At 38.7% G+C, this 121896-nt stretch overlaps 1 protein-coding gene across 11 annotated transcripts; it reads right to left on the bottom strand.

The window, feature by feature from the left end:
* Positions 1–1657: 1657 nt before the first annotated feature.
* tmcc1a (transmembrane and coiled-coil domain family 1a) lies at positions 1658–109832 on the bottom strand. 11 transcript variants are annotated; one of them, XM_069189372.1, is made up of 8 exons: positions 109778–109828; positions 101304–101421; positions 95454–95497; positions 93552–94295; positions 79684–79749; positions 16680–17608; positions 9979–10114; positions 1658–7744 (listed from the first exon to the last, which is right to left on the bottom strand). In XM_069189372.1, the coding sequence occupies exons 4-8, from the start codon at positions 94128–94130 to the stop codon at positions 7397–7399; spliced, it is 2058 nt and encodes a 685-aa protein (XP_069045473.1). In that variant the 5' UTR covers positions 94131–94295; positions 95454–95497; positions 101304–101421; positions 109778–109828; the 3' UTR covers positions 1658–7396. The 11 variants fall into 11 exon arrangements, with proteins under 11 accessions (XP_069045473.1, XP_015203445.2, XP_069045472.1 ...); XM_015347959.2 differs by lacking the exon at positions 109778–109828 and adding an exon at positions 105321–108387; XM_069189371.1 differs by lacking the exon at positions 101304–101421 and having other exon boundaries at positions 109778–109832.
* Between the last annotated feature and the right edge of the window lie 12064 nt (positions 109833–121896).

The following is a 121896-nucleotide window of genomic DNA, read 5'->3' as shown; positions in this document are numbered from 1 at the left end:
CAGCAAAAACCTGCTGGGCGGTTTCCTCAGGGAAGTAGGGTTGGGAGGTAAATGGTAATAAAAAAGTAGCTTGAGAGATATTTATGATTATGCCACTTTATAAATCCGATCTACACCAGTGCCAAAAAATGTTCTAGTTTGAATGATCGAATACAAGGTACATTGTGAAGCTCATTATTTAACAATTTCATGGACAGTTGTTCTTACAGGGCTCAGTATATACTTTAAATTTTGATATTATACAGGTGTGAAGTCTAGTATCACTTCTTAACAGGGCAGCAACAAAAGCAGTCCAGCCCTGGATACAGGTTTCAGAAGTGATTCCCAAAATGGGAGTTTCCTCCTATTAGCTCAGACAAAACACTGTAGTGCTTTCCTAACACCCAAACAAAGCTGCAGTGCATGTTTTGTCCTTTTCCAAGGTTTTATAATTATAATGAAATCAAAGTGGAAGATGAGTAGGAATATACAAAATAAAATGAATATTTTATCTTAAAGGACCCATTTTAACCCAAGTGCCTTTCAGCTTGTCCTGGTAATAACTTTCATGGACACCTCAAGTGATTGAGCACTATGAAGTAGTTGAAAGCCACATGTTGAAGGTGGTATCTACAGTGCCTTCCCACTTGTTTTCTGTTCTTTATCCTGAAACTGTAAATTAGCAAGGGACTAATCCAACTTTTACATTCTTATACACAATAACTACAAACAGACACAGACCTAACTTTAAAGCATTTTGAATATTTACAAGATTCCCATTGTATCATTTGTGCAATTTGTTTCCTGGAGTTTTCAGGATGCATTTTAATATGCATTTCTGCTGAAGATTTGATTTTGTATCTGGCATGTATTTATGGCTGAAAGTATCAGATCCAATAATAAAAGCAACGTATGCAATTTCAGCCTGTATTGCACCAAATATTCCTAGGAGAAAACTGATCTCTAATCATAGCCCACTTGTTGAAACCTATAGATCCACAACTCCTCCACATTTGCTTTAATTACCATCACATATGTTATTTCACCTATTGAATCCATAAATCCATTTGAAAACCACTTATTCCTGGTAATGGTTGTGGCAAAGTGACACCACAGTGCCTCAGACGAGACCAAATGCTCAATAGAAGGATCCAGAAGCCATGCCTCTATATCAACTGTCTTACTTAATAAACATGACAAAATCTTCTGGCTTCCAGAACATTTCAGTAAACTGATGTTAGTGTGGGAATGAAAAATGTGGTTGCGCTCATGGTGAAAAGTCCTTTGAAACATTAATTAATCAGTCTGGGTGGCACTGACCTGGTTGCTAAATATCATCCAACATGTTTCCTCAATGAGCTTTAAGAAACTTCTTTTGAATTGGTTTTACGGTGGAATAGCTCATTAGCATGACTAACACTTTCAAATATTACCCACACAGAGCTCCATGGTAAAAAAAGATTAAAGATTTTCTTTTGGGTTCAAGTATGACATGTCATAAAACTTTAGAAACCAAACATTTTTCTAAAGTTGCATGATGTACCTTGGAAATTTACCCTCAGGTGGTTGCTTAGGAAGATAGAGTAATTAGAGTAATAGTGTTATTAACTATTTAGAAAAAAAACACAGATCCATCACACTGTATCATACCCATGCAGACAAAGATAAAGAAAACGTGTTTTAATTAATAGCTGAGGTCTTTATTTCGGTTTTTACTGTACAGTAAAATTGCCACAGAACCATCTGCAGCCATCAGAACAAGACAAATGTAATTTTCTTAAAAATCTTCCTTTACAATTAGCAGCTTAAACTCTAAAAACTACAGTGTTACTTTCACAAGTGTCTCTTTTTTCACCGTACTTCCAACCCGTGCTAGTGAGTCAACTTACAGTACAAGTGAAAACACGGTTTCCGGTTAAAACAGACACCTACTAAAGGTACCACCTTGCACACAACACACAGACACATACAGGACGAGGGTTGTTTTCGTCAATCTTCATTAAATACTCATTGTTAAACCGCTAGCCTTCTTGCCACGGTAAAACTCTTCAAGCATCGACTTTTTTTCTGTACGCCGTCGCATTGTAGCTTTGAGATCGGGAACGAAACAAAAAAAACTGTTTTTGAGACAGTATCTTTTTTTCCCATGTTCAATAGTGTTTAATAAGACTTTGCATAAGAAAAACAAAACCCCATATTTAGCTGTCCATCATTTCTTAGTCACGGCAATGCTGTGTATGCAGGGCTTTATACCACTGCATTTCAGAACTAACCGACGAAGGGACCCCTTTATGGAAGGAAAAATACCACACACAAATATCTCAAACTGGAGATTTATAAGTGCTCGCTTCTTCTTACAACATTTTTCAACACAGGAAGTATACCATATTTAGCTCAATCTCTGTTGAGTTTTTTTTTAATTGTTATTCATTTTCCAGGGTTTCTAAATACCAGACTTAAATATCAAATCGATTTTCCGAATAGGGGAACTCTATCAAATAAAAAACCCGATCAAATGTTTACAGCTTGTAAGAAAGTTTTAATAAACTACAAAACAGAACATTATCCTCATTATTGTGCGAAGTCATGCTTTGTTTTTGGTAACTGAAACAAGCATGTTAAGCACTGTATTCAGAGTGAACCTTTGAAACATCTCTCTAAATTGGAGTGCAAACTCACAAGTACCCTTCTTGTGTTATGTGTCAGAACACAGTAATGGTGCAGAACTAACTCCCAAGGAAATTTCAATATCATTTAAACAATTAAATGTGCTATGTTAATATTAACGGTGCTTAGGATATGGAAATTCAGACAGGACAATATTTAATTAAAGACTAGTCACGGGGTTATTGAAAATAATTTACTGATTTCTTTTTGTGAAAATACTCAGAATTCAACAGCAGGGCTTTGTAAGAGTACCTTTTTATACACAAAATCAGAAGGTCTTAACTAGACTTTACAGATTGATCTCAGTTCAAGGGAGATCTGAGATCAATACCTTTTTTTAAACAAAATTGTAGTTCCAGCAGGTTAACGGAAATCATCAGCATGCTTAGAAAATGCCTTTTCTTTCCTCAAAAGAACCCGGGAACAAAAATCTTAGTTACAGACAATAGTAACATTTCAGGAAAAAGTAGCAAAGTTAAACAATTAATTGTTTTAAAACAATTAACAGTTAAACAATAATTTTAAGAATATGCACAGAATCATAAACAATTGTGACATTTTGTCCTTGATTCTTTATTGTTTTTTAGTTTTAATTTTGTTTTGGTTCGGTCAATATGCTGCAGATAGTATTGTTTGTGTCTTTAAGACTGTAAGGTTTTTACAAAAATCAGCTTAGCTTTCTGTCTTTAAATTCTGCACATACAAAATCATTTAATGGCATTTAAAAAGCATGACTTAGGTCAGTCATTAAATAGGTCAGTTGTTTTGAGCCATATACAGACTGTTAATTCTACCTGGTTATTGCTGAAACTGCCTTAGAAAATGCTGTTCATACCCATGAATTCAGAAAGAAAAAATAAACACCAGTAACTACAGCATATGTACGCCATTGTAAGGGGTAAACTAACATTTTATGTTTTACCAATAATAAATTATTTTTGTTAAAAAAGATACTGTCTCAACAGTTAAGTTGGGAATGCTCAACTTTATTCAAACAATTATAAAAGAGAGGCATAACAAAAGGCACTGGAGTTCTTTTGACTGGACCTTTTCCCCTAGAACCATCAATAGCCTTCCACACCAGTCACTGCCATCTATAGACTGCCTGTTTACACCAGCCATCAGAAAGGACCTTTGCAACATGCAACACGAAAAGAAAAAAAGAAAGATTTGTCATTCAGTCTGAACAGTGAGACCTTGTTGAACACACTTCCAACTCGTATCAGATAAGTTGTGCATGACTTCCAGTTAGTGCACCTTTGAAGAAATCGGAAAGAGATTTTGCATAGCATGACTGTACGGGACTTTCAATTCCCTGCGATCTAAAGCCTCACAGCTGAAGATCTGAAAGATGGCCCCTCTCAAACCAGAAGCCCACCTACAGGACAAGGTTAATACAATTATTAACCATCTCCAATCTGACGCGCGCCGCAGCTGGAGAGCTCAGTAGCTCACATTACACAGAAACTGTGACTCTCTTTTCAACCAGCTGAATGGCCAGCATAAAAGCCAGACAGGCAAGGAGCACAAGACGCACCCACCCATTAAACATTCATGACATTATTGCTGATTACTTATAAAACTTGGGATTGATCGTGAAACTATAATAAAATGGAAAGCCACAACTGAGTATTCAAGTCAAGGCTTTTAATTGCTTAATACGTGAACAATGCCAACAGTGTGCTATCTCAGAGGGATAAATAATAAAAAAAAATCTACCATATTTAGCTCCGTACTCCAATTCCAATTCTTTTCTATATCTTTCCAGCCAAAAATAGTTTATACAAAAAGCTCATACGTGCTGGTTTTTAAGAGGTTTTTGGCACAAAGGGTGTTACTGTATATTAAGGATAAAAACAGTGGGTAGTGCAGTCACTCAGTATCTCCAGGGTGCTTGGTTCAAATCTGGCCCAGTCTGTAAGGAGGCCGTATGATCTCCTCATGTTCAAGTATTCTCCCATAGTCCAAAGACATGCCATCTAGGTTGTCTTTAAATTGTCGTCTATAAAATTGCTCCCCCCTTGCAAGCATATGTGTGCGAATCTGTGGCCTGTCAAGGACGGTAGTCCTGCCATGTGCTTGACCTGTTATGGTCTGTCGAGGTCCTCCAAGCAAACGTAGTTACAGCAAATGGGTGGAGATATCCAGTAAAATATGGAATTCTTGATTATCAGTTTCCCAGATACCTTGACATCCCAAACTCTATGCATACAACAATGCAAAAGCAGGAAAAGCAATCAGCTATTTTCTATTCAAGAGCTCCATGTGTATGGCATTGTGCTCCAGTGATCTTATGCCATTTAGTTCTCCTTGATAGGCCATGAGACTTTCAGAAAGAGAAGGAGGAACTGAAGAAATCAGATGCATGGTGTAGGAGGGAGTCTTGCCATTAAATTTGTACTGTTGTTGGCATCCCAACATCTTGCAGGACCATACTCCTCTCCCATGTCACATCACCCTACAGCATGCAGAAATGTGAGGGCAAATCAAAGCATCAGGAAGACATAAAAAAAATTCTAAGCTAAAAGCACAAGTGGGGCTGTGGTTTATAACTCTTGACGCACAAAAAGTTCCCTCTAGGAAAAACTGTCACTGTATTGTCTTCAGATTGCTAACTCATCTGAGTGAATATCAGTTCACTCTTCAAATCAACACTGCTTTAAGTCATCAGGTAGTTCTCTGTCTGTTGGACTGACACATCTCCATTTCATCGGCAGAACCCTTTACCACATTTTGCCTTTGCAATAGTCATTGTGAGTTTTCAGATTAATAAAGCAAAAAACTGTAAAATGTGGTAATTTACATAAATAAACCTCCACCTCTTCAATTCGGGTGTACCAATTTCAGATTACGTTAAAAAAAAGACATTTATATGGTAGTTAACACATCATTATAAATATCAGGAAGGACATCTTGATGCAAAACACATTCTTTACAGTAGTTGGTTTATCATAAAATGTGTATATTAACCTATTTACCAGTCTTATTTCACAATCTTAGTTCACAGGTGAAATGCAAAGCTGCTCTGGGATTGAGGTCTAATTTTAATAAAGTTGACAGTAATAAGTATGGAAAAAAACTTGAAATGCCTGCATAATGCTGGCACAAAACTGTGAACCATATAGCTTTATGTTTCAATGTTTCAAGTCTATGGCCTAGACTTGAAGGAGACAAACATGTTTTAGCAACAGCATTGATTACTTCGTACAGTCTGAATGACTTATGAATTGAATATATTATCCTCCTTCATTTTATAATTTCAGTGAATGTGACCTACATCACACACTAAGCTTGACTTCCACTGCTGCCACTGGCAATCAGAGTAGAAGCCAAATCAGGATGAATGAGCTTTTGTTTTATACTCCTTTCATGGAAGAAACAAGTTAAACCAGTGCAAACTAACTCCCCGCCCATTACTGTAAATAGTACCTCAGGAGCAGGAATAATGAATTAAAGAATCTTCCCCAATGTGGAATTTCAATTTCTTTCAAACTACATACAGCGTCGATCTGGGTCAGCAAAGATCCCTTACTTAGTTGTTTGTAGGATATCTGGTCCTTCTGATTGCAGAAAATAAGTTCCTATACATGTAACCAGTGTAACAATTTTTTCATAGTCTAAAAGCTATGACAATAAAGCAGAAACACTCGTGTTACGACACAGAAGACAATTATTCACAGCCAAGGTTGATTCGAACACTAGCTGACTTTGGCCAGTAAGTTCTGTCCCACGTCGGTAACGGTTTACACCTCTTCCTGCCATTTCTCAAGGTCAAGGTATCAGAAAGAATGTGTATGCAAGGCCACTTTCTGATGGCGACGCAGTAAACAGGATTTGGAAGTTCTCCTCCCCCTCCCCACCCCCCTACTGAGATGGTTCACGCTATAAATTATTCACTCATTGCTTAATTTAAAACAGCTTCTTTATTTCAAAAATAAAAAAAAATAAAAATTACTTTTATCGCTAATAGAAACAGTACGGAAGCACTGAGAGTCTTTGAGCATTACACTCTTCAAGTATGTTAATTTCTTTTTTTTTTGCATGGGGAACAAATGGAAATGAATGGGGTTTCTTAGTGAAAAACATCGGTACTTCACAATACTTTTGTAAAAAAAAAAAATGAGAGCATCTCGGTTATGGTACAATGTGGTTGGTGTTAGGCCAAGTTTTAATCCATTTTTAAAACTTTGGCAGACGCATCGAGGTTGCCACTCCCCTCTGTCCCCACCTCCTATTTCATTCGCAGCAAAAACCCTGAATCCATCGCCTTTTCATCCGTGGAATGTGCTCACGTTTCACAGTAATGGGCTGATCCCATGGACTCCCGGGGCCGCACACTTCATTTCTCGGAAATGGTTCTTTTAAAGCAATCGTCTGAAAGAGCTCATGACCCGAGCTGCACATCCGAACAGAACCCCCCTGATTCCAGACAGGCTGCTTCTTCCTTGTGCAATCCTTTCAGGTTTGTGTAAAAAGGATCTTAATGCTACATGTAATTTAACAAAAATAAGAATTATTATAGTAAAAAACAAAAACGATAGAACTTGATTAAATTCTAAAAATAACAAAAAAACAAAACAACAGTATTGCAATGCTTCTTGCAAGGGAAAAAAAAAATCCAAAATGTAAACAAATTCACTCTGTTCCTTGAAAAAAAAAAAAGGATTTTGCCATCCTTTAGTTTTCCACCTCCTTTTTTGTGCTAAATGTCGTTTTCTTTCCCGGAGGTGTTATCTTTTTCATTTCTCCATTATGTCTTTTGCCCCACATTACTTCCGGCAGTCATGTCAGGGGGCTGGAGGAAACGATCTAGGTATCCTGCTATGGCGTCCCAGTTTTTCCACAGGAAGGCAAGGAAAACCATTAGGAAGAAAGTGCTAAACGTCCGGTTGCGCGTCTTCATGAGGGGCAGCACGCAGTTGGCCACGGTGGAGACGAAGACCAGCAGCACGGCCATGACGGCCAGCAGCACGTTGATCAGCTTGCCCAGCAGGGTCCGCGCGGTGGCGTTCTCCAGCCCCTCTAGCTGCACCACCTGCTGTTGCTGCTGCTGCAGCTCCATCTTGGAGATCCGGGTCTGGCAGGCCTCCAGCGCCTCCTGTGGGTAGGGGAGAGATACAGCACGCGTTACTAATTAATAACAAAATTCATTCCTTACACTTATATAGCTTTTCTGGACATTCCACTCAAAGAGCTTTACAGGTAATGGGAACTCTCCTCCACCACCACCAGTGTGCAGCCCCCCCTGGATGATGCGCCAGTACACTTACCACACACCAGGTATCAGTTGGGAGAAGAAAGATTAATGAAGCCGATTCACAGATGGAGATTAGGAGACCATGACTGGTAAAGGGCAGTGGGAAACTTGGCCAGGAGACCTGGGTGATTGACACCCTACTCTTTTCAAGAAACACCATGGGATTTTTAATGATCACAGAGTCAGGACCTTGGTTTTACTTTTCATCCGATGGATGGCACCTTTTTACAGTATAGTTCCCCATCACTTAACTGGGGCATTAGGACCCACACAGACTGTAAGCAGGAAATCGGTTTGTTATTATGCCCCATGCTACCCAGCGGGCAGCACTGATCTGTTTTTGTTTTTCTTCCTTTGTCAAACAATGTCCTGCGAGAGAATGAATTCTGCTATCAGACAGAGTCAGGACTAGCTTTCTTCTTAAGTCCATTTCCAAAGCAGAAATGACTCTGTCTAGAATAGTACAGCATAGGAAAAGCTTGCTTGCCCTCATTTCCTGCAAAACAGTTTCAGTGGAAAATCAGTTTCAGCCTCTGGACTGCTAAAGCTCATCCATTATGCCAGGGTTTCATTTGTGGGTGAATGGCGCAACAGAAGGAAGAGATCACACTATTTATATAAAGGCTTAAATATTGAAGGCCTGCACTCTCAATGAGGAGCCATGTCACATTTTCTGATGCTGTCTGGCAGGATGCACAAATATTTTAAGAATGAGGCTTGAAACATGCAGCACATCATGTGAAAAACATGAGGCTTGCTTCATGTTGGGAAGGACATTACTGTCCTGGGGTAGGTAGCCAGAGAACCATGCCCCCATGAGTCTTCTCATCCACTCTGATGATGTGAAAACATTATGGCTTTAAATATGCTATTATTCCTTTTCAAAAGCATAAGACATCCAGCCATGTATTTTTTAACAACCCTAGGGTAATGAAACATGAACGATTTATTGATCTGAACAGGGCAAGGCACCTAATGTGCAAGAAGACCTGGTTTTGCTGAAGTATATTTGCAAAACCCTTCTGCAGCGACAATATGCCAGCTGTCTCAGGCAGCTGCAGAAGCCTGAACATGCACTTATATCAGCGCTTTTAATTAACACACCCAGGCTTCCATACAAAAAGATGCAATACCAACAAATGAATCAAATAATGAATTAAAAGGTGCTGTTTGCATTTACTAACACAGTGAAGGGGTTCAATTTAATTCCAAGTTTCAGTGCACAGAAACTACACTAATAGTTCAAAAGCTAAATAAAGGGAATCCAGCATACAACAACCAAGTAAAGAAAGTACAGGGAACTGAACAATAAGGGATTTCAGACTAAAAAACTTGAATATTAGATTAACCTCCCTGAAAGCTTTCAATCCCAATTGATTTTGTCGAAGTGAAGCTTATTGACAATCTCTCATGAGGTAATAGAATAATACTATGCAGGATGTTTAATGGTGTCCAAATCAAGCTACACAAACAACCTAGTTAATGATACGCAAATACACAAGACGTGGCCATGGTCTGAGGAGTTGCTTTGCTGGGTGTGCCAGTGAGAGAAGAGGGGTATTGGGTCTAACCCACCCTAAATAATCAAGCCTTAAAATGTCCTTTACTTCCTTGTGGTCCACATAACCATTTAAAATAAAAATATTACCACTTAAGCCATCAGATCTGCACCTTCATTTCTAGACAATCTTCCAAAAACTGGGCTGTCGTCTTCATCACTATCTGAAAATGTTCTGTCCTAAGGCTGTTTAATAAAGTTGATTCATTCTGTCAGAGCACTCTGCTTATTGAACATAACCCTGATGAAATGTTACCCTGGATGATGTATCATTTAGTAGTTCCTATTAAAAGCCATTAAATGATTTCTGACATAGCAGTATAGTACCATTAGCGGGAACAACGACGTAGGGGAATTTTAAATGGCTAGTGCCTGGACACATTCTTCTTCCAGTGAAAAGGCACACATTAAGCGATCTTGGTGCACGGCTATGGTGAGACTGTATTTAACGACCCAGCTTTGAGAAGGGGGGAGCCTCTGTACCGGCCAGGCCTCGTCTGGCTGGCTCAGCACTGACCTGAATGTCTCGCGCGCGTTCGTAGGACTGGTAGGCAATCTTCTCCTCCATGCTGGCCAGCTCCTGCTTGAGGTTGAGGATTTCGTTCTGATGGAGCTCGGTCAGGTCGTTCAGCTGATCTTCCAGCCGCTCACACCTGCGCCACAGACGGAGACACAGAGACCCGCGGGTCATTGCAGTTTCGCACTGGGGCAGCCAAGAGCATAACTGGCAATGTGGTCTCCCATCAGAACCTGAATACTGTCCATGTTCAGGTCCTAATGGGTGACAGGGCTTTCATCCTGTTATGCACCAAAGCTCTGGAACTCTATCCCTAAGGATATCAGAGAGTCACCTACCCTACACTCCTTGAAATCTAGACTCATAACCTTGTTCTTTAGAAGGGCCTTTACTTAACGGGTTCTGCTATTTAATAATAATAATTATTATAATAATAATAATTGCTTACACTTAAATAGCGCTTTTCTGGACACTCCACTCAAAGCGCTTTACAGGTAATGGGGACTCCCCTCCACCAACACCAATGTGCAGCATCCACCTGCATGATGCGACAGCAGCCATAGTGCGCCAGAACACTCACCACACACCAGCTATCAGTGGGGAGGAGAGCAGAGTAATGAAGCCAATTCATAGATGGGGATTATTAGGAGGCCATGACTGGTAAGGGCCAATGGGGAATTTGGCCAGGACACCCCTAGTCTTTTCGAGAAACGCCCTGGGATTTTTAATGACCACAGAGAGTCAGGACCTCGGTTTTACGTCTCATCCCCGTCACTATACTGGGGCATTAGGACCCACATGGACCACAGGGTTAGTGCTGGCCCCACTAACACCTCTTCCAGCAGCAAAAATTTACCCTTTTGATCCTACTGTATTCAGAGCTCCCATCTATTGTCTCCTCTCATTTTTATATCTTCTGTATTTGTTTATTTTTGTTGTTGTTCTGCAAGGCAATTTGAGAACCCACCTTTAAAGGCACTATATAAAATAAAGTTTATTTTTATATTTTCCACATCTCCAAATAGAGCTGTAGGAGCCAGTGTAGGACACAGACTGGCCACTAGAGGGTGCTCTAAGGCAGTGACACTTAGCAGAACATGGGATTTTTCTGAAGTTACTGTCTATCTGCATTGACATGCTGATACTGTCTGACAGGTACATTTTGGACTGTTATTACTTTAACAGTAGACTCCTATCTACAACAGGGTTAGGAGATACTCAAGTCAGTTTTACTGCTTTGCTAATATACTTAATCTCCGATCTAGGAGATGACAATAAAAGGCATAACTTTTATTAGGCATCAAAACTGATAGCAACGCTGACTAGTGACTTTGTACTTTTAAACTACCCCCTCCCCCACACCATAAGAATATACCCTTAACAGGACACATGAGCTCAGTGAGGTGGAATTTACCAAAGATATGGTGAAAGTAACAGAATCCTTTGGCTCATCTTACATGATTGTTACAGTTGTTCTTTTCACTAAAATATCAACTGGATCTTGTTGTACAACTTCATACAAACAAGTAATATTAACCTACAAAGTATAAAAGATACTGAAACATCAATCACCAGATCGCACGTCATTGAGGTGAAAATCAAAGCACAGGCTGTTTCTTTGTAACAATGACAATGTTCTAGTGTCTATTCAATTTCTTAATCTCACCTCCCTGTCTCCAGTCTCATCTTAACTAAATGTACTGTACATACCCCAGACCTCTCCAGGACTCTATTCTACTCAAAGGTATGGAAGACTAGACAAAATAGTTTATCCATAAACCTAAGGACAGAGTTTAAGATGTAAAAACTAGATTCAGTTTCCATGAGTGTCTTATCCTTTACATTTTTAAAATTTAGTTTACTACTATTTAATTTATTTCATATAGAAGATGTTTTTCACAAAAATTTTACTGTTGCTCCTAAAATGCACATATAATCCATAACTGGAGATAAACAGACTTTTCATAACACTTCGTCCATAACTCAGCTTTTGCGACGGATTTTGGGAGCCAGGTTTTGACAATGCAACTAAAAGTGATTCATGAATATAGAAAACTGCACCATGGATTTCTTCTAAACTTTACAGTATGTGCAAAGCAGTTTGGAATGAGAAAACTGTCCATTATAAAATAACCTATAGGGTTTTATCAGTTGGTCACGAAGGAATAAAGGCACAGAAGAACTACTGATAAAGAAAACCTGGAAAATAACCTGGTGATACTGCCAAGTACTCGATGACACAGGTGTTACTGTAAATCCCCTACCTCATCATTTACAGACCTCCTCCGTCCTGCCTGCTCTCCAGCCCTGACTAATCACAGAGAGCTTTCCATAAATGGTCATTTCCTGCTGCACCCTTCTAAACCTGTTAGCCCAGCAGGCAGAGATACAGGTGACACAGCCTAAGGAAGAACTCCCTGCCCTCTAGGGGTATGACAGGGAGCACCAGCACAAAGAATGAATGCATGATTGTGAAAGATCTAAACCAGGCAACGATACTTATGAGGCATAAGCATAAGTTAAAACTGCTGGAATGTACGGAGAAACTGTCTTCTTTCCTGTTTGGGATCGTACTTCCAATCAAATTTCTCTCCCTTCTGTTTTCAGAAACAATGGCTCCTTTCATGTTCATTAAAGATGAACTACTGTGTTTCACTTTCAAAAAATGAAAGTTATTCATTGGTTATGTTTTGCAATATTTTTTTTTACAATTTGAAAGTTTTTGGCCACGACAGCATACATCTTAACAGGAGAGGATCTAAAATACAGTATTAACGCCAAAAGTTTTCAAGGACACCTGCATTACTGGCCTGTGTGTGTTCTCATCTGTTAGCCTCTGTTCTCAAAGCAAACAATGTACCAAGGCAAAAAGTATCTGTGTTTAGCAGGAGAGACCTCGTCTGTGTGTGGAGAGTTTTTAACTTTGCTTTTGGAAATGTCAACGTATCTGAACTACTTCTGCACCACAGGTAGCCAAAGAAACCCAATGCAAAATTAATTTCAACCTTTTTCTGCCTTCAGCAGAAATGTGTACTTCTTAATGACATTTTGTAACAGAAGGGAATCTAGAAGCTGGAGGAAAGGGCCTTGAACACAAATAGAAAGGATGTCAGAAAAAAAGGTTCCCATAAATCAAGGCATTCACTGATATTATATACAAGAAAACTTCTCTGAAATGTCCTGTCCAGCCTAAAGCACACCAGACCCTCTGAATTAATTCTGTGCTTCTAAGGAAAGAAGCAAATGTCACTTAAATTTCTCAAACAACACTATCCAGCCTTTTTGATTATAGGTTTTCCCCAAACAAATAAAATTACAGGAACAAGTCAAATTCCCTCAGACAAAGACTACTTTAGACTGATCTTTTATAATGGAAAATATTTAAGTGTGTAATACACAAAACACACTGAACAAACTGCAGATAACATTAGAAAATATTTTAAGAACACTTAGATCTAAATGTAGTATTTTCTGAGGCTAACCAGGATGAACTAGAGAAACATCATGCAATTAGACAACGTGAAACAAGTCTACAAGCAGAAATGAGGTCATCCTTCACCAACAGCCCTTCTTGTAATTGTACTTTCCATGTCATGCTACATCCTAGTCAATACTATTCTGAACCACCACATCAAAATATATTTCAGTAGGTTTCAGCACTTTCAAAGGGACTTTCATAGCCTGAAGACAGCAGCTGTTCCTGAAACCAGCTTCAAAACATGAAATTCCCCTTCTCATAGGACCAAAAGTAAATGTGATCACAGATAAAAATAAACGTCAACACTAAGAAGGCTTGTTTCAAGGACAGCTCAAATAAAGGCAATCAGAGGAAGAGCCAAACTGGCCAATAACGGATACCAGATGATATTGTTTACATGGCTGTTTCAAAAGAGTCTCCAGCAAGGCTATGAAAGGCCTGAAGAGGGCATAACGGAGTTGCTTGCCATTCAAGAGTAACAGAGAGCTGAGTCTGTGGTTCATATTACTTATCGTAACGTTTATATTAAGCTTGACTGCTGAAGAAACTTGGCATTGGTAACAACAACAGCAATGAAACGCAACCTTATCCAAACCCCTCAGGTGGTTTCATCTCAGAGGCTCCACATACTGTAGAGGCATAAACTACTTTGTAATGGAAGCATTTGATGTACCGAAACGTGGAGAAACCTACTAACACATCTTCCTCAAGAAGATTATTTAGGGCAGGTCCTTTAACAGTTAAACTACTTGTTTCTGTCCTACCTTTTAATTTATACATACATTATACTTAATACTCAGTTCTAGATTATTTTTCCATGCTTACTAAATATAAAAAAACATCATTAAATTTAAGATGGAAAAAGTAAAGGTTATCAGTTTGATCATTTATAAATTAACATATTGCTTAACATGTTTAAATAAAGCAAAAAGAGGTCCAACTCATGTTTTCAAATATCAGTATGTATATAATTATCTTATACTACTTTCTCTCCGTGCAGAGAAAAAGTCTTTAAATTCATTAAATGTATAATTAATGCTTCCAAAAGCTAAATAAAAAACTATGGCAGTTGAGAAACTTTCATTTACTCTTGTACAAATAAACTTTGTATACAGGTTAAATACATTGCTCTACAGAAAGTTAATTAGAGTCAACATGTTAATGTTTATTTTTCAGATTGAACAACATGACCCTATCACTTCTGAGGGTCAATGTGAATGCTCTGTCATCAAGAAGAACAGTTCTTTGTTGGCTGGTAATTCACAGGTAGGTCTGAGCTCTGAAGCTGTGACAAAGGATCCTGTGTTGTTGAATGAGGTAATACTTTACAACTAGCCAAAGGACACTCCCCTCCAGCAGGATAGATGTTGCAGCCAAGTTTGGAGAAGTGGACTGGCCATATTGTAAGTACAGTAGGTATGTAGGAAATGCATTAATTTCTAGGATTATGCTATAGTCTCAGATATGCGTGACGGAAGCAAATACATATTTATATCAGTTATCTCTTCAATAGTCACTTACACATTGAAATAAGAAACTGAATATTTCTTTATTCTGAATTTAACATTTCAACACGTTTACTAAATAAGGATTTTGTTTTTGTTTACAAAACTACTGATGCCCAATATTGCAGATGTGATGCTATATAAGTTTGCATTTCTAAAAATATGTAGTTAGATTTACAAAGTTGTAGTTGTTTTTCAAGGAACTGAAAAGCTAAGCTTTCCGCGTGTGTATAACTTACCTAAATTAAAGACATGTTCTTGAGTTTTGGCTGCTCTGAGCACTTTCATCTCTCTCTGTAGGTGCCACTGATACTGGCAATTCCCTAAGAAAGTCGACTCTGCCCTGTCAGATGCTATTACTAAACCTGGTATCAAAATTGTGTTCTCTGAATGACAACTGCAATACAGCTGGCAAAAGGAGAAAAGGCTCATTTGTAAAAACTATGTTAAGCAGAAGATCCAACAGGCTGACTCCGCTGGTGCTAATTAATTTACAATGCTCTGTGCTCAGGGGACAACTGTGGCTTCAGTAGAAGCACTACTGTACAACCCTTTTATCATCTACAGTTATACTGTAATGAAAAGCTTTGTGTAAATGTGAGATGTTGTTACTCGTTCTTTTTCTGCCTGTAAACGGCTTTGGGCTCACACAATGAAATGATTCCAGTTGCAGAAAAATGCTGATTGAAAATAACTCTCATTTCTAAACTCTCCTGAAACTAATATTGTCATGCTTTTCCACACAGAGATAGGATCTGAAGCTCCTGGAAATATGCTGCTAATTAATCAGCAAGACATTGCTTCTGGTAAAACCTCTTTAACTTCCCCCTGTGAAGTTAGGTTAGCCAGTTTGGCATCATATTATGAACCTATTTTTAAACTGCTATTTCTCAACCTGAATACAAAACAAAATGCTTGCCAATAGCCTGCTTCAGCTCAGGTTTAAAAAACACCACATTTCTGATGGACTAGTGTAAGGGTAAGTAGCAAGACAGCCCTTTAAAAAGGGTCATGTCACCTAATCTCCAAAAGCATGCCAGTTTAGTATAGATTAAAAATAAATGAACAGATTATTCATTCGGGAAGTGGCAGACAGATTTTCTTTCCTTTGTGAAGCATTACTACACATGAAGAACTTTTAATTTCTTGGTAGGTGATTTTGGAACACAGAATAATATTCAAGAACCAGTGCTCACTGTTTTGAAAAAAAAATCATGACATCAACATTTTAAAAAAGGAAAATGAGGAGCTTTTACAAACATTATTTGGGAACTGATCAGGCTAAAGTACCCATCCATCCTTTAAGCTTTTGGTCAGTAAAAGGGACAGTGCACTTCCTGAAACTTGCAATATGTGCTACATTAGTATCAGTAGTAAATATTGCCTTTCACAACATAAACTACTTATTACTTGGTGCAGGACAGTGCTTTGAATATTGACTCTGCAGCTCAGACTACCAAAGACACCTAACAGCCCTCCCAGGGAAAAAGAAGGAAACAAATACATTTCCATATGTACACTGCAATGTTCCATTAAAGGATGACTTCTTAAATTATTTAAAATGTAAAACCTAAAATTTAACAATCGAGTCATCTGCACTTTGGAATTAAAACAAGAAAACAGGTAGGACATACATATATGATGAGAGCAATAATGCCCCCTCCCTCATCAGCTCAAATACTCAATGTGATTTAAAAAAAACAAAGGTTGCTCCATACCTGTACCGCTCATCTTGTAGTGCTTGCATTATTACTGTGTAGTCTCTCTGGTAGTGAGTTTTGAGGACATCAAAGGACTCCTCCAGTCGGCCCTGCATGTCTCGTATCTCTTGGATCTCATGGAAGAGGACGTCGAACCCTGAGCTCTGCATGTCCAGTGTGTTTGTTTTGGAGCTGGGGGGGCCACCGGGCGCCCCGGTAAAGCTGTTGGCCCCTGCTGAGCCCGAGGTGGCGCTGGAACAGTCATCCTCGCTGCCGAACTTAGGGCTGGACTGCAGCTGGCTGCACACCCCCAAAGGCTTGGTCCCGTCCTCTCCCTGGGACTCATCTAGGGAGTCCTTGAGGCCCGAGATGTTGTCCGCGCTGCCAAACTTGTTGCGGATAAGCGAGGCGATTTCCCGAGGCTTGGAGACCACGGCCCCAGCCGCGGAGTGGGTGGCCTGTGAGAAGCTGGACAGGCCTCCCTTCACACTGTCCACCACCCCCTCGCTAAAGCCCGTCACCTTGGCCCCAACGTCCTTCAGGCCCTGGTGCATGTCCCGTAAGACGTCCTTGGGCTGCCTGGGGATGCCGTTGTGCTCGATCTCTCGCAGCTTGCGGTGGTAGTGCTCGAGCTTGCGCTGCAGCTGCTGGATGGTCTGGGCCGACTTCTGGTTTTTCTTCTCGAAGACCTGCTTGATGCGGGCGCTCTGCTGCTTGTCGGCGTTGTTGGCCAGCTTCAGGTACTCCGCCACGTTGTCGTCGCGCGCCGTCTGCTCGATCTTGATCTGCTCCGTCAGCTTCAGGATCTTCTGCTGCAGCTGCGTGATGGCCTGCTTGGTGCGCTGGGGGTCAGGGGTGCTGTCCACCGCGTCCACGGCGAAAGAGCCATCAGAGCAGGCCACAGCATTGGATGCCTGCGCTAGGCTGCTCACCTCCAGTCGCTCGATCTACAGAACACAGAAAGAGGGCGAGAGTTAACTCCAAATCAACAAGACATTTTGGCCAGTCAATTCAACAACCATGAGGTTATAGTAACTGGCTCTCTTCAGTTTTTCAGAAAACCCCAGAGGAACAAGTGTTTCTGTTTTCCAGTTGTTGCTAAAGTAGAGTTTATTTTGCCCCTGTGTGTAAATTCAAATGTTAAACAACAACAATCTATTAAAAGATAACTTTATTTAATCTTCCTACCCTTTTGGAGCTAAACTGGAAGATTGTTTTGATATACCTCCCATTGTTTGAGAATAACTGAAAGAAGGGAAACAAATCGGTATCTTAAACACACTGCACTCATCTGAAATAGCACAAAAACACAATTTTAAGAGCAAAAAGGACACAATACCAAATAAAAGCAACAGACTGTTTAAAAAAAACCTTTTCTGTAGAGCAGCTTACCGTTCCCATCCCCATTGAAGGTCAGTATATCCAACAAGGAATGTAAAAGTAAATATACAGTATATGAAAACCGACACCAAAAGAACCCATTGCAGTCTGTAGTATTTACTGTAATCGACTCCTGACATCCACAGAAACATGAAAATACATCACTGGCCTATTGCAGATTTAGTAGCAGTCAGCATTCGTTTAAAACAAAGAAAAGAACACGAAGAAGCAGAAACAATGGCACCGCTATAGAACTGCACATCATTCATTCCGAACAGCGGCAGTCTGGAAAGTTCAATATGTCTCATGTAGTGAGAGGTACAGACATCAATAACAGCAACCCTCGTAGCTCAGAGCTTCGGAACTCTAATCGCAATACACCTTTCAGATACGTCAAAATATTGTGCCACTGTCGCCAGCAGTGTAAGCTTTTAAAAAATTCACCGGGCTTGGACAGGTCTAGTCTTAAACTTAAAAGACCTTTAGATATTCTGAATTTATGGGGAAACGTCACTCATCGGCGGCCACTGTCTCGGCTAATGTGCACCGGGACAGTCGGTAAACTTGTTGATATGTAGGGAAAAAATAATAAAAACAGAAGAAAAACTGCAGCTTAACACAATTTATTTTAAGAATGTAGAGTTTCAGGTGTAGTAGGATGGTGTTCTTATTGCTATGCCTATCAAACATACTGTAAACCGACACACACGATAGCGAAAAACAAAACGTACACCAGTTTCTGTAAATGAAATAGGTGAAATAAAATCGATATCACCTCCGAAGGTTAAACACATTCATTATTTTTTGCGTAGTTGCTTTTGTCACAGTAAATAAAAATAAAAATACATTACTTTCGGGACAGCGAGTAATGTACTAACAACACGCAGGACATCAACGCGCTCGCCTCCTATTAGAAAAACTAAATCACGTACGAAGCCGGACGAAGTGTCCTTCATTTACACAGCAACATTACTCCTAAAATAAAAACAGCAAAAGCAAGAACTTAAGTTCATGTTTTAAGGTCTACCTTACCTTTCCATTTGTTAAATGGAGCAGTTTTTCCCAGTGCATTTTCCTCAACAGAGGGCATAACCATCAATCACATTTAAACAGCTCTTACATGCAAGTACAATTCACCAACTGACTCTCCGTGGTTCTTCTAACAGGTGCTCTACGGACTCCCGAGTATTTGTTTTGAAAGTTAAACTCTACCTGTGAAACTAATTCGTCTACTTTTGCGAGCGGCTCCTCCTACAAGGCGGAGTGTCCCACAGGGCCCGATTCCAACGGGTATAACATGACATCATCCCTAAAACCCGCAGACCTCTTTCCTTAAAGCAACAGAGATCCACAATTGTAATTCTCGTACCTTACTTTTCTCCGTGCACTCAGTCATGATCCTCGGGGGTTAAGAGAATGTAAGGCAAATAACACACATCGTAAACGTCTGAGAGCTGCAGACAGGCTGTTGTTGGTTTTTCTAACCTAAAAAAAGTACGTTTCCAACTTCATTTTAAAAACGTGTTACCGTGCAAAAGTTAAAACGTGTTCAGCGACGAAGCATGTTGCTACTGTGATGTAGCAGACAGGACTAACGTATAGCATTGTGAGGTAATCATCCCCTATGACATATTTTTGTTTCACTAGTTTGTGAAAAAACTGATTGAGATGTGAATCGTTATATGACTCATGCAGCCCACTTTCTGCGTTTTACTGAGTTTTGAAAAACATGTTTTCTTTTTTTTATTGCAAGAAATAGACCTAGTTTGATATGAAACTGGAAACGTGTCTAACAAAACTCCAAAACCACAATTTGAGCTGCAACTTTTTTTCGTACAAAACGCTAAAACTAGACATAAATCCATTGACGGAATTGTTGTGAGTCACTGACAACGCACTCTGAAAACTTATCTCAAGTAAAAAAACATCATACCGACACTTTCGCAATAAATCATGAACGCTTATTTTTCTAAATTAAAATTCGTTACATTGCAGGATTACAGTAAATTATACAGTACTGTTAATCTGAGTAATTTCCTTCGATTATGTATAATTAAAAAATGCTATCTTTGTTGTTCCAAACAGATTCAACTTTTACCTGTCTTTGCACACTGTGATTAATCCTCACTAATTTTGAATACAATTAAAGTTATCAAAGTGGAATAGAAGGCCCTTCTTTAAGCAATGGGTCATGGGTGTCTGGAGCTATCGTTCTAGCCAAGAAAACCTGGCTTTCTTCAAGAAAGAGCAGGATAGCTTTCCTGGATCAACTAGCCCCTGCACAACTAAATGAGTTAGGTGGCCTGCATGGACTTACAAATTGTTATTTGTAACCTTATGTTCTCATAGGAAGTGCATAACACAGAAACTCATGAGGAGGTTACTTAGATCTTATTTTGTATCCTTCTTATCTTATCTGTCAAATTTGAACAAACAAAATGAAAGTAGATTGCTATTTGCTGTCACAAGCTCGGGAGAAAGTTCAAATGACCACAAATGAGCCAAAAGTGATATCTTTTCTCTTCCCTGCAAGATCTTTGGAATCACAAGAGCATAGACCTTTGTTCATTGGATGTTTTGGTTATTAAAGAGACCTTGGCCGACTGATTCGTTATTTTTTATCTGAATAATGGACCTGCATCATATCCAAGTGTATCAATAAGATAAAGTGTCTTGTCCACAAACTGTAACTCATCAGTTAGAATTCAGAGAGGAACTATCTAGTTATCCAGCACACACCAAATGTGGACACCAGCAGATTGGTCATGGGCTTAGGTCATTACACCCTGCTCAGGATATGTTCCTTTTTCAAATTGTTGTGCAATGCTTTACAAAGACTTCCCATTTACTAGGTCTTGTTTTGTTTCATTTATTATTTAAGAAGAAATGATACTTCTGAAAAAAGTAATCTTTCGGTTCTAAAGTAATCTTTTGTTTCAGAGGGATATGCCCCAAATACTTTCTCATACACCAAGCTTTACCCATAGAAATGAAATATGTATAAGGCAAATCAACTCCCATGCATTTCCTTAGCACCTGATAACTTGGAAAAAAAAACATATGATTTTATAGCCTATTTTTTAAAGAGATCTGTAGAGATTAAGACAGTCTGACTCATAACTGCAATCATGTTATTTTCCACACAGTAACAACATAGGCTTCTATTTACTTCAGTTGCAATTTCAACCAGACAGGATGGGATATATGTTCAAAATCCTGTCTTTGGTGGCAATCATACCTGTTCTGCAGGAAGGACCACTTTTACAAAACCTGAACTCAGTTACCAAACCAATACCAGGAGCCAAAGAATGCAGAGTTAATCATTAACTTTAATCTTTACTGGGTCTACATTCCAAACACTCTCTGAGAGTTCTACCTGGAAATTTCTGAAACTAAAAGTATGACCAACAAAGTCGTTTTTTTACTGAGCAATTGATCTACGTCTTGCTGTTAGACTGTAGTTCAACATTACTTGTGAATTAACCACTTCATTTGAGGAAAATTCATGGACAAATTACAATCCAATTAACTTCTTTGTTCAAGGAAATATTAAGCAATAACTCTGCAATTAACATCTCACAATGTAACATATAAAATAATATTTTATAAGGTCCAAAGTCTTGATTTAGATAAAGATTTTTCTTTAAATGCAATAGATGAAGACAAGAGTTTAAAAGAGTTTTAAATGTTTGTTTTATAATTACCCCGTAAAACGGAAGTATAGACATAACATCCGCAGGTGGTGAGGGTGGGCACCAACATATCCTCTACCCTGACTCTAAACACTGAAGCCCCCCAAGGCTGTGTGCTTAGCCCTGTCCTCTACTCCTTATTTACTCATGATTGTGTCGCCAGGCATAACTCAAACTCCATCATTAAGTTTGAGGACGATACAACAGTCATCGGCCTGATCACAGATGGTGAAGAGTCTGCGTACAGGGAGGAGGTTGAAACCCTGGCAGCATGGTGCCAGGAGAACGACCTCTCTCTCAACATCAGTTAGACTAAGGAGACAATTGTGGACTATAGAAAACACCAGAGAGGAAATCACACACCTATCTACATCAGTGGGACTGCAGTGGAGAGGGTCAGCAGTTTTAAGTTCCTGGGAGTTAACATCTCAGAGGACTTAACCTGGACCCACCACACCAACACTATGGTCAAAACAGAACGGCAGCACCTATTCTTTCTCTGTAGCCTAAAGAGGTTTGGCATGCCATCACATATCCAGGCCAACTTCTACAGGTGCACTATTTAGAGCATCCTGACTGGTTGCATCACTGCCTGGAATGGGAACTGCTCCGCCCGGGATTGCAAAGTACTGCAGAGGGTGGTGAAGTCAGCACAGCTCATTACCGGCTGTGAGCTACCAAACATCCAGGATATCTACTCAGCTAGATGTCTGAAGAAGGCCAGGTCCATTCTCAAGGACCCCAGTCATCCCAGTCACAAACTGTTTTCCCTCCTACCGTCTGGAAAAATTTACCAAAGCATTCGGTCCAAGTCCAACAGACTACGGAACAGCTTCTACCTCCAGGCAATAAGACTGCTAAATAGCCAACCTACAGCTCCTTTAGCAAATCACCTGTAATGGCTACATGGACACACAGTTTTCACTGTATTCAGCATAACCGCACTACTTGTATATAATAATAATAATAATAATAATAATAATAATAATAATAGCTTACACATATATAGCGCTTTTCTGGACACTCCACTCAAAGCGCTTTACAGGTAAAGGGGATCCCCTCCACCACCACCCATGTGCAGCATCCACCTGGATGATGCGACGGCAGCCATAGTGCGCCAGAACGCTCACCACACATCAGCTATCAGTGGGGAGGAGAGGAGAGTAATGAATCCAATTCATAGATGGGGATTATTAGGAGGCCATGATTGGTAAGGGCCAATGGGAAATTTGGCAAGGACGCCAGGGTTACATCCCTACTCTTTTCGAGAAACGCCCTGGGATTTTTAATGACCACAGAGAGTCAGGACCTCGGTTTTACATCTCATCCGAAGGACGGCGCCTGTTTACAGTATAGTGTCCCCGTCACTATACTGGGGCATTAGGACCCACAGGATGAGCGCCCCCTGTATATACTGCATACACCATGGACACATACTGTAGCAGCTCTACTCATATTGAATTTTATTCCGTTTCTATTACATCTATTATTATGTAACCTTATTTTCATAACCTCTATTTTGTGATTTTTGTGTTTTTGTGATTTTTGTGATTTCTGTGATTCTTGTGATTTTTGGGAGCTTGCAGAAAAGACATTTCATTGCCAGCAACTACTGCTGCATGCTGTATTGTTGTGCATTTGTTAAAGTAACTATGATTTGATGCGATTTGAAGTACAAAAGAGTGGATTGAAAGGATCTGGAAGACAGCTTAAGCCTTAAATGAAACATCGCAATTGATGATCCGATTGGAGGAAACAGCCAACAACCTCAAGATGTGATGCTTAACAAGGAAGTACAAACAAGTCTCAAGGAAGACTCTGCATGTTAATGTTTGCCTCATGTACATCACAATACAAACAATGGTCATGTAGACAAACAGAAAGTAGGCTTTCAGCAGAAAACGAAACACTCCACACTTCCCTTCGCTTCTTAGGGTGGAGTAGGTCCTCATTACTAGTGACGTCTTACATGCAGTGCCATGTATAATACAATTTTTTTGTTGTGTCTATGTGTTTGTCAGTGGGTTCGACCTTAAAAGAGTACAGTAGTTCTATGTTTACATGGGATTTAGTAAACCTACAGCTCCTCCAATGTCACCTATGCCACAGTGCCTTAATGCAATCACCTTAATGCAATCATTGCTACAATGATCCCTCTTATCAATTATCAACTACTAAAGGAGCCGGTTATAGCAAAATACTAATGAGGGGTAGAGTCAAAGGTTCTTCTTTCTAAATTTTTGACTAAGTCTACATTTATTTTATTACTTGATGTAGAAATCCAAGTTTGAAAAACTGTTCTCCTCTTAAAAATGTATACTGAGCACATTCAAAGAGAAGGCTGCAGTTTCAGAGATGTCAGTTCACCCATGTCATGCACTACAGTACATGTAGGTACATTTACAGGAACGTTAGTATGTTTTAGCTGATACAACCATGGGCCCAAAACACTAGCTCTGTATTTAAAACAACTGATAAGTATTCTAGACAAACAGGAATATCAACTTAGACTGCACTATGAAAAGAAGAGAAAGTTAAAAGAGGAAAGAACATTGTAAACAGGTAGTTTGTCATGATTAAATCCAAGCTGTTGACACTGTGCATACAATGTTATTAAAAACAAATAATTTTAGCAGGGCATGTACTAATTTGTCAAGTCCATTAGAATTAAGGGGCAGGCAGGCTATTATCATAATAAACTGAGGAAAATTTCAGAGGAACGATTAGTCTAGTTAATTTGAACTTCTCTGAAATTCTTCCAATTATCTTCTACACAGATCATAAATATACCATCCTTTCTTATTATTTTGTTTTTATTGTAGAGTAATAAGCAATAAACTATTCAACCCTTAATTCAACTTTTAGGGCGGCTGTGAGTATTAGAGTAATAGTAATTATTGTATTCTGAATTTATACAATAGGCAAAAATTGCTACATTTTCATGTGAAAGTACTGGTCCTATTCAAAATGCATAAAAACATAAAAAAACCTTTTCTAGTTTTATGATCTCTCAAAATCAGAATTTCAGAGTTGAAAACATACAGTTACCGAAATGTCCAAATTGTACTGCCTTTATATAACAAGACATCACAGATTCTAAAACACACCTGGGCTGATCATGCATTACTGAATGATGATATCACTTCAGACCATAAAGCAAGCACTAAGAATGGCTCTTCATATGACTTTGAAGGACAGACAGCACCAGGCTCAGATCAAGATGAGCTGGAGCCTGGCACAAATGGAAATCTGTCAGTCTCCTTAATACAACTCTCTCTGAGTACTTTTCTTTCATCCTGGCTGCCACAGAACAAGCCTTCCCCACTAAGGCACTAAGGCACTTTGTTCTGAAAGCTTCATCTGTAAAAGGGCTGTGGATATGGAAAAGTTATGCTCTGTGTCAACTGATGTAGCTGGTTCTTCAACAAGGAGCTGAGGTGTACTTTTTTTTTTTGCTTATGCAAGAATTTATGCAGCTGGGTACTATATGTCCTCCAATAGTATGATTCACTCTATTCTCAGCCTAATCTTCCACAGTGTGTGGCAGTATAGTATGTCACATGAAAGCAGTGCTTCAACCAAGTGAACTCTTGACTGACTAGCCTGACTGGTTCAACATATATCTGAGGTTGAGTGCACAACAAAAAAACACAACTGCTCCTCTTTGTCACTAACTAAAGAGCTCCGTAATACCAAATATCTCTCCAACATCTACTTGCAATCACCTCGTCCCCTACAAATTCACATTATAAAAACAAAAGCGATTGCCTTGATAGGATTAGTAGCAGCTTCCTGGGATGATTGAGATAATGGTAAAGATGTAGTTAAGGAGTGATCTTCCTTTCAACAGGGAAAATTGTCAGCTTTTCCCCCACCCAGAGTCATTTTGTGAACATCCTGAAAAAGTACATAGTGCATCAAATTAAATATAGAGGATTAAATCCATTCTGAGCATCAGAAGAAACTTATCACTGGCCAGTGTTGTAGTGCAGTGGTTGTGAATTGGTTGTGGAGGGTTGTGAATTCAAATCCCAGGTGAGACATTGCTGTTATGAATGGCTCCAATAAAATGCCCAGCTGTGTAGAAAATGGGTCCAAATGTAAATTTGCTTTGTAAGTAGCCAAAAAAAAGTTTTATTGTAGCAGGTTCACCAACATTTTACTGTGAACTATAAAATACTTTACATCATTTGCAGATGGTGTCTTCTGTCATCCTAGATCACTCCACAAATGTTCAATGGGGCTCAGGTCTGGCAAGTACAGCATCAACAGCCTAACTTGTCATAAGAGGGCCAAAATAAGGAAGGACAGGAAATTAGGTCCCAGTACTTCATCAACATATACAGTAACAGTAAGTCAGGTTCCCCTCAATCACTACAAGATGAGTTCTGTAATACCTAGACACTCTGGCCCAGACCACAATTACACCAAAACCTTAAATCTAAAAACTAAAAATGGCTCTTTTTTTCAGAAAACAAAAAATTGATCATTTCCTTTTTTTTTATCTTAGCACACAAGCTCAAGAAACGATACTTAATAATCATACAAAGGACTTTTGGACCGTTTCCCTTTCTTGGTGTTTTTCCTAAGCCTCAGAGTTCAGATTTAGCCCGACAACGGTTGTGTAATGGGGTGGCATGAGGGATTAAGCAACCAGGCCAAATGTCTCTGGACCGCTTGCTCATCAAACTGGCTGCCACTGTCTCTTGGAAACTCCCTGAGTTCTACCACATGAAAACTAGAATAGTACTTCACCGCTAAGCCTCCTAACATGGTTGATACCCTTGTACCAATACACATTACCCAAACATGATAGGTATTGAAATATTAGCCTTGCCACCTTTAGTATAATTTCTAATGTCATTTCACACAACAATCAATAAAAAGGATGAGCCCTTCATAGTGCAAGTCTGAATAAAACCATGAAAAAGGACTGATAATCTATGTGTCAAAGCACGTCATGCAAAAACTACTGGTGTCTGAAGCTTGTGTGCAGAATGTATAAACAGCAAAAAACAAAACAAAAACAGTGCTACTGTGATAAAAGAAACTGGAAAGTTAACAAGTTTATATATAGTATATAAAAGAGACTTTGGGAAGTGTATATATGGAGAGGATGTAATGTTGCATGTATGTTCTCAGACACCACATCTTAACTTAGAAGAAGTATTGCATCACCTAAGCTCATGTTCCTCAAATTTGTGTCATCATCTTCTCATAAAAGACATTCCACTCACTGTCAAGAATCACACTAAGCAGAGCTGACTGCACGCCATGTCTGACAAAACCAAACTGGAGTCAGCATATTAGAATAGCCCAGAGGGAATGCTTTCTTTATGAAACTAAGGTCTGTCATGTATTGTAGATGTAACTCCTGGGCTACGTGTCAGTTGAGAAAGCACATCTCCACAGGGTGATGGGCCAGGGCGTGGTGATTTAAAGTCCTGTCACAACCCACGCCGCCCAACCCTACACACCTGTATACCGATCAGACACAGTGCCATGTCTCACCCCCAGTCCAAACTGAACTGTAGTGTTGCATTTCACAGTTCACACCATCACCATCTTGAGTCACTGTACGAGGAAGCAAAATAACTGGTAGTTGATAAATTACTTCCTCCGCTTTAAAACTGAATTAAGAGTACGCGTCTCATTATAGCCCCATGTTTTGTAATTACTCCATGGTGCTGTGGCCTTGGGCATGGAGACAGAAAAAGACATCTTCCACTTTTTTGCCTGCAGTCTCATCCTAGGATGATAACAGCAGATGTTCAGTATTACAAATCAGTAAGTGGGCACAGTTCATACTGTTAACAATAGATCCCGCATGTGTCTAAACTGCTAAGCAAATTCCTTAACAGGCTCCATCCCACACAGTCTACAATGCCCTGCCAGTGGGAGCAGCAGGCAGAACAGAATGTTAATCTGTACTTCTACAAACTGCACAAGAGCATGTCCTCTCTCTATGCTATCTCCCAGATTCTCCTCCTGTGCCTTCTTATCTGACTTACCTGTTGACATACTGCACCTAGATGGGTAACTTGGTGAATGTGGTTGTACAATAAAGGCATGGCCTTCCCAACTGAATTACTGAGAACTATGCACAAACAGAGAATAGTCTTACTCATATAACACGTATAACCCAGGACTATTTATCACAAAATTCAAAAGGTGGAAAAAAAAGAAAATGGTCAATGGAAAATTCAATAATGTTTGTTTAAGGAGATACTGTATATAAGCGGAAAGATTTTTGTTTAGTTTTCAAAGGCATACCAGGAAATAGGGAGGTGAAAAAGAATAGTTGTGGTTTTTACCATGTCTTTCAAATGAAATCGAGGCCATCCATGGCTTTATTGACTTGTCCAGGGTATATAAGTCGATAAGAGAGCAGGATATCCCACAGCCACTCAGAGGAAATGAAAAACCAGGCACAGGGGAAGTAAAACACTGAACAGCAATTACTTTTTTTTTTCAGGATAGCACTTAGGACTCTAGACAAACAAAGGGCTCCCAAGGAGCTCATATCGACCTTGAGAAAGAAGACAGAAAGCATGTGAGGAAGAGTCTTTGTCTTAATGCAACTGGCAGCTGATGTTCACTACTCCTGTGTTTCAAAGTGCCAACCGCCTTTTCACTCTCCAGATGTACCTGTGTATTTTAAATTAGGTGGATGCTGAAACCTTGGCTCTGAACCCGGTTATATGCCATTAATGGAGCATCATCTACTATAAGTTGAGAATTTTGTCTCATTTTGTCTTATTGATATTGTAAGCTTTCTTAGGTCTTATAAGTATCTCACCTTTACTTTCAAGAGTAAATTTCGCATGTAGCCCTATTATCCAAATCATGAGTTTTCAGGGTTACACAAAATGAAGTTAATCCTGAAGTCTAAACCAATAATATGACAACAAGTGCTGCTTTTTAAATACATAGCTTGTGGCATATGACAAAGAGCAGTGAAGAGCACATCCGCATCAACAGTTTTGTGGTTGGTGTAGCTGTGAAATGCGAGTCCTTGTTCAAATCTGGCAACACATTTAAGTTTCAAGTTGTTCTCTAATATGTGATAGTACTGTACCTCCCATATTTTTAATTAAAATATTCTGGGATTAGGCTTTCATTTGCTCCTATTTGCTCCGCCTCTTAAAAATGAATTCCATTGGAATTCTTTGAAATGCCAAGAAAAGGGGTCTTGCCACTCTAATCGGTAAATACACTTGTCTGAGCACAATTTCAGAATCATTGGATACTAAGCACAATGCATTCTGAAGAATATTCAAAGGTAGAACTAATTGTAAGTCTCTTGTAGCATCATCTGGGGCATTTTCAGAAGGATAATACACTAGGATTAGTATAGGTATATACTCTAGGATTTCTGACATTGTTCAGCAGTCTTATAAATGTTTAGTGGTCTTCATAAATGCTGATAATAAAGCTGTGCCCATTCATCTGTTTCATATAATGGAAAAGTTTATTGTATTTTATTGTGAAATCTAGCTTCATTCCCTACAATAAACATTTGTAAGCACAGAAGATATCTTCAACTAATATAAAATTTCATTAAATAAAAAAACAGATGAAAAATTACATGTAATAATTATCGGTCTAGGTTTACAATTAGGAAACACCAATAGACATTTAAGATTCAAGCAGCAGCAAAAACATTTTAGGGAAAAATAACCCCAAAGCAATCTAAATCTCTGGAGAAACAGTTACCCCCTTTCTGGCAAGAAATTCTACCATCTGTGTATGCCACTTAACTTTGACATTTAATCATTATTTTTTTTGCAAAAACCTACCCATAACTTTTGTGAAGTAACAAAAAACTCAGAACTTGTTTAATGAATGCTACAAGATTTTTGTGAATAAAATAAAGGCATCTTTATAAGAGCTGCTTAAAAAACCTCATAATACAATACAAATAATTGGAAACTTTTGTTTCCTAATAAGCTGTGAAGGACAATGAAGAGCTAGGCTTTTTTGGAAACCTTCTCTACCAAGCCTGTCTTTGCAATCATACCTGAAGTCACAGCACAGTCCACACTGCCCAGGACTGCATATAGCAATGAACTAAAAGGTTCTAAAACACTTTTCAATATGCAAAATCCAAAGGTTTTAACACATAATGCAAAGTAGGGACTATTCCAATCTCATCTGACACACAGACCAAAAAAAAGAGGCCAAGAGTGCAAGTCCTTATGACAAATACTGTAGCATGAATGAATCAAACGGAGAATTTCAGAACAATCTGTATATTAATGACAAGAAGCGATTCGCGAGGATTCTTACAATTGGGATGATTGCTGCTTTATTATGCAGCTAGTTTGCTTTAGTCCTGTAGCTTGCTGGCTGGATGAGAGAGGCTGTCACCTACTGCCGAGAGCTGTGATAGAGCTCACCTCGCTGGCATCCCACAGCTGCCTTCCACAGCCTGAGCAAGTGTGGCAGAAGGAGCACAGAAACATCCCTGTGGCATCTGATGCTGCTGCTGCTGCTGGACGGTCTCCTCCTCATCCGGCTCTCCCTCTCCGCCTGGCACTGCCAGCCTTCCCAGCGTCCCCTCGGGGCACCGGGCACAGAGGGTTTCTGCTGAAGCCGCTGTCTTCCCCCAGAGCTGTGCGCAGCGGCTCCAGCTCTAGAGCTCAGCCTCACGCACACAGACAAGCGGGGCCCCCCGAGTCTGCCCACACCACACCGGCCAAACTGTCTGGCCTCCCCACATCGCTGCCCGAGCTCACTATCTAAACAAGTGCAGTGAGGATGGAGCCCCTGATGCTGCACAGCTCCAGGTTTCAGAGAACTAACATGCTCCCCTAACCATTTCCACCTGCTGTCTTCCCTCCTGTACACTCCAGAGTAACACACGCAGATATCTTCCCTTACATGCCTCACATTCTTAAATCTATCTTTGTCTTCTTGCTGGTGTATTTAAAAGAAAACCAATGCACTAACATACATAGCTATATATCTGCATGTGGTGTATAGGCTATGCAGGTAAGTACCATTTCTACTTACAGTATGTATATATATGATGCATCCACTTGTATATGGTGTTGGTTTTAAGTGGATGTATATGGGCTTTAGTGTTTTATAGTATAGAGTGTTTGTGTTTTGAAAGATGTTCTCCAAGAGTGTACTGACTAATGTTTTTTCTTCTTCTGGAAGCTGCAATAAAAATAAGTTAACCGGCTGGATAGCAGGAAAGATAAGAAACTGGACGGAGGACACATGCTGCCAGAAATGTATTGTGATTGCTTTCATTTAAAAAATGAAATGTAATACTGTACACAAATGTGATTGTTTCGATTTCTGTGATTTACTAAAATGCAAAATATATATCCCCATATATAAAGCAAGGGAAAGAGACTGTGGGTGTAAAATCAAGCAGTAACTTCACCTTCTACAGGAGTTGGTTAAAGGAGAACAGGCTTTGTTAAATGACAGCATGTACAGAACTTCAGTGCCAGTGAGCTTTTTACTCTTTTATGTTGCTGCTCTCATCTCTCACACCCTCTCCATCTGACTCATTGCTAGAAAGCCCTGCTTGTGGACAAATAAGCCCCGCTGAACAGTGTGATGTTTGAAGAAATGTCCTTTTCTTGAGCAGTTAACCTTGTCTAAGAGACTCATCACACTGTCCTGCAGTAGCATCAGCTTTCGCTGACATTATAATAAACCTATTTGAAGTTATGTAAAACAGTTCCCACATAATTTAGAAGAATGCTCTACACAGATTTTAAAGATTAACTCACAACAAACAGTGTTTGTTAAGGCCCAATCCTTTTTAGTGTTTGCTGGATTAAGAATGGGTGCTGCATTAGCTCACCATTCCTCCTAATGTGTGTAGTGCCTTGTCTCGGCAAGATAAAGTAACTAGCTTTTGTTCCTGCTTTTTTAGTGAAAAACAATAATTATGCAATTGGAAGGCAGCAAGCACTACAGTAGATAAGCAACGGCTTTAGCTTGAACCAGACCTTTCGCGACCATTAACGAATAAACAAAAGCAATGCCATTATTTTCCACATTTAAGTACAAATGATCCTAACCAACCCCTCTTATACAGCCCACCAAAGAAACAACAATCTAGTTATTTAGAAATTCTAAGTCCGATCAGAGGATGTTTTTAATCCTCCGTTTACTTAAAACATTAACACTACAAAGATCTACTATGTTACGTGACTTGCATACCTCTTGAGGAATGTTAATGCTACAAAAGTTCCTGAACAGTAAATACTTGACATTTTGCAAGCAAATGCTACAAGGGTTTTGATTTTCAGAATCTAGCCTTTTAATCATCAAAACACATAATTATTAAAAAATGTAAGAGCCTGTCACCTTATACATGAAATTCATTTCTCTGTATGCTAGTTTTCTTTGGGCATTTTTGAAATGAGATTTTTCCATTAACAGACTGGTGGTGTTTGATTACAACATATTAAATATAATAACGATCCATTCAATGGTCACTGATTTTTCCTGTATCTGCTCAGGTGCAGGTGAACATATAGTAGACTAGCAAACAAAGTTTCATCCAGCTACGTTGGCTACTGAATGATAAAATTTGTGCAATACTGTGTGGGATCTCAAAATATACAAATTTACTTTTTACTCTTACCTTGAATGTACAACACTCTCATTTCTTTGCTTGTGGGAAAATTAGGCAAACTCGGAAAACCTGTCTGTAAATTAACAAAAGATTCACTTCACAGTTTTTTACATTCACTAATGACAAGATAATATAATAATATTACACTAGGTCATGTTTCATCACCCATAAAACAACAAAAACGTATTACATAATGTTCTGGTCCTAACTATTCCTGAACATAATTACTTTCACAACCATAGCAACAACTCAAGCAACCATTCTGTGAAGACAATGTAAAAAAAAACACAGGTAAATAAATCAAAGACATTAACGAAACTTCTCAAATGCTCCACAGATTATGATGTTGATAATTTTATAAAGTTAAGCATTTGCATTGCAGTTCTAAGATACAGAAATGCCAATTGTTTCAAAGTTGTTAATGACTGACAAATAACAAGAAAATAAAAAATGCTTGAAAGTATACCAGTTTAACTGTGCTAGGATGATAAGCTTTTGTGTTGATTTCCGTCTGAAATAAACATCACTTCTCTTCCAATTAAAAAGCTAAGGTAAACAAAAAGAGGGCCCTCATTTTGACACGTTCAGAGCAAACATCCATAGCAAATGAGGGTTTTGGCTCACTTTAATGACAAAAGGTCTGCGCCACACTGTTTTATTTGCCAAGCTGTCTTTTGAAATGGCTGAGACAAACATCACAGTAAGGTCAAATTAAGCTGCCCTAATATTTACACAAAAGCCCTGTTTTGATGAAAATCTCCTTTTTTTCCCTCTCTCACAACAATACCATCCATTCAACATTTATGGACAATTACATAACACCACATGGAACCAGCCATGCAGTTATGTGCATACACCATGCCAGACTCTCACAGTGAGACCAAATCTGCCAGGGACGCTTTTGTTCTGTAGTCCAAGAGAAACCCAGGAAATGAGGCTGCTGTGTCTCCTTCTGAAGAAAACACAGTAACCTCTTCACTGCCATGTTTTTTCAGTACTAACATCCAAACATCTCTGCAGCCTTCACTTTACTATAAACTGAAAATCCATTAGGATATTGTCTAAAGCCATTCTGCTGTAGTGCTCTGAGAGAAATTACTTTTCAAAATCAATACCTAAAGCCAGTTTGCGGAATGTTGCTTCTAGCTTTTAAGATTTCCTGTTTAGCATAAATTAATCTTAATGCAATATCACTCGTATCCCATAGATATTAATAAGCCTGTGGAGAACCCCACTTAAGAAGGGAAAGAAAACAAAACTACCAAAAAAAAGAATAAATATACATTTCAAACCGAACACATCAATATTCATTTTTATTAGCTGTGAAACGCCACATTTTTATTGCTGCTGTTCTTGGTGTGAAAGCCCAATAAATTAGGTCTGAATCCATCTAAAGTTAATTTCATTTTCACAGAGCTATTTCACAATCTCTATAAACTCCTGCAGACCGTGCACAAAAGGAACTGACAAGTAAAAATCAGACTTTTATGATGTATTAACAGCAGCAAGTAACATAGTGTCTTATGTTCATACTAAGAGGAACCACAACAGTCATTTTTACTTACTTTACTTTTTTCACTTTTTAAAAGTCCTAAGAGAAATTTGATTTTCAACTTTCTGAGTTAATGTTTTTAGACTAAAACCAAAAAACAAATATTATAGTTTGTTTATATATTATAGGCCATATTATAGTTTGACACCCCGAAACACTGAAAATGTCACCTCTCTGATACCTTGCTGCCTGCTTAGAACACTTAATATAAAAGAAGGTACATTAATGCTGAGGTCATATGAAACAGTCAGCATTACCAGACTTAGAATGACCTCCATGAGAAGAGATGGCTGTCCTAAGTCTCCATCTACTGAGCCTTCCTTTCTGAGTCCTTCAGATCAAACATCCCAGGTCCTGAGGAAGTGCTGTGTGAATCATTCCCTAAAAGGGGCAATGAGCAAATGTTTTGCCCATCAGGTAACCACAAGCCATCTTGCTCTGATGCTTTTGGAAGCTGGCATCACGCAGCAGGCAGATCCAAAGAGCCAAGAGGAAGCCTTCTTGGTATCGATTTAAAAGGCACGGAAATCTGGAACGCTGACAGCGTCTTCAGAAATCAGCTCCAGGGAAGTCTTCTCTCAAATTCTGGCAGATTAGTCTTGGAGCTAACAGTGAAGTTTCTGGGCATGGATTGCCACAGATTGGCGAGACTGTACAAAACCGAGATGAAAAGCGCAGGCAGGACTTGACAACAGACTGGCTATTCAAGGAGATACTGGAGTGGCTCTCTCTGCATGTAGCGAAAATGCCAATAAACAATAAGAACTTAAAAACTGCAAGAGAGTCTGCGTATGGACGCGCATGCCTTAAGTCTCTATCCTCTTGCTGGCTCTAATCTAATTATTTGCACTTTTGCTCCTTGTGAAAGGGTTGGTGGCTTCCTTGCTGCTGGTATTAAAAACTGCTGAGATCCGCTGTTGCCTTCTGCGATAATAAATTTGAAAAAAAAAAAACAAGTGTGTAAAGAAGGACTGCTCAGAAAGCGCATGGGTTTTCATGGAGCTTAAAGCCCTCTTGGGATTAGACAGTCATATGACTTTACCAACAAGAGCGTGTTACTTTTTCTCTCCGAGTGCTGCTCAGAACCAATTAGCACCGAAGCGAGGCAGGGCTGTTGAGCTGAGTTTATAGGGTGCTTCCACTGCCAAAAGTGCTGCATAACTTGGAGAAAAAAAAAAGATGAATTAATGAGGGACAGCAGCAGAGGAGAGAGGAAGCAGGGGCAAGCTGAATGAAAAGACGGCTTACATAAGACTGTTTTTGGGGAATGAGGTGGAAGTTGTAAGGAAATGGTTGTACCCGTGACCCATGGTTTACAATTTACAGTATGAGCTTTTATTTTCAATAAACTAAAGTTAGTTTAAAGTTTTCCTTTGAAGTCCACATGAGCCCAGTCCTGGAAAGAGGGGGAGATTACTACATTACTGTGACACCAGCTCTCTATAACAAAATGTGTGCATACGGGGTGTTCAGGTTCATAGTATTTAAAAAAAAGCTATTGGATTTGTGGAAATAAACGGCACTCAAAAAGTTAAAGAAAACTGGAGACAGCACAACAGAATGTTTTGTTCTTAAAAGAAGAGATGTGTGAAATGCTTTCTTCCATATAATTCCTTAAAGAAATTGAGAAGGACAGGCTACCCCTTTGACCTTGTTTCTATTTGGACCTTTAACGTAGTGGGAGTACTCCCAGCTCACTGGCTTATTGTTCAGCTTCAGTGTTTTGTAATGAGAATAAAGTGCAAGGCTGAAAATTCTGCACAGAGGCCAGTTAGAAAGCTGTTGCCTTTAAACCAACACCTGGCTAATCTCATCCCTTTGTTTCATTCTCATCTTTAGTGGCTTCAGTCAGAGGCTGGGTCTGAAAGCTGAGGTGGCAGACAGGGATAAAGCTCATTAAACTCAGCAGGTCAGTCCCAATCCCAAACCCCCATCCCAATGGACAACGCTTCATCAGCAAGACGCTTGAAAACCTGCACCAGCCCCTAGAGTGCGAAACAGAGAAAGCTAGCAATGCACTTCGCTGGTCACATCAGGCAACTGAGAAAGAGAGCTATCAGCAACAAAACCAAGCCACTGATTTCTGTTTTCATTAATCCTATAAAACAAAGCAAACTGTCATTTGTCATTAAGAAAGATATATGTGACAAGGTGAACAACAGTTCTCTTACAACAATAAGACAATGTTAGAGTTATCTGTGCTTTAACATCAGATCCTACTTCCCTCCTATTTAGGGAGATCCCACACCAGCTTGAGAATAGTTACACCTTTTCTTTAAGGGCACTGATTTCCTTGTGTAATGCAGCAGGTCAAGAGATCACTCCTCATTTCTTTTCTGAAGCCCAGATAGACAAAGGGACATTGAGTGGCATTTACCTTGTGGTTCTGTACAAAGAACAGTGTTACTAAAGCTTTCACTCCATTTCGGACTATAAACTGAAATAAGTAATACTACCCTTAATAAACAACAAGGTTACTAACAGAATCTGAAAGTACAGATATCTTTTGGAATGTTCTGCTTAAACAGTGAGGAAGCACTGGGAACCTCCAGGAGTGCAGATGAATGACATAATTCCCCTAGCAGCTACCAAGAGCGTACAGGCTCTGCAGCCTGTCACTACACTATTTTTGGAGAAACAAGTACAACCACTATGTGCTGGAATTTCAAAGATTCTTGGCACGTTTATAAGCATGAAAAAAAAGCACTGAAAGGTGCTTTCTCACCCTTGGAATATGAAAAGGTATCACATGTTTACCTGTAAAAAGTTCACACAAATAACTTATTCATGTTGAATACAGCCATTAAAATAGGTCATCTTTATCTTTAAAGGACTGTAAAATATGTATGGTTATACCAAAGGTACGTAATGTAAAATGTTTAATTTTGTAAATATTTTGTTCTGACTGTGGGTCCATATACTCATACCTGTTGGATAAAAATAGGTATCTAACACAAGAGAACTGTATAGTCTAGACTACGTATGAAATCAAGTCACAACAGCATCTACAGTATGTATTAGAATTGTCTAAATAAATCTACACATGTAGTTAATCTTATGTAGACACTTCTGTTTGAAGTATGATGTGTTTTGATTTCCTCCATGTGCTCTTTTCGCCCTTTGTTTACAGAGACAACAGCATGCTTACAGTTTAAAGCTTGGTTTGTGACAGTAATCAAAGTGGTCATTTAAAACACTTCTTCAATAAATCTAAGGGCATAGATTCATTTTAAATCTAAAAGGGCAGATATGAGTGGATTTACAATGTGAAGACAAATACTTAAACTTTCTATTGCACCTATGCAGAGAGCCATTAAAGACACATAAAATGCTATTTGCACCAAAACTCATTTGTTGTGCCTGTGTTCCTGTCAGTACTGTACTGTATGTTACTGCCGCTCAGTCCACAGTAAAATGAAACAACTGTTGAAATGCATTAAATTGATTTATAAAATTGGCATGGTGGAGCACAGCTGAGATGAACTTTGATATCCCACCTTAGAGACATTAGAGACGCATGGGTTTATGGGCTTAGTTCCCAATACACAGAAACTGCTGACAAGTACTCTACATCAAACTAATAGTGGGAGCTCAAAGAGTCTGACAACATTACACAAGCAGAGGGGTCAAAGGACGAACAAGTCTAGAATGGTGTGATTTGGAAGAAAGCCTATCCGTGGATGACAGTTGGAACTCACAGAATTAGTTTTGCATGAATGGCCTGAAATCAGGGAAGGTTCCTGGGAGTTCACTGCCCTGTCAGGAACAAACGGCATTTGTTTAAAACAGTGGTATTATGTGAATGGGTGGCCGTGTGCAGGTGCAGGCGATTTTACTGCAGTAAAGTACCACAGTTTCTTATATTATCTGATTTGGAATAAGGTTCCCCTAGACAGTACGAGACAAAGTCTTCACTTCCAACGGCAGAATGCAGTATGAAGATGCAGTTCAATCAAACCTTAAACACACAGGTTTTTCAGCAATGGGTTTCCAACCAAATGATCACACATTCTTATATATGTTTCTTTTTAAAAGGTTCCAAAAAGTCCTATACTGCAGACTGTGAGGTTGTACGCTCAAATTAAGTTGTGTTATTCACCAGAATATACTGTAACACATGGCAGCAAACAGAATCTATCTCCTTCTTTTCAGTGTAAAAATGAAAATGTAATCTCTGGTGAAATAAAGGATGACAGCGGAAAGCTCTCCAAATGCTACAGCAAAACTAAGGCTCAGTCTGTTAAGAAGGCACACCAAGTTTATACACAGAAATTCAGAGGCTATTTATAAAGATTTCTCCTTTGACGGCAAATACGTTTTTAACATCAACATCACAAATGTGAAAAAAAATGCCTCTGCAACAGTCTTAAACATTACAGTCAATGTAGAACAGCAGTACATTCTCAGTGAACTGTTCATCTGTAGTCCTAAACTGCTGTTTAAACAGACACATTGCATATGCCAAGCTTTTATTCTAAGATGTCTATTTATACTGTTTTTGAATTACCACAGTATCTTTTATCCCTTAGAAAGTTCTTTAATTTGTCCATGTTAATAATCCTGGCTACCTCATCGCAAGGAAAGATAACAATGGTGATTGAACAGCACTTGGTATATTATTGAAATCGCAACAGAGAAAAGGAGCCGCGGTTTAAGTCTTACAAGAATATATGTTAACATCATCTTGTTTCATTTTAGCTAAGAGCTAACAGGGTCCAGTACAAAAATTCAGATTCCACTCACTTAGCCATACAGGAAAGAAGGCAGAGAAAGCCGAGCTAGCTTTTTATTTTGAATGCTGCCCAGTGGTATTTTCTGAATGGCTGTTCTGAACTGGGTCAGCCCTGGATCAGTTCCAATTAGGGGCTGCTGCCACAGGACTATTGTGGGGGCTGTGCCCTCGTTTACTCGCGGTAGCACCATACTGCTTGGTTTCCAAAGCACTCGTCTTGCATCAGACTGGGCGGCACACATGACTTTAAAAAAAACACGAGGTGGGTTTTGCTCTTAAACTGGAAAAATGGATTAACATGACTTCTCAATACAAGTCTATGTGTGAATGGTGATGTCTGGGGGGCACAGAGGCTGCCTCATTCTCTTACTCTGAAAGAAACCTTGTGTCTTGAAGCCAAAACCTCAACCAGAGTCCCACAAAGAGATCCTGCTCCCCCAGTGCCTGAAAGCCACCATAAGAGGTAGATGTGCACTTAAGCAAAAAGGCTTTGAAAGCTGTCTTGTAAAAGATTCGTTTGCCTTTCTTTACTTGTACACACGGTCCTGACAGCTGACCACTCCTGTGTCTTAGTGTTCATACACACACTTTTTTTTAACAATATACTTTTTTTCGCATGATTCGGAAAATGAAAAAATGCCTTTCTATCAGTGGCACTGCAAAACATCATATGACATGAGTCACATTATGTCACCGACTCTGGTCTTGACCTCTGACTTTTGAGAAGGCAAGCTTTGGATCAGGCACCCCCTTAACCTCAGACCACAGTAGTCTTTGATGTAATCTGGCTTGCAGCTATGCTTATATGGTAGTTAGAGCGAGAGACAAAGAATATTTTTTTGATTTTCTAACTGATACAGAAACAACAGAACACAAAAAGAACAGGAAATGTATTTCACTGTTTCGTTCTCTTTCTGAAAACATTTTAAATAGTGCACAAAAAGAACTGATGATCTTCAAAATAATGTACACTTGATGGAATAGTACAGAAGATTTATTTTTAAACAGGGTTTCAGGTGTAAGTGCTATAATGCACATCATCATATTCAGTTCTATACATATTTTTTCCAAATTTATTTACCAGACTCTTACACAACTCATATGAGGGTTAAAAGTATCGTAGACTAATGCCTTTTTACATGACCTGCAGTAACCCAATCACCTATGCTTTCCCATAAGTCTACACTGACATGCCATTACTGTAAACCATGACAAACCTAGATTTGGTGTGCAAAGTTAATTATATGCAGATTTGCCATCACATGTTTCACCGAGTACTGATGAACGAGTCTCTTGAAGACATGCACTCAAACCTCTGTCATCCTTTCCAGTTCAAACTCTAAGTATAGCTATTAGTATAGACTGTCAGTGGTGTGGACAGCAAGCCGTTGAAGTATCAAGCATGCAAGATGAATTGTAAATTGACATACATTTGTGAAAGCAGTCAAACAGGTCGAGCTTTCCTGTACCTTTTTCATCATCTGTATTATGTGTCTAGACAGTTTTCCGCATGCTTCATAGCACTTCATTAACAGGAGGTGGAATAGGTTTGTCAATAATATAAGCAAAAGAAATGTTTTTTAAGACCTGTGACGTGAAAAAAACAAAATTAAAGAAAATTGGATGTGCTGGTATTTCAGTCTTCTTAGTTCTGTTCTGTTGCATAATTTCAGGTATTTGTAAGTTCATTTTGTTTCATACCCAAAAAATACTGCTTTATTATTAGGCCTGTTTACCATAACATAGAGTAGATACATAATACATATCATACTAAGATTACAGTATATTCTATCCAATTAATTGCATTTGACAATTAATCTTAATGATTCGTTTATTTTAACAATGAATCATATATCAACAGCTTATGAACATGAAAAGGAACAACACATTTTAGTTCAGGGATTTAGAATTTCTTTAACTTTTATTTCACACATTTTATTTTACCAAACTAGTTGTGACTACCATGGAAAGTCACACATTAATAATTACAGAGAAAATGTTTATTCAAGACACCTTTTAATAAAGTGTGACCGTTGGGTATGGTCCGGCTGTGAATATTGCCTTAGAAAATTTACAATTCATCGCTTTCACACTTGAACGAGTCAAACAGCCAGCCTGAGTCACAGAAAACATCGGCACACACATTGAAATGAAACTGAAATAGGCAAAAAAAAAAAACTTCAGCTCTGTAATGTTCGTTTTTAAAAAAGGGGTAAAGTGCCCATAAGTTCTGCTCTTTAAGTGCTGTGTGCGTTTCTTTCGCAAGGGGACATTTTGACTTTTCTGTGAGATTCTAGAAAGCACGGGCATGGTTTGTTCCTCAGAGTCTAGCACAATACAGGAGATCCAGAGAAAGAAACTGTAAAGTTTGCAGGCTGCCCAACGGACAGAGACAGCTGAAGTGAAAGGCTGCCTTCTTATCAGGTGATCTAGTAAAGGGAAGAAAATGACGAGCAGCAAATGATTATCTTCACTGTAGTTTAATTACACCATGTTCAAATCACAATCTGCATGGGACCGCTGAAAGCACCATGACAAAATATGCCAGCAACACTGTTGGTGTTGTGAATGAGAGTCCAAGTATTATGTTGAGAAGGGAAAGCAAACTGCACTGCACTATGGAACCACAAGGTGTCCCTCCTCCTCACTTTTCATTCTACTGTGAGTAGAGTTCCCTACTGCTGCCTGCTTCTCTTTCTCATGCACAGCAGGTTACTGTATCTTAGTCACGATACAAAACGTAAAGCAAAAGTTAAATCCAAATGTATTTTTTTTTTAACTTTGTCATTTTCTCCTAACATTTTTTCAGCCACTGAGCTCTGGGATATCATTCTGTAGCTCATCTGTGTTTAAACAACTCTCAGCTGTGAAAAGAAACAAATTGAAAGAGAACCGAGTGCTGCCGTATCTGTTATTAGTATGGCTTCTCAGCCGAAGGTGAACACAAACAGCCACTGTAATGTCAACTTTTGAACTTAAAGATTCACAAGGTATAACTGAAGTATAATAGTTTTTTAATGTAAATGAAACTTAATACGTAAATTAGTGATGTAATGTCCCATTACTTTTTATTACAGCACCAACATAAATATAACAGTGTGTTAAAATTTTAGAACAATAAATATTTCACAATACCTGCAGTATCTGTAGCTCATACAAAATACAGTTCACACTGAGGTTAGAGCACAGCTTTTCAAAGTCTGAAGATCCCCCTGAGGCTCTTGGTTTTCTTTCCGGCTAAACTCACTGTCATAAGCCTTAATTTGCGTAACCAGACTATTTTATAATTAATTTTCATCTGAACACACTTCAGAAATCCTTTTAAGCACACTGTTGCTTCAATTAAGGTGTCAATTAGATAACTGAGAGCTGAGGTGGAATGAACCAACAACCACTAGGGCCCAAAAGGACCAGAGATTAAAACTGCTCATTAAGAGAAAAAGCACATGTGACAATGCTGTCAGTAATTCAATACAATTTAATACCAATGGAGTGGTTTCACAGAGCCCGTAATCACATCAACTCAAGTCACCAACTTCTTTTTTTATACTAAATTTCACATCTGGTAGACTGTACGAGGACTTTAATTGTTCTCATCTTCTAACAAATCTTAGTATTTCTTTATAAAGAATCACACAGCTGGATCAATTACTGTGGTAGCTTTGTATCACTCAGTGGTGATTAAATGGTGCCCAACTCATAGCATTTTAAGCAAAATACATTAGTATTAGTAGTTGTCAAAGTATACAAGAGACACATGCTCTGTAAGCAGTACAGCGCCTCCATTTTAATGCCTTCACAACAACAGCACACCCCACAGGGTATAATAACACCGTCTCGCAGCTCGGCAGCATTTAATTATCATAAATAACAAATGACTGCTTTGCAGAGGCCTGCACTGAGCAGCCACTGGTGTAAAGCACATAAACAAATGACAAAGATGAAGAAATCTGGTTGCAGATTTGGTAACGCAACTGACAAAACGAAGAAACTTAAAGAGCCTGATAAGAATACTAAAAGCCATACTGGACATCAAACTGCAAAACAAACAGAGAGGGGCAAGGTGTATGCAGCGTTTCAGAAAACTCTACAGACCAAGGCCACTACTCTTATCTTTCGTCTGCCACACTGGACATGACAAAGAGTTGCTGTCGCCTCCAGGCCAGGACCTCTTAAGACCAGGCGGCTTTTTTAAAGCCATCAACCCAGCACACAGACAGATGCCGCTCTTAGTAGGGAAGGAAAATTCCATCGTGGAGTTTGTGCCCACTGGGTTCAGACCCAGACAAGCTGGCTACTCCCCAGCAGTTCCTGTTCACCCTGAGACGTGACAAGAGGCCAAAAACAAGCCGGGCTGTTGCAGACTTTCCAGTGCAGGCGAGGAGACAGGAGTGGGAAAACATTTTGAAATTTAAAGATGGTGCTGTGAATGTACCAGGAGACCTTTGATGAAAGCTGCTTTTTTTATAATGGTTTCCATGCATCTTTCTCTGAACATAAAGTCTGAATGCGTTTTTGGCAAAAAAAAAAAAGTTTCTTTTGCTTTCTTTCCCATTTGTCAAATATTATGTTTAGAAATGCTGTTTTACTATGGACCAGTACACTCATTCCACTATGGTTTTCTGTATCTTGCTACACGATGTACAATGAGCCCTGCCAAAGAAACATTAAAGATCTTATTCAGCAAAGGCCTCCACACTCCTTGGCACAGATGCTTACTGTGAAGCTAACTGTGAATAAATAACCCCCCCCCAACAATATCCCCACAACAGGACCCAGACACCCGAAACTCCCCACGGTGGAGCTGTCCAAGGTGCTGGCTGTTCAAGTGTCACAGAAAGCAGTCATCAAGTAGACTCCAAAGACCTTGAAAATTCCATAACACAGAAAAAAACACAGACTGCACTGCCCTTGTCAAATTCCCTCCTCCAGTCTATTCAGTGTGACAGGGCTGTTCCCTCCCTGTCTTCTTCTCCAAATCATCAGTCTGATCTTCCTAGTCAGCTTCTAGGAGGCATTTACTGTACTAACCAGTCTTTTATTGGCCATTTGCTTCATAAAGAACAAATACACTACGCTGATATTCGCCTAGATATAGAACATTAAAGATGGTGTCTACTACATCAAAGCAAAGTTTTATATTACAGAAGAAAAACTAAAACTGAGATAAGACAACCAGACAAATGTATTACATTGATTGTCACTTTCAGTGGAAAAAGATGCATCAATACAATCAAGCAGCTAACTTAAGAGCACTATTTGAAGTGCTAATCATCCTTAAATCAAGGCTAATCATCCTTAAAGGCTGACAATACATACTGCAGTTTTGCATATACTGTAGCAGCAAGAGAAAGAGGTGTGTTTAATAGAAAAGCAGAAAGCCTAATCACAGAGCAGATAAAAAGAAAGTCTCAGTTAAGTAATTAAGCTGTGTGTTCTGACTGAATTTTCCGAGAAGCCTTGTCCTTTCCCAGAGAGACTAGGTAGTACTGTAACTCTGTTCCTGCTGGATAAGTAGGTTATTTTGGCTTTTGCCAACTGGCTTCTTCAGAAAGCCTTTTGGAATAGTCACTTGCTAAAGTTATGTCCCTGGAGTACACACTGACGAGGAAAGTACCATGTCTTATAGCAAACAGCAGGGTTAAAATCTCGGAGAAAAAAAGAGGATGATGCAGTCCAGTGCTGTAATAAGCAAAAACTGTAATGAACAAGGAATGAGCCCTGAAAACTGCTTTTTCCAGTGGCTTTAAAATTCCAGATTAATTGGAAGAGAACCCAGGGAAACCTCTGTATACATAGCTGGTAATTACAAAAAAAAGATTTTTTTTTCATGACACTGTTCAAGACTGGGCAGAGACCTGGAAAAAGTAGAAAGTATGTTAAATTTAATGTACACAAGTGCAAAGCAATACAATAAATAACATACTCTAGAAATGTCAGACAGGAGACACTAAAATACAAAACTCAATCTAAAGGGGTTTATGTTGGCTCATTGTGTCTAATCTGGACAATTTGGAGCAGCAATCAAAAACATCAGCAGAATACAATGGTATACTGTATAATTTTAAAATAGTAAAGTCTAAAACAAAGGAGATAATGTTAAGACTTATACAGTACACAGTCAGATCTTTTTGGACAACTGGTCACCACACTATTAAAAGGAAATCACTGCTCCTGAAAGAGCCTGAAGAGTCATTACATAGAAAGACAGGTATGGTTCCTCATGCTAAAACAAGCTCACTGTGAGTTATCCTTGTGTAGAGACATATATAGAATTATATAGACAATATAGAATTGTATGCATTCTGTCAATATTCTACATAGAAAACTAGAAACATGTCCCCATTTCTCATAGAGCATTCAATAGACCTATCCATTTTTCTCAGGTTCTCATGAGACAATTCACAAAAAAATGAATATTCACAGCTTTGTTAATAAGACACTTGTGAACACAAAACTCTATAACAAAGCAAGTTTTAAACTCTCAATGTGGATGTTAAAATATTCTTTTTCAGCAAGCACAGAATAAATTAACTTTTTTACAGACCTTCAAGGCAAGCTGAAAGTGTAAAGCGAGCCAAGACAATTGACATCTGAGTCAAGAGAGGACAGTCTCCAAACAAATAGTAACTATCTTGCCTTTGTAATGAACCTCCGGGCTTGCACTGAAACAGTGAAAGGCTATTTATATATTATCTGCATTATAACTCTTTATGAACATTTGAGAAGTAAGCTGTGTTGATAAAGTCGCTTTCTGTCAGTGACTACCACATCTGAAAATGGTATTATAGAAGAATGCTCAAGAAAGAACCATGCTGTGTAGTAATTAGAGTAACATAGAAACAAAAAAGGGGAAAATAAGTTTTAAAAGCCTCTAAAACTGCCCATACTGCAGTTTTCCGTTTTAGTGCTATAAAGCTACAATCCATAACTCTGACAGAAATATGTGAGACATACTATATATTTAATTGTAGCAGTAGGTCACTATCCAACTCTTAGCTTAGCTTTTGCCTTTATAGATGTATATGTTTAAAAAAGCCTTAAAATTCAGATCTTATATTGACACAAAGAGAACCTCAAAACTGAATTTCTTTTTTCATGTTCTTGTGAAAAACAAATATTTAATACAATACAATCCAACAGCAGAATACAAATTAAACTTAGGCTGAAGTTCACAAACAACTGTGAAGAGATATATTAATATACTAAATACAGAAAAATAAATCCAGGTCTTTATTGCCTTAAATTCATTCACTGAAAGTCACATGCTGTTAAAATATCTTGAAGAACTGAGGCCTAGGAAAACTATCACTATCAAGAAAAAGGAAAACAACTTGCTTGTAAAGACTGGCTCATTAAGTGCTAAATGAAGCATACCGGCGATGTAATTTAAAGCTACAGGTTAACCATAAACGTACTGTATCACCAGATGAACTTTCCATTCCTGAGGCAGGAGACTCCCCAACATATTTTATTATTATTTCTTCAGTGCAGAATCTGCTGTTTGTCAGGAGTGTGTGGGGTGTTTTGATGGATTTGGCCTACCAGGGAGACAGAAACTCCTGTCAAGGAGTATGGGTTGTAATGTGAAACAGAGGGCAGCCTATCTAGGGAGACTACACAGCTTCATCTCTTAAGATTTTGTATTGCTCGGCTCACACACTGAATGTCAGCTCCAGCTCTCTTAGTAACAGTAAAGATGTTTGTCTGCATTTTCTGTCTTAAGTAACCAGAGAAGATGTTACTCCAGGGAAGAGGTCTACCAAGAGCCTTCACCCCATCTAACTATTTACGACAGGCACGATGTTTCAGAGTAGCAGCACGTGCTGGTAATGTGAATCAAAAGCACCCAGGTAGAACACCATCCACTTGCACAAATGACAGCACTGTGCCTGGGGAAAGAGACTGAGAAGATGATTCTATCACTTTTGAGAGAAAGAAAAATTCAAATATCGAGGCAGTGTGTCATTTGTTAGTCCCATCTTGAGCCTCCAGTTACTGTATCCTGCAAAACTCCATCGCTACATGTTATTTTTGGCAACACTGAAGACAGGAACAATTCGACGAAAGTAACGCAACACAAAATAAAATTAACACAAAGTTACACAATTTATTATAATGTTGGTCATGTTAAACCTACCCAACTTCAAAAATCATCTCTTGGCGCATGCTGGGCTCTATGGTCCATGTCACTAGTTTCCCATGACTGCGATTCCTCCAAGCGGAGATCGAGTTGGGAACTAACTTGGGATTAATTGGCCAGTGCTCTATTAAACCTCTTGCACATCCCTGCAGAGCTTGCAATGTGTCAAAAGAGGAATGACCTGAAGAATGGACAAGTCCAAAGAGGCAGTCTGAAGTTCCACATTTGCTCTGTGAGGATGCAGCAGTCCCCAGCATGACACTTGAAGGCATAAGGCAAAGACAAATCGTATGGGTATATACTGTAATAAAAAATAACTTACAATTCTTAATGAATAAAATCTTAAAAACAAGCCGCTGCCTTCACAACACAACAATTTTAATTCTAAGACAGAGTGCTATGTGTTAAAACACACAGGTGACTTGTTTCTTCAGTCCTGAAATAACATTGATGTGGGATCAGTATTCTATGGAAACAAAAGTCAAAATTGTAGATTTTTCTTAGACCTCTGACACAATTCAGGTGAAATTAGAGCAGAGCTGACTTAGTGAAAGAAATATCACTATCTGCTAATGTGTTAAATAGTAACTTTATTCTGAATAAAGATAAGATTTCTAAGCTGAAACATGCAAAAAAATCAATCTGGTTTGAATAACATTAGTGTAGGAACACAATAAGGAGCAAAGGAGAAAAGTGGGTTAGATCTGTAAATAATTAAACACAACAATAAATGGAACTTAAAGGCTAAACCCAGTAGCCATTGTGAAATAATCAATAGATCATTCACAGAGCAATCTATCTTTCACTGTTGTGAAGCAAAATGGCAGCCACAATGTGAATTCTCTGTACTGCATTTCAAGTTTACTCTTATTTTGTGCTGACTTGGTGCCTCATGCATTTCAATCTCTTTGACATTTTGGGAGAGACTTGAGACTTCATACATTCTAACATCTCCCATTCTTCTGCCCGCATGAGGTGAACACCGAGACAGCATAGCTAGCAGCACCATATCTGTTCCGATCACAGAGACAGCATGTGGTGTGAGGGGAGCCTGCCATGCAACTGGAGTGTAAGGACAGTGAGGAGGGCAGAACCATGGGAGATAAGTGACACTAGCAACTGTGCACAGTGCTTTACATTGATAGAAGCTGGAAAACAAAAATGAATCATAAAGTTGTTTGGACCACACTGGAGTCTGCCAAGCAAATTGCATAAACGTTAAGCTTAGCAAGACCTCCTTTCTTTTCAGCATTTTGGTCTTTGGCAACTAGAAATATATTACTGTTATCATCTTAGTTGCAGATTAAGGAGAAAATCAGCTCCTAAAAGAGAATGGTTTTTTTGTTTCTACACTATGGGAAAATATTTGAATTAATCCACTGCATCACTACTCCAGAACCATAAAGTTCATTCAGGAGAGTCACAGAGCAAAGCTACTGTCTGGCACGGTACTGAAAATATGCAGCTCACAGACTTTGCCGGGGAAAACAACATTTTAGGAATTCATATGATGCAGCCTTATATCACCTTTTTAACATTTTACATTTTTTACATTCCAGTTTTCCTGATAAATTATTAACTGCATTCACAGTCCTTGAATTCGTACACTGTCCTACCTTGTAAGAAGCCATTGTGAAACCAACAGATCAAGCTACTAAATTCAAGCAGGCATCATCTCAATTCCATAAGCCTTTCCAGGAAACAGTGCTCAGTTCAAACATCTTCTTGAGCTGGGGTCATGTGTTGAACTTGCACAGCAAAACTGGAAACTGTTCTGTTTACAGCTCATGACTTACTGTCACATGACTAGAAAATACTTTATACAGTGCTACAAAAACTATTATCTGTGCATTATACGTGCTAAATTTTGGTAGTTTGGTAAACTAAATATTAATCTATTTTTTCATGAAGCTACATTTTATTCTAGCATCTTAGGGTCAGGCTCTTAACCTCATCCATGAATTAGATGTTGCACAACCTGTGACTGAACCATTTTAGACCACACTCCTGGGGTATTATTACAATATTCAGTTATGGGGTCTGTTGCTGATTTCTGTTGCTTTCAAGGGCAAAGAAGAGCAACGGCTAAAGCCTTTTCTTTAAACAACTGAAATTGAAAATCACTACTTTCATCGTGTCCAGAGAGCAGGCATATTTTTATCAGGGCCTTATGAACAACAGTTCTTCAGATAACATCCTCAGCAATTTTGTTCATTTTTAATTTTAAATCAAACAAAATCATTATAATCTCAAACTCAAATAACATCTCCACAACTTCAGGAGTGAACGTTACTACAGTATAGACAAGTGACTAACCATTTTCCCTTTTTCCTACAGATACCCACAGTGAAATTGAAAGGGATAATATATGCATTCACATATCACTAAAGACAAAAGCAGTCATGTGCATGTCTTTTATTTCTGCTCATCGAGAATCCAAATTTTACAAAATTCCAAACAATAAATCCTGATAACAGTGTATCTATTTTCAAGTTATCAATATTTAAAAATCACAATTAACCTTGTGTTGCAGAGCGTCAAAAAAGCTATATTCTAAGAAGTATTTGAGATTGGCTTCAATATTTGCATATATTTCTTTCATTTTGGAAGTTTTGGACATTTTTTAAAGATGGTATAAAATAAGAGCCACAGCACATTTCTGTCAGACCTGACTCTCTCTGAATGAGAAAATTCCAACAATCAATGCTTTCAGGAAATTAGTCAAAGGGTTATAAAAAAGGCCACTAGCCAAATGAGGTTATTAGCGAGCACATTTGAACAACACACAAGGAACTTCCTTTACAGTGTTGTTTGCACAATCTCAGTGTGCACAAAACCGCAAAAGTCATTATGTGGGAAAATATTTTTCAAAACAATGACATGTTATCTTCAGCTTTGACAGCTTTCTGCAAGAGACAGTGGGTGAGAGAAGTATGATAAGATCTAAAAGGTTTTTAAAGATTTGAACATTAATTTTATTGAATATTACTACCGACATAGCTGTTCATTTTGATCATTGTTTTCCACAGTATAAATACAATTTTTGTTTATTCACAATATAACAAATTAAATTCTTAACTCTGGCTCAGTTAATGTTCTGTAGTATCTTAATAGCAAGTGGAAACTGTTAAAAACGCATGAGAACATTTTACATTTGATTTTACATTTGATGTATTCATTAAAATGTTTTCCAACATAACACTGATATGCACTGTTTAGGCAATATGCAAAAGTAACTTTTCATTTGAAAAATCTAATCTGCATAATTATGTTAATTGTTCACATGGACAGGTACTTTAAAGTTCTAAGAGACAAAGCAGCATGTGACTGCATTGCAATTAATACCAAAAAGTTGCAGTAAAATAATGACAAAATATTGAGCAGCTCAATTAATCATTTCAGATCTAGTTACTTTCAAAGCAATACAGGCTTGAATATGGCTTTGGAGGTGCCATGAGGGTGGCAAGGGAGTGTGAATGATAATGACAACTGTTTTAAACTATTGTAAAGTTTAACTCTAGTCTCCAGCTGCGATCTGAACTTCTGATGTTTCTACTGCTAACAATACTATATCAAGGAGTCTATCACTCCAATATAAAGACTCTGTTAAGGTAGATGACTGGTGGAGTATTATGTAAAGTTCTGAGGAAGTGAAAACGTTTTTTTTTGCTTTTGGTCTCCAGACAGTAAATTAGGTTAGTAGGACAGAACTCAACTCTTCTTTTCCTGGTATCTATGAAAGGATAGCTCCTTTTCTTTAGCTTACCTAACCTCCCATATAAATGAAACCTTTAATAATAAACAGAGAAGTGCAACAGCAGTTATTCCACTTACACTTAAAGTACAACACATGCTTTATTGTCTGTTGTAAAATATCTAAAGGAAACTTTGAAATGTGTCTTATGATTTTCACTAACATGGAAAATGCGAAACATCTGACACTGTTTTGCGTTTAGCACTTTTTTCATTTCTCAAATTAACAGATGGCACTGTAAAATTAACCATGTAGCGTTTCAAGTAGTGGAAGTGTCAATATAGTTGTTTTAGGTTCTCAACATACAACACACTGCATATCACGTTTGTATAATTACAAATTCATTCTCTTCATCTGATCCATTAAAGCAAACTAAACTTTGGAAACATGCTCTAAGCACTGCTTCTTAAAACTTCCTTAATACTGCAAGTGGGCCATGCAGGGCATTCGATTTTTTGGTTCTATATGAACACTGAAAAGCTATTGTTTTCTTACAACACAAGGAATGCATTTTGTCTATGAACTGAGCAGCTATACAAATAATATAAATATGTCAAAAATAACATTGTGAAAGAAATAGGCAGCCCCACTTAACTGACATTTTACTATTAGCCTGATATTTATGCCTGAGGGGTTAAATTTTTCCTGTCTTGTTAATTGTATGCTTCATTATTTGCTTAACTAGGCTGGTGAGTCTTTTGCCATTCATTACTGCTGACTGTACTGTAAATTGATCTTATTGTACAAGCCTATACATTAAACATGTATCTTAGGCGTTTACAGCGTTTCCTAATGAATGTTTCCTGTAGGACTGAATGCTCCGGCAAAAAACTAAAACGCACATACCATCTGTAAATGCTCCACACAACTGAGTGGCAGGATGTGTGCTGGGACATGCAAATAAGTCACACACCATGTGAGACAGTTGTCTGACAAAGCATTCTGGGAAGTGCTGATAAACCAACCCCTGACTCAGTCAGGATTTAGAACTCACCCAGTTTTGGTGGAATAATCAGCGCAGAAAATTAAACAAACAGAAACAACCCCAAATTCAGAATGAATGGGAGAGGAGTCAGAAAGAGATAATAATATGAACTTATGCTTAACCAAAAGAGTAGAGAATGACCCTTATGTGAATCAACACACTGAGCTCAGCATTAAAGTGAATAAGCACACTCTCAGTCTGTAACCTATGCTCTGGGTGATTAGCATTCAGCCTATAATTAAGAGAAGCCAATACCAGATTCCCTACAATTGTGTCTCTTAGCAAAAGCCCATTGAGATATTTAATCTGCAGCTTTCAGTGCTAAACCTTGGGCAATTTGTCTTGTCAGTCAGGTATAGGAGCTGAAGCAGGAGAGATGAGAGACCTCATCTGGCTCATTCATTATTGATGGAGACACAGAATATGAACAAACTACACTTCTAATACACTAGTGAAATATACTCACAATGCATGCTCATACTCTCAAACAGAAGAACAGACCCACACAGAAACACTGATAGTCTCAAGACAAGCTCATCGAGGAATTCACTCATGGGAAATAACTCTTCAAGGACATTGAACAAATCAGCTTTGGGCTGTTGGTCCCTTTTGCTGGTCTAAGGACAGCACTTCAACACTGACAGGAAAGCACATACTATAGAAGCATTTTTGTTCCACTGAATGTGCCAAAATGGCATGCAGCTGAGCTCACTGATGCAGAAAGGCAAAAGAAACTTCTCTGTGATTTAGAGGCTTTTATTGTCCTGGAACTCAGCAGTAATATTTGAAAGGCAGAAACCAGTTCTGACAATATATCCTTTTGGAAAATGGCCACTTGTCTAGCAGCTTAACACTATTTCAAAAAGCCAGATTGCACTTTACTTGAAATGTAATAAATATGGCTGTGTTTTACAGATCGATCCACTCTTCATTTTGGGTGTACAGTATTTAAAAAACTAAGAACTGAGAACTTTGTATGTCTTTTTCTTTTGTCCGAGTGTTTTATTGGAATATGGAGGAAAAATCTTTTCCTCACAGAATTAAAAAAAACAACAACATTGCTATAGGTGGTTCCTCTTCTGTCCTGTACTGTGTTATCTACCTACTGGAGTCTCGCAGTGCATCTGGGTTTCCCTACTTTGAATGGAGTATGTGTGCTGTTCTTATGTGCCGGTCAGCAAGAATTTGATTTGCAAATGTATGGTGCCTTGTTGCAACAAGATGCACAGCTGGAATTAGGGAAGATGTGAAGAGACCTTCAGCCCTGTAGCACAGGGAATATAGCACAGTGTAAAACTGTACAGACATGTAACCTTGTAGAAACCTCTCTTCTGAGGGCTAATTAGTCTTTAAAGTACCTGTGCTGCTTGTGTTTGCAAACACAATGAGTATGCGCACTGCACGCAGTCTGTGGAGGCTGAAGTTGAGAGACGGTGAAAGAAAAACATCCTGCTATCAGGGGTAAATCAAGGTTACCGGCACAGGAAACAGAAAAACCTACTTGCACTTCTTGCAGCTAAATGAGATTTGATCAAATGTGAAATCACAAACTCAAGCACCTAGCAAAAAATCTGATAACACTGACAAAACAAAATGATATGCTGCTCTGGTAACAATCATTTCTCCTAGATGGGGGATGAACAGTTTGTTTTCAGACTACGTTGTGAGGGGATGCCATGTCATAGTGGGTACGTTTCTGGACTCAATCCCCGAGATGGACTTGTGTCCTGTCTGAGGGGGTGAGGAAATCATGTGTTCTCTTGTCTGCTTTACATCACAGAAGCCAGGATGAGCTCTGACCCTGATGAGCCGATGTATTGTAGCTCTGATATGGAAATGATCTGTTTGGAGTGTGTACATCTTAAAATTGTAGACTAAAAAAGGATGGAGCAGCATTTTTGTAATGTTTAAAATATGTTATGAGTTTTCCAATAATTCTCTTTCATTTATCCAAACCTGAGGCAGCATTCTACAGAGGCCACATGCAGCTAAGATATTTTCTTGCGTTTGTGTGACCTTAAGGGGTGTCTGAAAAAAATTAAAAGAGCAGAGTCCTCCCCAGAGACAGAATGGCTAAAACGCGAAGACAGCAGCTCTTCCATCTCTCTGATATACAGCAGACTGTACAATAGAAGAGCTGCTCTATAGGCAAGCTAAATGTACTCCATTATCTGAAGCCCTAGAATATTCAAAATACTTTTACATTTATAATACATCCAAAGTCAATGCCTTTGAAAGCATAGTTCCACTCATTCTTGAAATGAATAGGTTTTTAAATAAGATTCGGAGTAATGCAATATCTGCTTAATCCCTTTCCCTTCCCCCTTAAGGAGACAGTAAAGCAATTATGAATCAGCAGGCAAACCACGGCATATTTTGAAAATTGATGAAGGTTTTACATTGTGGGGTATGAAAAGCAGGCAAACATTTGTAAGATGCATCTTAGTTAAGAATTGTACATCTGAAGCCAGAGAGTTCTTTTAAACAAAACTATGAACAATGCTTTCACATCTGTGGTCATTTGACTTGTCCATTTCTTTAAAGCTGACATGCTCCTGTTGTAATGTACCTTTCATGACCTTTATAATTTTAAATTTAGAAGCTTACTCCATATTACTGCTCTCTGTTTCACTAGATATCTTGTACAGTTCAGTCTCAAGCAACAAGGACAGAGGACACAATACAGATTGCAAACCATAACTTGGTTATTACAAATCCCTTAGCTGAAGGTTCTAATAAGATTCTTCACAGTGTCTCACGTCCATTGATCTTGAGGTAAGAGTCCGATGGCTTAAAAGACAGACATTCATAGAAGAATGAGATCAGGAGCAATATGTAATTAAATTAGCTTTTGTATACATTTTTATGAAATCCCCCTGTAAGCTAAACTGCTTTGTTGTACTTTTGTAGATGTGCTGGGTTCCTTATGAAAACAAAATAGTCATACGATAGCATTAAAAAGAACAACTGAGATGTAATCCGCATGGAATTACACAGTATTACTCCTGCTGAAATATAGTAAAGATATTTTGTTTTTTCAAAAAAAAAATCACTGCACATACATATGCACACGGTTTGGCTGATTTCCTCAACGTGGGTTTTAAGCCTTGTTCAAAGACCAAGTTCAACAACCATTTTTAATCAATTTAAAAAGCACACAGTCCCTGTAAATTATAAGCATTCTTCTTTTCCCAGTTAAACTCCAGCTTGTTTTTTTGTTTCAAACGCTCAAAGGAGCTGTACCGTATCAATATCTGGGCAAATTGTTTTTTTAAACGAGGTGAGAGCTGAACAGCAATTAGTTGCTAAGGACATAGGAAATACTGGCACCTTTTATATAATCCTGGAAAAGCAGTGCTTAATCTGTCACCCAATCAGCCATGACCAGAGAAGGCAGCACAATGGGAACACAAACAGGTCCAACAGATGACACAAAGTATGAGAACACATCAAAGCTAGTGGATGTTTACAAAGGCAATGTCCCAGGTTAATCGGACAGCAATCTCAAGCGGGGAAACTGAAATTATTGCTGACTGTGCAGAAGGTACTTTCTCCTTAATAAAACATGTGGTCACAGTGGTCATGAGTGCCATTCATGCTGGCTAATAAAGCTGTTTTCATAAGGAGCTAATCTGGAGCAAACCACCTGAGTGATTAATATCTGGATATATGTAGTTTATGTTGAAATATGAATTAATTTTTTGGGGCAATGCTGTCACTTTATCATACATTATGGATTACAGATATTATTCACTGAGGCAGATATATAAAAATAATAGAGGCTTGCCACCTACATTGCTCAAGGTACCAATAGTCAAAATTTGTTCTTAGACAGTGTATCTCAGAAAACTACACAATTAAAAACATGCATTGTGTTATTTTTTCATTTCCATCTTGTAGTATCTGAAAAACGCTTGGAGATGGGGCCTATACATCATCAGCTCTAGAGTACAATAGAGGACTGGATGGAATAAGCAGAAATAATTAACCACTGCCCCATGGTTACAATATATTACATTTATAATGTGAAAGATATCTCTTTACCCTTGGGAGTAGTATCTCCCTGAGCATTCTCCATTTCGTATATGGGAAGGAAAAATGAAGATGTCTGTTCAGGAATCTGACTAGGTTTCCTGTATGTTACTCAGGCACTTATGTGATGCTATGCAGTTCCCCACACTTAACCAGCAGTGATTTCTACGATTTTGTGTTCGGACATACAGTACTGTAATTAAGCAACTGTCACAAAGTTATTATACCACATGAAAGGGCACGAAATAAATCCCTTGTTTCTAAAAGGCAACAATGACTTCAGTTGGCATTTTTTAAAGTAGAAAAATGTATGTTCACAGTACTTCACCAAAGCTATCATTTCAAAATGACCGTAGCTGCTACAGTATGGTACTGTATAGTTTTCTCAGTTCTTTTCAACTGATTTTATGCAAACCAGAAACTGCAAATACAGTCACTTTCAATAACTCTTCTTCAACAAAAGAAAAGACACAGGCCACCTGTTTCAGAGCACGAACAGCACAGACAGACTAAAAAGCTCTTTCCCCTGCTGTGGTTAGCTTTGGTACCATACTGCAAGGAAATAACCATGCAAATCAGTCTACATTTCATTAATCAAGGGCAATTTCCTTTCTTTCAACATTTTGAAGATAACCGATGCATACACCAATAAAGAGATAAATACAAAGTCCACATACAGCAAAGGTCCAAAATAAACACCAAACACGTCTTCTTGAATAAAAATAAAACTGCAGCCGCAGTGATTACAATTGCTGATTGGGCAATTTCTGCAACACATTGAAGGAAGTACAAAGTACAATTAATAGCAAGTTTAAATTTTGCATCCATAGCAGAAAGCTGATAAAGTCACATAAGGTACAGCTGGTTCCCTACTGGAACATGCTTCTTTCCACGATAACTCTAGACAGTACAATTTTCTCCCTCTGGGCAGAACCGCCAGACTCTAGTCCTGTAGCTGCCCACATCATTCACCACACAGGACCTTATTTGTTCCAAAGGCTACTTATCTTTGCCCTGCTGGTGTTATTTTCTGCCAGCGAGAGAAGAGAAATATTTACAGTTTCAGCAAGATAGTTTTTCAGCTGTCATGCGGAAAAAAAAAAACTAAACAAGAGCTTGTTTAATAACCCTCCAACGCAACTGGAACAGCACACACAAGATATTGTCTTTGGGAAGCACTTGTTTAAAAAGAATGAATTCATATTTTAAGGAGTCTGTCACATTAAATCTACTCAGGTTTACAGTAAAGTCTGGAAACCAGACCACAGAGGCTCAGCAAATTACAAGCTGTACCCTAAGATAAAGTCGAAAAGATACATAGAAACCATAATGGGCACTTTCTTCAACCTTAGGATGCCCTTGAGAAACAGAAGGAGTGTACCATGCTTTGAGTAAATAACCCAGGAGAAACATTCATTATTAAAACATTAAATTGGGAAAACAGAACATTACAAAGCATATAATGTTGTCCAAAAAATAATATGCATGGCATGTTTTTGTAACTTATAGTACTGTACATGGTATATACACAGAGATAGAAGCATGTTTCCAAACTTGCATCTGGTAAACATCTTTCTCTGAAAATAAACATAAAGGAATAAAGGAATTGAATGCTTGGGAATGCTTAAAGTAATTGCAATTAATTGAATGGAAAGCTTATAACCCACTGAAGAGCATGCCATTCTTTAAGTAGGCTTCCTGTCTTTTGTAATGCAAAGAACATTAATGGTAAAGATTAATGTTACACTGATTAAAGATTGATACATCACAGGCCCACAGAAGAAATCTTCTTCTAAAGAGTCACAAAAATATTTTATACATTGTCTTACGCCCAGCACAAAGATGAGAATGAGGACATAAAAACATTCTGATAACATTTTGGCAGATGGATAGCTTTATACTGAATTTTGCAGTAACTGAAATGAGCAAAGCTAATGACCAGTACAGAATTTAAGATACAGTAATGGAAAAAAAAAAGAGGCAAAGGTCACGTAGCACTTTGGACTACTTAAGTTTCAATCCATAAATGTTTGTAAAGAAGCTGATAGTCAAACTTTGCACTGAGCAGAGGGTGGCTGGCATTTTTTCAGGGATTTGCGTTTTCCATTACACAAAATGTTGCAGCCTTCAGCTGTATTTCCTTAGTGGTTTTAGATGGTGTTTTGGAAGAAACGTTAGTTTTCTGCTATAATTCCCAAAATCCTACTTGAGAGGCTAAACGCCACTAATGTTTCCATTCATATGTTAAATTTTAATCTGACAATTTTATCATCCGGACAACCATGGAACAGCAAAGACCTTCACAATCGTTAATTTGTTTCTTTACAGACACGGGTGGTAGCAGTGGAACCAGAAATTCCATGGGACTGCTTCTGTTTGTTTATGTTCATACAGAGCTCTTAGTTCCTGACATTTGTTTTGTGTAAAAACAAAACAACTTTTTGTTAACTACTGTTAACTGCTTAATCTCCTGGTGCCGAACACCAAACATACAAAGCAGCAGCCTGCTTGAGCTACAGTTCTGAGATGGTACGTTAACAAAATCTTGTGGATAAAGCAAATCTTTCAGCCCCTTCTTGAAGGCTGTGGTGTGTTGGGACCATAACAAAGGTCCCAGATAAGAGGAGGCCTTTCAAAAGCATCTAGCTCATTGTGGTTGTTGCTAGCTAACTGATCCAAGGATCTCATCCAGCTGCTTCACAAAGGAAGCCAGGGTATCAGCTTTGACAACACAGCTAGGTAGCATGTCCCAGACTCCCATAAGGCTTTTCAGTGGTGTGCTTGCCTCATCAGCATTTGGCCCCTCTTCTGCCCTTTGTAACAGAAGGCCTTTCACTTAATACACTAATGCAATTAAACAAAACATCTGCAAAGCTGTCTGCAGAGTGCACATCATCCTGCAATAATGTGCTCTCTGGCAGTCACTGCCATTTTATCTTCAGTCAACAAATGAGCCAAGGAAAAACAACAGGGTTCATGGCACCTTCCCCAGATAACCAAAACTCTTATCAGAGTGTTATTGTACTTGGATGCTTTCCAAAGATGCCAACATCAGTTAGTTTTTGTATTTATACATATACAGTACCTTCTCAGAACTAAAGAAAATGTAAAGCTGATACTTTTTATCACATTCACAAAAAATGAATAGTTTAAAAAAAAAAGTTTTTAAAGACCTAAAATAATAACCTCATACGTACGCACCACAATGCTCTGGCACTATTTTCCCTAAATCTCATTTACTAATTACATCTCCTTCTATTGTACCTCCTGTATTTATCTTTTTGCATTATTATTAACTGAAGCAAACCTTTTTGTTTCTAACCACATTGCCCTTGCCTTTGCAAGTCCCGAGACAAGTGTCTGTTCAATTTTTCTGCAGCAAAAAACATGGGTCAGCATCAAACCAGCCTCAAAAGCAGCATCCCCTGCGCTAAACTTAATACAGAGATAAAAAGCAAATGATGAGAATGAATCACAGCAGGAAACAAGATCAAATGCATATCTTCTCATAATGGTAGGAGAATTGCCCAGGAGTTACAGGTTGTACAAAAACTCCTGATCTGGAACACAAGCAGTGTTCTACCGATGCTACTGAGGTGGGACTATTAGTCAGTATAATATATTAGCCTTTCGAAGTAAACTGTTAACTCTTTAATACTATGGTTACTGTGTTACCTTGAAACAATTCTTCATGCAGAAAGGACTCTTGCGGCACGCTGATAAAGACTATATTTAAGCAAATGAATTGTATAACCTGTAAATTAAAATCCCTAATCAGAAAATGTGACACACACACCAAAATGCTGAGAAATCGCTGTTTCTAAGGTAAAGTATTTTACATGAGGGGGGATAGAATTGTATCCCTTGAAAAGACAATTTTCCACTTCTGCTGAGATTAATAAGTAGATAAGTAGAATGTGTGACTAATGAAGTGGTTAAACAACTGTGTGACAGCAAGGCTCTGCATTTTGGAAAACTTTAAAAGCACACTGTCATGCTGTAGCAGTGGCAGATGGAAACAACCCCTTGGGACAGAAAGATGTGTGTGGTGCACTGCTGAAGCTACACAAGGGTCAGACATGCCATTTCCTCTGTATCTCAGAATTCAAGAAAAAAAAGACTGTTCTATCCCAACAGGGAAGAGGAATGTCACTGGACAATAAGATTGAATAGCACATCTTCCAGAGTGCTGAGGCGCCTGATGTGCTAGTCCCTCCTGACATAAGAACATAAAAATAAGATGAAAATGAGAGGAGGCCATTCAACCCACCTAGCCTAGTTGGTAGTTAGCGGCTAACTGACTTGTTTCTTGGAAGAAGCCAGGGTAACGGCTCAACAATGTGGCAATGCAGCTTGTTCCATACTCCTACACCCCTTCTAATAAAGGTCTCAGTTTTAAATTCACTTCTGAATAGTTTCACGATGGCATCGAACCTAGGAAATACTGCCAAAAAGATTGGATTTGTACTGTCAAGGGGCTGTCAACAGTTAACAGTTAAATAATTGACACAGGCATTTCAGCATCACACAGGATCCTTAACTCTAGGCCTCGAGCACTGCAGTCCAGTAGGTATCTTAAATTATTCTATCCCTGAATAATCGCTTTCTAGCCTGAGCTCAAAAGATCTGAGCAGCCAAGCAAGGCTGGTGCTGGGTAGTACTTGGATGGGAGACCTGCTGGTTAGGCAGGGCTCTTCTCTCTAGACCAGAATTTTCAAACCTCACTCTGGTGACCAGGAAGTTTGCTGTAGAATGTGGCATCCTTTAACTGAGATCCTGCCTACTTGGCGATAAAATTAGATCAATAATAATAATTGCTTACACTTTAATGACCACAGAGAGTCAGGACCTCGGTTTTATGTCTCATCCAAAGGACAGCACCGGTTTACAGTAGAACCCCCGTCACTATACTGGGGCATTAGGACCCACATGGACCGCAGGGTGAGGACCCCCTGCTGGCCCCACTAACACTTCTTCCAGAAGCAACCTCAGTTTTCCCCAGGAGTCTCTCATCCAGGTACAGACCAGGCTCACACCTGCTTAGGTTTAGTGGGCTGCCTCTTGTGAGTTGCAGAGTGATATGGCTGCCGAGAAGCCCCCAAAGACCTGAGTTAGGGACCACTTACGTAACAAAAAAAAAAAGGGACACTACTAAAATAAAAACAGTGAGGGGAGAAATAAACACACAAGTTGTGTGGATTGAATTCCAAGATGAACTGAAAAATGAATGCCTCTCAGGAGATGACCCATTTATCCTACTGCCAAGGACAGGAATCTTTTATTTATCTAGCCGTCACAAGGTCTGACGCTCAGACCTGTGCATGTCTGAGAGAAGTACAAGGCTGACTTCCCTATCTAACTCTCAGCTCCGGCAATTCTGGAAAATGTAACTGGGAAAAAAATGCTTAGTGTGTCTTAAGCCTGCAAATTAATATCCCAATAGGCAGACGTTCCACAGTCTATTTTTGTTTAGAACAGGGTAGTGACCGACAGGCAAAAGGCAGATTCACCACCAAGCAGAAAATCAATCAATACCTAGAATAACTCCCGAGCAGATTATGCAGGAAGCAAGGAAAGCTCCATCGACTACAGCACCACCAAGGGAGTGGGATTTGAAAGGATCGCCAAAGGCTTTTGCTTCATTAAGTAGCCTTGAACAAAGGGACGGCACCCCTGAGTTGGAAAAGCAGCGTGTGTTAGCGGCAACAACCGCCCATAATTCTCAGCACTGAGCTGTCACATCTGAATTGTGCAGCAGAAGGCGAAGGCTCAGGTTAAAATCTGCATTTCATTTCAGGGTCACAGACCCTGGCTAGTCCCTACATTTCACCCATTTCATCTACGCTGTAAAAGGCAAGAGGTTTTTTTTTTTTTTAGGGTGGGAAGCAGTGGGTGTGGAGGGTTTGAATTGAAACCCCCCATAAAAGGTATTAAAATGAGATCCTGGAAATTGAAGACGAGCTGAAAAATAGGGAGTAATCCGAGCAGGGAACACCTTGAGTGTACTGTGCAAGTGGTTTCAATGAAAGCTGTGCATCACTGAAAGGTGACGGTTTTCAAACAAATAGAAAGACGTTGGCCTCATAGGAATATTCTTTTGAGGGGGTCTGAAGATGGGTGGGAAAGCACAGACCAACATCGTCACTATGTTAAAGGGGTGGCCAAGTACTATGATTGGCCTCCCCTGGATATATTCTAGTAGCCATATCACTCTGCAACTCACAAGTGGCAACCCACTGAAGCTAAGCAGGTGTGAGCCTGGTCAGTACCTGGATGTGAGACCACCTGGGAAAAACTAAGGTTGCTGCTGGAAGAGGTTTTAGTGGCGCCAGCAGGGAGTGCTCACCTGTGGTCCATGTGGGTCCTAATGCCCCGGTATGGTGATGGGGACACTATACTGTAAACTGGCGCTGTCCTTAGGATAAGACGTAAAACCAAGGTCCTGACTCTCTGTGGTCATTAAAAATCCCAGGGCGCTTCTCGAAAAAGAGTAGGGGTATAACCCTGGCATCCTGGCCAAATTTCCCATTGGCCCTTACCAATCATGGACATTTATGAATTGGATTCATTACTCTGCTCTCCTCTCCACTGATAGCTGATGTGTGGTGAGCGTTCTGTGCACTATGGCTGCCGTCGCATCATCCAGGTGGATGCTGCACATTGGTGGTGGTGGAGGGGAGTCCCCATTACCTATAAAGCGCTTTGAGTGGAGTGTCCAGAAAAGCGCTATACAATTATCAATTATTATTATACAACACAGGTTTCAATTCCTTGGTAAGTTATCAAGAGTTTTAATAACCAAGCTATTCACACAAAAGATTAAAATGCAAAGATCTTACAGAACCAAACTATCTATTGAATACTAGGATCTTTGTGCATACTTTTTTTTCAACAGCATTAATGGAGTTGACTTTGAATAAATTAATACATTTTCTTGCCACTAACCAAAAGACTTAATATAAAAAGTAAAAGTGTTGACTTTACTGAATTCAGGGATAAAACATACATGCAAAAGAAGTGACTCTCAATTAATTGTCTATTTATTTTTAATACCATGTAAAATCCCCACAAGTGTTAGGAAATTCTAAAAATAAAGACATCCCACTTGGTGTCAACACCCTGTCCGAATATCTTAGAGACTAGTGATCAGAACCATATGCTTAAGCACTGAAGCAATTTGATGCTTGTAAGAGAAAAATAACCTAGAAAGGTGTAGCATGTATACAACGTGATTTGAGGCGGCATGTGGCACAATGGTCAGCATTGCTGCCTGACTGCACTGGGGCCCTGGGTTCAGTTCTGGACCTGGGGACCTTTCTGTGTGGAGTGTATGCTCTCCCTGTGATCATGTGGGTGTCCTCCGGGTTATCTGGTTTCCTATCGCTATCCGAAGATATACTTCCGCTTCTGTAAATCAGCTCTGGTGTGAGTACATGCTTGTGTGTGCCCTGCGATGGACTGGAAACCCATCTAACATAACATAACATCACTTTATTAGCCCTATACAATTTCTTGCATTAGGAATTTGTCTTTTCGCATACCCCAGCTTGCTCTCTATGAGACACAGACACACAGACAGGGAGAGAAGCTTGGGGTCAGAGCGCAGGGTCAGCCATTGTACAGCGCCCCTGAAGCAGTTGGGGTTAAGGGCCTTACTCATGGAGTAGGATTCCTCTGCCGGCTATGGGATTTGAACCGGCAACCCTTAGCCACAGAGCCACTGCTCCGCCTGTATCCCCCTTGACTGTGTTATTTGGGTGCCTAGGCTCCTCGTTCCCTGTGTACTGGATAAATGGGTTTAGAAATGGAAGGATGCATGGAAAACATGAACTCCCTCTTATAAATATACAGTGGTTTCTCAAGCTGCGACAAGAGGGTTGAGTAATATTTGATATTTGCCAATTAGTTAAAGATTACCATTTGCCACTTAACCAAAGAGGAGATTTAAAACCTATTGTCAGGATTTTGTTAGCTGTCTGCACTGCCTGGAGTGAATATCTGGTTGGTTTTACAGTATTTTTATAGAATACTACTATGATTGAATCATTCGTGGGTTAAGGAACCCCCTAGGTTTACAATGTCCACGTTACTACGAAAACCAGTCTTCTCTATCACATACAGTGTAGACAAAGGCTTGTTCTCTCTTTTAAAACAAACTCATATACACTCAAATCATTGTTCCTTATTCAAACAATGAAAAACGTGTGATATTATACTATTACTCTTACTTATTATGTGGAATACAATTCCACAGCAAAAACTTAACATACAGGAACCTTTCTACCTTTGCAAATTTCACAGCATTATTTGTTATGTGTTCTGTTTCTGCACACAGCATGTGATCTAAAAGGGTATCAACAAATACATTAAAGGAGAAGGGCCACATTTTCTGTATACAGTCCTGTAAATGAGATTACTGGAAACAATGTCCGCTTTTTACTACAATAGTTTGAATCAAGGGCAGGTAAAACATCTAGTACAGATATTCTCATGTGAACACAGCTAGTAACTGTGCATTAATACTAATGTAAAAGCCAAGGATACAGAAGCACAATAAAAACTGAAAGCATAACAAAGGAGACTGAGCTATGGACATATCACAGAAACGTTGAAGAAAACTAAGAGTACCGTATAAATATGAAAATAACATAGAACAAGTGAAAACATTTAGCACACTTGCTAAAGTAAACCTACACAAACCTATTCCCTTTTCTGCCATGGAAGAACTGGCTTGTAATTCAAAGGCGGATATGAATTCAGCTCAATACTTCATTGCTGTGTTGATTGGAAATTGCACTAGTACAGCCCAGATAACAAAAACCCCCAACAAAACACATATCACACATTCACCACACATTATTAATTGAATCAAAGGACTATAACACTTATGTTTGTATCCACTCATATAATACATACAACATCCAAGATCTACATATTAAAGTGCTCAATGGCCTCTAGATAGGTGCTATTTCGGAACCGAGCAACACCACGTCGGATGCTTTAAAACCTCCTCCCTGAAGGAAGGAAGCTGTACCCGTGCTGGCAAAAGAGGGAAACAGACACGATTATGCCGAAGCTCTTAAACAATGTCTAGAGCAACTGTTCCAATGTCTCAATGGACTACAGTTAAGTGCATAAAGTGAGAGCAAAGAGTATTTTTAAGTTGTCAATGAGAAACTGCAAACAGACTGACAGCAAAATTCCTGCTAAGACAGTACACAACAATTATAATATCCCACCGCACACTTTTCCTTTTCACCATACTCCAAACACCTACCAAAACTAATTTTAAACCATTTTAAAAATCCCTTTTACTGATTCTATCACAATCCTGGATATTGGAATTATTACAGAGAACTGCAGTGCACATAAGCCATGGAAAAACAGCTAACAGGAAACATGCATAAAAAAGACAGGTACGTCTGGCTCTACCTAACACTTTGAAACGGAAGGCTTGGCTTCTACTTTTGCCAAATTTAACCACACTTATTCAAGTTACAAAGCAGATTTACTTTACAAATCAGGCAGAAAAATTCTCATTGTCAAAAGCCTCCCACCTAATTTTGAAGTGAAAGGGAGAGAGCTGGAAAGGTGGGGGCTGAGACCGGACCCGCAACTCAGGTGGCTACTTCCACACTGGCTAGAACGCGGATACAGTGAACCATTGTTCACACAGAAGTGTCTTCCTGAAGAACCTGCTGTCAAGGAGAAAGGACGGCTGAGTGGCAGGTTTGGTTTAATTATAACCACACTGGAACCAGAGAAGGCTCCACTCTCCTCCTCCAGGGCTTGCAAAAAAACTGACAAAAAATAGTGCCCTATAAAGCAAAGAAATCTCCCTAAGGCTACAGACAAGAATCCAACCCATTGTGTCAGTAGCAGAAAGAAACTAGACAGGGAGGCAGAGAATGGAAGGGTGAGAAAAAAGATCCCCCTGAAGACACAGCAGATAGCGGGAGAAAGACTCACCTTGGAGAACTGTCTTCTCAGGCTGAACCGCTGGACCATCGTCACTTATGTTATAGGCTCTTCCTCACAGACACCGAGGTGACCCCCCCCAGGCAAAGACAGGCAAGGGAGCAGTGGGAAGGGGGGTCAAAGGGCAGCACAGGGGAGGAAGCAGGGAAAAAAAAAAGGCGCTACATGATGGCAAAAACAAAACAAAACAAAAAAATCAGAAAACTGCCTGGATTCTGCCACTCTGTCTTCCTGCTGAGGGTGCAGCTCCCACCACAAAAACGTGCAAATGCTAAGCCCGGGGCACGGCTGTGTTAACACTTCCTGTGAGTCAGCTGTGCGTGGAGCTCTGCTGTGTCTGGCTGCTGAAGTGCAGAAGGGGAGTGGGGATGGGAGAGGAGAAGAGAAGTGTGTGTGTGTGGGGGGGGGTGTCCCTTCTGGCTGGGTCTACGCTACCCCTCCCTCCTGCTGGTGCTGTTAGCTCGCCAAGCGTCTGCTTGCACAGCTGCAGCCACCTGACCCTCTCTGAGCCTCAGCCAGCCCGGTGTGAGTGAGCGAGAGAGAGAACGCTACAGAGAAAGGAAGCAGAAACGCCAGCACGGGCTCCTTTTAGAGCACAAGGGCGGGGCATTCAGCCTGGCAGCCAAATAGCTACCAAACCCCTCTGAACGGCTTTGTACCACACACTTCTCAGCCAGCCTGGCCTGGGTCAGCTACTTCCGAATCACATTCGAAGCAACAACTGTCTTCGTATCCGTGTGTGAGAGGCGAGTTGAACAACGATAGCTTTACAGAAGTTGCCGTCAACAAAGGAGACTGTCAGCTGTTTCATTAATTACCCACTCATGCACTAGTACTTCTTTTTATCACAAATAAAACTAAAAGCAGATGTACAGATGTTCTGAATGGTCACTGACAAAACAGGGAAGAGGAATGTTCTTCTACAGATGGCGATTTTTTAAAAAGAACTCTATTGATTAAGCCAGACAAACAAATTCTATAAATGTGATTGCAAAAGCCATGGGGGGTTCATGTGTTCTGATAGGCCAAGAAGACCATTTAGGTTTTTGGTTTCACATGACATGTGTGGCCTATACTCTCGATTGATTCATACCGCTGTGCATAATGTCAAAGTTTTAAGAAACGACAGAAAAGACTAGTGTGAAACACAAATTAGCATACACTTCTATAGTTACCCGTAAGAAGTGAGTTTTCAACAGAATAAATATATACAGGCGCACAAAAGAAATGTCATGCTCAGGTTAAATGGATTCAATTCACTTATATATATTAAACAACTGAATCAAAAATCACAGGAACCCCTTAAAAACACAACTCAGAGTATCATGAGATCATTATATTATGAAAAAAGGCATGCTATCAAACTGCAAACATCACAAAGTCGGTATAATGTAGGACCTCTCTAAACATAAACACAATTATAGAAGCACTGAGACACAGCCCCCATCAACCTCTGGGCTGACCGCCATACAATCTCGTCCGCTCTTGCTGCCTCACATGTGTTCTTTTGTCGACAGAAGATGGGGATATCATCTCTAGGCTCTTAAAATTTTACTCCTGAATAACCTCCAACTGCGTACATCATCTTAAACTAAATAGCAAGTAGTTACACTAATTCTGCTGACACATGTTATTTTTCCCTCAAGTCGCTCATACTGCAGCCTCTATCTATGGGGATAGACACGGAAGATGTGATGGCCCTGGAACAGTGTGGTGACCCTTTGCCTTGGAGAATGTGGCCTGTCCCTTACAGAACTGGTCTACTGGTTTCTCCAGACTAGTCTGGTGATCACTGAAGCAGAACGACTCGTTCTCCAGGCAACTTCACTGACGGACAGGACACCTTCAATCATGCCAATAACAACCTTGTGATCTTCATTACTCAACAGCGTCATGCTCATATCTTTCACTGTTTTTGCATCAGTAAAACTCATGTCTTTGTGAATGGCTTTTTATACAGATTCTCAATCAGTTCATTTTGGCAATTTAAACTCAACCAAGAGACCAAACATTGATTACCTGGATTTTCTTATGAAATCACATGACTTGAGCTCAGCACTTTGGTGCTCCCAAGCAACACTATATTACTCAATCAACAAACAACAAAATATGTGACCAGCAAACAACTAATGCAAATATCTGAATGGTGCATTTTCAGTGTGCTTCTAGTCTAGTTTATACGTTTCACAATGAAATAAGCTTTGGAAAACAAATGTATAAACCTACAGTCATTTTATTTACAACTTTCTTTTTGCCTAAACAATCCTGGAGTATCTGTGAAAAGAAAATAGTGCTGACAAAGATCAATCAATGACAGCATGACTAACGCTGTCACAAAACAACAAAAAGCATCTGTGAAATGCTCAGTATTTTGTCATTTTTATTTTTGAATTAGACAATTCACAATCTAGATACCTCCTTATGGTGACGGCTGCAAAGTAAAGTGAGCCATTTCAGGAGACTACAACGTCAAAAAACTTCCTACTAAATAGTGTTTTCTTTCCCACAGTAGGTTAAAGTTATAGGGAAAAGGCTGTGACTTAAAAACCCAAAAGCTACTTCCTGGAGATAAACAAATGCTCAGCTACAGTATACAAAACGAATTTGCGGCAAACTTGTTTGATTATTTCCTTAAATGATTTAATCTAAGTAACTGCCAGCTTTTTAATCAACGACCTAAAAGATTTCAGAAAACAATACTGTGACCTAAGAAAATTTTATTATATCCTCCAACTAAGCTTCCTATGGCAGTCTTAGTCTACGTGTTGTGAATAGGCTTTGTTTTATGATGATGTAATATTTCTTAACCCTTGCTACCATGAGCAATACCTACTATTTTTGAGGCCTGGTAACTTGCATTTAGTAAATACACAATTAATCTTCTAGAACTGAACACAACTGTGGGATAAACAAAGTAACATTTGGAAGTAAAATGATTTTATTATCAAAAATTTATTATCAAACATTTTCTGAGAAATACTCTTCTGGGTGGGTTATAAGAAAAGATGATTAAAGATTAAGGTCATATCATAGAAAGTGTCCAGTTTGGCAATTAATGTTACATGTCTTTTTCTGAACTATACATTGGTCTCAATCTTGTATTATTTGCAAAGGTATTTGTGAGACTTCATTTATTACATTTTCCCACAAACAGCACTGGCAGTGGGCACCTACATGACGATAACTCAACCACAGATGAAGGGTCAGCAAATCATTATCCTAGAATTCAAGGAATTAAAGTGCTTAATACTCCACTTAAAATATTTTAACAGTAAACCAAGAGCTTTATTGTTACTAAAAACTAAAATGTAATGTGTAAAACATAAGTGCAGCCTGATTCCACTGCACAACCTGCTTAAAGATCTAGGTTTATATGTCAGCTGAAGGCCTTTACAAAACCAAACAAAAACAAAAAGCTTAAAGTTTTGCAGAGATCCAAAGTTTGCCTTGTTTACAGCTTTTTTTCCCCGTTGCATAAGGTTGCAGATCCTGGCCAGTATGTTCTACAGCACAGCACTTTAATACTGTAATTGCAAGTTTAAACCTGTCCCTAAGACAGGGAGCAACAATATGCCCACTGTGCTTATTTGGTCAGGATTAGAACACTGTACAGTGGGGTATCATTGTCAGGTGATATGTTTCAAGGAACCACACCACTCTGGAAACAGGTGCTCTTTGCCATCTCACACTCCTGCATGCCCAAACGTAGGACCACACTTAATTGTGAAACCACTTTATTCCAACTTTCTGCAAAGCAATTAGCATTGGTGGTGCCCTACTTGTTTTTTACGTTAATTACATGCAGTGCTATAGGAATCATTTTACTTGGGCTGTACAGAGAGTGTTTTCTTGTCCGGACTAGGATCTATGGTGCCAAAGTCATTGAGATGATCCATGAATGGTGCTTGATCATTTGTCCATTTTACAGCATAAATGCTGAGGCATGGAGGTGTAGTCGTAGTGAGGTTTACTGAATCATCTGACAATCAGTTACTTTCCACCTTCTGGAAATATTGATCATTTTAGAGGCTGACAGTTTATTGCAGGTTAACAGATACAGAAGTGTTTTGAGGAGGTCAAAAGGCAGAGTTAAAACCAATTAGTTTACTTTTGTATACCATTCTATAGCTACATAACTATTCATTGCCCTTCAGAAGGCCGTAAGTATAACAGTATAACAGAGCCTTTCGAACACCTGCACACACAGAACAGTTCTAGGCATGCCGAGGACACTCAGGTAGCCATCATTCTTTTTACCAGCACAGGACTTACACTGTAATGTCAAATCCTCAACAACAGAAATTTGTTTAGTCTCTTTCAAGACTCTGTACTCAGCATATCAGCATATATCCTTGGTGGGTACACCTAGCCCACATGAATAATGATAAGCAATTTCAGTAAAAAAAGAAAATAGGTTTAAAAGAAGGACTTTGATTTCTGCATATTAATTTGGGAAACACAATGTTTCTACAATATACTGAGATTCTTATAGAGATGATTACCATGGGCTTAATAACCCACTCAAAGCAGGCTCTCTCAAGCTTTAAGCTCAAAAGAGTGAATGAACTCATAAAATGAGACTGTTTTATGAATAGGGACCCGGCAACTATTTTTGCAAACCATGCACTAAGATCAATTAAACTTAACAGGGTGGCGAATAGAAACCAAAGTCTCACAATTTAGACAACCATTCTGTTTTCTTGGAGTGCATTTCAACAATGACTCCAGTGGAATACAATTTTGCCCACATAAAAAGTGAATCTTCAAGATACTTATGATGTTGTTTTAACTGGTTATTTGCTGTTACAAACTGCAAGAAAAAGAAATTACATTTAATATTTTTAACAAAGTTTTAAAATCTTTACTGAGCACAGAGAATTCCAACTGTGGAAACTGCAGAAAAGTAGCTGCAGTTTTCCAATCATTTGAGGACATCTGTTTAGAAAGAACCACTGAATATGTGCAAACAAAACCTGGTATCATATAAACCTTTACTCTCGCACACGAGCAACACAATATTGCTTCTAACAAAGGAATATGGATAAATATTGAAATGCATAATTCTGGTGTATCTCACTGGGGAGAAGATTAGAACGTTTAGATAATTAGAACTTCCCATCCTTACAGGAACAATGAAAGAAAAGAATCCTCAAAACAACGGGTCAAAAAGATTTCCCTTTCTGTTATGTCTCATTATTCAAAAAAATGCAGAGCTTTCTCTCAGCTTGCTTTGGCTAGGAAGAATAGGGTAACACTTAGCCTTTGATGAGACTTTTTGTCTCTCTTTCCCATACATATTGACAAGCACCTGCAAAGCCCTTGGCCGTGTTCACCACAGGTGCCGTTTTTGAGGAAGGCTCACTGCTCACTTGCTCACGCTTTGAAGTACAGTAATTCACCAGAATGGGAGCTGAACATCATTTGAGCTGGGAAACAATGTGAAAACACTAGCATAGCAACAAGAAATGAAGACACAGCACGCCGGCAACATCTACAGATAGTTTGTATTTTTCATCTTCTGACTTTGCACTCATCATCAGTCAAGGTTACAACTATCATTGTTATGGAAACACAGTATTCAGACTTTCAGACTGTCAGCTTTCACCCAAGTGCTTTCTGCCAGGCTTTAAGAGAATGTGACACTGTGGGATAGGCAGGATTCCATCACTGAAAGAACCTTGGTTTGCAAAGAAAACACATTTTCCATCCATTTTCTAACTGCTTCTTCCAATTCAGGGTCATGGGGTAGCTGGAGTCTATCCCGGGAAGCAAAGGGAACAGGCAGGACACACTCTGGATTGGACTCTAGACTTGTGGACTTGGATTGTGGGAGGAAACGATAGCACGTGCAGGAAATCCATGTGAACACAAAGAGAACATACAAACTCCACACAGACTGCACCGTCTAGAACTTAACCCAGGGCTCCAAGTGCAGCCAAAACATATTGTACTACAATATAAATATATTTTAAAGGCCACTATTTGAAATGCAAGGAGAAAATAACCTGCACTTTAATTTTCTTATAGGGTCAAAAACTCTTACTCTTATTGTTCATTGAAAAAACATTTAACACCTTAAATGACAGGAAAGATGGTGACCTGTGAATTAACATTATGGTATTAAGGTCCTCAAAGGGTTTTGGTGATGCATTGATTCATTTGCTTTAAGTAAGGGCAAAATATCAAGGTGAGCAAACACTGTAAATTGAAAAAAAATATTGCAGCTAAGCATTATCATAATTCTGTTCACTGTAACAGGAATTGCTTTAAAACGAAAGACCTTTGCAGGCTTCTTTACCACGTGATCATGATACCTGATGGCTCCATTCTACTCTACTGCGTCTGTGATTGTCTGAAGGACTGTGTCTAGACATGAGCCAAGGACACATTTTAGCACCTATTTTTTAAGATAAACTACCATAAACAGTGAGAGAGACAGGAATTGCCTCGTAGTAAATACAACTGGCATTTAAAGCCTTGGTATACCGTGTGCCCACTTGTCAAGACCTGCCACTCGTATTCTCACAGATACAGCCTTTAGCAGGTTAACTTTAGTCACTCAACTCACAATAAGGAAATATGCTTATTGGCCAAAATATTAGGAACCTCCATCAGACAATGTTGTGAAATTCTGTAAGCAGCACAAACAGCTCAGTCATAACATGGTATATACGCCACAAGGTTTAGAAATGTTTCCAGTCCAATCCTATCCTAGCAGGATCATCTTCAACGGAGGCAATGTTGAGAACTGAACTGCATGTTGCACTGGTTCCACAGATGTGAGATCTGGGGATCGGTCTTTATTTAGGCACAAACATACATCCCAAAAAGTATAATGGAAGGTAGCTGAAATATTCCATCCATCCACTTTCTAAATGCTTCATCCAACTCAGGGTCACAGGGAAGCCTGAGCCTATCCCAGCAAGCAACGGCTGGAAGGCAGGGTACAACCCTGGATGGGACACCAGTCCACTGCAGAGCACACACAGACACAATCCAGACACACACAAACTCACAGCAGGGCTACATTTTCAAGAAGCTAATAAACCTATCAGCATGCCTTTGGACTATGGGAAGACACCTGGAGAAAACCCAGGGAATCACAGGGAAAACATACAGACTCCACACAGATAGCTTCCCATGTCTGGAATTGAACCCAGGGCCCCAGTATAGTGAGGCAGCAATGTTAACCACTGCACAACAGTGCATCCCCAGCTTAAATATCATTGCACATAATAGCTTTTACATTTTTTGTCTCAATGGAGCATGAGCTTGAAGCAGCCTGTGGGGTTGTATTTGGAAGAACACCAATTACATGCTTCTGTGTTATTTCAAATAACTTGATCTACCAACGTAAGTACTAGAGAGGTGAGTTTTAAAAACATACATGTGATGTCTTACTTTTATTAAATTAATCCTTACTTGCATCAAATTAACTGACACTTCCTCAATCCTGTCCTACCCTCTGTAGTGGCTGAGAGGAGAATGATGTCCAAACTAGAGGCCATCATGGACAACTTCTCCCATCCCCTCTATGACAGGCTTGCAGGAATGAAGAGCACGTTCAGCAATAGACTGATTCATCCACGGTGCGACAGGGAGCGCTACAGGAGGTCATTCTTGCCTTCTGCCATAAGACTGTACAACGCATCCACCTTGCGTCTTGGCAGAGGCAACAGCGACAGTGACCTGTTTCTGGACTAAATGCATCTACACATCTACTGCTACATCTGTTCTCTTTCTTTTTCTTTTTCCCGTTTACAACCATGTTTTGTGCAATATATGCCAGGGAGCTGTGCAATACATTTATGTCTATATTTACATCCATATCTATATTTACATTTATATTTATATTCATATGTGTGATACGATTTTTCTGTGTACTGTTCTGTTCTAGTTTGTTCTTTGTGTGTCCGGACTGTGAGTAACTCTTGTATTGTATTGTATGTATTGTACTATTATTATATAATTCGTTACACTGTGGCTGTGTTGTGTGTGTTAAGCTGCTGTTGCACTGCAATTTCCCTCACAGGATCAATAAAGTATCTATCTTTAAATGTGATATAAATGCATTCCCTGACTAGAGTTTAAGTAACTTCAAATACCAATTAAATGGCTTCAGTTTATGTCTGCTTTCAATAATGAATAAAAATCGCATGCAGTACCACAAAGTAGGAGAACAACCTTTGTCCTTGTAGACCTTATGTTGCTCGTCTGCAGCACTTTGTCCTGACTTGAACAAGGAGTGGCTGACCACTACTTTCCCCCCTCTCATGACAGCTCCACGGATAAAATCACACACATACACAGCACAAAAACGGGTCAAAGTGCTCTTGCAAACAAACAGAGTTGATATATAGAGAGCTATACAGACACATCTCCCAGTCACAGTGTTTGAGATGTGTAGGTCAGCACTTCACTTTCCTGTGTTTTATCTAAGATGCTGGTCAAGAGAGCACATGACTCCAGGCCAGGACAGGACATCAGTTCATCAAAAGGATTAATCCTCAGAACTGCTGTGCTGCATTTATACAGCTGGGTGGACTAGAGCTACTGGGGTAAAGTACTTCTCTCAAGTGTCTGCACTGCGGACTTGATCCCGTATCTTCTCTGTTATGAGTCCAGAGGTTTACTTACTACTCTACATGTGCGCATGGGGGGATCCTTAAATATTGAATTTTACTCTCTTTCACATTTTTTCATGAAAGAAAGGCGTGACTGAATTTGATGTGTAAAAGGAATAATACACCTATACTTATAAGATATGAATCTGGTCAGATCGATGGTAATACAGCTTAATAAAACGAGATAGGACTTAATCAGACATAATTTAAAAAGACGTATAATTCTAATAGAAATCTTTTCATGGCTGTGTATAATCAATTTATAAGCATCTTTGCAAATTCGTTCACATCCTTTAAATGAAGAACAGGTACCCAATTCAGATTTTGAGATTTACTGCTCCAATGTAAAGCCAATCAAGGTGCCCCCTCTTGTGGTCAGGAAAGAATATAGCCTAATTTCTTTCACGTTTGAACTTTAATAAAAGCCATTGCAGTGATGAAAAGTTTATATTAAGACCTATTCAAACAGAGAGGTTTACTGTGTCTCTCATTATTGTAACATACCACATTAAAATTAAAAAAATCAAGCCAGTTCAACCAGAAGACAACAAATAAAAGTCAAACTTTTATCCAGAGGTTTATAAACATTTTTTGTTTCTAGCAGAACAGGCTGAACAGGAATGGAGATATATTTATTAGTGAGAAAAAACATGATAGACTGTATATACACAAATCAACAAAGAAAAACAGGCAAAAAACACATTTGCAATTTGTAAAATCTCTTCCAAAAAACAGCTGTTGACCCATGATTTCAAGTTCACATGACCAGAAACAAGTAAAGAAAGTGGAAAGGATGGCTAGAGAGACTGACAGAGAGCGAGATGGAGAACCAGAAGGAGGGAGACAGAGGTAGAGAAGGAAAGCCAGCAGGAGAGAGGCAGTGTGAAAGAGACAGAGAGAGAGTGAGACAGAAATATGGATAGACAGAGACAGTGTAAGGAGAGACAGAAAGAGAGGGGGACAGTGTGAGAGAGACAGAGGAAGAGAAAAGAGCCAGCAAGAGAGAGGCAGTGTGAGAGAGACAGAGGGAAAGCGACAGACGGATAGAGAGAGACAGTGTGAGAGAGAGACAAAGAGAAAGAGAGAAAAAAGAGCCAGGAGGAGAGAGATAGTGAGAGAGGCAGAGGAAGTGCCACAGTACTATAACAAGTGCCCAGTGAAGGGTGCTGGATCTCCAATACACTCAATTCAGATAGCACTTTTTCTTGCACTGATCCCATGTGACTTTACACAACTCCAGGCTTCCTACATGTGGCCTGGCTTACAGAGTCCCTGATAATCAACTCAATTACTGCTGGTGAGTCCCACATCCCATTAAAAGCAAATTAGGGGCTAAGAACCTCTAAAGAAGCCAGCTTCTGCTGCTCTCATCTCAGTTGGTTATGGCTCCAAGTGTATGTCCATTACAACTGATTCCATTCATGTATAGAAATCAGTTTGAAAATATACAATACATGAGCAAAGCACAGGCCTTTGTCTGCATCCCCTCAAAAGCATATTTGCACATTAGGGGCCCTGTGCTCCCTAAGAGTGGGGGGTGGCAATTCGGAGACGAATCCTAAAAGCATCTGAAGTAAAATATTGACTTTTCAACAGACTTTAAAGAATCAGAAAATGGAAAAACTCAAACAAAAAAACAAAATAAGCTCTGGTGCTTTTACCCAGACATTAATATTAATATTTCAGCATAAGAAGCCAGCCGTCTGCTTAGCTGGAGAAGGGTGCACCATCCCTCCACAGCCAGGGGATGAGAAATGGTATTACCCTTGGCTGACAATGAGACATCAAACCCAAACTATGGAACAGTATTTTGTGCTTTCTCTTTGCAATGTTTCCGTGTATGTTAACATCTAATACACATAAATGTGTTTGGCTTGAGCAGGTGTTGATTAAACATATTTAAAAAAATGTGATGCAGGTGGCACAGTGGCTAGCATTGCGACAAAAATAAAATAAAGGCTATTATTTGCAATGATATTTAAGCTGGGGGGGACACTGTCGTGCAGTGGTTAGCATTGCTGCCTCACTGCACTGGGGCCCTGGGTTCAGTTCCAGACCTGGTTTGCTATATATGTGGATTTGTATGTTCTCCCTGTGCTCGCTTGTGTGTTTTGCCTGCGTGCTCCAGTTTTCTCCCACAGTCCAAAAAAACAGGCTAACTGGCTTCAGGAAACATTTGCCCTGGTGCGAGTGTGTGTGTTTTTTCCCTCTGCTGGAGGTGTCCCGTCCAGGGTGTAAACTGCCTTGCACCTATTGCTCGTCAGGATGGGCTCTGGCTCCCCCGCAGGATAAATATGGGTTAATGCATTGTGCATGAATCCTTTGCAAATCAACAAAATAGGTAACGTTACCAGGGGTGAATACTTTTGTAAAGCACTGTGAAAATACAAGCACTGTAAAAAAATATATACAAGCACTGTAAAAATATACAAGCATTTCAGTTAATTTATACCCCCACACACACCATATGAATACAACTGAAAACAATTACTCTGTAGCACAAAACTGATCTTTAGTGCTGTCAGTGAGACCACCCCATGCTGCACGTCACGACAAGAGCACCACAGATTACAAGAGGGCCTTTTCTTTACTAACTCTGTCACAGTGCTAAAGCAGAGAAATCAATCAAGGCTGAAAAGAGCCAACAACTACACCAGATGATGGAGTGGCCCAAGCCATGCTAAAATACATTTTAATACAGGGCACATGGATGTGCTTGCTTGGGAAAAAGACAAGCAACTGCAGAGGTTTAGGTCATTTATCTAGATCCATATAAGACAGTTATCTCCCAGCGAGAGGACTATGCATTGAATCACAATAGTTCTGGAAAGGCAGTTTGCTGGGACACACAATAAATGCTGTATTCATGGTCGCAACAAACACTCTCAGTCATCAAGTCAGAGGTCGGCTGCATCCTTCCCTCATGCTGGAATATTATAACCCTGCTTATTTACTCTGGTGGGGATAAACCACTCTGCGTTTGCATTTCTCTGGTTCCAGTAAAGCTGCAATGCTTATGAGGTGGTTTGTTACACGTATACTGCTCAGGATAAAAAAGGTCAGGTCAACCCCAAGATGAAAGTCACACAATTCTAAATCGTATATTGCTTCTCCGATATACTATACGCATACAACCCTATGCTTTATAACAATATTGAAATAAAGCACATTATTGCTATATTAGTATTTTATTTTGGCAGTTTGTCTAAGCATGCTGTAAGTCATAAATTCCTAGATTTGGGCAATGGTGTGACTAATGTAACCTGATTTTGATGTGAAAAAAACTAAAAGAAATGGTGTTTGATCCCAAAGTTGTCGGTGACCATTCATATGTAGTGATTCTGAAGAAGCTTATTAATCAGATTAATTTATATAAGTATTTAGAAATATACATAGACTGCAACCTGAGCTGGACTATTCAGATTGAGAGTGTTTGCCCCACAGTTCAGCATTTTGTATTTTTTACAAAGATTAAGGGTGTTTGGAGTTAGACAGGAAATAGTAATCCTATTTCGCCATGCTGTAATTGAGAGCATTGTTAAATATGGTATAATAGTGTGGTTTGGTAATTTATCTGTTCAATTAAGATAAAAAATCACCCACTTTGTCAAAAAAACAATGAAGGTTATGGGAGTGAAGCAGCACTCCTCCTTACTATGTATGTGAAATATGTCACATGATGTACAGTAATGTTTTGTGATATATTCAGAAGTACAGAACAATGTGTGTCCATAAAAAAATCCCCTAGGGGACAATAAAGTTGATCTTATCTACAGATCGATATTGACAGATATGGACTTTTATACTATAATGGGATTATATGGCCCCATTGTTTTTCTGTTCTCTTAACTAACTGCATTTATCCTGCGTACATATCCTGTATATCTTATATTATATGCAAATGTTTGGAATAAAATATAATGCTGGGGTTTTGAAAGCATTTTCTCTTTAAAATGTCATTTAGATGCAAAAAACAATGTCAGATCTAAAGTGAAAGATTCATTTGAATGTGAAAATGCTTTGCAAATAGTACCTAGTTTAAAATAGTTAAAATAGTTTAAAAGTTAGTCATCTCCTACATTGATGCATTGGAGAAGCAAAAGGCTAAGCCAGTGCTCTGACAGCAAACTTTTTTTAGCACATAGACTTTTTACTTACATCAACATATACAGCGAGGTTAATGAAGATAAATCTTTTCAGTCCAGAACAGAACAAAGTGAGATTTGACACAGGTGTATAAAATCATAAGGAGTCAGCACATGAAACTAGTTCACACTCAGCCAAGCAAGGACACAATTGGAAATAAAAAAGACATTCATTTAAGAAGGGAAGAGGAAACACATGAGGGAGTTTGGCCTCGTAGTCAGGTGGCTGAGGACCAATATCCTGCTTATTAGTACAGGCAAATTACATTTTAGATTACCTTGACTACTAAACTACTGAACAAGCAAGATGGGTTGAAACAGTATCCTCTTATTTGCAACCTTTCATCTGGGTTCACATGTACATACTTGTAGCTCACATCCTAAATGTATCAGTCTATTGCTTCACAAGAAACTCTTACATCATAAGGTCTCTAGGCAAGGATTTTAGTCTAAAAGACAGAACCTAAAATTAGCACTGCTCTGTGAGTGAATAATGATACCTCTAAATCATACAGGCCTACAATATCTGCCTACCGTACCTGAATGAAACTGAATGTGAAACCAAGGTTGTCTCCCGTCTTGGGCAGATGTACTTATAAGAACGATAATATCAATTGACTTAAAATCAACAACTGCCTGCAAAATGTCAACATGCTTCACTTAGTTCTACATCTGTGACTCAACTTGATTGAAACTCTTATCAGCTAACAGTCAGTAACAATCTTTTTTTCAGTACTTTGGAAGTGACTTGCAAGGCATAGTAAACACTCACCTTTGCACGGCTTGATGGCAATGTCATTGAAGTGATCCCTCCAAGATACAGGTATGCAAAACAATGATAACAGCACAAAAAGCACTTGAGTAAGAGGATCAACCTGTATACCTACATAAAAAATGCTGAAAAGTCATTGCCAAAGCTTTTAACTTCTCAATTATGCATTTAAGCATTTCAGATTTAAGTGTGACCTAGTAGGTATTTAAAAGGATATGCACTGTAGAAACACTTTCTAACGCATTTCAAGATTGCGATTTTATGCATTTTCTATTAAGAGTTTAGAAAAACTAAAAGTAAGATGTTTTGATCTGCTAAATGCCAGTCAACACTATGATCATATGAGAAGTTCTCCTCTGCAGGCCACAAATCTCTGTTGGTCACAGCAACAAACCTCTGCCTGCTGAGACGGAGAGGACTGCAAAGAGTTAACGGGAGAGCAGCTTCAGGAGACCTAAAAATTTAAATGCTGAGATGCAAAAGACCTTCAGTCTGGCTTTCGTGGAACAAGCTAGTCAAAATGCAAATAATCCTGAGAGGCCTGCTCCTGTCAGATGCAGGTGACAGTGGACGAGCTGAAGAGAGAGAAAAGTTGTGGTTTCCTGACAAAAACAAAAGCCCAGTTACCAGCATTAAGACCTGGAACTCCAGTATTGCATCCTCCACCTGCACCAAATGTACTGAAGCATCCCTCTGTTGATATAAAAAAAGCAACTCCATAAGGTTTGTGCGTTGCCGCCTTATAAAACAGAAGAGAAAAAAAAGACACTCCACGTACATAGAGGGAATATACTGTGTTTTAAGTATTTCTTTCTAGTATGTAAATATTCACATTTGCATATCAGTGCAGCTACAGTATATAACAAAGAATACACAACCAAAAATATGTGATTCCTAAGGATTCCTAAGGACATTGTCATACACTGTAATGGCTGAAAAAGCCAAATTTCCTGTAATGTAGAACATATATGAAAAGAACAAGAGGGCATCTTTTTTTTAAATTAAGCCTGAAGTACTTGACTGATGACACAAACTCTGGTTTAGAAGTTGCCAGAAGACTAAAGTTGTTTCCCCCAGCCCTCTCCTTAAGTTATAATACAAAGAAAAAAGACAGCATTTTTCTAGAAGCTTTTAGTTTTAAACATATACTATCAACAGAACACAAGACAATTTGAGGTTACTCCTATCCAGCACCCATAATTAGTTCATTTTGTGAAACTGTCAAATGACAAATTGAAACATGCAATTCCTTCTCATTTTGGTTAAGTACAGTGTGTCGGCCTTTGGGAGTTTGTATGTTCCCCCAGTTTTTGCATGGGTTGCCTCCCACAATTCAAAGACACACTGATAGGTTAATTGGCTTCTGGGAAAACTGGTCCTGGTGCGAGTGTGTTTGTGTCTGTGTGTGAACTGACAGACTACTGTCCCATCCAGGATGTATCCGCCTTGAGTCTGTTGCTTGCCGGGATAGGCTCCAGTTTCCAAACACACCTTACAGCAGAGCGAAGTTCTGTCTGATGACCACAAATGCCTAAATATTAGGGCCTATATAAATGCAATTTTCATTTGCTTTTTTGGTCAACCCTATTATTTCTGTGGAAGGCTAGGTTTTTTTCCTAAGTATCAACACAGCAAGAAACTGAGTGCTCATGGCATGACAGCTCCTGAACACTGTAATTCTGTTCTTTTTCTGGAAAGGATTTAAAGAAGGAAAGGCTAGGCCTCACACCTATACAGAAATGGTGGTTTTACAGTACTTCTGGAACAAGAGTGATTGAATTAATTTACATCCTGTTTTGTAAACAATAAGTCAGGAATCTGAGAATCAGGTACACACAACTCTACCACATACTGTGTGTTAAGATAAACCCCAAATTAATGAGTAATAGATTTGAAAACATACAGATCCCGAACAATAAGCAAAGGTGTTGACAAATGACGTAGTTACACTTGGACTAAGTTCAGGCACTTGACTTAGAAGTGGGAGGCAATTATCAAGTGAAGAAGGTAATAGCTGTACTGTACCATATTATTCAATATTAAAAGTTTGTGCCTGAATTATTAAATGTAACTGTAGGTCTTCTGACAAAAAAGCAAATAGATTAGAAACACTCATACAGAATTAATACAGTATATGGTCTTCTAAATTTCTTATATTTCAGTTAAACTCCTTACACAATTACAAGAAGACAGCATCCTTAGTGCTGTTACTTACGTTTTGACAAGTTCATTAAGGTGATTTTCTAGATTGCAATTTTTATGTCAAAAATATGGATAAACACTACATGTAAGCTTCTATTTTGTGCATTATATTTCAGATGCAGCAGTTACTAACTATACTGAATGGGTTTAAGCAACATGATAATTAAAAGATAATTTGAAATTAATTCAGAGTGAACAGAACCAGACTGCAGTTACTGTGCGGCGCAATAGAGTTGAACATGCAGCTTTCAGAATCCACCTCAGGGAATAAGATGCATCTTTGACCAAGCCAGTAGGGCCAGTTGACATATAAACGTCAACTGGCCCACACGAAGCTTCATCCACAATACGTTCCTCAACTTCAGAAATCCATTCCTACCTCAGTGACAAAGGAGGAAGAAATCGCCCAGACTCAATGGGAAACCACCCAGTGACAATTCCTTGTGTCAAAGTTTCCATGAGATATACAGTATGAACACTGTTAAGATGGACTGCACTGAGCTGCAAAGAAAATGCTGTTGAGCGCCCTATAAAACAAAATCTATTTTTGGCACAGCAGAATCCTGACACTGTCAGAGAGAGAGCAGCCAACCTTGTGACTCCTGGCACTGCACTGTACAGCTCTGGAACTGGGAGAACTGCTGCACTGGAAGGTCATTCAACCCCAGCGCTGTGGCAACATGGACTAAAGAAACCTGCTCCAACGTTGGACCATAGACTGAAACCTGGCATTTTCTACTTCCCCAGCCCAGGAATTTTGTCACTGCAGCCCAACAAAACCTAATAAGAGAGATATGAATTCAGAGTTATAAGCTAATCTAAATAAAAGATGTTCTCTATGGAGCAGTACAGTGGCACAGTAGTATGCTACCTCACAACAATGGGGTCCTGAGTTTAATTCTGGACCTGGGGCTTTTGTTGTGTGCAAATAATGAAAAAAAAGAAAATAAACTTATGATGTCATATTTCTGTTTTTACAACTCACCTCTCAAGCACTTATGTTGGTGGATCAGCTTACTGAAAATAGCATAGAAGCATATAATTGGTATTCTTCCAAATAAAATCCTACAGGATGCTTTAAGCACCTGCTCCATAGAGGCAAATAATGTAAAAGATATTATTTCCACTGATATTTAGGCTGCGGAGGCACTGTGGTGCAGTGGTTAGCATTGCTGACTCACTGTACTGGGTCCCTGATTTCAATTCCAGACTTGGGAAGCTATCTGTGTCGAGTTTGTATGTTCTCCCCGGGTTTGTGTGGGTTTCCTCCAGGTGCTGCACTTTCCTCGCACAGTCTGAAAACATACTGGTAGGCTAACTAACTTCTGGAAAAATTGGCCCTGGTTGAGTGTGTGCGTCTTGGGATGGACAGGCATCCTATCCAGGGTGCACCCCTCCTTGCAACCATTGCATGCCAGGACAGGTTCACCCATAACCCCTGAACTGGAAGAAGCGGGTAGAAAATGGATGCATGGTCCCTCTCAACATATTTCACACTATTTTGTCAAGGTAAACAACTGGGTCATCATTTTATTTTCAAATATTTCACGATTGCCGTTTTTAGTAGACGCCATAACCTTGAATGATGTTTCCCATACTGTAAGTGAAACAGAAAAGGTGGAATGGGAACTGTTGACTTTGCCCACATTATACACTCATGGTAAAAATATGAATAACCATCTATACAGTACACCAGTTCAAGCAAGCATCAGCTTTATTTTGTTTCTGGTGCGCTACTACAAATTGGCTAAAGTGGTGGTGTGAAAACTGAGTTTACAACAGAAAAGAAGGACAATAATGCATCTAATAATGAATTAAAACAGTGAAAAGTGGAATCCAGTTGTCAGAGACAAACATGTTACTGTCTCTAAATGAATCTTTGTTTTGGTGTCACTGTCGTATGACACTCTTCCCCACTTGATTTAATATCATCTACTGAAGTGCTGATTGTCACTGTGAAGACACTGATGAGGATTAATGATAAAAGGGTCACATCAGTGCTTCTAATACACCAGGATTAACGATAAAACAGGTGGCCTTGTAGAGCGCTGGATCTCTTCAAAACAACGTCTCCTCTTTTGAGCTCTTCCAGTCTGCGATCTTACCTTGTATCAGTTGCACATTTGTTTGCATACGCTTGACAAATTTAATTTAAAAAAAACGTATGCCTGCTGCACAAATAAATTAATATGCGGGGAACCAAATTGAGAATGCTAGTATCACAGATTTCCAGATTTGTGATACTAAAGATGGTATGTCCTGCAATCAAAACAGGATTCCTGTCTTTCCCTTGTTTTAAAATAAAATGTTATTTTCATTAGATTTCATTCGGCAATATACGCACAGTATATGTGAAACAGCACTATACAATATATAATATGTATAGCAACACCTAACGTGTTGGTAATTGTTGGTAATATATATTATTTAATGGGTGTTAACTTACCAATCGTACAGTGAGTAAGTCCCTGGCTAATTTAAGTAAGGAGGAGCAGTGATCAGAGACTGAGCAGCTGAGCGAGCACTGTCTTAGCCAATCCAGCCTAATGCAAAATTTAGTCACATTAAACTTGTGCCTTTATCTGCCTTGGCTTGCAGCACTGCACGTGTCAGAAAACATTTCCATTCCCAACAGCGCTGGAAGGCAGCCACTGAGACAAATGGTTAACAGTTCTCCTTGATTGTCCTAAATGAGTATAACCACAGCAACAAACAAACAATCTAGATGGGCTACTTGGCCTGCTCTCCTATGAAACCTTGCTCATATTCTTACAAAGGAAAACAAGCAAGACTTAATACTAAGGGCATGTGGTGTTATGAAGCGATTATGCCAAAGGATAGTCCCTGGCATCATGTGACCTCCTCTTGTCAGTTTTACTTCAGGTCGATGGGCTGTGAAGTGCTGTGAAGTGGTGTAAACTGCTCTTTGTGCTTGTGTTTGTCAAAGACGTGATGTCAGTGCTTGGTACAGGTCTTCCCTTATTAGCAACACTGTGATATAGTTACTTTACGGCACAAGTGGGCAAAGATCCAAAGGCCTATAAACATTTCTTCCACACACCAGAGGACTATTCCCCAGAGACAGGCTGATGCTAACGTAAGCATATTCAGTTATAACACTTGCTCACACCCCGCTCATTTCAATAGGGTGTACCCCATTAGACTCAATCTATAAGGCCCTGTGCATTGGTTCAAGGGAACCCTGACAAAAAAATCTTTGAATCAGATGATCATATCTATCTTTTGCCAAAAGACATCCTTCCCTTGGCTTTCTGACAATAAAGGAAACCAGAGCTTCAAAATTCTGGCTGCACACAAGCCTGTCTTATCACAGGGATATTAAGCCTAGTTGTCCCACAATGAGGGACTTAATGGAGCATGCAGTGCTAAAACACTCTTCTCCCTAACATCTCATTCAGAGTTCAGTGAACTGTTGTGGAAAAATGAATACTGTTGTCTCTTAACTGTGGTTCTGGAAATGTTTACAAAGTAAACTTACTTTTCTATTTCTGATTTTTCCAGTGTCAGTAGATTTTACTTGTCCTACCCAGAAAACATGGTTAAAGTTTTAAATACTAAGGCAGTACATTGGTTAGAACTTCATATTGAATAATCAGTTCACGTACTGCTACAATGCAGTGTAACCCTGCAAATCAAGGACTCATACTGTGCGACTGTAGTTTGGCAAATGAAGAACTGGGCAAAATGCCCAACTGCACTTAATCCACACCTTAAATCCTTAAATCCCAAAGGCCTTTAAACAAAGAGTGATATTAAACATTATAGTTCCCACTCTTGCTGTGCATTTCAAGCTTTTTAATAATTTCATAAAACTAAGTTCAGACATTTGTTTACCATGCAAGATAAGTGAGGATATTTAAATAGTCAAACACCAGGGGGCTCAGCAAACCGGAAAAAAAATTTCTTGAGAAATTCACAACTCCAACTAGGAAATGTCTTAATAAAAAAACATAACAATGTTCTTAATAATCCAGCTTTTCTGCAAGGTTCTCAGGAGAGACCTAATAACAATATTAAACTCAAACTCAGATGAAAAAGAAACTAAACTAGATTCAACAATTATTTTTTAAAATTTGGAAACGCAGCTGGCAGATCTGCAAGGTTAGCAAGCCAGCAGTAGAGTTTTTTTTAGTCAGATATAAGCCACAAAGTATTAATAACACAAATGTACTGTGTGGGGTGTGGTGGTGCTAAAGTGAAGAGTGAGATGGGTATAAAGAGAAGTTTATGGATGTGACAGATCACATGCTTTATCACTGGTTAAACACTGTTTTTCCACCCTCTCCTCATAGTGTCACCAAAGACACTATCGTGGCCAGAACAGGGAACAGACATACAGACAGGGGGGTAGCCCCCTGTTTTAGACAGCTGAGAAAGCACATGTCTCAATGTTCCTCACCAATGCCAGGCCACAGAAAGCACTCATGGTGCTCTACCACTTCCTGGTATTTTTGTGGGCAGACGATGTGAAGGCAGTGAGGTTTTGTGTGAAACTCCTAGCCTGCGATGTAATCAGATTGATCCTTTCACATTGGGGTCAACACATCCATCTGGTATTTCTAAGGCAAACTAGGGGTTGGGGTTTACAGTGATAAATTTGTGCTGGGTCCCCAAATTCTCACAAAATGAAACAGCTCACCAAGCGGATCTGTAGTCCACACAGAAAGATGAAGGGGACAAAAGGATTTAATTTCAGCTGGTTGGGCATGGGCACAATTACTGGCCAGACTGAATAAAAAGGTAAGCCAAAAACCAGGCCCCAGCTCTCCCAACATCAATGGAAACGCATGAAGGTTTTTTCTGTGAATATGGAGTCTACCCTTCTTGGCTTCTTGGCACTTATCTGCAATACCATACAGTACAGTTTATATCAGTATAGCTCATTCTCCTCAAGACATCTCATGCACTCTTTTGTATACATAAATACTTGTGAATTTAAAACTATGAATAACAAACATGAATGCTAAAAAATCAACAAAACTGCAAAAACAAAATGTCAAATATTTTAATTTCTTGCATGTATCTGAGAAAAAAGCAATTTTCCAGAAAGTATCTTGATCCCACTTAGCAGAAGTGGGATCTATCTGAAGTCTGAGCTCATGGTCTTCAGGTTATTTGTTTGTGCTCAGTGTGCACTATGATTGTGCTCAATGTACGTACCAGTTATTTGCAAACTGATGATCAGTTTCAGGAAAGGGAAAATGTTTTTGGACTTTGCAGTAATGTTTTGGATTTTTGGAGATGTTTATAGTAAACCAAAAGGGTTAAAGCACAACACTGAAAAGACACTCCAATCCCTTTTGAAAACAGGATGGTTTGGAACAGCACATAGCTCATTCTGTTCACATTAGTTATACAGTATGCTATTATAAAATAAGACTTTTTTACAAAGGAATAAAGACATGTAATTCACATTTTATTTTATTTAGTGATTACAAAAGCTGCAAGCACTGAGACCAAATTGTATGTATAGTGCAGATGTTCATTCCCAAGTAATAATACAGTACTTGGTACATGTTTTTGTCCTATGTGAGCATACTATACAATAGAGCCAGTAAGCACTTAAACAACAAGTTTAAATGTTGTGTTGCACAACATACTGTATGAGCTAGTCAGAGACACAGATCACTGACTAGACTGAGCACAACACTCGGAATGGGATACGAGTAGTTCCAGGACTGTTACTTATGATATGAGCTGTGCAACACAATAACTTCTCAGGATGTTTGACAGAAATCTAAAAGGACACCACACAGCAAAAAAGATGTGTACTTTAGTTACATCAGCGGTTTCGTCTTGGAGAAGTCAAATTTCCAAGAACTAGCTAGAGGGTGTGCGGTGTTGACTTTTCACTCACAAGTGCCCGGCACTCTGGTAGTCTGGTATAACGAGAATGATAGTCTCAGTCCTGTACCACACATCACCCTTCACCCTTCTGCCCTTTCCCACTTATTAAGAATAATTTTTACCAGGATCCTTCAAGCTACTTTAAAGATTCGTATTAGCAATTTCATGGATCTTTTCAAATTTTCATGTTTCATTGCTCTTCACAGAATTGCATTAGTCATAGCATGACACTGCTGCTGTCTTTATGTGGTTCACTCAGTGTGGAAGGCATAGGACAGTCATAAGCTAATAACGGTTAGAGATTAATAACTCTAACTGAACATTTCCAGTTGTCTACAGGCCAAATGAGACCAATACAGTACAAAGCTTATACACCTTCCAGCCCCTGGTACCATGCAGTGCCGATGCCAGCTATTGTTTCTATAGGACAGGTTGTTTCTGTGCCAACAGAGGCTCATTGTTCGCCAAGTGGCCCAGTGCAGTGCTCAAGAGACTGTTTACCACTCTAACTTCTGGGGCACTGTGGGAGCAGGCCTGGCCTTGACACGGCATCAGGAGATCTGCCCATAGTTTAACTAAAAGATGGCTGGCCTGAGAAAAAGAGCACAGCCTTTGTGTTCATACAGTTAAAGGCATGAGTTGGATCTTTTATATCTGACTCTCCTTTAAGTATCCCCAAAAGAAAATGAGTAACACAAACAAAAAGCATTCATTCATCAAAAGTCATTCATTCTGAGTGCTGATTCTGATTCAATCGCAGCTATAAACTGTAAACAAACATGCTTGGGCATGAGCCTGGCTATTTTATGTCAGTCATGTGTTTGCCTAGAACATTTACAATTATGTTCATCATTGAGAATTACAAATCAATTTCCGCACTTTATATTTTGCAATTACTATATTTGTCACTACAGACATGAACACATTAAAGATATACTGTAGGCATTTATGATACTAGACATAGGCTAATTATTTAATAGTGTATTTTCTGTTTGTAAAATTCCAATAAAGTAATTACTATAGTTTGGGTAAGCAGAAGTACTTTGCACACCTTTGAGTTTATGCAACTTGTATATGAAGATGAGTTAGAACTCTATCTATAGTCTTTAATTATCACTTGCTTAATCAGGCTTACTGCAAAATGCCCATAATTTTCCAAAACATAAAACTTTATAATATGGAAAAAGTATAACTTTCATCACAACGAAATTAAATCTTATATTTTTATAATGTAACTAAGCCCAGATATGTGTACTGTATGACAAGTCATCTCTGTACTGAGGGCTTTAGTGACCTACTTTAATATGTCACCACATGTAAATCATTAGGCTCCATGAGAAGCAGGATAATATAGAACATGGCTTATATAACAGTGATTCTGAATCATTTATTGTGATAGAAATGATGCTGGGATAAGATAAATAAAAAATGTAAAATACTAAGCACATGTTTAGTAACAGTGGTAAATGTTTGGTAACACTAAAGAAGTCAGAAGTGAGAAGGAAAGTAATGGCTCTTCTAACTTTTACAAATGGAGACATTTTAAACTGATTATTTTAATGCAATAAATTAATTAGGCAGCAGCTCTTTTAAATTCCACACGTTTAAATTCAATGAAATCTGGTTTTCTATCCAAGGACTGAGAAGCCACAAAGCAAGTTCTTGCACAAGAATTATACAGGGGAAACAATGCTCTGTTGTAAACCGGGTGAACAATGATTAATTCTTACTGTTGGTTTAATGATAACAGCGACAAGTTCAAACTGAGTGACACGGTAGAGGTTTGAGTAAAAACTTGAACTCTTAGGCTAAAAAAGGCACCATCATTTGGATGAAACATGAAACTGAGGTCCTGATATTCCAAGGTCATTAAAAATCTCAAGATGTATCTCGAAAAGAGGCATCATTCATGTCTTCCACCACGTTGTTTTAGAAAAATGGGTTGTGGATGTATGGAACAAGCCATCCAACAGATACCCTGGCTTCTATAAAACAACAACTGGCCGAGCTCCTCATGACCTCTTACTGTTTGTAAAGTTACACAGGACTAGGTGAGGGAAATGAGCCTTGAATTTTGAAACTTGACAAAATCTTTATCTAGGTTCAAAAACTTACAAACCCAAACAAACTGGGTAGGTTAAATAGCCTCTTTTTCTTTGCATACATTCTGAGGCTGTCTTTTAGCATTATATTGGCAGCAGTACAACAGCTCAGATGTTAAGTCTCGGTCAAGTTTAATTTCCTGCCAGCGTATGCAGAAAATCCTGGGGGCCGTGACATAAACTAACAAGCAGGGCGGCTGCTCAGTAGGAGGAAAAGATGAGTGCAGGAGCCAAGGGCACTGCACTCAGCTGGCTGTGTAGAATGTGCTCAGGAGCCAGCCGCTCAACCGCCTTGCAGGACAGAAAGGGACAGAAAAAGAGAACATGGCAGCGCCTTAAACTGCAGAACCATTAGTCAGGGAAACAATTCAATACGTAAATTCAAGGAAACCAACACGAAAAAAATAAAACATTAAGGCTACAGTGTTTTCCTTAATCTCCTTAAAAAGTACCATAAAAGCCTACTTTTAGTCAAGCTCCACTGTGGCTATGCTGCCAGTGGAAAGCCTGTGTGTTTGTAGTGCTAGAGAGGGTGTGACTGATGCTGGGTGAGGCTCTTTCGGCGCGGCTGTAATCCCACAGCACAGGTTCTGCAGGTACAAGGGAGTCTGTGTCAGGAGGAAACAGTGTACCCCACCCTTATTAGAATAAAAACTAGTTATATTGTATATTGTTCTGAGATCCTTTTGTACCCCAGATTTAAACACACTATTATTTACATTTCATTGGTCTCAGTGTTTTCAACATTCTGCTGAACTCCTCTGTATCAGTGTTATTTACGGCCGCCCAACTCTATGCCTTGAGTATCCAACATACAGTTTCAGCCTGCTTTTGACCCCTAAAGAAGAAGGTTCCCGTCCTTAGATAATCTGAGCGTACTGGCCTTTCTCTCATCTCCTTCATAGAACACAGAAGCTATTCTGAGGAGACTAGGGATTACCCGCACATTCCCAGCATCTGAGCAGGTCACCCTGGGAGAAATGTTTGTGCTGGAGCTGGGGAAACCTGCAAAGTCCAGAACTGAACCCAAGAAACAAGAACTACGAGGCTGCAGTACTAATCACCATGCCACATCACAGTTCAAAATCATAACGCACATTTTGTGACATCCCACAACTACAGTTTTATCATTAAAATTGAAATGCACAGTTACAAGCTGCTTGTGAATTCTATGCAACTTGGCAGATGGTTAATTTAGACGAAACAATTTTATTGTAAATTACTAACATTAACGTTCTGCTATTGATTACATTTCAGAAACATCCACTAGGAATTCGACTTGTCCTGTTATCACCCTTCTAGTCATTCCCAGTTTTCCCCACCCACTACTTCCCCACTACTTGCTCTCTTCTCCACAGCCAGGCTTGTGTTGAGCTCTCCTTTTACTTTATACTATGGAAATAATCTCTGATTGTTACCCTTTTAACCTACAACAGATTACTGTCAAACATCGGGCACTTAGAACACACAGCTGGGCACAAAGGGATTTATTGTGTCTGGGGTGCAGTCTGCAATCTTACTGCATTCAAAAACACAGATTCAGAGAATGCAGAACAGTGTGGTATATAAAGCCATAAAAACATTCATTAAACTACTAATGATAAAACCGGGAACGAATGTTCAGTGATGACGTAGTCCTAAAGTGATTGTGGGAATTAGTTCGAATGTATTCTCATTGATCCTGAAAGCTAGGGCGCTAATTTCAGGCATGATAGTTGCATTAGGAATAATGCTTACAACTATGGTTAAATCAGTGAGAGCTGGCCAAAGGCTACGTTTGGGTAGTCCTTACTTATTGGATAAAGGCTTTGCATTTATCAATTTAAGCAATTTAACCAGCAAGTAAAATAAAAATGAACATAAATGTCAAATAATATATCGTTTTTAAATATATAAAGAATCGCAAATGGTTTTAACTTAAGTAATGTCATATTTTAAACAATATAGTACTGTAATAGAGTGGAGCAGAGATATTCACTCCCGGTCTTTTTAGAAGAATCCAGGTTCAATTCTTTTGCTCTGCCACCAACATGACTTAAACAATATCCTCTTTCTTTGGAGGAAATGCGAAACAAAGGTGCTATGTTACAGTAAATACAGTACTATGTGGTATACCTGGCCCCAGGTAATGACTTGTTGAATGAAAGGCTCTGCTACATAACTGATTATTGTTATAAGCTCTTTTCTGTACTCCTTGCATCATTCTATTCATTTCAAACGCAAACAGTGAATCACATATTTCTAGGTCAGGCTACAATTATCTGCCCTTTACTGCATCATGCATTTCCTTCCTGCTTTGTAGACAAAGTAAACAGCAATTGAGAAACACACCCCTTACATACAGTAAATCCACAGCTCATTTACAGCGCTTCTGCTTCTTGCTATTCTGTGGCAGGTATCACATTCATAATATACAGGAACTCTTTCAAGAACTTCTTTACTTGATATGATGGTACAAAAAGGGGAGACATTAAAATGAAAACTTGTCAATTACTGTCAGATGTACCAAATGAACTGGAAAGGTTTCATGTTTTGTACTGCTTATGATCTAGAAATATGGGAAGAAATAATTATACCACCATCATGCAGATGAAAAGAAGTAAGACACAGCTGCAATGAATACAATGCTGATTGCGTATATTTGTCTTGAATTTGTGGTTTGTACAGAAGAGTCAGCTAACAACTGGTTTAACCTATAATGAATGTCTTGAGTATAAGCATGACCCACCATGCCATCTAAAAGGATTACGCACATGGAAATCAGAGAAGAAGGACATCCAGCGTGTTGCTAAAAATGCAAAGCCACAGACGTTTGAGAAATAACACCATGTATAACCACACTATATTAAAGCCTATTCTTAACAATGATGACAGTACCTAGAGCCCACACGCCTATTGAGAAACCTATCATTACAGATTATCTCCTTTGCTATAAACTACTGCACAGTAGGATTCTGATATGTACTTTCTAAAACAATTAGATAAACCCCCTTTGTTTCTCCATTTTGCTATGCAGCTTTTAAAATCATTAAAAAATTTGAGTCCATGCAAATAACTGCATGCAAATGCCAAATAACTCCAGTTAGGACTCTTAAGTCTTTCACCAAACATATCCGGTCTGATGCATGAAGGATAGAGAGGAAGTCCATGCCGAACAAGAACAGCGCTGATCTACAATAGTTTGTTAAACCAACTGGAAAGTTGGATGGAGAGAATTAATGCTCAGTGACCGGCAGAATTATATAGCCATGAAGTGTAGTGCTGGGATCTGCTCCACAAAGGCTGTGAACACAGGTCTATCAATTCTGCTGTGTGGCAAAACATACCAAAACAGTACATCTTCCAGGAATCCTTATATACCAAACACACAGCAACACAAAAGCACATAGAGTAGAGGAATGCAATGTATTACAGAATGGGTGAAGCGCACAGAGGATTATTCGCACACCATAGGAGGCAACAAGGGCAAGACTGTCCACTTGACTTTATTTCTTAATGCAGTGCTCATAAATTGCTGAAGAACATTTCCACTGTACAGCTAACAAATATCACAAATTAATTGTGAAAGAGATTGACCTGTACAGTGGTATTGCAATAATATGAATTGCAGAGCTAAGCTGGTGTAAATCATTTCCTCTTCATGCTATTACAAAAACATCTTCCAGCAGAAACGAGATCTTTAAATAAATCCATTTTAAACTGGAATTTCAGACTATGACTTGTAAATCCATCAAACTCGTATAACTATGTTTTAACTTACAGAAGGCGATCTGCAATTTAGCCCCAGTTTGTTTGAGTTATTATGTTCCTAGGAACATCCCTGACCAGCTGGTCCAGCTGTGAGTTACAGATCTAATACCCCACTATAAATGTGCCTCAGAAGATAGAGGCATAGCAATTTAGTTAGCCTAATAGATTTTGAATTACGAGACTTCAAGGAGCTAGAAAAGCACGATTCACACCAAGTAGGATTCACCTGTTAAAATATTTAGGGTCCACTTCTATAGACATCTTAAACAGCACATCCTGTAATACATGTAAGGGTAACAGGCAGTAAGTGCAACAAGGAGAGGCTGACACAGTGCTATTATTTTAGAAAACATCAAAATACATATGAGGCTATTCATAAAACCACACACCAGGCTCCTCCAGCTGTGTTAGCATGCACAGGCCACATGTAGGCTTTTCCTATTAACCATATTTCCATACTAGAGTCCCCACCTCTCCTGCTGGAATCATCCAGACCTGGCACACTGCACTGTTAAGCACCATTTCTCTGCTGATTGCCCATCAGAAGTATTTAAGAGACCCACTGTGACTTACTCTCTCACTTTCATCACAAGAAAGGTGTCCAGGGGCAGGCAGGACCTCGGCCAGAGTAGAGTTGCTGGGTGCATCAGTGGTTGATGATGACCGGGGGCGGCCAGATTGCAGCAGGGCTTCCTGGGTACTCCTTCGGTGGATCTGTGGGCTACCCTTGGGGGGGTCCCCGGCTGTTTTGTTGCGCCGACTGTGTAGGCTAGTCCCGCGCTTCATCATGGGCGCACCTCTGATCTGCTGCAGCACACGGTTCAGAGCTGTGGGGTGGGTGCAAGTTTGGGGGTCAGTGTCTGTAAGGGGAGCAGAGCTATTGGACGGTTCTTGCCCTAGTTCTGGGGGCTCGGCAGAACCCCCAGAGGAGACAGCCGGAAGGACATCATGGGGAGAAATGGAAGAGCGCCTCCGCTGGGGTTGAAATAACTGTTTCAAGCCCTGCCCAAACACGCCAATGTTCTCCAAGGCATTGTGGGTGATTTTGGTCAAGGCGTGCTCCGGCTCAGGCGCCTTTTTGCCCTCCGTCTCTGATGGTTGGCCTCCCGGCTCTGGCTCCTCATGGTTTTGTTCACTACTACAGTGATCCATCAGAAGGACCCCCAGCTCGGATCAGGCACAAGTCTCATAGGGGAGGGCTCTTGATGCAGCGCTCTACCTATGCTGTCAGTAAGGCAGGTCAAAGCTGTGCAGTGGTACTCAATTTGGGGTTGTGCACGTGCATGCATCAGTAGGTGGGCTCAAAGTCATGCTCGTCTACCACAAAAGGAAATAAAATCAATTACAACATGCACTACTTACTGAACAGAGCAAACAAAAAAGAAGAAATGCAGCGTTTAATGCAGCCGTGAAACATGGAAGTTAAGAAGCACATGTCCAAACACAAAAACTGCAATGTGATTAATTTCAGATTAATTTAACATGTAAGTATATGTAATTGAACTGCCACCTTGCAGTGTCTTATGACTGCACATTCACATGTTTTAAATAAATGCATACACAATCAGAAAGGTGACGAACTAGGACAAAATCTCTGGCGCAATGCTTTTCTCTGAAGACACACTGCACTAGATGAAACAAAAAGACTTGTTTTTTCATTTTATTTTATTGCATTTAGACAAGAAAAGTCTAAATGCATTACAAATTGCTTCATATATCGCTTAAGGAACATAAGAAACCCAGAAAACAGAAGATATAGCACTTTATCAATCAAAGATAAACTGCAAGGACAGTTATCCTTTTAACAGAAAGCCCTAAAGGGCACAAAAGAGTGTGTAGCTTCCATTATCTGACTGCCCATGCATTTGTGAATGCTTTTTTATTCTCAATCCATATCCCAATAGTGGCAGTTCCTGTTACTTGAACTCAGGAGATAGTTGAAATAATGTCTTAACATTTCTTTGAAGCACAAAGCTTTTTGTGAGCAAAACTACATTTGCACTACAATACTAATGTGTTTTGTAATTCTGTCAAAACTTTTTTAAATAATTACGCATGATCTGTTAAACAGTTACTGTTAGCGTACTGTTATGTACAATTACTGTTAATAGTTGCTTCTGATGATAGCAGAGCAAAATTAAATTTTGAATTATCTCATAATCTGAGCTGGAGATCAGAAATGTGCTGCAAAAAGAAACAGTAAAATAAGGACTCTTTGAAGATCCACCTTCTGCTGGTAATAAAGAACCAGCACATGTAGCCAAACAAATCTCACTCATCCCGAATTTTCAATGTAGAAATCAGCTTCGAGTTGTGTCTGAGGCTGACAGGAAATTTGGTCAGATAATGTGGTTTTGTGATCTCAGATTCTGTGTTCAGTATACAGTACATTAATGGAAGGCTGTAGTTCACTTCACAGAGTTCTTAATATCTGAACATTAGAAACAGAACTACACAGAGTAGAAGTACACTTACCATCTGCCCAGTTCAGCCTATCCTTTCTCAGTGCTCAGGGTTTGCTGCAGAATATAAAACAGATAAACTCTTTTAGGATGATATTGATTTTTGCCTTTGAAAATAAGCTCAGCACCCTAATAAACCAGTACCTGACATTTCAGAGTAGAATTTATTGAATGTTTGTGATGAATCAGGAAAGAAAACCATATAATCTTCATCATTTGCCTCTGACATTTGCACAAATGGACAGAGTTATAAACATCAGTACATGTAATCAATCAGGCAGTGACTGTATTAACTTGAATATATGCAATAGGTCAAGAGTAGGCAACCCTGGTCTAAGAGTTCAACTGGCACCTAATTAAGAAATTATAAGATTATCTTATCCACTTAATTGGGTCAATTAAAATGAAACTGTAGTCCCAATTTCTCCAACTGGTTAGTACATTTCTGAACCAAAATAAATTCATTGACGGTATAGAAAAAGTTGTCAAATTAACTAATTAAGCACAAAATCATGAATTTTGCTAAAGTGCCGTAAATCCCGATGTTGTCACAAACCACTAAGGGGGAGAACGAAAGTTCACGCAAATTGCACTTATTGCGAGCTAATAAGTACAGGTTGTACAAGCAAACATTTCACCGTGATTTGCATGCAGAGTCTACAAGTAGTATTTGGTGGCAAAACCGCCTTAAAGTTGAGAGCAAAATGTCTGCTGGATTGAAAAGAGTTATAATACTCACAAGCTTGTTTCTTTACAATGTAATAGGGCCGCTTCACGTCAACTGAAATCTGTCGTCTCATTCTGAATTGCAGACTATTGTGCTGTGCATACATGGTAATTTCTGTGATGCAGATTGGAGGCTTTACAAGTTACTGTGTACAATTTATTTTCATTGTGACCTAAAATGCTTTCAGTGCTGATTCTTTTTAACACTAAAATATAAAAATAGCATTGCAGTTCCCCTTAAAGTTTTTAAGGTATGACAACACAGATGGTGCAGATATCTGATATTTCATGATGCTTCTCTTGTTGAGAGAAAACTAGAAATTCTAAAGTATGTATTAATCTTTGCTCTTTTCTTTTCTCTCTAAAATTTATATTTTCCTACAATTTCTTAATTGTATTTTAAGCCTCCATTAAATCTGTTTTGTTGGTTTATGTTTCTTTTAGGAAGTAGATTACAGGCTGGTAACATCTCTCCCAGACCTAATGGGTTGACAATTGCAGTGCACATGTATTTTCACTTTATTTCCTCAAATCACCCTGAATAATAGTCATTATACTAATAATGCCCACAATCTTAAATGTCACATTTGTGAGCACATTCAGCATACCTCAGCACAAAAGGTCAGAAAAAGAACAGTCAGATAGTAGAGTTGCTCATCCAGATAGGTGGTCTCCAGAGAGGCCACAGTGTAACTGTTATGACCCCAAGTGTCTAGGGGTAAAGGGGTCTAACATTTAGGATAATTTTTGGAAGCAGGTGGGTTCTGGTGAGGGACTAGGAAGCATGTCAACAAGGGTTGGTGCAAAAGTGATTATTTTAAGGTGAATAAGTGACTGGTTCATAATAACACACAGGGATAGGGAACTAGAGTGGTGCCAAAGAAAAGAAAATAACAAAGTGGAGCTGGCTAAGAAAGTAAGGAAGCTGACCTAACTACAAAAGAAAACCCCAAACAGTCAGTCTTCGGCGTCTTCAAACAACCTAGCTAACCTCCACTGACTACCCAAAACCATACAAGACAAAACAGCACTCACCCGTCCTAAACTAGTGTTACTTATACAAAAATCAACTACGTATGTAGAATGTACCCAACAACCTTAACTAGCCCTAAAGTTCACACAAATACACAAGTGAACTAGGAATACAAATAAGGGAAAACAAGAGTAGTCAACAGGAACAGGGTAAAAAAAAAGAACACAAAGGTTGAACATATAACACGTTAGGGCAAGGTAATGGCAAAATAAACGATAAACAAACGAAAGTACAAGGAGACGAACAGAAACCAACAAAAGCTGAAGCTATACAAAAATACACACACACAAAACAAACCAACAAAGCCAAAGCAAAAACCAAAAACGAAATAAAGCAAAGCAAAGCAAAGCAAAGCAAAGCAAAGCAAAGCAAAGCAAAGCAAAGCAAAGCAAAGCAAAGCAAAGCAAAGCAAAGCAAAGCAAAGCAAAGCAAAGCAGGACCGACATCAAATGAAAGACCTCTTCCTTCTGAAAACCTCCATGTTATATACTGAATAAGATGCACTCTGATTGGCTGAGAAGCTGATTGACGATGATGTCACACAGAAACGATATAATAATGGACCAATGGGGGAGGGAGAACAATCAAGGTCAGGAAGTGGAAAACAGCAACAAAACACACATGGACCACATACTGGGACGTAATAGTAACATAGTACAAAATGTTCCATAATGTTCAAATCAGTTGTAGCACAGGAACAGTTTGTCCATAATAATTTCTCCTGTCATGCTTTCCCACACATTAAATACAGGTGCATTTTTGCTAGATTCATTCATTAACCATGATGCATCAGTTAACACCCAAACCACACACAGATGAGACAGGGAGCAGGGAGATTAATCTGTCTTTGTACACATCCACTACAGTAGCAATACTGATCCCATTCAGTGGCAATGTTTAACAATGTGTCTGATGCTTTTCTGAACTGGCTTGCAGAATGACCATTAAATTATAAAGGAGGCAGATGATAAATGACTGAGTCATTCTTACTTCAGTTCGATAACACCAGGTTAATTCACATTCATTAACGTACGAGTCAGTTGCATGTAATACTATGATATACATCATGTTGATTGGACTGCTCCTATATTATAGACACAAAAGCAAATGAACAGAGAAAGGTCTAAAATCATTAAACCACAACTGTGAACACAAAAATCCTCCTGACTAAAAGGAAAGCTAAAATAAGTTAATTACATAACTGTTTTCACAACTGTAATTATCAGCTCCATCAAAAAGGTTGGATAGTAAAAAAGTTTTCTTTTTTCAGACTATTGGCACCAAGTTTTTTTTAATTTCAGTTCAGCAAATCAATTGTCTGTAGCCTCATCACAACAGTGTCTACATGCAACCTCAGCTGCATAAAAGCCAGTGTGTCTCACTTCACCCAAGATGCCTAACTTAACTTAATACGATATTTTATTTGTTATTGGATATGATTAATCTGTCTCAACATTATTCTGGGAATTGGAGCCATTTTTCAGGTATGGTGTCATTTCATGGAGTAGCCTATCCTATTTGATCTGTAGAACTGTCTGTCCAGTTAACAACAGATGTTTCTGAATCATGTCAGTTTTGTCTTATTCAGACCTTCAGTGTGGGGATTTTAAACTGCATCACTAAATTAAAGCATCAACAGATTTTTTATCAAGAAGGGATTGGGTTTAAGGGGGAAGAATATTTTAACAGCAGGTAACGACTACCAACTCTCTTCACAGCAAGGATTGCATAGTCGTGGAACTCATTTATGTAAAAATTAACACTGGCCTCACATCTCTGGAGATGGTTTCTGCTTCCATAAATCTGACTTTCAAATATACACAATGAATGGTTGGGTTATGAACTCCAGAGCCTTCCATCTTCTTTAAGGATGAGATAAAGTGAGCAGCCCACCCAATTTATTCTACACAGGAGTGATAATGCCTTAATCGATTCTCTTGAGAAAGCCCACAGGGCTATTATAACCACTTTGGTCTAAGGCTGATTACTGGTGCAGGAGACCTCGGTAACTTGAGAGCCATTACACTGTTCACCGGTCTGTTACTTTCAGCACTCTCATGCTAATGAGACATTTATTTTCTTGTCCTTTCTGTTGCTTTTAGCTCCCAGCCAGTTTCTTAGGTATGTCTTCTCTGGACAACACGGTCAGGGGTTCAAATCTCAAGTGGGAAGCTGCTGATGTACCCTGGAACTAGATACTTCACTCAAAGAGCTCCAGTAAATGCCCTGTTGTATAACTATACTCTCCAGGCTGTCACTGTACATCTGGTTAAAGAAAGGAGTCAGTTTGTAGAAAAGCATAGTTCTTTTTTGTGCTAATTTTTATGTAGTGTATTAGAACAGAAAAAAGACTGAGGCTTCAGGGCTCTGTTTAGGTTTTATTTTGTAGTAATTTTATAACAAACCAATGCACAGGAGGGACATAGAAAGTATTTTTGAGATATTTTACCATTTACTTACAACTGCTGCTTGTGGACTGAATATACAGTCACAATAAAAAATACTTGGAATAGCAGGCAATGCCAAATTATATTAATAACACCCATTGTAAAGATAATAAAGGATATGTCCCATAATGTTAATATGTTGACTAGATAGATCTGTGATTACTAAGGCGGTTTTAGATGGGTCAGGATTTTAAAACTACCCTTAGCTACAAAGACGTAATTGTGGTTTAATACTTGCATGGCGTAAACATGTAACGCTGTTCATTGTAAGACCTAATCTTAAAGGACTATTTCTAACTAATCAGCAACACTGTTAAGCTGCTCATAGTCTTATTATTCCCAGAAATGGTGAACAGCTGATCAGTATTGCACAGTGACTATGCACTATGCAAAATATTCATTTTCAACTTGGTTAAGGCGTAATGCTGAACTGGCAAACTACCATTTTTTAATTTTGGAGCAGTTTTCAATTTTTGTCAAGTTTCAAAGGGTCCCAGTGAACATGGAGTCATATTATCAAGTGACCTAAGACCTAGTTATATAAGGTAAAGGCAGAAGTTTCCCACAAATGTGGAAAACATCATGGGAAACCTAACTGCACTATTTTGCTGATATGGTACATATACGTCTATCCTTTCCTTTTCAATACCTTACCACAGAGCCTTATGTTTATGGGCCTTAAGAAAATGGCTTTTATATGACTCAGTGCTCTGAAGACCAATGTAGAAGAATGTTTAAAAATAACGATGAAGGTTGAGCCTCTAAACAAGTGTTCATTATATGCCTTCATTCATTATCCCATCTCTACTTTCTAGCTGTCTTACTGATTCCTTCCTGCATCGATCTGATATTTTTGAAGGTTGTACAAGAAGGCAAAATGCTTTGTCTCAGAAAGGCAGTTTCTCACCCTTAACCTGCAAAATATATTTTTTGTTCAGCTGTGCTAGTTCAGACTGACCTTGGCTCCACGCATCGTCGGTCTCTGCTTTCTTCGAGGCTCAGTTCCATTTTCACATATTCCATTGCAAAGAGACTTTTGAATTTAATTTTCAGTGCTTTTTTTTATAGTTTAATTCTGTAATTTACTTTAAACAGAAATAACTGTTGTTTCCTCACCCAAATAATTTATTCGGCTGACTGAGTAATGCTAGAAGTACAATATTTTCTTTCTGACAGTTGGGTTACTATATCAGTACTCAGTACTAGATTAAATTACTCGAAGGGCCTACTGGAATACATTCAAGTAGGGAACTGCGTCAGCATGTGTAGGTTGCAAAGGAACAAGTAAAGATTAATTCCATGCTGGAAAGAGAAGAAAGGAAACCAAAGCCAAAACGTTGTTTCCTTTCTTCTCTTTTCAGCATGGAATAAATCTTTACTCGATCCTACCGGAATACATGTCGGACCAATCAAAACTAATACAGGCATTTTGCAAGGATACAAGGAGCTTTTAAAACAACACATGATGCCATGTGGGCAAACATGCCAAAGCAGTGAAAGAAATCACTACTACTGTGTTTATATATATATATGGATTTCCAATGTACAGTATACATTTACCTATTCCAAAACTTGTACATGACCAAGAACAACCTTGAGAACCTTCATAATCTTATCTGCTGCATGAACCTTGGGACATTCACATTTGACTACTGACCTTGCATGCGGTGCTCAAAGATTACAATGTCTTTGGTTAATTCACTGGCCTCCCACCTCGGCAGGTTTATCATCAAATCCCACTGAGATCACAAGGCAAAGCTCAAAATCTCCATGACCTCCAGGATCAGACAACGTCAGACAATGTGAGGAAACAAAAGGAGGAAGAGTTATAAAAGCAGACAATACTTAAAACACACTTGTCACCTTTGCTGGTTATCCTTCTATAGGAGGGAGGTTTGAAGAAAAGGAAGACAGGCAGTGGGGATTAACATTGCACTGTAGGTTCTGTCCACTTCACCAGCTCTATGGGAATGTGAACAACTTCAAGGCCATTCAAAATGCAAGAAAATAGTAAACTGGAGGTTCACCTGATACAAACCACAGGTGTTAATACACACAGGATATGGCTCATCTCAGTCCTGCAAATTGTCTTCATGCACCATTAGAAAAACAGCAAACAAGTATGACTGTTCAGTGAGTTCACAATCATGGCAAGTAACCACTGCACTCCTGATGAGTCTGGCAATATTCTGCATTTGTAAAAAAAAATCAGTTTTCCATACTTTCAAATCATTTTAACATTTAGCTTCTGCTATCACTTCATTGAAATTGTACCAGTTACATTTTAATAGCTCATTAAAGCACAGAGTTAAGTGGCAATTTGAAACAAATGCCTATGTTAAGCAGGTTGCAGTTGGTGGATTTCTACAGTGCAATTAAGTAAGGAGCTCACCCACAACTGTGCTACATGCCAAGCCACCGAGGCACTTACTGTATTGTGAAAAACTGCTAACCACAGGATCTCCCACATTAAATACACTAACACCATTCAATTCAACCATTTCTAAACTTCGCTCTGACTGTGTGCTTTGGGCTTATTTGATAATCATGGGCAGGCTATATAGTTCAATTCTCCACATTAACTTGAAGAAACAAATTTTGGTCTGAAAAAATATTTGAAGTAAAATGTGCAGACTTCATTCAAAAATTAGAGATGAGATACATTCTGCTGGAATAGCAAGTTAAAGTCTTTATATCAGAAGGATCTTGCTGCTCTTAACAAAAACTGCTGGATAAGCCTTTTTTCACTTTCACCTGTTTCAGACCAGGCAAAGAAAGGTTAGATTGGAAGTAAACAATTAATTCAGCGATACAATTCGGAGATAACATGAGAAACAAAAACTCACTGGCCATTGAGAACTGAATCCTGCATGTGCACTAGAAAACTAGTTTTTGTCATCAAATCCACAACTGATTCATCTAGTCCATCACCTTTGTGATCCAACTAATCCAAAACTCAGATACAGGCCAGGGAGGGTGTGATGTGGCAGAGAGCTCTCTTCTAATGCAGTCCAATCAAGTCAGTAATAAACACACATAAATAGGAATGGCAAAGCATCAGCTCAAAAATCAATTAAATACAAGTGTTTAATGTAAGAGACGTATTAAAATACAGAACGTACACCGGGGTGCATTATGCTCTGCCTTTAACACTCATACAGACCTCTATTATAGTGCAATTTGTCAAAATCATATTTGCAATTGAATGTTTCCAGTTCTGTATGTGATAAATCACCACTTTTGTACAGGGCAATCCATAGCCCAGCACCTCTGTCATAGGCTCTCAAATTTCTTCTACTTTACACAAATCAGTTTTTCCTAACTTTGTGCACTAAATAGGAGTAAAAATTTGGAATAGTGATGCTGGTCTTAGTGACTCAAATATACATAGACGTTCTAGAGGTTAATTTAATAAATATTACACTTAATTGCCTACCAGTTCAAAACTGGTAGTTAAACTAGCACACAGTGCACATTTATGTGCCACCTGTTTCAACCTGTATTATTGTGGTAAGATTACATCCTGACTCTGCCTCCAAAAAGCATCTTAAAGAAAGCATTAATAATTATCTTTAATTATATGCACATACCAATTAAGTTACCGCTAATTTATTCATATGCAAAATAAGACTTTTTCTTGAAGATTGTATTAACCTGAACTCATTCTAGAATTTGTTCACGAGCTGTCATTTACTTTATAAGTAAATCTCTGACAAATTGACAAATGGGCAATGAAGACAAGAATCCATACTGAGCCGATCCATATACAAAATATATTCCTTATGTTTTCAAGTCTGAAAAAATTAAATATGTTGTATATTTGTCTCTCCGTCAATGTAACGTCACATAACTAGCACGAAGACCTACAGATAGATGAAAGCAACTTCCTGGGGTGCTGAATCGCACAATGCTTGCTTCACCAACACTTCCTCTCCGACCATAGAACAGGCAACTGTTTTTTATCACTGTGTAACAAAAAAGACATCCATCTCTCTCTGATGACTGTTTCTTTTGAAGGAATTCATATTTCGCGATGAAAGACACTAAAGCTTTTACACACAAGAAAAGCTGTCAAGTCATCTGAATACTGTCTTGACAGGAAGCTACCACAACCACGACACTCTCCTAGCCTTGATATGTCAGCCAGCTGGAATGCAGAAAAGGCCCAATATATCTTCTATGTGACAGACATATTTGATCAGCATTATTTTAAAGGTGGTTACTTTAACTGTAAAATTGAATGTACATAAAATTCCACACAGAGGTTTCTTTGCAGTATCAGGACTATGAGGTATGGGATTTATGATACCTGCGTGTTAACATTTAATACTACTTCATAAATATTTGTGCACTCCACTTGCTTGGTAACCATATTAGGGCAGATATACACAGGGCAGGCTTAAATATACGGTACACGTACAAATCATTCAGAATTCCATTTTGCAATCCTGTTGGAAATTTACACAGCGTTTTCGGCTTTAAAACATGCCAATGTCTTACAATTAAGCAATTAGAAAAAAAATACATGAAAACATTCCTTTTCGGTATTCAAATGGGAACTTATTGTAAAAAACCACATCCTGCCTCAACAAAGAAACTAGACTGATCTACCAGTAACTACATAGTTGTGTTAAAGGTGTGCTGGTTAATTAAAAGAGGCAGTGAATTTGAACTCATTATAAACATTAATCCCTGGCATACTGTAGAAACATACTGTAGAGAAAGGCATTTCAGAACAGAAATACTTGCTCTCACTCACTTGTTACTGTTGCTCATTTCTCACTGATTCAACTGCTACTTTAAACTCACAGGCTGAAAAACGTGTGATGGATTAAAGCAACAGTAATAATATACAGTATAAGAATTGTTGGGTTTAGTAATGGATATTAAGTTTACATATACATTATTAAAGAATGAATCCTTCATTACATTAGTAATATGGGAATGTCCTATCCTGTAATACAGTTATTCAATTCTGCACCAGATGCAGGCTAAGTTTCTGACAGGGACAGGTAAAGGTTTATTCCAGGCTGAAAAGAGAGACATTTACAGCTGCGAAGCCTTCTACAGGTGTCACATAGCTACTGTACCTACTTACGTTTCTGATAGCAAAGTGGCAGAATTACAAATCTGTAAAAGTAAGAACACAGTCCCTTTCCAACATCAGGATCCTCAATAATTCAGAATCACTTTCACAGAATGGAGAACGTCATGTGCATGTAACTTACCAAGATACTGTACTCAAGTCCAAATCTGCTTTGAGGACACACCACAACATGTAAATATATCCTCTGTGCAAAATCCCTAAGGGTAATTTATTTTTGATATTGTAGCCCTAAGGCTTGATCTTTAACAGAATTGTAATTTATCATTTACTATGTGTGTCTGCAAAGTAAATCCACTAGAGCTGTAGAGTAAATACTCCACAGAGCTGAATGATCTTGCTACCTTCACAAACCAATTTAAACTTGTATACACCAGCATGCAACATCCCTGAAGAATTGCACTACCACAGTGACTGGGTTTCAAAGGAAATATACTACCAAATCATCAAATTGCAATTTGAAAAGAGGCAAAATGCTGTGCTAACACAATACAGTATTAAGACGTCCCACACCAGCACCTTCTTAACAAACACTTAACTGAAATTATACTTATCGGATATGATTCTTACCTTGTAGTTTCTGGTCATTTCGGGAACAGAGCCTGACAGGGCCTCTTGCGTATTTACAGTTTGAGTCAAGCCATGTTTTAATAAGGAGAGTGTCTGCAATCAGTTATGCTTAGGAGAGATCACATAGAGTCCAAGATGTCTTAATGTGCACTTAAAGTCTTTTTGTGAAGGAGTTAATGGGTACTCAAAATTCAATGAGGCTTGAACAAGTCCAATAAGACAAAAACCTCTGGGAATCTAGTTCAAATCATTTTATAAAATATATTAATAAACAGCAGTAGGAATTATGATTCTGGGTTATTACTGCATTTTTCAAGCGTAAAGATCAATAATTCAGGCAGCGCACTTGAAAAATAGTAATGTAAGCAACAATCTGTCATTCAGACAGCAGATGAAACACAGCATATGTAGATGCAAAGCTCGTTTTTCAAACTAACTCCTTGTCCATTCACAAGCAATTCACAAAATCAATCACTTCTCATATGACTGGAATATTCCTGATCATGAGTGAGTTACAGATTATACATTGATTACTGATATGTCATCACTAGTTAAGAGTTTGGCCTCTGAAAACAAAAAAACTGAAAGGACCCAAAGGAATGGTTTAATCTTCACACAGGTTGTGACAAACATTTGACTTGTGCTGAAGATGTTACTGTAGGTTAATGAGGAGAAGATGTGCAAGAGGTACAGTAGGTTTAATGAAGTTGAAGTATCAAGTTCAAAATCATTCTGGCTCAAAGCAGTGACTGGTGTTTATTTGATAGTCTGTCAGAATACACTTTCCTACAGAAGATTATTATTTTTTGTATAAATGAGATAGTACTGCGTTTAAATGAGAAAATTATTATTGTGTTTAAGAGACAGTATTGTGTTTAAATGCAATCGTTAATTTGTGAACAATATAACCTACTATATTAATATCTTGTTAAGAGTAGATTTATACCTCCACTGCCGAAAACGTTGTGTTTTCATTCTTCTTTTTTTCAGCATGGAATAAACCTATTACTTGCTCCATTGCAGCCTACGCATGCTGACACAGCTACCCACCTGATTTATACCTATTGTTGGCTAACTGTTACTGTTACGGAATGCAAGATATAAATTTAAAACAACAGTTTTCGCAAATTAGTTATTGCGTTTAAATGCAATACTATCTTGTATAAACGTAAAAAATATTTTTTTCTCCGTGGCGCTAATGAACTGCCGTACTTTCCTTGCAATTGCAGCTCTAGCGCTCCTGAATAACTTCATGTCTTATCAGAAGCACAGCTAGACAAGAGCAATACTGTTCTACGTCATTGTGTTGCTTAAGATTCAACCAGTAGCAAACAAAAAGATTCAAGAAAAAGCATTCTTGAGTATGACAGAGTGAACAAACCTAATTGCTCACAAAACTACAACATTACACAATCAGAGTTTAATATACGGGGCCTTGCATCCAGTCTTTGAAATGCCCCCGTACTCAGTAGAAGTTTAGGGACAAACATTATGTAGGGCATTAGTTTATTTTTGGAATTCCCCAAAGTTCAAGGTTACCAACAGTAAAAGGTCTCCTAACCCTCAGTTCTTTTCTATAAGGTATCATCCTGAGATGAATGTTAAAGCGATCATATAAAGATCATTCTGAGATGAACAAAATGATCACAAACCTGCTACAGAAAATTCAAGATTCCGCATGTCAATATGATAAACCTGAGGTGTAGTGATGGGAGCCAGATGTCTTATAATCTGAGTCTACGAGGGGGAGGGGGGGGCAACTTTAAAAATAGACTTTCTCATTAACCCACTAGGCCATTTCAAAGTGACCTAGTGCCGGTCATATTAACTGGGTTAGCATGTCCTCTGTGATTAACACTATTTCACCGGTGTGAAGGGATAAATCAAAAAGATGGCATAATTCACAACCAGTAAAGCAGTTTCACAGACAATCCCCTCCCCCTAGCCATGTAATAAAAGGCTTCTTAGCAGAGTGTTAATCCAGACATCGGAAATGGGATCCCTGTCTAACAATGAACGCTGTTAATACTACACCCTCCTGCAAGCGAAACATGATAATTAGGTAAAGACAAACTTTCATGCCCCTAGGCTCTCTAGTAATCAACCCTGGAGGCTTGCAGGTGAGCAGTAAATAAAGACAACGAGTCAGCCATTAGCATCAGTAAAGGCGGACAGGAGTTGTACTATGGTACTGAACTATGTAGGCATGTCCCAGACCAGATTAAACCATGTGGCAGCCTCCCAACGTCTATAAAACCCCTACTGTCGTGCTGTCCTTAGCTTCTTTCACATTGCCTCTCCTAAAGGAGGTGGAAAATGCCAAACAAGAGGATCCAAAATAACACTGCGAATGCAAACTCAAGCAATCCAAGTTTTCACAGCCTGTTAGAAAGACCTTCAGACATGCCTACCTCCATCTGACCTCTCTGGACTGAACCTGTTTTTATTTTTAGCTGTTTGCTGGCAGGTGGGAAGGAGTGATCATGAAAAAGAGCAAATAAAGCAAAACAAAAACAACCCACTACAGGTGGTGGAGTTCTTGCAGAACAAAAAGAAATGGTGAAGTATTCTGGTTACAGCTAATGCACTGCAAATTAGGCATTACATCTATGCTGTACTTCACAGTTCAACAAGTTACTGCACTGAACTCAAAAAGTCACACTGTACTGCAAAGTATTGTGCAAAAATAATTACTAGGAACATTAGGTGGTGTAGAACAAATAGTTATGAGCAATGCTTGGGCAGTACTAAAACTACAGAAAAGGACTACTCAATCCAGTAGACACTAGATTAAAATAAGGTCCTCTTTTAGCCTGCATAGTTTATAGCTCATAAATGTAGAAGCAGAAACAAGAAATTCAATTTCTTACTCATCACTGGCAATCGTAGTAAGGCTCTTCACAAACGTGTTACAATAATATCCGGACCCTCTGCTCCTACAATAGCCTAACTACCCTCAAGCCAGAAGCTTTACACTGTTTAAGAGAAACTTGGAAAGATTTAATACCAGAATAGATATTCAATCAAGAAAATGCTAAGAGACAGCAAATGAATAGTCGTTTTACAACACATACCTTCAGTCTCAACCAATAGCGAAGACGTCTTCGTAGAGAAGGAAATATAGATGTACATTTAATCCAAATGATTCTCCAGCGCTTTCCTTAATTTAATATACACATATTCTGTACAGTGCAGGCTATAATCAGATGTGTATATTCCTTAGGAGTACCACGGTAAAAGGGATCAATATTCTGAGTAAGTTTGTCTCAACACTTCATCGGTTTGCAGAATATTATTATTTCTCCACACCGAGAGGAAGAGAAAAAAAAATGCTTCAATCCAAAACCACGACCATCACTGCTGAAATCCGCAAAAGGATGAAATTCTGAACGAAGAAGAGTCTTGTCGATGGATAAAAATACCGAGACTTAGAACACTCTCTCGCATCGCCAAAGTCCGGCAAAAAATAAGTGAAGCACTTATCCTCCAGAGGAAAACGTGACATACAAAAAGCAAGAAACTATTTTAAGGTGAATGAAATTTTGCAACAGTTAATATCCGATACGTGCACACCTCCTCATACTTGTCCACTGTATCATCACATCACAGTACGAGGCAACACCTCTCCCGAAAATTAGATGAGATTAGTTTAAATTCATTCAAAAATACATATGTCGCTGATAAATATAAACCCCAGTTTCTTCTTTCCTCGTAATACTCTGTTCTTAAAGTTACATGAAAAAGTGAAAACATGAGTTTTTTTTTTACTGCGGCTGTACATATACTTGTACAAATATTAATTAAAAAAAGAACAAGGGGTGCTTATACTTTAAGTAAAACAAAGTTAAACAAAATGTTTCAACATAAACTTTGTGCGTTATCGCATCAAATCAAAACATTTAACCGTCAATAAAGTCACAGGAGGCTGCGCTGTTCTTTCTCCACGTAATTAACAGATAAATAGCGCAGCCAATTAGCGCTCGCCCGATCGTTAAATATAAAAAGCTCCATGAACCCATCTATTTCTGTAATAGATCTTATTTTTTTCATTACATGAAAAGGACAGAGACATAATCACTCAGGCAAGGGGCAGCTGTTTCGAGACCGATCCGCTGCGGGGACGGCGGACAATAATTAATAAGGCCAGAACCGATGCATTATTCTAAAAAAACAAGTTACAAAGACGACAACATCATTTAAGCGTTTGATCCTGAGTCACATCTATTAATTGAAGCTGACACAGGTTGACTACCCCCCCCCCCCCAAGTCCCGCTTTGCCTGTGTGTTGCCTAGGTGTTATTTTATTAAGGTCGGACTAAGTACGTGGTTATAGACAGCACCACCAACCCCCCCGCTCCCGTGCATACCAGACATCTTGAAGCCACTGATCCCAACCGTGCATTTCTAATTTGGCTCGTCAATGAAAACAGGTACGGTAATTTGAAATTGACACTTACAGGAGCGTTGAGCGGATTGTACTGGTGATGGCTCATTCCTCCCGATGGAGCACTCCCACGATGACGTCAGGAAGTGCGTTTCCACGTCGGACGTGGTGGAGCGAGGGGAGGGGTCAGCCGTGTAGTGTGATGTGTCGCACTGACTTCAGTCCGACAGTGGCTGAAGCAGCCGAGCGCTAGGTTTGACTGGCGCGCTGGTATTCCACGCAAGTTTCCATTCACTACCATTATACAGCTCTAGAAGAGGTTCTTAAAACTTTGTGGTAGGAGGTGCCCTCTTCACAAAGAAGTTCTCAATAAGGACCCCGCTTTAAAGGTCAAAATACGATTTATAATTACTGTTATGCAAGAATAAAAAAAGTCAGAAATGGAAGGGCAAGACTCCAGTTAAATCACCAGTTTTTGGTTCTGAACCCTTGCTATATCTCTGTCAAGTATACAGTACCATCACGTTGTGCTACAGACGAGATCCACAGCCACAAACAGAACGTGACTGTTGTCTTTTACTCTCTGATCTATGCAGTTTTACTCGTTTTTGCATTATGTCATTCACCAGCGTTATGTTAAATGAAAGCAATATTATGTTAAACACAGTGAAACTGTCAAGTTGTTTTCAAAATATGCCTGCTGACCTGTTGTTTATGTTTTAAACAACAAAATGAAAGTTTGTATCGTTTACATTTCCTCGTCTGGCAGGCCCTCCGTTGTGAGTAGCATTTAATTGTTTTGAAATGTACATCTGTATAAAAACGGGGGGTTTTTACACATTGTTATTTTACAGATTTTCCATAAGAATATTTTATCCAAATGAAAAAAAAGTTTCCTTTGTGTAATTACAATTGCAGTTTTGTGTTTTATGTTTGGAGTAGAAATTAAAAGCAACCACAGATATCAAATGAAAATCCTGAAACACTGGCTATTATTGGCCTTTTATTTCACAAGAAAATACTATCTTTGGAGCTCAGTGCCATTATTCACATTAAAAAGATGCATGAAGGGAGAGTGCTTTTGGATGTCAGACAATCAGAACTGTTTAGACCTGTGCTGATTCAACATAATTAAATGGTGGCCACAACCACAAAATAATTATGGCTTGTGTTTCCTAAAGCAACTCAAGTAATTCTAGTTCTGAAGAGCAATAGAAAGAGTAGTCTTAAATAGAGGTACTAAATTCAGCTCTGTCACAATAAAACAATGTAATTTATTAAATGTTATTGAATCAGTCAATAACCTTGTGTAGAATAATGAGGTAATTAACACTGAGATATTGTTCATATCCATTTCATAGTCCTTAACAAACCTCATAATTCTGCCTTTAAAAGATTATGGACATTTAAGTGATCTGCTAGTAGTTTTGAATTAGCAATATGTTTGTGAAACTATGTAGGCCATGTGCACAATATAATATAACAGATCCCTTTATTATTATTCAATGACACATTGAATTGCTGCCTCACAGTGCTGGGGCCTTTGGGTTAATTCCTAGGGGTGCTATCTGCATGGAGTGTGTATGTTCTGTATTTGCATGGGTTTCCAAACACATACAGGTAGCTTAATTGGCTTCTGAGAAAATTTGCCCTTGTGTGAGCGTGTTTGTGTCTGTTCTCTACAATGGAATGGTGCGCCATCCAGGATGTATCCTGCTTTGCACTTGTTCCTTGTTGAGATATGCTCTTACTTCCCAGTGACCCTGTATGGGATAAAGCAGTTAGAAAATGGATGGATAACTCGCACTTCACTTCACATATGTTATCTATATGATAAAATACCTGCATGGTAAAATACAATGTTTTTAACACTTGATTGGCAAACATCATAGTGGTATTCAGACTGTGGATATGAAAAATCCTGTGACTGGTCTTTTTATGGAAGTCACACATAATATCCGTCATTAAAATATGTAGGTATTTTGAACATACAGTACAGATTCCTAGGAAGGACTGAGGTGTTCTTGATTACTTTGTTACTCAGGAGAGAGACGTCTGGGCTCAGTGTTTACAATACTATCTGTTGCACAGCACCAAAGAGGTCTTAATGAAGACTTTGATATTAACGCCTTTCTGCATCCTGAGATTGTTGTGCTTATATTTACTGTATATATTTTCATATGGTGGTTCTTGGATCTTCTATATGACTTGAAAATAATGTTAAACACTTTCACACTGTTCTGACAAGTATATATTTGTTATGTATCCAATGATGTTTCAATTTTAATATTTATACAATTAAGTGGTAATTACACACATTTTGTTTAACATTTTTGTTGAAGAAAATGTGTATATCATATTTTTACGTGGCAGTCTGAGTTTGTAATCAGCTCTTAACGAACTGATGTGTCCTAAACATTTGTAACATTTGATTTATATCCCGCTAAGATTGATTATGTCTGGTTTATCCAACACTCATGTATTAATATTTTATTGATTTATCCACCTGTTATTTTAAAAAGCTCAAATACAAAAGTCATTTTCATTCTTTATCTGTATCCTAGGGAGGATCTTCAGCCATTTGACACATTACAACTTTGCTTGTGTGATATGCCAATATTTGCTGAAAGAAATGGAGCATTAAAAAAGTGTGGGTATTTTTCTTCTCCTTCAGTAATACTAAAAGCCATAAATCAGTATAAAAATTGACACTAACTAGCTGACTCCAGGGTAATGATTGTTCAACAACGAATGAAAAGCAAACAAGGATGAGATACTCGTACAAATACATAGGTTTTTTACACTGTGATGAATCAAGGTCCAGCAAAGTTGCTCATATCTAAAAAAAGTAAATGAATCAAAACTGTAACCTGACATGCTCTGGACTTCCCAGGTGTACCTTTTAACAATATCACACACGTTAAATACCATTTAATTTACCATCTGCTCAAAGAGTTCTCAAGATCTAAAAGTCAAAACTCCCTTTCATGACTTAGCAAACCTTCAGTATAGGATAGACCAGGTACATTTCATTACAATGGAAGTGACTGTTCTGCAGTTCACCATTTATATCAAAGGCAAAGCACGGTATGTGTCCTTACATGTGGTACTCGGCATTTCTCCCAAGTATCCTCAATCACCCCAGAGGCGAATACTGCTGTGAACTTAAATATGATGTGGACTGACCCGTTAAATTAAAATTCTTCAGAATAACCAGAAATGCTTGTGTCGTGGTTATTGCCATCTGCATGGCCTAAAACACAGAGCATGACAACTTCATAAGATTCTGCATGATACAATAATAGAAAACCCTAGGTGCTACTGGGATATACTGAAAAACAAATTTTATTTATTTTAAAAATAATTTTATTTTTCTGGTTGTCCTGTTCTACAACTTTTCTCATGATTTATTGCTGATGCTTCTGCTTAGATCTTGAACAAAATGTATTAACGACTTGTTGAAATCACCAAATTATTTTGCTTTTGCAATCCCGCCCCAATTTTAAAGATGACTATAATCCTCACACCAGAGGCAGGAACCAGACACCCTGTTCATAAAAACATTGTGTGTCAGAGCTTCTTGCTATTTTGCACACAGAGTTCTATAGCTTGTGCAGAAGAGTTTATTCCAGTTACTTCTTTTCAATGTCCCAGATGGGACATTTGCTTCACAGGCAGGTAAAGGACATAACACAATACATAATATATTGAAAATGAATCCATTAAGTAATAAGAGACATACATGTATGATGAGACAGAAAAAAAACTATAAATAAGAGTAAACTTGGTTCTGTTCCATTTGAATCTAAGCAGTCTAAATGGATACCCAGATGGAAGGAGCTCAAATTCATTGTGCAAGGTGTAGCCATGACAGTCAGTGATTATACTGGCCTTCTGCCCTATTTATTTGACATTGATGTTTGAAAGCTGTTGCTGTTATGCACAAATAATTTTGCTGGCTACCTTCACAATCCTGCTCACTTAGTTTTTATTCTGTGTATTAAGGTAACCAAACCTGGCTACTGCAGTGAATGTCAGGACAGATTCAATGAAATTTCAGTAGAAATACTGTAAGTTCCTGTTGTAGTACACAGAGTTAAAAGAACAGAGTTTTCTTAGGAAGAACAATCTCTGTCAGCTCTTCTTACATATGGCATTGGTGTTTTCCTTGAAGTTTAGTCTGTAATCACAATAGTGCCAAGATATTTCTAAATCCGGACGATTTCAATTTCTTGCTCCACAGTGGCTGTTGGTTTTGCAGCTGGTAGTTGTTGTCTATAACCAATGATTATGTCTTTGGATTTTGACACATTCAGTTGAAGGAAGGCATTGTTACAACATTCAACAAAATAATTCACTACAGGCTCATTCAAACCAAGACCAAATGTGAGCCCAACAAGACTGGTCTGTTGGGTTCATCTGGGCTCAAAACAAGTGCCTTTATTGGTTGAACTACTGTGATGCCACTCAAGAATATTTTCCAAAGGCTGTAAAGTTTTTGATGGATCAGATGGCTGGGAATGCAGAGAGAAAAGAACGAGGAGAGTACCGTAAAACAAAAGAGAAGGATTGTAAAATGAAATTACAAGAAAATGTAGATTATTAACACTGATTTTGGAAGCTCTAGTATGTTGGACTGTACCATTCTAGAAGGCTGTTACACTCGCTGGGAGAGCATTGTGTTTTTAAGAACTTTAAGAACTTCTGAAAGATTGATCTTTGAATTGGACTCTACATTTTTTCAGAAATGCAGGAGATGCAGTGTGGAGAATGAAACACAGTACCTTTATTCTTTCCCATGAGCTCTATGTCAGATGATAAGCAGGCTTGATAGGGAGGTTTCTCTGATTTAGCTTAGGGTTGGTAAAAGCAAATTTATAAAACAACTTAGCCAGAACCAGAAGCAGACTCTGAAAAAACAACCATAGACGTTTAACTCATGGATTCTGGGAACAGTTTCTTAGCTCTTTTATTAATTAGTCACCCTCATTAATATGCATACACATTGAATCAGTCAAAAGATGAATTAATCAATGTAATATTACCATTAAATCAGATGCAGATTTATGTCTGTGTGAAATGTCACCTCAAAGACCTTCATAACTGTTTATTCTGAAGCAGGAACCCACTTGCTTGGTAACCATAGTAACTAAAGATTGGTCTTTAGTTATAACTTCTCTGATACTATTTAAACATCTTAGTTTATGATTGATCTGATTTTCATTATAATTTGTTAAGGTTCAGCATCAATGTTTCTGTGTCCTTTTATAAAAAAATATACATTTGAATAAGTGAAGAAAGAAAACATGTTTCGGCTGTGGAGCCTTCTTCAGGTGTGAAGCTATGCAGCTTACTGTACAGTACATAGGGCACCCATTATAACACCTGAAGAAGGCTCCAAGGCCGAAACGTTGTGTTTTTTTTCTTCTTTTTTCAGCATGGAATAAACCTATTACTTGTTCCTTTGCAGCCTATGCATGCTAATGCAGCTACCCACCTGAGCCTATATAGAAATATATAGTTTTCATGGTTTTTAGAAATCTTTCCTTACCAGACAGTGCCAATGCAGCAGACTTTATACAGTAGGTCTCATTAAATCAGCAATTATTAAAAGCTTTGGAAATTTTTCATTTTGATCATGTAAGCAGGTAAATTGTTAAATTAAATAATTTAGTAATCATCTGGAGACTAAAATCTAAATACTCTTCAGTCCTTAAAGACCAGAGGTCTCTTAATTAAAAAGACTGCAAGCTTAATTCAACAAAGGTTTATTGGGCTCCCTTATTTAAGAAACAGATAAGCTATAAACACTCTAGGACCAGGGTTGAAGACACCTATTCTACAGTATATATAGTGTTAATAATGGTTTTATTAATGATTCCCAACAATACATAATATAAAGAAACATTTTTTTTATAATTACACTAATTATAACAATATAAAATGACACCAATATTGTAATGCAATGACGAGAGCCAAGTGAAGTCATTACTTTTCAGAAGAATGATCTTTTTTTAACATGGTGTGGATTGACATTGGCTAGTTTTGCTATCTGTGTGAACTTAGGTGCGAAAAACGGTGTCCCCTTTTTTGCGGCAGTGAAAGCTGTATTTTCTTCATGTTAGATGGCAGGCATTATGTCATTATGCTGTGTGTAAACCTGTAGACGTGCTCAGCTGTTAGGGAAAGGAAAAACCTGAATTTAAAACTTCTGTTGGTTGGTTCAACTTCTAAGCATCTAAAACGATGTAAACACACTTTGTCAGTGGCATGGAAAATAAAAAGTGAAACAGGAAGCAGGGCAACATAAGCTGCATTTAATGTCTGTAGCTCCTTGTTGGGTTACCTGAATTTCCCAGACTGACATATGACATATGACAGTACTTTATGCTCCAGTCGATCAGGTGGAGAAGTGAACTTACCTCACCGATTCAATTAAGGGGCAAATTTAGGGATGTGGGGGGCATGGTGGCGCAGTGGTAAGCATTGCTAGAGCCCTGGGTTTCCTCCTTGGACTCTATGTGTCTGTCTGCCCTGAGACAGACTGGCATCCCATGGCCTACCTTGCACCCGTTCCTTTTGGGAAAGGCTCCAGCTTCCCCCGTGATCCTGAATCAGAAGAAATGGTTAGAAAATGGAGAGATGGATTTCGGGATGTAAAACAAAGAAAACCTGAAGTGGAATCTAGCCAGGACACCAGTGTTAACACCCACGCTCTTATAGATAGCATCATGAGAATGTGGGAGTGACCACAAGTAGTTTAATACCTTGGTTTTAACTCATATGACACATAAATGTCTCATTCAAAGGAAGGTACATCCTACAATATAGTGTACTTGTTCAGGGGAAGTAAGAATGCAAACTACTGTTATACCACCTCCACTGACAGTATCCTGACTTTCTTTATGTTTACCATCCGAGTACTAACCAGGTCCAGCCTTGCTTAGCTTCTGAGATCTGAGGAGAACACAATACAAGATGTTATCATCTCCACTCCTTCACCTGTTACAGTATTGTTTTCATTCCATTTATAAATAATCCCTTAAACACAGAGCAGATAGCTAAGAGAAAGATTCCATCTCACCTGCATTGAGCGTTGGTACTGCAGAATCACATATTTAACATTTAAGAACTCTGAGTAAGCCTTTCACCAAAATTGCTGGCAACAAACTGCTCTGAGTTTGGCTATTGTATAGGAGTGACTGGTCATGCATGTTCTAATTTGGTGACAAAAAACAGTGCATTCAGCTTTTTGCACTACAATTCCATTGTGTGCATCAGCAGCTTATATAGGGCACCCATTATAACATGATTGTTGCAGGTCACAAATAAAATGAAATTGCACTACAAGTAAGACTGATTATTCACCAGCACTTGTCACAGAGACTAAACAAGCTGCAGAGCAAAACATTTTAGTACAGTAAATGTGTGTGAAGATCAGACTAGGGCTAAAGGATAGGAAAAGCCATAGACTAGATAGGATTTTGGGGATGAATGAGCAAAGCCCGGGGGCTTAGTAGCTCCAAAGGTGTTCTAATATTGTTTAATCTTTCACTGTAATTAAATAACTAGAAAAAAGAAGGGATTCTCATTTTAAAGATTCCAATTATCTCAGCTTCGTAAGTTGAGTTGAAATTGTAATCAACCACTTGCTTGGCCGCAAAATACACTGCACTGACCATATTTCAGTGATACCTTTTGTTACACCAGCAGGCTAGTTATACCAATAAAGCTCACTATTTCAATTACACATTTGTTTTAATTAGCCCAAACTATTGATTAAAAATAATCACCGGAAACATCATCGCCATCACTGTCATTGTTTTAATCATGATTTACATAGCGCCTGTCTGCTAAAGACAGCTCAATGTCATTTGTATTCAAAATACAATAACATGAAAACATCAATTTAGAGAAAACAAAAAGACACTAATCGATAGTCCAAATTTGAAATAAGAAGTAACTCATTAAAAAGGCTATTCAATCATAATTTAAAAAATCATAATTGAGGGAGAACGTCTGAGTAAAGAGCTTTACAATCTCGGGGCATTATAACAGAAAGCAGCCTCTGTCTTCCTCTTGACTTACTCTTGGAATACAAAATACGCCAGCATCATGAGATCGTAATCTACATGCTGGATGACAAAGAGAGAGTATTTCATTTAAATGACCTGATGCCAGACCTTTAAAATGCTTTAAATACTGATCATATTTAAAATTAATCATATAATACACTGACAGGGAATGCAGTGATGAGGCAACTTGGATTCTTGTTGGCATTCAAGTAGCATTCTGTGTGATTTACAGAAAATAAAGAAATACAGTTACATGGATAAACAAGTAACAAGAAAATTATCTCATGGGGCCAAAGAATATACTGTATAGGGGAAAAAAGAGTCTAGAATGGATCTCTTTGTGATTTTGGCCCCAGGTAAAAATAAATAGTCCAGATGCAGATTTTCTGGAGTCTCAGAAATATAATTTAAATGATCTAATTCGAGTCAGAACAAGTCACAAAAAGTCACTCTATACTCTCTCAGCAGTACTGTCTGTTACTGTTATCTACTGTATGTGCACTCCAAAATTTATAAGACAGCTCCCCCTTCAGGTTATTTTCATTGACAAAGCATATGGGACATACTCATCACTTGCCTGAAGGCCTGAATGTAAATGAATGAACATTTATTATGGGCCTACAGCAATGAGCAGTTAAAATAACATGAAGCATTTACCCCAATAATTGTGGTTGACAAGCACAGGTTGGAGAAGCCACGTGGACTACTCATGATTGTTGAAAAAGATTATACAGTCTTATACGTAAGAAAAAAAAGGGAAGATATCACTATTCCTTAACGTGATTTCTGTCCTAAAATACATCCATTCCATCAAATAATGTGGACATTTTGTAGGAATCCTAACCCTAGCTAAGGATTCGGGATTGGTAAAGAAAAAAGAGATTTTTTTAAAAGAGATTCCACAAAATTCCATTTGAGAGGAAAAAGTAACTTAATGAATCAAAATATTAGTCTGAAATGACTAAGCAACCGCACCAAACCAAAAACAATGTATCAACACAAGTAAACCAATTTTTACAAAACAATTCTGTTACTGAAAATGTTATGTTGAATGGTGATTTCAATGAGAATAGAATCATGATTAAGTAGGGTAAGAGTCAGGAATACTCAATACATTTTTTCCCTTTATTTCTCGTTATTCATCAGCATTCAATGCCAAAAGCAAGATTTTGAAAAATATCACCAATGTCTTTCAAACCTTTGCATTTAGGGCAATTCAGTCAAAATTCCCTTTTTAAGCAATGCAGCGCAACTAAAAATGGAGGAGAAAAAACCTGCAGATATAATTGAAACAACACTTTTCCTAAATATCATTTGTGCCCTAAAACACAACCATGCCCTCAAAAAGAATCTATGTTTTGCAGGAATTAGGAAACCTAGCTATGGGTTTGCTATGGGTTTGCAGGTTAAGGTTCAGAATTTCCTCAAAGAATGAATGCAACCCTTTTCACTCAATTGAGGGTAAAATATACTTCACTGAAAAACAATATTGGTCAGAAATGGTTAAGTAAGCCCATCAAATTAAAATTCTGTATTTGGACAAGTACTGTATTCTACTCTTGGAAATGTTGTTTTGGAAAGTGATCTCAATGAGCATGGTTTCAGGCTTAACTGGTGTAAGAGACAGCACAACCCCAAGAATCTGGGCTTTATTAGCTAATATGCATGTACATTCAATGCCAGAGGTAAGATTTGGAAAGGTATTTGAAGTTTTTTTCAAACCTTTGCCTTAGTGCACTTAAGGCAACATTCCAATTCTAAGCAATGCAGTGCAGCTAAAGATGGAAGAAAATAATTCTGCATATATAATTGAAACAAGACTTTTCCTAATTATCATTTCTGCCCTAAAACACAACCATGCCCTCAAAAAGTATTATGTTTTTGCCTAAAAGTCAGAAAAAACTAATACATTTTGGCTTTATCTGTTAATGTGCCTGTGATTTCAAAGCCCATGGCAAGAGTTTAAAAGTTAAATCACGTTCTTTCGAACTCTTGCTTGTAGGGCAGTTCAGACACCATTCCTTTTTGGGGCAAAGCACTGTATACAGCCATATAGGTCAGAAAAAATGTTTAGAAAACATTGAAAGAACAATCTTCCTAAGTATCCTTTCAGCCCTAAAAGACAGCCATGCCATCAAAAACTGTCTACGCTGTATGGGAATCAAAACCCTAACCCTAGCTTCGGGTTTTGATAGTTAGGGTTAGGGTTCAAATATTTCTCAAAGACAATTTTCTCAACATTCCACTCATTTGACTGGAAAATGTGCTTCTCTGAATTAAAATATGAGTCTGAAAAGACAGTACAACACTGCTAAAACCAAACGAGTATGTCAGCAATGATCAACTTCATACTTGAAAGGTATTGTTTCATTAGAAATTTCGTGTTGAACGCATTGGTGAAGGAATGTATGTTTAGGCTTAAGTGGCCTAAAAGTCCGAAACAACTAATACATTTTGGCCTTATATTTTAATATCCCTGTGATTTCAAAGCCCATGGCAGGAGCTTAAAAGTTCAATTAGGTTCTTTCGAACTCTTGCTTGTAGGGCAGTTCAGACACCATTCCTTTTGGGGGCAAAGCACTGTATACAGCCATATAGGTCAGATAAAAATGTTTAGAAAACATTGAAAGAACTATATTCCTAAGAATCCTTTCAGCCCTAAAAACACAGGCATGCCATCAACAACTGTCTACATTGAATGGGAATCAAAACCCTAACCCTAGCTTGGGTTTTTCTAGTTAGGGTTAAAATATTTCTCAAAGTCAATTTTCTCAGCATTCCACTCATTTGACTGGAAAATGTGCTTCTCCAAAGCAAACTATGAGTCTGAGAAGACAATACAACACTGCTAAAACCAAAAGAGTATGTCAGCAATGGTCAGTTTCATTCTTGAAAGGAACTCTTTCATTGGAAATTTCGTGTTTTTCGCAGTGCTGAAGGAATGTACGTTTAGGCTTAAGTGGCCTAAAAGTCCGAAACAACTAATACATTTTGGCTTTATCTGTTAATATGCCTGTGATTTCAAAGCCCATGGCAAGAGCTTAAAAGTTCAATTAGGTTCTTTCGAACTCTTGCTTGTAGGGCAGTTCAGACACCATTCCTTTTTGGTGCAAAGCACTGTATACAGCCATATAGGTCAGAAAAAAATGTTTAGAAAACATTGAAAGAACTATATTCCTAAGCCTCCTTTCAGCCCTAAAACACAGGCATGCCATCAAAAACTGTCTACATTGAATGGGAATAAAACCCTAACCCTAGCTTGGGGTTTTGCTAATTAGGGTTAGAGTTCAAATATTTCTCAAAGACAATTTTCTCAACATTCCACTCATTTGACTGGAAAATGTGCTTCTCTGAATTAAAATATGAGTCTGAAAAGACAATACAACACTGCTAAAACCAAAAGAGTATGTCAGCAATGGTTTTGCATTCTTGAAACGTACCCTTTCATTGGAAATTTTGTGTTGAACGCAGAGCTGAATGAATGTACGTTTAGGCTTAAGTGGCCTAAAAGTCCGAAACAACTAATACATTTTGGCTTTATCTGTTAATATGCCTGTGATTTCAAAGCCCATGGCAAGAGTTTAAAAGTTAAATCAGGTTCTTTCGAACTCTTGTTTATAGGGCTGTTCAGACACCATTCCTTTTTGGGGCAAAGCACTGTATACAGCCATATAGGTCAGAAAAAAATGTTTAGAAAACATTGAAAGAACTATATTCCTAACTATCCTTTCAGCCCTAAAACACAGCCATGCCATCAAAAACTGTCTATGTTGTATGGGAATCAAAACCTTAACCCTAGCTTCGGGTTTTGATAGTTAGGGTTTGGGTTCAAATATTTCTCAAAGACAATTTTCTCAACATTCCACTCATTTGACTGGAAAATGTGCTTCTCTGAATTAAAATATGAGTCTGAAAAGACAATACAACACTGCTAAAACCAAAAGAGTATGTCAGCAATGATCAGTTTCATTCTTGAAAGGTACTCTTTCATTGGAAATTTCGTGTTGAACGCAGAGCTGAATGAATGTACGTTTAGGCTTAAGTGGCCTAAAAGTCTGAAACAACTAATACATTTTGGCTTTATCTGTTAATATGCCTGTGATTTCAAAGCCCATGG

The sequence above is a fragment of the Lepisosteus oculatus genome, chromosome 4, assembly GCF_040954835.1.
Source record: "Lepisosteus oculatus isolate fLepOcu1 chromosome 4, fLepOcu1.hap2, whole genome shotgun sequence".
NCBI lineage: Eukaryota > Metazoa > Chordata > Actinopteri > Semionotiformes > Lepisosteidae > Lepisosteus > Lepisosteus oculatus.
The sequence above is the reverse complement of the archived record's forward strand: the minus strand, read 5'-3'. Positions and strand labels throughout refer to the sequence as shown.

Excerpts from the sequence above, each read along its gene's own strand:
- tmcc1a (XM_069189371.1), bottom strand. The coding sequence starts at position 94,130 with ATGGATCACTGTAGTAGTGAACAAAACCATGAGGAGCCAGAGCCGGGA. Across the intron at positions 79,750-93,551 it reads CTTGTGATGAAAGTGAGAGA|AGGGATGCTTCAGTACATTT; the intron begins GTAAGTCACAGT and ends TTATATCAACAG. Across the intron at positions 17,609-79,683 it reads AGTTCCAGGTCTTAATGCTG|ATCGAGCGACTGGAGGTGAG; the intron begins GTAACTGGGCTT and ends TGTGTTCTGTAG.